This window comes from Haliotis rubra, unplaced genomic scaffold (genome assembly GCF_003918875.1).
Source record: "Haliotis rubra isolate DU_JTF1 unplaced genomic scaffold, ASM391887v1 Scf2, whole genome shotgun sequence".
NCBI lineage: Eukaryota > Metazoa > Mollusca > Gastropoda > Lepetellida > Haliotidae > Haliotis > Haliotis rubra.
In genome coordinates, this window is record NW_025766002.1 from 366,381 (window position 1) to 483,293 (window position 116,913).

The 116,913-nt window shown below is 38.5% G+C and overlaps 2 protein-coding genes across 2 annotated transcripts; both read right to left on the bottom strand.

Moving 5' to 3' along the window:
- Positions 1-24,726: 24,726 nt before the first annotated feature.
- Positions 24,727-107,164, bottom strand: LOC124275285 (centrosome and spindle pole-associated protein 1-like). The gene is made up of 42 exons (XM_046710766.1): positions 107,085-107,164; positions 80,216-80,278; positions 79,952-80,033; positions 79,023-79,103; positions 78,018-78,122; positions 74,666-74,731; positions 72,406-72,474; positions 71,259-71,333; positions 68,415-68,521; positions 67,097-67,172; positions 65,938-65,978; positions 65,701-65,764; positions 63,230-63,259; positions 62,675-62,737; positions 61,740-61,824; positions 61,064-61,102; positions 57,190-57,286; positions 56,091-56,297; positions 54,581-54,808; positions 53,822-53,919; positions 52,908-52,998; positions 52,264-52,372; positions 51,497-51,546; positions 50,834-50,931; positions 48,838-49,019; positions 48,403-48,456; positions 47,482-47,631; positions 47,053-47,187; positions 43,139-43,207; positions 42,654-42,824; positions 42,109-42,144; positions 41,536-41,554; positions 41,001-41,089; positions 40,621-40,673; positions 40,003-40,133; positions 39,293-39,424; positions 36,518-36,625; positions 33,222-33,328; positions 32,567-32,648; positions 32,124-32,193; positions 31,716-31,755; positions 24,727-28,768 (listed from the first exon to the last, which is right to left on the bottom strand). Exons 3-42 carry the CDS (start codon positions 79,958-79,960, stop codon positions 28,739-28,741), a joined length of 3,546 nt encoding a protein of 1,181 aa, XP_046566722.1. The 5' UTR covers positions 79,961-80,033; positions 80,216-80,278; positions 107,085-107,164; the 3' UTR covers positions 24,727-28,738.
- On the bottom strand, positions 80,025-107,171 carry LOC124275240 (putative uncharacterized protein DDB_G0271606). Its single transcript, XM_046710722.1, has 17 exons — positions 107,085-107,171; positions 104,320-104,388; positions 101,639-101,761; positions 98,737-98,889; positions 97,401-97,442; positions 96,097-96,228; positions 95,410-95,595; positions 91,371-91,526; positions 89,318-89,425; positions 88,542-88,682; positions 87,239-87,370; positions 86,050-86,193; positions 84,630-84,764; positions 83,168-83,299; positions 82,204-82,335; positions 80,196-80,278; positions 80,025-80,136 (listed from the first exon to the last, which is right to left on the bottom strand). The coding sequence occupies exons 1-17, from the start codon at positions 107,169-107,171 to the stop codon at positions 80,025-80,027; spliced, it is 2,067 nt and encodes a 688-aa protein (XP_046566678.1).
- Positions 107,172-116,913: the final 9,742 nt, after the last annotated feature.

Sequence of the window (116,913 nt, forward strand, 5' to 3'; positions counted from 1 at the left end):
TAACAAAGTTTACAATACGCCAAGATAATCGTCTCGGGATTAATTCCCTCTAAGTGATATTGCTAGATATGGCGGTAGTGTATATAGAACTGTTTGGCGTGGCGGGTGTGTTTCCGGTCAGTAGAGAAGTGTCCACTAACAGACATCAGCTGGGGGCACTACTTTATTAGAATTATCCGCTCCACTATCAACCGCATGGTGTAATGTATAAAGTAAATAGTTTAATGTTTGTGGAAACAGGGCTTAACCAAAATATAAATTGAGCAGTTTATGTTGACTTAAACTCCTATTATTGGCCATGCCGATGTAGCAGGGATGGTAATGGCAAGATAATTCAATTTCGTTTCCGCGCCCGTTTATGTTACAGTATATCCGAGTCGAGCAGCAGATAGCAGCTGATACGCCGAAGGCACCCCTTCACGTCTTTGAGATCCGCCAAGGCAGTAAACCATAACACCTTGGTGGTCTTCTCTGCTATCTAACAATTTCTCTCTTTCGTTTTTATCTCGTATTATTATCACTGAATATCGCCACTAGTCCAAACAGTCCTATTCCGTAGCTCGTTAGATGCGCCGGTTCTCAATTTCGATCAACCCTTTGGCTCCTGACGCCATTTTCTCTGATATTGAAGAATAAACAATCAATTTATGAAAGAGGCTTTCAACGAAACAAGCCCGGCTCCTGCCTCCTTGCCCACCGTGTGTAGCTTCATTAGGGTCCTATTTGAGTGACACGATCTTCTTTGCTTATTTACGTTACCGGCAGATACTGTGAATAAGACGAAAGGAAACCCACCGGTGATAGATAGCCCCCCGAATTGGATACTGTGTGAAGAAATAGGCCTGATAGCAAGAAACCAAAAAAAATGAATCGTGAGGCAAAAGATGGGGAAAAGAAACTGAGTATAGTCTCGTCCACAATATATACGTAGGTTTAGGTTACCGCTGATAATCGTGTACATTCCACCAGCATGTTGCCTCATCCAGTCTTTTTCTTGAAATATTGGGCATGTCTCACTGCGAACAAAACAAGCACCCTTTCTGAGTCTTGCTCTCTATCTTTAGTTAATGCTACTGGGGTGAGGTAAAGACTCAAATTTAAAACTTTTCTGTTATTTTAGGGGATTGTGTTAGTTTCCACGTACCACGTGCTGTTTCTCTCGACGTTTGAAACGTATTATGAACGATTACAGATTTGCCTTTGCGCCAAGAGGTTTCGAATTCTTCTAACTTGGTTGAAAGCTACGACATTCTCTCCGATAACCCTTCACTCTGAATGTACGGGTAAAACTATTCAAACATCAAAACTATTCAGACGCGAATGCCTCACAATATAATATGCATCAAAATGTCACAGCTGAATATCCCGAAGTAAAGTTAACAATGCCGAAACCGTTGCCCCAAATCCATGCATATATCACGATTCACAACTTAGATATTATGTTTTGGAAATAGGGGGTTGTATTTCCGTTTCTGTACATGGAGGCGTCTGTGATATTTATTTACAGACATAAAGGTTTAAGAATTACTTATGTAGACGTACTTGAACAACTTGACCTGAAACTAACATAGAGGGACATTTGCCTGAGCTTGTATTGGGGCACTTAAACACTTGTGCTAAACAAGAACGACAAGAAAACAGTTAAACAGAATAGTTGTCCCTTGTGCGAACATCTGGTGTCATTGTTGACTTTCCGTAACTCGTTAGCGACCCATTCATATAATGTTCATCGCTATTTTGCATCTTTATCTCCATCTGTTTGGCAGATCATCGAGACTGGTCGTTTTCTGGTTGCGACGAACGCTAGCAGTGGTGGATGGGCTCCGTGACTGTTTAACGTTATATAGGTCCTACGGTAAACCGTCACGACAAGATCAGCGTGCGATGGCACACATTGCTACCCCCATCTCATCTCAGGATCAATCAACTGTTTCAATCAATGCAACGCCCAAATCAAAACCTAAATCTTTCTTTATGAGATTCAGAAAGAGGTGCTTCTAATTAGTGTCTTACTCTACCGACGGACTGCAATGGGTGACCGAACGGTTCGGTTTCACGACGCCTTTTTTCAGTAAAGTCACTTACGTCAATTTGATATGGGAGCAATGCCCCGAAGCGAAAAAAGTCGTTTAACTCTTAGGTGAAACCCACAAGCACATGAATGGGGTCTGATATCAATAATTTTGTCCAAAGTGAATCTTAGATTTGAACTCGCATCCATAGGTGTCTTGCACGCTCAAGGGACGTAACTCACGATGAATGACTAAACATCGCCGATTCCATTTAAAGTTAATGATATACACTTTTAAATGAGCTACAATGTACATGTATCAAAGAGAACACAGGCACACAGAGAGAATGAGTATTTGCGTCATGGCGGAGACTGCCAGATGTATATGGGGAAGATCCTTGTGACGTTGGTCGAGGGAAGGCAATTCATATCTCCATGACACCAAGGGCATGCTTGCAGGACTGGCGATCGCGGTTTGATCTTGTCCAATAGAACTACCGAGACTATTGAATATCGCTGGAGATGTGGTTTTCGCCCAAATACTGAAGTGTTGGCCCAGGTTTCAGTAAATGACTCCCACTTTTCGGAAACTAACGACCGCGCATTTAGGGCCGAAAACGATAATCGAGATTCGAACTCTAGACCTGAAAGCAGGAACACACTGTAAGTGTACTGAACAATACAAAGATTAAACTACACCCAAAATCACCACACATCGTCCTGCTCGGAATGACTGATGGATTTAATGTTATCCTACAGTTAAAGAAAGGTACCAAACAACCTCTCTCTGACAGATTACCCATTCTGAATCGCTTATGTACATAAATATCCAGCACATTTCGTTTCCTGTTCAACCTGTGAAGATGGGAAACACTTTTGGAAGCACCCTCTATTTTATGTCAGTTGTCAAGTGGCTGTAAATATCCCAGGAAGTACTTCTTGAAATGTCGACTGCCTAAGAACTTCCATTTGACCAAAACATTCATGGAACACACGTGTGCATGTCCCACATGTTTGCATTGCTGCTGCAATAGCTATGACAAAACAGTTAATATTTACGTTTCCTTTACGCTACCTTTAAAACAATGAGTGAGAAACTGTGGCAACAATTTGAAACCACAACTAAACATAAAAAATCCACTTGTACTTGAATAACCTCCATTAACGCTTTCAACGTTTACGAATTTCATAAAGGTGGGACAGATCATTGTCCCTCGAAAATTATTTCAAGACCCTGGCTCGATTATTAAAATGATCCGTAGTGGCTATTTATTATTGTTATGACTAGGCCATGTCATAACGGCCCGTTCCACAGCACGCTCTATCTGCACAATGCGACACGGATGGGCCTTTTCGGTCTTTTAAAATGTTAATGGTTTCAGTAAGGCTGCAGTAGGCAAAGCCTCCGTTCTCTACGGTAGCTATCAAATGTCAGTGCTAAATTTGACATTTTGACAAGAAAGCAAACTTGTTTATCCTCTTTTGTCAAACCAATGCTTTGAGACGAAAATGTTTAGAGTTTAAAATGCCGAGCTGTCAGTGTTTATTCAGGTCCCTTTGGTTAGCAGAATCTCTTTAAGCCCACGCCTTGCCATTGTCATATGTTTGATGGATCCTATTTCAACCACTAGGGAATTGATACATTGAAATGTCCATTAATACAATAACGATGAAATTATTTTCCATGGCCATCCGTCTGTTTTTACAAGGATGATGAATTATTATCTGGGCCCCTAAAACTGCTTGTCATTATCCTATAAGTGCAGGTGACACACACCTCCCCGCTTGTTTATCGTCACTTTACAATCTTGAGCTCCACAGACAAGTATTAAGGTAAGTTGATTACCATGAAAATAGTAGCAATTGTTGCATAATTTATTAACTTGATGTGCACTGTTAAATATCGTAGGGAGAATATAGCGTCTGAAACGTGGTAACACATGTGATAGTGTTGGTCACCAGATCTCTGGTATCAAATGATACGTTATGATCTTAAAGATATATATCTTTAGTTGAACATACTTTCTAAACTGATATTAAAGACAATACTAATACTTGCTCATCGCATTGATATACTAGAGGGACTACTATGACCAGACAAATCACACTTGGCATATCCATATGCTGACATGTTTATAATAGAGGCGACAAAAGCCTTTCCAATACAATAAATGATATAACTGAAACCAAAATCCGTTGTACAATTTCGATTATATACTCATGCCAATAATGGTTGTCACCCCTTCAATATTTTTTTTGTTGGAGAGAGAGAGAGAGAGGGGGTGGGGTGGGGGTGGGGTGGTTTGACAACCATTATTGGCATGAGTATATATTATATATCATAAAGCTTTGGTTCAGTATGTTTGATATTTCAGCAGATATTTTAAGCCTTTTCTCTTGCCTAAATATAAAATCTTAGACGATCCCGTTTTTATGTTTGATCGGAAACATGACTATCAATTGAAATACAGGACACTTGATACATATATTCCAAGAGAGACTTTGTATTATCTTCACCTTACGTGAAGTCTCGATGGACTTAATATCTTATGTTAAAATCTAAATTGCTCATTAAAGCATGAATATGAAGTAACTAGTTTTATTAAAATGCAACATGTATTAAATCAGTAATGTAACACAAAAGTATTACATAACTACATTTACCTCAAAACCTTGTCCGTTCAAATCCCGTTAATCCTGAGGCCCCTTCACCTGGCACATTTTTGGGTAACTGTATTTAGTATCAAACGTATATCACCCTCAATCGTCATCCCATTATGCGGAAATTATCTAGACGATTTCACTAAGACCGGTACCCTCTCGAACAAAGGGGCTCAGAATACATAAACATTACTATACATACATGTGGATTCACTAAATACATAAACATCATTATGCATACATGTAGGTTCACTAAATCTATTATTATTTCACAAACATGGAGTTTGACTAAATGCATGAAAATATCATGCATATATGCATCAACATTATTACGCATACATGCAGGTTCACTCAAAACACCAATATTACCATGCATACATGTAGTTTCACTAGATATATTAACATTATAATGCATACGTGTAGGTTCACTAAATACATAAACATTGTTATTCATACCTTTCGTTTCACTAAATCTATTATTTTTTCACAAACATGGAGTTTCACAAAATACATGAAAATAGCATGCAGATATGAAGATTCACTTATGCAGACCCATTATTACGCATATATGCAGGTTCACTGAAAACATCAACATGCATACATGTAGTTTCATGTAGATATATTAACATTATTTAATATACATGTAGGTTCGCTAAATATATAAATGTTGTGATATAAACATGCAGTTTCATAAGAAATGCTATAAATATTATTATGCAGTCATGTAGGAGAAAACAATCAAACCAGAAAGAGAACTTAAGAAAACAATTATTGATGTGAAAAATAATTAAAATAAACCTATTGCATAAATTTAGATAATGGCATGTTGTTGACAATTATAAAACACTAATTGAAAGGTACATGGAAATAGATTGAGCATTCCCATAATCATTAGAAAAGTCTATTATGAGTCCAATACACAATTTAAACAAAACATGTGTTTATGAATCACTATCAAATAGTGATGATAGCACGTGTACGCGAAGTCCGTTTGTTTTTTTAAGATTCAAGTAATATGAATAAGCCTACCATTACTATCGTAGTGAGTGAGTGAGTTAAGATTTAAAGTCACATCGGCAATATTTCAGCCATATGGTGACTCTCTATCGTAATGAGTGAGTGAGTGAGTTAAAATTTAAAGTCACATCGGCAATATTTCAGCCATATCGTGACTCTCTATCGTAATGAGTGAGTGAGTGAGCGAGTTATTTCAGCCATATCGTGACTCTCTATCGTAATGACGAAAAGAGATTAGTAAAACAGTGTTGACATTATAAAACCTTAGAAAATAATATTTTTTATTAATAATGGGACAAAACCACATGAATGGTTCAAGTTTGGAACATACAGAAGCTGCCCCATAAAGAATACGAAAAGGTCATATGAGCAAACCAAGCATCATTGTAGACAGATGATTGGATTTGGTCAATTTGATCTGGAATAAAACAGTCCTAAATAACCTTAAAATATGACCACACTAACGACGTCAGCTTTACTGTCCTTAAAAAAGAGACTTACAAATAAACAAACTGCATCACTACATGGAGTAACACACGTAAATATAACAAATCATAAGAACATGTTGAATAAAAGCGACAAATCCTTTTCCTTAATCATAAGAAACGTCCTCCCAAAGCAAGACCATTGTACTATTCGGACTATATCATGAACATGTGTTGTAAGAACCATTATCAAACAGTGCTGATACCAGGTGTTCGCGGTTAGCGTATCATGCCCCACTGGTAAGAATACACGACGTGAACAAACCCGAGCATATGATTGGAAACTAATAAACAAATTTAAATGTTTATTAGATAGTGAAAGGTAATCGACAATGATCAGTGGCCCTCACTATGCATATTTAAACAAACACGGTCTCATCTATTGACCTCGTCAAGTGTCTAGCACACAAGGAAATACATGGTAATAATATGTCACTAGAAGTGTAACACGCTTATATTACTGTAGGTTAAGATATGATACTAGTACATATCAACAGCTACATCGGTTCCTATGTTATTATCCTAAGGTAACACATGATATATATTACCTTTGTCTATATATTACACTATAGCGTAACCCAGATTGGCTGTCACCATATGTTTGTTTATCGTGAGTGGCTCATGACTCATAATCAAACTTAACTCCATTCGTTTAGAAGTGTGTGTGATAAATCAGTCGGTTTACGGATCCGTCAACATGTTATTACACAAATGTGGAATATGCGTACAATCTTGAGAATATTCAATAAAAATTACTAAAACTAATTCCCAGACATCAGAAATCTGTTCTAAACGTAGCGTCCATTGTACGGTTTGTATTACAACATCACATCTTCATGTTTTACTTCTCCTCTTAATCTCATATTTACGATTAAAAAAGAATGCGTGATTAATAATATATTAGTAAATATTCAGTTGTGCACATCACATCATGATCTTAACAATGACATCTCGTTCTTACCGACACCGTGGTACCCCGCACACCCCGGTTTGTGGACTAATACCTCTGTGTTGTATTGTTTGTTGTGTTTAACGACACAGACGTCTTTAAACATACGACCAGATAATGCAGTGATTGACATCGCGAGCATCAATCTACTAAATTTGGACACGATGACGTGCATCAAATTGTATTGGACATGACGTGACCACCCGATCACATTATTCTCTTCTTACTACAAGCATGGATTGCTGAAGACCAGTTCTAACTCGGATGTTCATTGGGTGGGTGGGTGATGGTGGTGGGGTGGGGACCCCTGTATACACATAAGTGTACAGACTCTGAACGTTCACTGGAAAACACACAGTCCGGATTAACAGGGTTTCGATGTATTTACTAAACATTTATAACTAAATCTGTGACCAATTTAACACTTTGATTCATGTAGAATTAGTAGATCCGTGTTTTTATAACAGCATATGACTGACACCGCCCACATAGACATGTAATTTATGTGTCATTAACAAACACAAAACTAACAGATTCTGTTTTCATGTGAAACTAACTTAGTTGTTAGGGACCATAATATGTTCAGTAAAATTAGCCATGTGGTATATTCATTCAAAATCAACAATCTGCTTCATTATGATCTTAGGGACATAATTCGGGTATAAGTAGACATAATTTTAGATATATGCAATTAATGTTTACCTGAAATATTTATGAATAATATCGTATTCTTTCTTGTAGAAAGGGCTTTGTCGTTTCTCTTTAATGGAATATTGCTAAAAGCAGCGTAAAACTAAACTCACTCACTCACTGTATTTAATGGAAACAATTTACACATAAATGACATTATCACAATATTGAAATCTTGTCAGTTCTAAGATACAGTGTATAGTGACAATAACATATAAAACATCACACACACCTTCTGTTCTATAATTAAAACGTTAACTTCTTATAATTAACATTAACCATGTCATTAAGAAAATATATACTTTATTACTGTAAATATGGATATCAATAAATATGTGATTACTCTCAACTGTTTGCAAGTTCATCATCTGAATGCTGATCTTCATTAACCAACTGTCTTCACTGATTTATATTAATCTCAATAATTTTCATTTGGTGAGTATAAACATCAACTCTGTGATAAAATTCACGATCAGCTAAAATATATAAGATGGAAATAGATAATTATTATATGAATATGATCAACATGTATTTGAATTGCTCACGGGGATGTTTTTCTCACAACTCTGATACGCATTTTATGTATTTAAGAAATATTACATTTATATTATATGAATCATAGATTATTTGTGTTATGATAAATTCATAACATTAAATTTTGAACATGTGTGACATTCATCTACGATCGACAATTTATTAAAAGAAGTAATTTGAATTAATAAATTTTAATTACAGCTTCTGATACACTCTTAGTCACACTCAATGATTATCCCAGACACATTAAGTACTTTTGATGTTAGTGGAGAAACACCCTAGTCACCTGTGTCTATTACCTGCCCTGTAAACAGTTAAATGTCTCGACAAAAACCACGCGGCGAGAACGTGAAGGTCCATACTTCTAATTACCCCTCGTTGTGGCTTTAAGTAATGTGTATAAGTTAAACAAACACTACAGTTCACATACCGCACATTTTAACATTAAATACACTTTCAGGACAGGAGCGAAATGGTCATTTGATTTTCAACCACCCCACCATATGAACATTAACACCAAACATAAATTGGTTTTAGAAAGCGGGCTCTCTAAAAGCTAAAAACTACTCAATCATAAAAAAAATCCAACTGAAAAAGTATTATGGAAATATGCAATATCCAACCCCAATATACACCGGTCTCCAGTATAGCGAATGAGAAATGTTCTTCCACATTTCATGAAGTGTTTTATGAAAAAACAGCTGGCTAAATACAAATACTGAGTTTCCTAGCCCCTACAGTTCTCCTCTTTGGGTGGTCGGGAATATATGGAAGCCAGCAGCATGTGTACATAATTTCTTATATCCTCCTGTCCGGAAACTATTTCGCAACCTTTGACACCTCCACATCAAGCTCCACGGAACCCTCCGCCCTGTACCGCGCGTTACCTACATCGATGCAAAATATTAAAATGGCTATTTCCAGTAAAAGAAACAAACATGGTTTGCGGCGTTTCCGAGCTGTGTACAGTAGCGACGGAGGTGTGATAGCTATAGGTCCCACGTGCTACCTTGTTGATAGCCTGTGGAGGTGCCGCTCAACACTGTTGGGGGAATAGCTGGCAGTATTGTGCGGCTTTCTGACACTTTTACCAGATGTAGGAGATTTTTGGACATGTACACTGTGAGTCTGTGATACATGGGGACTCAGCGGGCGCTCCCTGGCTCTCTCGGGGGCTTCAGTGCATATACGATTTCAAGGGGAGGGGTACAGGGTTGCGCACCCCGTTTGTTAGACATGCATAAGTCTATAAAGTTGTAATTAATAGTTTAAATGAAAATTTCTGAAAAAATATAAATAACAGACTGGCGTCCTTAGATTGTACTATCCGCTTATCTAGACTTGCCTCTTTAAAGGACAGAATTACTATACATTTGGGCTTAGCCTTGGAGCAAGGCTTCCCGTTTGTAAGCACGCTAACCGTTATATATTTTGAAGAAATCGTTTCATATATGGAAAAACATACAATTTGTTCATTCCTTGGTATGTTTTCAACAAAAATAATAAGATTATCAAACATACGTAAAGTACTGTCATTTATCAAACATGCTCTGGGTTAAGTGCACCTCTTCTTTTTGTCAAAGTGTATCCAGATTGAAGTACATGCTACCCGAAGAAAGAAATTATTTGATTTTTTATGTTTAAATTGTACTATGATTGATCGAAACAGCCGTCGTCAATACCGTCTCTGATCTGCTGAATAGGTCAGGTAAACATTCCCCCTGTGAGACGATGACAAAGCATTTTACTGCACTGAAACACATATTTAAAGCGAACACTCTCCATCGAATGTTACGTAGAACAACTAAGCGCAAACTACTGTCATAATCCTGAGTAAAACAAAATATATTATAATATTTGTTACAAAATTTCGTATTTCCGACAACCTAATAAAGATTTCAATTCTTATCTTGACTGGCTGCAAGTGATAGAGACGTGAGTATTGCTTGCCTGAGTTTGCCTAAACGTCGCTTTGATAGTATATCAGTTGATCAGGGCGGGCCAGGCTGAGGAAATAAGTAATTGATGTGTCATATGTGTACACACCGTTTGTGAACTCCAAGAGCACTGGTATATCCTTGATAAATCAATCAGGATCCTCTTGCGACTAAGGGGCACAACCCTCCATATGAAAGCGTCTGAAACAACCTGATCATCCTTTCACCTGGACTGATATTGTCATTACAAGGACATTTCTTTAACTCAACCCTCACCTTGGAAGGAAACACTTCAAGGAAACGAGTGGCTATCTATTCCCACCACAAAGGGTATACCCGACAACAGATTTACTGAAGCCCGCTGGCAGGCAGAGTTTAACGCCATCTTAACAATGACTACGACACAAGATACAGCCGCCTATTCAAGTACGTCCTTTTCACTGTCAGAGCGGGGATGCAGCGGGGTATTATACAACAGCCGCATGTCCATCAACAAGTTACCCTTTTTCATATGGCCGCCAAGCTAGAGACATCTAAAAACCAAACACTGTGGGGAAGAGAAGCACTAGGCGAAGCACTGGGATATTTTTAGGGTCTGTATAAAGGGTCTTCTAAAGAATACGGGGGCATGAACACGCCTAGCAGTTTCATCATATGAGTGATTTAGTGATATAGTTTTACGCCGCTTTTAGCAATATAGCAACATCACGGCAGAAAATGGCTTCACATATTGTATCCATGTGGGGAATCGAACCCGGGTCTTCGACGTCGCTTTAACCACAAGGTTACAGCACCGCCTTTCATCATATGAAGGGTTCACGTGGAGGCTTTTGTAAATCACTGGATAGTCTGGTCCAGACACCAATGTTGTCATACCGCCGTCGCACAACTAGAATATTGCTGAACATGGCATTAAACAACAACAAAATGAAAAAGCCCATTATATTCGGTGCAGGCAAGGGCTGCAAACAGAGACTGCGGGTCTGGCATTGTTTGTTTTCATTACACATATAAGTACTAATTTCTGATGTGTAAATTGCCTCATCTTCAGATCTAATTATGTGGAATGATTGTGTCATATGTAATTCTTTTTCGTTTCAGAGACAGAATGACATTGAATCATATCACTTGCTATATCACGAATTAATCATAAACAGGATGTTACACATCCCGTCGCGTCATAACTTGTCGGCTTTCTGAACAACATGTTTTGTTTATCAAGTACACATAAGAAAAGGTTAAGCACCATACTTTCTTCATTTACATTTTCCTCCGCACTTTCAGTTTTCTTTTGTAAGTGTTAGAATATTACATTGATCTTATTTTGATGAATATCTTGGAGACGATACGGTGGTACTAGAACACTGTAATCTTATGCACCTGCAGAAATATCTCTCTCTCTCTCTCTCTCTCTCTCTCTCTCTCTCTCTCTCTCTCTCTCTCTCTCTCTCTCTCTCTCTCTCTCTCTCTCTCTCTCTCTCTCTCTCTCTCTCTCTCTCTCTCTCTCTCTCTCTCTCTCTCTCTCGCTCTCTCTCTCTCTCTCACACACACACACACATACACAAAACAAACAATGAAGCGTGTGTGTGAGAGAGAGAGAGAGCAAGAGAGGGAGAGAAATTTTCTGCAGGTGCATAAACAAAGCAATAAAGGTATAAAAGATGAGTCCAGGTATTTCTTCTTTCCTTATCAAAACTCCTTTTACTCTTTCGCCGTTTAACGTTTAATGATTTTCATTGTACACCTGAAGCCATCGAACGGCGAAAGATCTTGTGCAGATAATATATATTTTTCGAAAAGCTGTGCAAATGCCATTGTGATTGTGGATGTTGGTGTGGGTGTTCGGTAGAATATTAGTTGAAGACCAATATCACGTTGATTTCAAACTTTTGCAAATTTACGAAACTGATACTAATGTACAGGTTACATTTTATAAAACAGTGTTACATAAGAGTTACACCTGAGTATTCACGTATGTATTGATATCATATTTCGTATTTATCTATCTATCTATCTATCTATCTATCTATATAAAATATATATAGATAGATAGATAGATATATTGATATATGAAGATTGTTGATATACATCCACAATCAAATGGTATCATATATATATATATATATATATACGCACAAAATGTCCAAAGTAGTACAGGTGTTCAGTCATAAATATTGCATAGATAAATAAAAACAGAATGCCTTTTTCTCCAACATGTTTCGTTCTTTACTCTTCAGGGAGATTGTAGCGGTTACAGTATGACGTCATTACATATATATATTGTGACGTCACAATATATATGTAATGACGTCATACTGTAACCGCTACAATCTCCTGAAGAGTAAAGAACGAAACATGTTGGAGAAAAAAGGCATTTGTTTATTATTTATCTATGCATATATATATATATATATATATATATATATATATATTGATTATATATATGAAAGATTGTTAAGACTTGATTTGTATGAAAACACCAACTTATAGGCTCTTATTGAAGACTGTTTATGTGAAATTAATTATTTTATCAATTTAAACATGAAAATGTGTTTTTGATAATTAATATTTGCATGAATATTAATATACATTCCATTCGAGTAATTTGTAAAACGCTAAAAGATCTTTGCTCGGCAAATATGAGTTACTAACGACCAGCGAGGGAGTTGATACACAGTATTTTCAAGGTGGTGTTTACAGGTTGATCTAATAACTATGTTGGTAATAACTTGATCTAATAACTCAGTCGGAATTAAAGTTTGAAATATGATATACAAAGATTAGAATATGGACACTCCCTGTAAGCAGATACACATCACTAAGTTTTTAAAGCTCGTGCAACACTAGTACAATGAAAGCAACTAAGTGACGCTGTATCTTTCATGAAGTTCCACCAGGCGTGTCTGTAACGCGCGCGTGACGCTGATCAACAGTCCTTTGACTAGATTGTTTGTTTTTAATGTGTTTAAACAAATCCAAAACGTAATTTAGTTTTAATTGTTTTGTGCTATTATATCACGTTGACGGACATATGCGAGCATAGGCCTGTCTAGAGAATTACATGATGCATAAATGAAATTAGTAGGGATATAATGAATGTTGAATTGATAAAAGTTGAGAGATGAATAGCTGCATAGACTACATATGTTCTTTATAGAGTGTTTACATGATGACAACATGTAATGAATGTTGCAATGCTCTCAGTGTTGGAGTGTCAGCACCAATCTCCAATACAGACCATCAATTTGACCCAACCAATGCATGGATAGCCAACGATAGACTTTTATAATGTTAAAGGCATCTGATACACCCAGGCATCTGATACACCCAGTCACTGACCCACGCACTCACTCACTCACTCTTTCCCTCACTCACTCTTCCAAGGATTGGCCCGAAATAAATAATACCAGTGAAACCGCCTCATCTGTCTTATATTTAGACGTGGCCACAAATTAATATTCAGAGTGACATAAAACTCTCCACAAGACTGTATACCACAAGCGGGATGACTTCAACTTTCCAAACGTCACCTTTTCCTTCACGTCCAGCAATATTCCAGTAGGTTCAGTCTTGTATATATTTCAGTACATCGGGGTAGCATGCTCCTTCTACCGAGATTTAGAAAGTAACACGGCCCTTTCTGATAGTTTTTTATAAGGGTTACGACGTTCATGGCCCCAATAAAAGCTTTCTCAACTTTTGATGGTGCTTTGTTTCGGGTGATCTAGTGACATATGAGTGGTGTGTGGGAAAGAGCTAATGCAGTTTCAAACCATGAATATGCAATATGATAGTGATTGCTGTGGATAATGAGGCAGAAAGGTATAAATATCGGTTGGGACAATCGATTCCACTGCAGTTGATATAAGCATTCTTTTTTTTATACATTTTTAGTAAAATTACCGTTGTCCTTAACAAAAGGGAGGTAACTCATCTTGGCAGTCTACGGTAACGGACTAATCCGGACTGTTTTATAATCCGGACAAATGAGTCGGTCCCAGACCAGTCCGTAATAGACACATTCCACTGTATTGACCTCAAAGTTGCTGTTCATTGTTCATCTTCGAATATTTTGTTCTTGACAATAAAGTGGTGAAATACTTACAGAATCTGCAGTTTGGTTGACCTACTGAATGAAGTGTTTAGCGTTTGAAACATATACCACATCTTTACATGAGTCGCGTATATGCAGCCGATCTGCCAGAGGTGTTTCTGCTCGCAGCAAACGAGCCTGAGCCGACAATGAATACTCCGACAATATCGTTTCTATATAGATAATTGTTTGTTATAGTGTAAGGGAAGATGACTAAGATTTAGTTTCACTATCATCAATGAATTCCCAACTAATTTGCTTTTGGTTTGGTTTGGTTTCAAATTGATTTCGTCTAAATGTTTCAGTGATTGTTCAACTACCCGCACTGCACTGCAGCCCTTATTGCATCAAATGTAGTTTTCTAGTTATAGCTCGTGTTAGTACAGTTGACCCCACGTAATTTTAAAAGATTTAAACATAAAATTCAGAGTTTTACAAGTTATTTTCATTTTCCAATACTTTAAACTTGCTAAGCTTTCTGGATCCTTCTTTTGTAATGCATTGAAATGTATTTTTCTTTTGAATTAATAAACGAATAGTTTGAGGCTGTTTTGTATGTTACATAATTGTCTCAATGCTGATTGATCTGAGGATGTATTGCAAGTATTTTAAAGAATACTCACCATTAGATCATACTAGAACTTATTAATTACTGCTTTGAAATATTTCCAAACGATTACTTTTCTTGCGTACTTGTAACCACAAACTGTCATTAGAGACGGGTGGATAGGCAAATATACCTCGTGGGGAGCGCGCCTGTGTGTGTTATGTAATACAAATGCACTTGGTGACGAATTCCGCTGCCATGTTGTCAATAGCAACAAAGTAAATCTACATTGATTAAAAAAAATAATATATTTTACACCTTGGCAAACATGTTTCAGTTTGCAAACTATTGAACACCAAACGTATGTCTGCTATCAAGAAATTGTCACCCTACACCGTAATCCTGAATACTGTATATAAATGTAGTTGAAGGTAGATCCAATGTGTTGCATACAGTGAACCATGTGGGTAACGACCACGCCTATTATGAACTATCACTTGCTCTATATTTTAGTCGTTTTAAAACGAACTTCCGTAATATCGAACTACAATTAGTTTGCCTTTTGAGTTCGTTATAACCGTAGTTTAGTTATATCATTGTTGATGATATAATCATAATCATTCTTGATGATATAATCATAATCATTGTTGATGATATAATCATAATCATTGTTGATGATATAATCATAATCATTCTTGATGAATTACATTGCGATCGCTGGTGGTCCCCATGAGTGAATATAGGAGGCGTGTCTGTTGAGTAATGTGTTCTTCATACTGTAAGGTCCAGATGCAACCAGGGTATAAACGTAGAGAAGCATCTCACATTAAGGGTGACGGATGACGGATGACGGATGACGATGGATTATCGACTCGAGTATTAACGGACGATCTGAATCTGTGTTGCGTGAATCTGTCCTGTGCTGCGTCGACCCACGCACAGACGTATACACTTTGTCTTGCAACTTGTGTGAGTGGTGGGGGGTACCGACACGGAAGGAATATCCTACCCTTTCCTGTATACCTGATATTGTATTTTGGAAATAAAAGCTTGCATTTCCGCTTCTGCTCACAGGAAATTCTGTAGTGACGGCCGAGATTCTTAATATACAGACAAATAGGTTTAGAACTACGTATGGAGACGTTCTTTACCAACCTCACCTACAGGCGTAGATGTGTTTCAAGACGTTAAACTGGATAATATTTGTTTCCTCCATTTGGTGAGTTCAGCTATTAAAGGTGGCGGGAAGAGAGTCAAACAGTGTATGCACCCATTATCTGGAGCAACTGGTGTTATGAATGGGTTTTTGTGATGCATTCAAACAATTTTATATTTTAGACTTCACGTCCAATGGAGTATGTTTCGGAGACCGGATGTTTTCTGGCGCTGACATTTTATATCTACTCTTGATGGATCTACAGTAATCTGTGTATGACAATACACCATCTATGTCAGTATCTACAGTAATCTGTGTATGACAATACATCATGTATGTCAGTATCTACAGTAATCTGTGTATGACAATACACCATCTATGTCAGTATCTACAGTAATCTGTGTATGACAATACATCATCTATGTCAGTATCTACAGTAATCTGTGTATGACAATACACCATGTATGTCAGTATCTACAGTAATCTGTGTATGACAACACCATCATCTATGTCAGTATCTACAGTAATCTGTGTATGACAATACATCATCTATGTCAGTATCTACAGTAATCTGTGTATGACAATACATCATCTATGTCAGTATCTACAGTAATCTGTGTATGACAATACACCATCTATGTCAGTATCTACAGTAATCTGTGTATGACAATACACCATCTATGTCAGTATCTACAGTAATCTGTGTATGACAATACACCATGTATGTCAGTATCTACAGTAATCTGTGTATGACAATACATCATCTATGTCAGTATCTACAGTAATCTGTGTATGACAATACACCATCTATGTCAGTATCTACAGTAATCTGTGTATGACAATACACCATCTATGTCAGTATCTACAGTAATCTGTGTATGACAATACACCATCTATGTCAGTATCTACAGTAATCTGTGTATGACAATACACCATCTATGTCAGTATCTACAGTAATCTGTGTATGACAATACACCATCTATGTCAGTATCTACAGTAATCTGTGTATGACAATACACCATCTATGTCAGTATCTACAGTAATCTGTGTATGACAATACACCATCTATGTCAGTATCTACAGTAATCTGTGTATGACAATACATCATCTATGTCAGTATCTACAGTAATCTGTGTATGACAATACACCATCTATGTCAGTATCTACAGTAATCTGTGTATGACAATACATCATCTATGTCAGTATCTACAGTAATCTGTGTATGACAATGCATCATCTATGTCAGTATCTACAGTAATCTGTGTATGACAATACACCATCTATGTCAGTATCTACAGTAATCTGTGTATGACAATACACCATCTATGTCAGTATCTACAGTAATCTGTGTATGACAATACACCATGTATGTCAGTATCTACAGTAATCTGTGTATGACAATACACCATCTATGTCAGTATCTACAGTAATCTGTGTATGACAATGCACCATCTATGTCAGTATCTACAGTATGTCATACACTCATTTGATACAGTCGGGGTAAAGATGGACTACCGCAGCGTTTATAACCAATGGTCTTGGTTCCATATGGGTTGTCCATCTGTTTACCTACAACATACAAATCGACATACAACTGCATACAACTCTTGCCTGAAAAATCTTTGAACAACATAACATCAAAGGCCCCAATGCAGCTTTCATAAAGGTTTTAGGTTTTGTGTTGGGGGACATTTCAAAATTTGACGCATCACTAACAAATATGGTTTCCGAAACAGGTCCGTTTTTTCAGTGCAGGGTGTGTTTCGGAGGTTTTGTTTCAGGAGAGCACTTGCCTTTGCGTGTGTTTATGACGGGTGACACCGACGGAGCAGGATACGATCAATGCTTCGCGTTCCATCGCCATAGGGATTCATACACATTCTGCGGAACTGAACAAACTGTTTTTAGCTTTTGATTATTTTGCTTTTAAGTAATGAAAAGTCTTAACGGACTATTTCGATTTTAAGCATTGTTAAAGAGTATGGTGCGCGCACGCACACACACACACACACACACACACACACACACACATATGTCTGCGCAATATATAATTCCACTCATATATATACACTCATATATATATAAATTTATACATTTATTGCTTTGTTTATGCACCTGCAGAAATCGCTCTCTCTCACACACACACGCACTCACGCACGCACGCGTGCGCGCTTTTGTGTGTGTGTGTGTGTGTGTGTGTATAAGGGGCATTAAACCCACTCCCCATTCACAAGCCCATCATACTTCACGAAAGGATAAAATTCGGTCAAATCGAGTATCCCTTCGTCATTAAATCAGTAACATTTGAACATTTGAGTTAGAAGTTATTCGTTCACATTGTCTGACTGTTTAAACAATACATACATGAGCGTCCGCTGTCAGACAAGCGATTACATCTTGCACTGTACAAGTGGAAGACATTTACAAGTTCAATCACCACTCTGACCCGTGACCTACGTGCCAGCTTCTATGTCAATTTCAAATCATCTACCTAGGTGGCGCTTGTATTTGTTGTCGATATCATCATCTGTACCCTCTTCAGACAAGAAAACAGATTCTATCGGTGCACAAACACTGAAGCTTGTAGGTGGGAGGAGAGCTATTTAAGGCCAGTACCGTTAGATGGGACTTAAAGAGGAGTGATACGTACAGACAATTCTGGTCTGAGATCTAGCTGTAAGCTTACATGTCAAATGTGTACGCAATACACTCTGATTCAAGTGGTATGTTTCTCTGCATGACGCTTCTCCTCTCTCTCTCTCTCTCTCTCTCTCTCTCTCTCTCTCTCTCTCTCTCTCTCTCTCTCTCTCTCTCTCTCTCTCTCTCTCTCTCTCTCTCTCTCTCTCTCTCTCTCTCTCTCTGCCTGTGTCTTTCTCTGTTAATGTGTCTTTTTCTCTCTCTGAAGTTAAGCATGCACCCTTCACGACGGCAAGATATGCACAGCTTGTCTTTGAGGATTACAATAAAAGGGGAAATAGATTAAACAAAGCCTAGTTTGCACCGCCTGCCATGAAAACGAGTGTCGATCAGTTTATTTACCCAAAAGCTATACGTTCATTTGATAAAAATGGGAATTTTATCATAAGAGTACGGCGACTGAATGTCGCGTGGTTTACTGTCTACTGACATGAATTTCGAAAACACAGTGATCTATTTTTCAAACTAATGTGTGTATTTAATAAAGCGTCGATATTGCGTCTGTCCACACGATCTTACCGTGTACAGTATACCCGTTGTCTCTGCAAGACCTACCAGTTGATGATACTTTACTTTGGTAACATAGTCGTATTGTTCAATGAGGACGAAGAGTTCGGCCAAATTGGGCCTCTGACATATTTGAATCAGGTAATTAAATAACGAATGGATATAATTTTGTGTGTGTGCCTGATGTGTCTGAGAGTTGGGGAGGGCGGTGAATGAGAGAGTGAATGAATGAGAGCGAAGAACGAAAGAAGGCGATAAGAGTGTGGATGGCTATGAACGGATGAAGGCGATGAATGAGAGCAGAGGAAATTATACTGTATATATCAGGGGAAAGAAAGAAATGAGAATGGAGAAAGCGATGGAGAGAGGGGGGGAGAGGAGATTGCCAATGAGTGAAAGAGAGTGAAGGGGAAAAGAATCAGCGAGCAGGAAAGGCGATAAGATGTTCAAGCACGTGGTTCCTGTTTCGGGTATGTGATGGAGACTGAACCAGGTGATAAGTGGAAGGGATTATGCTCCACGTTCACGTGCCAATTGTGTTTGTGGTTTCTACTCTGTAAGAAATATAAATATGTGAATATAAAAATGTATTGCTAGATTGATTGATTAAATGTCTTTTAAAAGAAAAATATGGTAGAGCCTGCTGGAATTGCCAGTTTCCCTGAGACAGGCAGTGAACGAGGGCATGTGTCTGTGAGAGTGCAAATGTGCTCAGATGGTCCGGCGACATGCTCGGCACAATATACGTCTAAGAGCATACCAGTCCTTGTTCCATCCCCCTGTTGCCGTTCGCCAGGCAGGGCAACAACAAGTACTATATCTTAACGTCGTTTGATTGGTTGTGGCTCAGAAATCGAACCACCGACATCCCGGTGTATGGAGAGACGCTCTATCCACTCGACCACGGAGGTGGTCAATTGGTGTACTACAGCATGCATACTTTAGATAAGTGAGTGAAAGAATCGGACTATGACAGAGCCCATGGAAATGATGGAACAGTAAGTGTGGAGTTGGAGAAGCTTACTTTCATAGTTCATTCAGTACATTGTGAGATAATGTTTAAATATCGATACCATTAACCCCATCATCAGGCTGTTTATACCTGCCATTGGTAACACATTATATATACACTTCTTCTAACTGATGAATCGCCTTTCGACACCTCAAGTTTGAGATTGTTAGTCTTCTTCAATGATGCAACACTCAGGGCACGATGTTGATGGGCGTTGTTCGTCCACGCACCTACAGAAGGGCACTGTCAAGGAGCAAACAAATATTCACATCAGCCCCTAAGTATTATCAAGCCGAGATTCTCCGATCTCCAACAAAATGATGCAAGGTTACTTGTCCACAACACTCCTCGCATATGTTCTCAACACAGCCTGGGCGACCACCTCTTTGATATTGTCAAGCGTTATTCTCATGTGTTCAGTTCGATCCGGACAAGTAGCCTCTCCATCATTGTCAGAGATAGGGAGGCTAGTTTTTAATCATAAATTGATATTCTGAACAACTTTGTCAACGATATCCTTTTACTGCGGGGTGGCTGTGGTAATGAAATGTTGATATATGTAAATCATTACCAGATAAGACCCATTTGCTGGTGTTACTTAGTGTTGAATTGTCGCGTTTCTAACGTCTCACGTTAATTATGTACATAGACAAGACGGGGCAGGATGTTAGTCATAAGTGTTATTAACCTGGTCCAAAATACTTATTTGCTATTCGGGGACTTTTCGTTTTAAACTGACAATTTTCTTTGTATTTAACTGACAATAACAGAGACTGAAAGATATGTTTTCGTGAAAAATTCCAGTTGACCTTATTTGTAAACGTTTAGGAGTGTGTGTTTTTAACGAAAATTATATTTGGCCTCACACTTTAACAAACCATTTAAAGCATGTTTGAATGGTAAGGTATAATCATGTAAAAAATAGGCAAACAATATTTTTTTAAGTAATCAAAGTAAATTGGAATACACATGTCTTCTTTAAATCACTTCCATGTGGTATAGTCGCGTACAAGAGCTACAGGTAAGCTTGGTTCGTGTGACGTGTAGGGCAGTGATGCTCTCCAGATCTAAAAAGAAAACCGCGGACAAGCCTTCCATTTATGTGTTATTTACAATCATATGTGGGGCGGTGGGGTAGCCTAGTGGTTAAAGCGTTTGCTCGTCACGCCGAAGGCCTGGGTTCGATTCCCCACATGAGTACGATGTGTGAAGCCCATTTCTGGTGTCCCCAGCCGTGATATTGCTGGAATATTGCTAAGAGCGACGTAGACCTAAACTCACTCACTAACTTTAATCATATGTGCTGACACTTAAATTGGTAAGAATATCCTGAAATAATAACTATTTTCTCAGGTCATTTAACTATTTATATTTTTTAATAAGTCATAACAATAATATCCCACCATAATTTGTAAAAATAACCATGAAATCAAGGTTACGGGAGTAATATGTTCCAACTTGGCTTCTGTGTATCTTTTCAAACTCTTCAAAAAGAATATGTTACAGAATATTTTAGATTTGCAATCTAGAGAGATATGCAAAGAGTAGTGAGTGAGTGAGTATGGTTTTACGAATTTTTTGGCAATTTTCCAGCAATATCACGGTGGGGAACACCAGAAATAGGCTTCACATATTGTACCCATGTGGGGAATCGAACCCGTGTCTTCGGTGTGACGAGCGAACGCTTTAGCCACAAGGCTACCCCACAGCCCCTCAGCAAAGAGTAGAAGGACAGAGCTCCTTCAGTACCGTACTGTTAACCACCATCGCTTCTTTGCTGAGGTTGGAACATTACCTGGTATATCACAGAACAGGCATACTTCATTTCCAGACTCAAGAGGCCACAGCATTTGGATCGGGTGGTCGGCCCGGACCAGTGCTCATGCTCTCGACCACGTGTTTTTCTGACGAGATTACTTTTTACCACGTGGGATTCCGTGTTAGACTTTGTTTGTTTGTTGTTTAAGGCCGCAGCAATATTCCAGCTATATGGCGACGGTCTGTAAATAATGGAGTCTGGGCCAGACAATCCAGTGATCAACAGCATGAGTATATATATATACATAATCAGGATAATGTGTCAACCAAGTCAGCGAGCCTGACCACTCGATCCAGTTACGCCTCTTACGACAAGCATTGGTTGCTGAAGACCAATTCTAACCCGGATGTTGATGGGTCATTCCGTGTCCCCCGCCTTCCTATGCTGGTCATGAATGGATCGTTTGGTCAGACTCGGTGTTCTGACATGTCATAGATCCCCGACAGCGTTGATTGCTCGGACGCTTACGGTCGATGGCCCAGAGGCCGGTGTGACTGAGCTGCAATACTGTTGACTGTGACATTAAACACTATAACATTAAACAATATTCACTCAGTGTCACTGAGGATTTATTCCAATGAAGAGATCTGAAACCCACGACAGTTCGCACGACAGCCATCATTGTGTTCACGGTTAAGGAACCCGGGCGGTAGGGCAGCCTCGTGGTTACAGCATTCGCTCGTCACGCCAGTCACCCGGGTTGGATTCCCCGAGTACAATTTATGAAGCCCATTTCTGGTATCCCCCGCAATTATAGTGTTGGAAATAATGCTAAAAGCGGCGTAAAACCATACTTAGTTAACAGAACCTTATTTCAAATGTATACGCATCTTCTTAGATAAGCTTATCTACGATCAAATATCAAACAATGGTAAGTATATGTAGGATATAGTCGATAATTTAGTGCGTGTGTGACTAATTTGTCGTTTAATCAGCATCTACCCCTACTGTCAACCAACTGCTCTGACCAGAACACTCTCGTCACGTGGCTGACAATGACGTGAAATATCGGAGTTGGGACCAAAAACGATTGGGTGGACACGCAGTGTTGGGGACCATATTACCCCAGGAACACTCGAGTTTGGAAGCAGTAATACCCAGATAGACAAGATGGGCATTGCATGTGTTTTCAACGGATTTTTTAGTGTTACTCTTATTTACCACTGCACTTTGATATTTGAAATTGTTGATTCCACGTGACGCGATTATTTATTGAATTTGGCAACACGATAGTTGATTTATCACGTTCATGCTTGACTAAATTTCAACCCATTGCTAAATCGTTTTGTATGTTACTCTCAATTGGGCAGGTTCAACAGAATACTTAATCACATGACAAAATCACATCTTGCGTCTCTTAATAAACTCGGGTCTCTTTGTTCTGTACCAGTATCTCCAATACGCTGGTCGATGCTATTTTGTTAAAAGGACCACATGTTGCCCAACTCAAGTCCAGTGTAAACAATATCCACGACTTCTCTCACAAACATCTGTTCCAAATGACATACAAAACTGCGGGGATTTAATACGTCTCCATCATATTATCCACCAAATGACTGATATGCCCGGGGGGCAGGCAGTGCAGGTTGTCAACTGAAAATCTCTATGTGTAAATTAAATAAATATTCTTGTCATATAATCTTTAATTTCTTTAATGACAATTTGTAAAGTTACATCTACCAACAGTATTGCGCCAACGTGTGGAAAGTATCAGTGTAAGGGAGATAACTCCTGTTTCCTCACAATCCGCTGTATGCAACTTTGGAAACGTTGAGTCTGGACTTGAATTGGGGTCTTCACGGGCTTATGCCATTGATGTCGAACCAGCTGATCGTACTCACTACCGTTTCCCCTGAATAGCATACTTGTTAGGACTTCATTTCCGCCAAGACACCTTAAGGCGCTTCCATGAATTCAGATACCTCCAAGCTACCAACGTTACGTATCATTTGTTCGTTTTTCCATTAACCTCAGTATTGTGCAAGTTATGTTATAAAGCAGAGCGTAAATAATCGTGTCTGGATCAGATAAGCCAGTGATTGATAAGACCAACAATTCACGTTGTCGGGTAATGAAAACTTGACACGCAATCAACGAAGTCGTCTGACCACCACCCAGGATTTATGTTGTCTCTAAGACAACGAAGACAAGCTATGGGCGTTAAGGACGACGACACCAAGCGATTATAGAAAGCTTTGGGAATGTCGTTCCATGTCTGAATCAACGCGGTCCCAATTCAGCTAACATCAATGGCTGATTCTTGGCTTGACGTAAACATTGTTCCATTTCATCCCAAGCGTCCTGGATAGGGGACAGGTCCGGCGAACAGCCCGCCAGGGAGTATCCGAATGTGTTGCTGTCTCTGGAAATCTGTCACAAGAGCGACATACATTATCATGCTGAAGCGTGAAGTTACGTATCTGTCCTTGAATGAACGGCTGCACACAATGACCTCAACCCAATGATCTCATCCCTGTATCGCAAACCCCTCAGAATGCCATTGGCAATGACAAGTTCATTCCAAACCTATGGTATTGATTGTCATAACACAAAGAGAGATTTCTTCATTAACTCTATTACTTCGTGCAAGAAAGACAAAAAATACCACAAGTGATATGCATGTGTTTATTTCTTCAATATATAGTGGACGGCAATATCACAGATAGTCCGGTGATCAGTGAGAACGTATTGACCATGAGACAAGAAGTATATCACTAACAGGAGGTCCAACACAGATTCCCAGTAACACTCATACCGTAAATAACTCCTAAATACCGTAAATATGTATATCAGGCTCTGCTACAAATATTTGGGGATGACAAGAAGCAAATGTTAAAGAAATGAAATTTAGATGTTTGATTAAACATTCCTGAAGGTGTAAATGTCCACAATGAAAAAATATCCCTAAAACAATTTGACACTAAAAAAATAGCAGATCAAATATGAAGCTTCAGAATACTGGGGATCTGTGATGTTCCTGTATCACAAAGCATACAGCTTCAACACAATGTTCACAGAAGAATTGTCCACCCTTCACTGTCGGGGATGGCACTCTTCCTCCCTGTCCAAACAGCACCTGTCTACATCATACAGAAAGGACCACTCTAACACCATAAATATACAAAGACCACCAGTAACAGATATCAACTAAAACATGATTAGTATAACATAGCAATCAAAGGGACACGACTCTTAAAATCATAAAATGAAATGACAAATTTTCGACTTAATAGCTGTCACAAGGAAAAGATACATATGTTAGGGTGGGCTGAGAATCCAAATAAATGCATACAGTTAATTTAAAAGAGACACCAAGATGATGATTGAAATTTAAGGCACAACAGATAGACCGTGTCATCTCATAACAATATTAGCATAATATCTTGGAATAAATAAGCATAAATACATGTGCGCCTTATAAATTTTGTGCAACCTTAACTAGTTCAATCACATCAAACTAATATAGAATATACTTCTGTGCCTGCAAATGATTTTGCTCCAGAAGGAGTGCATCTAATTTTATTTAATCAAATCCAAATAATTACATGACCATATATGTCATGTCATGACATATTGACTATGGTCATTTGAAAAAAAGAGGCTGTTCCTTAACTTTTTGAGTAGTATACATTCTTAAATACAGTTCAGTTCCTTTTCACTGTTAATTTCACTTTGGGTTGTCACAAAAATATTTCTAACAATAAAACCATTTTTCAACAAGACACCAGTTGTCAACAACACACATCACAGAGAGATAACCATGTAATAAACAAGCTGTATCACAACAAAGTTGACCAGATTTTGATTTACACATTTTGCATAGTGCTGTAGATAATGAGGTGCTTCATGTAACAAACATGGGTCAATAGCTTCCAGATCTATAGACACACAACAGTTTTTGTACAATCAATCCCGTGTGTATATAACAACAATGTTGGTAAAATCAGATCCTTTACTGCGATTCTCTATGGGAGAAGTACTAAATTTACCTGAAAGGTATCGAATTAAAACATCTCATTTGAATGTCATACCATATTGAGAGATGACTCAGACACTCTGGTTACACATGAAATCATAAATGTTGACTATACAATTCCATTTACAATAGTTTCATATAGCTTTCATATTTTGGATATTTTGACATATCTGCAAGTAATCCATATGTTCATGTAATGAAATAAAATCAGGATACCTCACACAATTCAACATTATTTACATTTTCAATAATATCAAGTTTTTACCTCATGGTAAAGACACTTGTCTGAAAAAAAGAACAATTTTCAACATTTCTTATGGCTCTTTTAAAAAATTAAGTTAAAGGCATTTACAATGACAAGATTTCAACCATTTACATCTACATATATACATTCACATTTTATACAAATACACATCAATATTCTGGGAGTTAAGAACATAATAAATAAACATCTTTGGGCATATATTTACACATCAGAATGCTGCCTAACAACAGAACATCAGGACAATATTCTTCCTCTATGGACGGTGATATATCTTTAAAAATGCATCAGTACATGCAAAGAGTGATCCTTTTCTCACCAGCACTTTTTTCTTAGACGAAAGAAAAAATATACAATCTAAGAAATCCATGTCAGGTCAACTGACAAGGTGCCTAGGTAGTGGCAACTCCTCACAGTGACAGCTCGTCGGCAGAACTTTTATACAAAGGCTGCCACCAATGCACTACAAAACTTTCCAGGTGTAACCATGAATATCATTGTAAACATCACAGTCTGACCATTATGTCAGTAAGAAGTGATGGCTGTAGCGACAGTTAATACTCTTCCCCAGCCAAAATATTTTCTGTTTCAATTTAACTATTACGTAATTGATACAAAGGGAATACAAGGGGGAATTTGGGTGCTTTTCTTTTAGTCTGAAATCTCAAACTCACATGAAAAGTTAATCCAGGGTATAGTAAGTCAGTTACAAATTAACAAAAGAAAACTTCAGTTCATCCAGGAAAAATAAAGTCGGTAGAAGAACCTTTCCCAATACACTAGGATGGCATTAGAAAAGATATACACAAATAACAAAACAAATGAACTGCATTTTGGGTTAGAGGGAAAATGTTTACGATTTGTCTACTGGATGTTGGATATTGGTGGCAGCGACGATACTGTGTGGGAGATGTCACATGGTGAGGAGGACACTGAGGCGGTGGTGAGGAAGGGACACTACTCTAACACCATGTTCTGATAGTGCACACTGACGCTCCATTCATCTCAGATGATGTCAATTGTTCCTGAACCCACAAAAGTCAGTCATGTTCATCTGATATTTAGAGTTTGGCCAAGAACAACCAGAAACGGGGCAACAAAACATGTGCAACTTTGTGTTGTGTGGCAGGGTCTGTTATATCGACCGACAGCCGAGTTTGGCATGGTATTGTGCGTAAGACTACCAACTAAGATTCAGCCAAGTAAGGTCACATGTATCCAGTAGTATTTATACAGTCAATCCAATATTAATGTAGTGAATTCCACTGAGTGTCCTATGTGAGGAAATGCCATGTCAGTTATACCAATTCTAAACTAGTATGTCTTCAAAGTCTGTTGAAAGGACCTAGGAAATTTGAAGTGACATGTTTAGAAGAGTAGACCTCTTGAACAGAGAGTATCTTTTCACCACTGAGATAAGTTGTATGGCAATGTTTATATATAGGATATGTACACTATCAGTGATATAAAGACTTAAAGGTACAGACAATAGAGCATCTCTTGAGGTAATCCTATACTGTGAACTTATAAACATGGAATGCATATGTACATATGTGTGTATGACCCTGGCCATGGAGAATGGGAGATAACTCTCATCTACAAGTGTCCCATCTGTTAGTCATGGATTGTCTGACATGTAATATGCATGTACATAATATTCAATATCATGTCACAGGAATGTAATGAATAAGACAATACTATGTACAGCTGACTGTATCACAAACTGACGCATGCAAACAGAAACACTGTCAGAACATTAATTATGTCATAGATGTGGAAATCTTCATACAAACTCATCATCCTGTGGAGAGATTCTCAGGTACGGCACCAACAATGTCTTCCTGAGCGCAGGAATGTAGATGTTGGAACTGGCAAACGAAGTGACAATTAGCACTGTCTATAGTCAATCAGGAGAACCCTTGCTGCATGTGACAATTTGGAACTTTCACAGAACATGTTGGAATAGTCTCAAGGAATCACTAATAGTCTTGTTTCCATGTCAGCGATGGAGAAGTGAAGGTCAGAAGGATGTCAATGGAGATGGTGCACGAAATCAGTCAGCTGAGAAGCTGATCTTTAATCTTTACTTAGCCAAACATAGGCCACTGAAAAAGCATCCTTCAGCTGAGTGTGTCCACTTAGACTAGATGACATTCCATGAGGTAAGGGTGACATTTCAGATGTTCATCTGAAGCATGCACCCTTGACCAGAAGTCAGCTGATGAAGCGTGGTGACATCTCTATGTTCAGCTGAAGCATGCTGTGATTCTGCTGGCACTGATGAGCTAGATGAGGCGATGTGCAGCACTGTATGAGGAGGCTATGTGTGGAGGAGAGACCCGGACTCAGTATCGGGACAGCTTGCTGCCAGGCTGAAGCCAGGAATCATCCTGCATAGTCTGACTTGTAGGGGGTCTGAAACAAGCAACATGCAAACTCATCCACAATACACAATGTTTCAACTAGAGGGGTCCTCCGACTTTCTGCTGTAGTCTCTTAATCTGGGGCAAGTAAAATCTTTATTTTCAAAATCTATGGTTAAGATATGGACCCTCAGGCTCATACTGGGTGTGTTTTATTTCAAACACTGAACACAGTGGTTAATGAATTTGGGTTCCAGTATGATGTGAAATGATGTGAATCTGTATGTTCTAATACTTCACTCTGTTCATAAGATCAGTTGATTCATAACGGAAGACCCTGTAGTTCTTATAGTTTCTCAATAGATCCAGACTAATTTCAAAAGTTAAAACATAATCCTGCTTTTGTTCCTGCAGTTAATTCTAAGCCATACTGGTTAATCTGAAACTTGTTTTAGAAACAAGTAAATGCAGCAGAACAATAAATCACAACAAAAAATCAAGGAAAAATTACACATCTACTTTAAAATGGTTTTAGTCAAATTACTTGGTTCTGTTGATTCCAAGAGCAGAAGGTCTCGTTGACTACAGTAGAGGAAATCATGACTTCTCCATTATGTAAATGCACAATTACATACACATAACTGGCTCGATGAATATTCCTATTCATGGGATTACATTGTACTTGATAATACATTACTAACTCTCATACATTCATACCACACTACAAGAATTTATGAGTTCAATCTGTTGTTTGGTAAGAGGATAGGAAAATGTTGCAAGCTTTTCTCTTGTCTAAAGTCTAACAAACGTCAGTATTCAACAATCTCTAAATTCAAATCAGCAACTCAGATAAGTTTCTTCAAATAAAGTCATTAGAGATCACTGTAGGAGAAATGGCTAAGACTAGATCCATGACTGGTTGTCAGCTGATGGGGAAGCCCCATTTATGGGCACAGTATCTAATCTACATACATAGTACATGCACTACTGTCACTAAGCAATAACTGTATGTTAAGGTATACCTAAGTAGCCAGCCAATTACAGGTGAGATAAATCTGTTTTACTGTTGCTCACAGTTGTGGAGATGGCCAAACGTAGTTATCATCATATATTGGTCAGTCACCATCATTATGTGTTTGATTAACTTATGTTAACTTGTTACTATGTTGTTAGTCCAACTCCATATATTCCATTCATATTGTTTACAATGTTTTAGTCATATCATTGTAGACTGAGAGGGTCAATGTCAAATAGCATTTCAGATATACACCAGTGTTTCAGTGTATGTGGGAGGGTAACACAAAGTGATGCAGCCACAGATGTTTGACAGATTTACACTCGGTGAAACCAATAAGCTTGGGGATGGTGCTGACAAACCCAGAACAAAACTCAGAGGAACTAAAGATGTTATAACTCCAAAGTCAGCAATATTCAAAACACATTATGGTGGCCTGCAATCCAAAAGAAAAGTTTTGTTGCTTGGCAGTTTATGCTGCTCTGAATTACACTGTAGCGACATAAGACGACCAGCAAAGTCAGGACTGTTAAACCTTGTGATCCATCCACACCACCAGGGTACAATGCATTCAACAAAGTCACGAAGACTGACCACCCAATCCAGTCGCCTTTTACAACAAGCATAGGTTCCTAGGGACCTATTCTCACCTGGACACCCTGGGTCTTAAATCAGGCCAGAAAAACAAGGAGTTAATAGCATGAACAATCATACAGGTGATGTGTGAACGGTGACCTGTACAAGGGCTACTTCGACCTATGGTACATAAACTATGTCAAGTGTATATTTATACAGAGAAATATGTCTGGTTATCCCTATCAAACATTGGGTAGTATATAATCAACCAGGTTACACACTGTAACCACCTGAATAGAGTGAATGAGTGAGTTGGGTTTTACGCCGATTTTAGCAATATTCCAGCAATATCAGAGCAGGGGACACCAGAAATGGGCTTCATATATTGTACCAATGAGGGTAATCGTACACGGGCCGTCAGAGTGACGAGCAAACGCTTAAACCACTAGGTTACCCTACTGCACCCGTCATTAGAAACCTGACAAGCATGGTACACTGGGGCCCCTTTGGAACAAGAACATTATCTGACAGTCTTCATAGGATAGCACACATGAAGGAAAGAAATATACACATCTTTTTATCTGTAACTACCAAAATATCAAACCAGAATAATTCATCTACAGTTGTAGCATGGTTGGAAATAGAGCACTTCTACATGAATTGATATCCGAGAAGAAGGGCACATCTAGGATTAAATCCACACACTGTCGGGCATTGTTACATTGCTACCTGGGTTAAACCCATGTCATTGTGGGAATAGTAGTGGGTAGTATCTGCAATAGCAAAGTGTTAGGTCAGCTATGTGTTAGTTGTATAATGTGCTGGCAGCGTGCAGTGGAGCTGGTCATGCGTACTCCCATCAAGCTGATTGACGTCATTAGTAGCTGCTATACTGTACAGATGTGCAAGTGCTATTGCAATCATGAATGGTAATCAAGGAAACAAAAATACTGGTAGATCTGGTAATCAACATCATTTTTAAAAATTCATTTACTGACAATTTGGCCAAATATCATCAAACTAGTCAAATTGTCTGAGTTGTGTAAAAGAGCAAATCACTTTAAACATAATCTACTTGCTGGGCCAAAAGAAGACAAAAGGGTCAAATTTCAATATAATATTAACTCGATTTCAGTTTGGATAAACTTTATATTTACTGATTCAAACTGAAATTTGTTAATAATCTTCATGGAAGACATGACTTATGCATCCTACAACTTATTCAAAGCAATTCTACAGTAGAGGTCCAATTTCTTCACGGAAAATAATTGATTAGTAACAAACATTCACTAGATATTAGTTCACAAACACTAGGCTGTGCTGCAGCACCTGGCTGTGATACTGATCTTCAGGATAGCTAAGCCAGGTCTAATGTATTATGTATATGTCAGTTCTATATGGAACTTACAAAGGTATCGCTCTCTGAATCAAGCTCAGTTACAAAATCCCTGTGCAAGTTGGAAATATATGAATCAGTTAACTTATCAAACACATCTAACTTAGCAAAAAAACAGTAAATAAAGTTATTTCGTGACATCCATTATCAACAAAATGCAATTTAAATCATTTCTTTAATATAAAAGTGAAAACTGCAAATAAAAGAGTTAAGGTGCAAACGACAAGACCCAATTCTGGTTAAATCTATGTTTAATGACATTCAACATGTATTTTGAAGCGTGTTAATTACAAACACCCATGCACGTCACAGTTGTGATACTGGTCAGCTTCAGTAGGTTACCATAGGAACAAGCATGAAGTTTCAAAGCTTATCTTCAGATACTGAAGTAATCCTATAACTGTGACTAGTCAATCCTACCTGTTGTGAGCTTGTTTTGACATGAACCTGTCCAGGACATCATCGGGGTCGTTCAGAGACAAATCATCACCTGGAAATGTAGGAACACCTTATTGTCACATTCATTCTGTGATAAAAAGCATCACCTTGAACTCTATATATTTTCAATCTGATCATGAGAGCCAGCTTGAAATCCCACATTTATAGCAAAGGTGAAACTCACAAGCATGACGATGTAGCTAACAGTATCAGGATCAAGTCAAGTGAAATCAGTGGCTCCTTGTATATCTAAGGGACACAACTCTGCTAACATATTGCAGCAACCTAGACCACTGAGCCACCAGTGAAGGAAATTGTTCTGATAAAATCAATATCAGTTTTATCAAATATCAGTATACAAAGTTTTCTATCATGATCAGCTCTCCATGTTTTATACAGAGTGTGAATAGCAATGCTGCTGCTACCTTGGATGTCGCGGAGTTTCTTCAGACGCTGCTCATTCTTCCTGGCAATCTGATCCACATCTAGGCTTGTCACTGACCCAGGCTAAAACAACAGGCAAGAATTTTGTAGACTTTAAAATTTGGGAAACTTTAAGAACAATTTCTCTTTATGTTAACTCGAAGTATTATTGTCCAGTGTTATATGTAAGTACTCTGACTATTGGATTATCCCTGCACCACTTATAGCCATCTCCAAACATGGCATACTCTGCCTCAGTAGGATCAATTTTTAAATCTATTTTTTTTCGTAAATCAGTTAGTATATGTTGTTAGTGAGTGAGTCAGCTGGGATTTACACTACTTCTAGCAATATTCCAGTAACATCATGGTAGGAGACACTGGGAATGAGCTTCACACAACGTGCCCATGTAGGGAATCGAACTTTGGCCTCAGCTTGACGAGTGGATGCTTTAATTACTAGGCTCCACCAAACTCCATATGTGCCATGCACAATATTTGTAATTAAGAATGTAAGTTAAGAGGTCCCTGTCTTTTTAACCCTAGTGTTAAAAATTAATGATTTATCACAGTCCCTTTTTAAAGAAAACATGGAAGCAAATCTCATGGACCCAAGAACAGCTGTTAACTTCGAACTGTCCATGTATGTAAATCCTACCCTGGGGCTAGTAAAGAGTCCCTCTCTACGTCGCTGCCGAGCGGATTCATTCCGACGTGGGAGGTCATCAAGGTCATCTGGGAACACTGGTCCAAGTCCATTCATATCTGTGATATTGAAGATGTCATTACACGAAATGACAACATGGTTATGGCAGCAACTCTGGACCTCAGCAGGAATAATGCATTCCTGTATCCATACACATTTGGATCTTATAACTAACCTACCTTCCAACATATCAAACCTGTTTCAAATTATGCTTAAACAAATGAAACAGTTTGTGAAAGATCATTAAGAATAGTATCATACTTTAGAATGCAAGAATTGAAGATAAGAAAAAATCATATATTTACTATGAAAACATAGTCATAACTAAAATGTCACACAAAACCATAGATAGTTTTAAAAATCAACATCATAGATAAATCTCTCATTAGTGTTGCATGCATGGATGTATTAGATCATACAAGTGGCGAACATAGATTGATACAACACCATGTTGAAACTGGGAATGAGCAGCATCAAATCTTGCCAGTTGTATGGAGGTATCTCATTACACTGAATATTAAAACACTTTATTTTAAAAAGTAAATTCTGAAGTGATAATATTCTGAATATTGAATGTTACATGAATTTTGATGATGAATATCTTAATATTTCTCGGTATAGCATAACTGGCAACATTTGATGCATGTGTGAAGGGTGCAAGAAAGAGGAACATATCCGTGTGCTGGGTTACAGGGTATGAGTGATGGACCACAGCCATACAGTCACAGCTGGTTCTCAGATAACTATTACACCAACCCAGTCAGATATATTGGGATCCTAGCTAAACATGGCAAGCAGCCACTACAGACCATATTCGACACAGCTCTATATGAGAGCACTTGTTCAAATCCAACATCACTACATTGGTGGAACAATAGATATGCTTTTACATTTGAATACAATTTTAGAAATTAAATAAGGAAAATAAATAATATTTTCAACTGAAGAAAAGAGGATCAGGAAATATATCAAAGTATCAAATATTCCATACATTATCCTGGAGGTCATAATCATTTAATAACTAATATTAACATTAAATCACTTAAACAAGGTGGAAAATATTAATACAAACTGTGTAACATACCCTTGAGATAATTTGAAAAACCAAAGTGACAAAAACTGAGAAAAGTATTTCATAAAAACCAAAGTATAGTGTTAGAAAATGAAAAGTATATCCCTCCAAAACCTGATTTTCAACTCTTCTACGAAAATTGAACAGATTAACCAACACCTTCTACCAGCAAATTCTTGTTCCTGATGTTAGACACATTAACGGTGAAACTTCATTCTGAGCATGCTGAACATGAAGACAGAACTTCTGGCCAACATCATCTTTATTGTCAGTAATGACATCATAGGGCTACTTCTTGGCCTTTCAAAGGAAGAAAAGCAACTCTGACACTGATTCACCTGATGGATGTTTAACAGGTACCACTGACATGTCATTACTCTCTGACATGGTGAAAGTACTCGAGGAAGACCTGAAATATTTTTTCAGATTCACTGGTTGAAAGTGTAGTGAGTGAGTGAGTCAAGTTTTTTTCCCCACTTTTAGCAATATCACGACCGGGGACACAGAAATGGGCTTAACACATTGTACACATTTGGGCAATTGAACCCAAGTCTTTGGCTGGACAAGCAAACCACTTGGCTACTCCACTGCCCCGTGTGAAAGTTAAAGAAGTAGCCCTTAAATGTAACAGACAATGAAGAAGTCGTTATCCATAAAAACTTCATGCCTTCATCTAATACTGTCTATCAAAGACTTGATGCTGAGCCATGTGAATCATGCACAAATCTTCCACACAAGGTGTTTCACTGACAAACAGGCACTCCTACAGTGCCTAGACCTGTAGTAGGTGTTGTGAAAACCTGCAGGCACATGTATAATCAGTATATGAAATACGTCCCGTCCGACCGCCCGAGACGGGCTAGATTTCTGCCGGACAGTCTAATTTTACAGCTAGCCAGCCCGATGGACGGGTGAAAAATTCCGATAAAATGCCCACTGGCACTGACTGGTTAAATCTCTCCTGGGCTGGTAAGTTTTTGATGTTACCAGCCCAGATGTCTGGCTGGGTTTTTGGTGTATTTCCTACACTGGTATAATATACATGATATACAACTCAGCGTAGTGAACCTGCACTTGATGAAATAAAACTGGTTAGTTATCCACTGGATGCTGAAATAAACGGTCATGCAATTTGTTAAACAGTTTAATGTGAATACCCATGCAGAGAAAACTGTCATGGAACATGTCATGCTGAACCTGTGGTGCCACTTACATGTCAACTGTGCAATCCTTAGACATTTAGCATGTGGGCTGTATTGAGGACAAAGTTTAAGATCCTCTAAGTGATAACACATCTCTTTGCTTAGGGTAACATATGAAGTCCCGAAAACACAGGGTCTTGAAGCACTGACCATGGACAATCTATTTATCTTCAGAGTTTGAGCAATGTTACTAGGTTAATTTCAGATATGTTTTCATGTGTTACCTGTTGTGGGGCAGTTTAACAGTCGGTCTCAATAACAGTGAGCGAGTATAGTTTTACGCCGCTTTTAGGAATATTCCAGCAATATCACGACGGGGGACACCAGAAATGGGCTTCACACATTTTACCAAAGTGGGGAATTGAACCTGAGTTTTTGGCGTGACGAGCGAACGCTTTAACCACTAGGCTACCCCACCTCCCCTCAATAACAGAGTGATGTTCTACTGACATGCACTTTATATTCTATTACTGTGAAACACTTCAGTATGGACATCTGTCTTTTGGATGATCACTCATAAAGAATATACAAATATATATCACTACATTACATAGTAACAGATTCGCTAATCCAGATATACATGAATTCATACATTTCAAGTAGGTACTGCAGTGTCAAAATCAAAGCGGTTTCCCTCTATTCAATAAAATCAAAGCATCAAAATTATGATACTGCATTCTTACATACAGAAAATATTGTCAAAGTTCAAAATAAATTTCCTGAGAAAATTTCAATTTCATTACCATTCTGTTCAATACTCACATGTAAATTTAACAAAATTTTGAAGCAAATCACAAAATTTTCAAAACAGTAAAGGAAGAGGCATCCTATGAGGGACATGTTGATTTTGTTATTAACAGTTTGTGACACCAGATTTCCAGCTCACACACGTCTAAGGATTGCATGAGTTGACGTGCAGTGCTACTGACGACGGTGGTGACGTGACCTGGATGCGTGACAGCTGTGTGACTAACCTATAAAGGCACTGTTGGATTGTAGCATTGGCTGTGGACTGATTGTGCGATGACGATTCAAGCCTAAGTCTTTAGGCTCCATGTTGGGCAGAGCCTTCTCAAACTTGCCTGTGATAAAGACGAGAGTGTGTAAAGACAGCTAGGACGGATTGCTTAATACACAGAGGCTATTAGGGAGAGGCATCATTAACCTGCCTACACAGCTATCAGAAGTTTGACACAATGTATACACACAAAGTCTAGGGACAGACTGTTACAACACAAACATCACACTTAAAGCAAGAACAAGTGACATTAGAAAATACACATTAATATTTGTCTGATTTACATTTATGGTTCATTTAGAATAGGAAAGATGCCAGAGTTAAAACTGAGCAAAACACCTACACTGGCCTCAATAATAACATATAAGCATTATGTGTACTTAAATATAGGCGATCTTCAAAGAGAGAGGCTTATGATAAAACTCACTAAGACACCTACAATACTCTCTAGTTATCTAGTTAATTAACATAAAGTAAGCAAAACTTGTCTTTTATTACTGGAGATCTTCAAAGAAAGATGTTATTAAAACACACTAACACACCTACAATGAACTCTCATTAAGCACAGCCTATGAAGGTGGGCAAGCTATATTTCTCTCTACTGGACACACCTTAGTTTTATCTACTACAACTCCATCTAACTGTATTTAATCTATTAAAAAACAAATACCTTCAAGCAAGGAAGTGTTTGAACATTAAACACATTTAGACTGAAATATGACTTTCTAAATTCTAAATTCGATTTTCATATTACCACACACTAAAATGAAAATCCATACTGATGAATTATTAATATCCAAGGCAAACTAGTGCATTAGGAAGTATATAATCTATGAATAATTTATATCTTAAGAGTCTCTACTTGTGTAACATGAAACCAAGTACAGATCTAGATTTCCAATATTGTGATATGCATACTTTACTGTCTATAGTTTAATTGGTGCAGATGTCTCTGAGCTGGAGGTCAAGAAGCCGTTAGGTAAACAGTTAGACATCTGTTGATGGACTTGACTCCATATCATTCCAGATCAACAGGAGGGCAACTGTTAACACTATACTTAAACTACAAAACTCACAAAGGCAGCTGTGAGTAGAATTCTATCGGTTATTTCATCTAAAAACAATATACAAGAATGAGCATAAGTAGACATGCTACAAGTGGTTGTGTTGAGAGAAATTCTTCCAATAGTTTGTCCATTAATCGTACCAAATCTACAAAGCTTGGTTATATGCAAAATTGGAAGCATTTGCACCCATAATCTGCCCCCCAATATCACAAATAAAGGAAAGCCAAATATCTACAAGAACTTCATTGGGATTTTTTTTAATAAATGAATAAGTGATAATTGTGTTTTAATTATGTTTGATTTTTTGGTTGCATGTGACCTTTAAAAATAATGGCTGATCACATGGAATTGGACCAGCATGTCGTTCATCTTATTTCCTTCCCACCTCACTTACAACTGTCAGTCTGACAGAAACCCCATGATTAAGAGTAATGTATCAACTCTATGAGTCACATCTAGTATATTATTTAAGTTTTAGGAATCATCCAACAGAGGATACCTAGGCTTACATACAAAATCCCCTCAAAAGGAAAGGCTTCTAAAGGATAGTAAGATGATTATTATCCAACTCACACAGAAAGGAAGCTGACTAATTTCTGACCTTCAAAAGGACAGGTAAGTGACTATTCTGACTCAAAAAGAAGGGTATATGACTATTTTCTGACCCATAAAAGGACAGGTAGGTGACTATTCTCTTACTCATAAAGAAAAGTAGCTATTTTCTGACCTTCAAAAGGACAGGTAGGTGACTATTCTCTTACTCAAAAAGAAAAGTAGCTATTTTCTGACTCTCTCTATTACACCATTTCAACAAACCTTCCATGTCGGCCATGCTTAAACTGCTCCTTACTAACAAGTGAGAAAAAACAAAAACAAACTTACTTCCTACATGAATCTCTTATCTCTAATCCAGTCTGTACTGGTGAGATACAATCAATCTACAGAACATAACCTTACGTAAGTTCTGAAATCCAGGACAGAATGTGTGGAGAGACAAGACATAGGAGGAAGAGGTGCAAAGACTTCAAGCAAAAAACTGGCAGTATCCCTTAAGCAACGGCAAGCAATCTTCTAGATTCTTTGGAAAATATTTGATGGTACTTGTGAGGGGGAATGAATGGAGAAAGCATTCCCCTCATTTCACATAACAAACAGTAAATAAATCAATCAAGTGGTAATTATTTTCTGATTAATTAATATATAGGATCTAAGCAGCATCTTCTTCCAGTTTTCCACTTTTTAAAAAAAGAAGCAACAGCTTTATCAGAGGCAACATAAAACAGGACACTTTCCTTTAACAAGGAAACATATTACCATATTTCAAACCAATGATACAAAATCCAAGACTTAATGGCATTGAAATATGAAATACAGATGAAATCAGACATCTATAGGCCTGGCATGGTTCAAAACATTAAATTTGAATTATACTTGGGAAATTCAGGAAGTACAAATAACATTTTACATGTGGACTTTCACTATTACCATTAGGCAAATGACAACTCTGTGAAAGATCGTTTTTGCATTCAAGTGAAAATATATATTGATTCCCAACCCTGCTGACTGTAATGTTCAATGCAGAGATATATGGCCTAACTGACAGAATACTACTTCCTTGTTGATTCAGATTATGGACATGCACATAACAAGTTATGGTTTCTCACTTTTGCCCCTCAATTCCCGGAGAGTCTGTTCCTGCTGTCGGATGAGTGCAGCCTGCTGCTGCTCCAGATGGTCGTTGGACATCGGGTCATATGGAAAGTGTCGCTGGAATTCTTGTCTAGAATCTGTGTCAGCTGACAAAGTGGTGCAAATACATCACAGAAAGGTTTGCAAACACTGATGCAGAATACACATTTCACACAGTAAGATGTACACAATGAACTACCACTGCTATACACAGTTGAGTGTGGACAAGGGGAGGTAATAAGGAGTTACCTCCCCTGACTAGAGTGTAGCTCTGTGTGGAACAAGATTGTATACTAAAATGTGCAAGTAGATTTAACAGTAACACGCACACAGAAGCACAATTTCAGAATACACAACATAAAGAAAGTCACCAGGAGAATTTGTAGTTTTGTTCAGCATGAAGTAGATAAAATGTACGTAAAATGTTCAGTATGCCCCAAGAAATGAACCTCTACTCCCTATCCACCAAATGTTAAACCCTAAAAACACATCTAATCAAGAAACAATCTGATTTCCTTCACAAATTGATCAGATTGAAATGTTTAATCAGCAGAAAAGTTCTAAATCAGCACTTACTGCAAAATCAAATGATACAGTGTACCAAAACAGCTTCATCAAACATTTCAATTTCTGATTCTAGGAAGGCTACTGAGGTGGAATGCTTGGTGCCGGAGAGTCACTGTACCTTGTTTGAGACTGTGGAACTCGCGCAGGTGATCTGGATTAGGATTGTTGTCTGCTGTTGGCGCTCGTCTCACTGGAACGGTGTTTCGGTTACGTGCCATCTCAAACACATCTATGTCACGCTGAACCCGTCTGTAGCATACAAACAACAAATCTGTTTGTTTGTCTGTTGTTTAAAACCACACTGAGCAACATTCCCACTACATCTGTAACTAATCTGGACCAGAAAATCCAGTGATTGACATCATGAGCACTGATGCAAACAACTGGGACATGATGACATGCAACAGCCATGTTATGGAGCCTGACCACCCAATGCTGATAGTTGCCTCAAGCATGACTTGCTGAAGGTAAACAAGATAATGCTTAATGTTGGACTGAAAACAAGTTATTGCCAGAAAAAAGCCTAAAAAGGTCTCATGCCTTCAGGGTGCCATGATGAGCAATCAACTGAGTCAAAGAGTTTGCCCAACCATCTGCTTACTTTTACAGAAACCTTATAAATGTGTCCATCCTGCATGTCTATGGCTGCATTGATTGTTTAATGACACACTCAGCAATATTCCAGCTACATGCCAGCAAGATATACCCCCCGTGCTGAGACAAGACTTCAACTTACGGAACTGGCGGGGGCCTCTGTGCTAACCTCGGATCAAACACCTCAGGCTCATTCTGAAACAAGACGGGAACATTTATGATGTAATGTTAAGCAATATTCACTCACTCACTCTACACTGCAAACAGGAAGTCACAAAACAAAAGCCCATGCATGAGCTAGAGAATTCCTGTTTCATGGCAAGAACAATTGAGTTAGTTGAGACGTATGACAATTTTCTCACCTCAATGATATCAAGTTGAGGAGACATTGTAGGCATTATACACTGAAACTTATACACTCTATCACCAAATAACGTAATGCTGGGTGTTAACGTGATACTCTTCGTGCTCTATAGTTTGAGCTATGTTACTACTTGAGCAAGATAGATGTGGTATACTTACTTCATTCTTGTCCAGCATGGTCTCCACTCTGTCTCTCTCGGAGGCCAACTGATGCTTCATCCTGGCCAGAGCATTCAGGATGTCAGCACCTGGAGAGAAGCCACTCACCATCAGGATCAAGCATCCACCTCACCCAATTTAGCTGTTTACGTTTTTATATTCACATGCATTCATAGTTCTTAGATACAGATGACTTTCCCAGAAATGTCACAAATGTGACTCTGACCTGTTTATGTTGTGACTATACTGTTGTTGTTTTTGCCAAACTCAGCATCACATGACCAGTATTGATATTCCAACATGTATTTTTTAGAAAAAAATATTATTTTATACTTATCCTGACTATTTCTATTTGCTTTAGCGTATGAGTCCGGTTAAGGTAAAATTACATGACTGTGGTCTGTTATTACACATTGTGAGCATCAATCTAAGCAACTAGGAGATGATGATACAACCTTGATCTTCACAGGGCACTCCTACATGCAACACTGATACCAGCTTCACATTCTCTCAAACACACGTAGCTAATACTTACTTGGAGCTCTTGAGGAAGACTGAAACAAACAACAGATCAACATTAATACCATTAGGACTCCATGATACAACCGTCTGCTTCACACTTCTTGTTTCGTATCAAGTTACAAGTTATATGTAATTCTTTAAAAGATTCAAAATGTTTTAAGGCTCACATTTCTGCCACACACAAACGCAAATATTCTACATTTACTTGGGTAGATGTCTTAAGAAATCTTAAAATTGTCAAATATTTTCTGCTGAAGAAACTATTTTCTGCAATTCGGAAATCTAATTAATATATTATTGATTCATATGAAAGAAAATACTTGTTAACATTACACAATATCAGCATATTCCAAAAGAGCATAAAAGGTCTTGTATTTAACAAGCTTTTTACATAAACTTATCAAATACTTGTGAAAACAAATTCATAAACATCTTTATGTTGTGCAAATGTCAATAGTATGCCCACTGACTTTCTCTCACATTTGCCAACAAACCTTGCAAATAAAAAACAAACAAAAAGAAATAGACAATATGTCTGTCAACATAAAATCCTGATGAACACACTGACATTTCACATGCTACTTACTGGAGCTCTGTCAACTGGGGAACGACCTCGGTCAAGCTATAACAAAATTTGAAAGCAATGCTTTACTAATACCTAAGAAAAAATAAAGAGATCAGCCTTGCTATGTTAGCATTATTAATGGTAAGCTTATGTATGCTATGTTACAAAGGAACTGTCATGCATTAGTTAATTCTAACCTATTCAATGTTTACAGGCAACTACTCATACATGCATATTACAAAGTAAACTGCTACTGATTCCTGTTACTGATTCCTAATAAGAAGCACAGAATTATCATCTGCATGAATGAAAATTCAAGTCAGAATTTTAAATTGCAATTTATGGACCAATTTTTTTCAAGCACTGAATAGTTGAATTTTCTGTGTTGAGTTTACAATTGTTACTAAAGACAGGCTCAATACTTCATTCACATACACGTTTGTCTGAATATGTCATAAAAATCGATGATAGTTCTTTTTCGCAAATTCATGTACACAGCATGTGAGGACCAGAGGAGAAATTCTTGACAAGAATTATCTCCCCCTGGGATAGGAAGCCAAGATTACCGAAGGCGCATCTATTCTACTGGAAAGCGCGGAGGGCACATAGCGGGTTTCAGCCTCTTCATTTTGTTGCTTAGCAACTGAGTGAGGCCGATTCTCGGCAGCAAGACTGGTTCTAGCAGCTGGCACAGGGGGGGAGGATGCTCGATAAGTAAGCGCTTTATCAGCGGGTTCCTGGAAGGGTGCATTATATAGTTAAAGATAAAATAAGGGTACGTAGAAAATATATAAATAGAATGGTACATAAACGTAAATCTTAGTGCTACAGATATAACCAAAATATAGTTCTAAGCAGAAGTACTATAGCAGTACATTAAATACAGAAAGGGAATATTAGGTATTAGATAGGTTGTTGAGAGATAAAATGTTTACTACAATATTTGCATAGTTTGCAATAATCAGGCAAGATGAAATGACATGTACAGCAAATCCCTGCCAGCAAAAAGCCACAATAATGAGTGTTACCCAAGTCTGGGTGAATGCATTACCGATGTGCTCTCAGTTGCCTGCTTTCTCCCCACTGCAGGCAATGGGGGAGATTTTCCTCGCTCTGCAGCCTGGAAATTAATGAGTGGTCAAAATACATGAATATAAAATGTCTCATAGACCAGTAATGAAGGCCCTGAAGCTGAGCAGCTGATAGTCAGCATCTGACTGCATCAACAACCTGACAGTGCATGTTAACTGCAACATCTCACACACAGGTCACAAATATGACTCCTGTTTTTCTCCCCAGATAAAATGTTGTTGAAAATGACCAAAAAAATTCGCCACTTGACAGATTACAAACTTAGTATCTAGTAATATCTAAAGCATAACAATGCTGCTGATGATGATAATGATGAAGCCGTACTAAAGATAAAAAAGGGATTTTTGTCTCATAATATTACAGTAGTAGTTAAATGTATGAGAGTTATATTAGGGACTACAATATAGATTACAATGCTATGTAAGAATACCCACTACTCTTGGAATCCTTGTTAATTTGTCTCCATGACAACACAAAGAATTACATAGAATATTAAAAGTTACTGCTACCCCGAAACCAGAGAAACACATCACTGATAACTGTTACAGTTGAAGGAAGTGGAAATTGTTGAAGATGAAGTACTGAGCTTTTTATAAAAAATCTGACATTAGATGCTGGTTGTTTGGTCAATGATTAGTCATTAGATATTGTACCAAGACTGACCTTGTGACTATAAACGTATAATATACATATCAAATGCCACAATACACACACAAATCTCTTATAAACAAAATTGTTGAAATGTTTTTCTCTTATTAGTTCCCATACATCCTTGCTTTCAACACACATCCATCCTCTCCTACCCAGTCTCCACCTCTCCCTACCCAGTCTCCCTACCCAGTCTCCCTCAATCTGTCCAATCAACACCTTCCCAGTAGTGTTGATACTGTGCTCTCCCTACCCAGTCTCCCTCAATCTGTCCAATCAACACCTTTCCAGTAGTAGTGGTGATACTGTGCTCTCCCCTACCCAGTCTCCCTCAATCTGTCCAATCAACACCTTCCCAGTAGTGGTGATACTGTGCTCCCTACCCAGTCTCCCTCAATCTGTCCAATCAACACCTTCCCAGTAGTGGTGATACTGTGCTCTCCCTACCCAGTCTCCCTCAATCTGTCCAATCAACACCTTCCCAGTAGTGGTGATACTGTGCTCTCCCTACCCAGTCTCCCTCAATCTGTCCAATCAACACCTTCCCAGAAGTGGTGATACTGTGTTCTCTCTCCCTACCTCTCTCAGTCAGCCTCAATCTGTCCAATCAACACCTTCCCAGTAGTGGTGATACTGTGCTCTCACCTACCCAGTCTCTCTACAGTCTCCCTCCATCTGTCCAATCAACACCTTCCTAGTAGTGTTGATACTGTGCTCTCTCTCCCTACCCAATCTCTCCCTCCTCCCTCTATCTGCCCAATACCTTCCCAGTAGTGGTGATACTGTGTTCTCTCCCTACCCAGTCTCCCTCAATCTGTCCAATCAACACCTTCCTAGTAGTGGTGATACTGTGCTCTCCCTACCCCCTCTCTCCTCCCTGTCCAATCTGTCCAATACCTTCCTAGTAGTGTTGATACTGTGCTCTCCCTACCCAGTCTCCCTCAATCTGTCCAATCAATACCTTCCCAGTAGTGTTGATACTGTGCTCTCTCCCTACCCTCTCTACAGCCTCCTCAATCTGTCCAATCAACACCTTCCCAGTAGTGTTGATACTGTGCTCTCTCTCCTACAGCCTCCTCTCGATCTGCCCAATACCTTCCCAGCAGTGGTGATACTGTGCCTCTCTCTACCCAGTCTCCCTCAGCCTCCTCTCGATCTGCCCAATACCTTCCCAGTAGTGGTGATACTGTGCTCTCTCTCCCTACCTCTCTCTACAGCCTCCTTCGATCTGCCCAATACCTTCCCAGTAGTGGTGATACTGTGCTCTCTCTCCCTACCACTCTCTACAGCCTCCCTCTGTCTGCCCAATACCTTCCCAGTAGTGTTGATACTGTGCTCTCTCTCCCTACTCTCTCTACAGCCTCCCTCTGTCTGCCCAATACCTTCCCAGCAGTGGTGATACTGTGCTCTCTCCCTACCTCTCTCTACAGCCCTCCTCTGTCTGCTCTGCCCACCTTCCCAGCAGTGGTGATACTGTGCTCTCTCTCCCACCTCTCTCTACAGCCTCCTTGATCTGCCCAATACCTTCCCAGTAGTGGTGATACTGTGCTCTCTCTCCCTACCTCTCTCTACAGCCTCCCTCTGTCTGCCCAATACCTTCCCAGCAGTGGTGATACTGTGCTCTCTCTCCCTACCTCTCTCTACAGCCTCCTTCGATCTGCCCAATACCTTTCCAGTAGTGGTGATACTGTGCTCTCTCTACAGCCTCCCTCTATCTGCCCAATACCTTTCCAGTAGTGTTGATACTGTGCTCTCCCTACAGCCTCCCTCTGTCTGCTCAATACCTTCCCAGTAGTGGTGATACTGTGCTCTCTCTCCCTACCTCTCTCTACAGCCTCCCTCTGTCTGCCCAATACCTTCCCAGTAGTGTTGATACTGTGCTCTCTCTCCCTACCTCTCTCTCCCTACCTCTCTCTACAGCCTCCCTCTGTCTGCCCAATACCTTCCCAGTAGTGGTGATATCTGTGCTCTCTCCCTACCTACCTCTCTACAGCCTCCCTCTGATCTGCCCAATACCTTCCCAGTAGTGTTGATACTGTGCTCTCTCTCCCTACCTCTCTCTACAGCCTCCCTCTGATCTGCCCAATACCTTCCCAGCAGTGGTGATACTGTGCTCTCTCTCCCTACCTCTCTCTACAGCCTCCCTCGATCTGCCCAATACCTTCCCAGTAGTGGTGATACTGTGCTCTCTCTCCCTACCTCTCTCTACAGCCTCCCTCTGTCTGCCCAATACCTTCCCAGCAGTGGTGATACTGTGCTCTCTCTCCCTACCTCTCTCTACAGCCTCCCTCGATCTGCCCAATACCTTCCCAGTAGTGGTGATACTGTGCTCTCTCTCCCTACCACTCTCTACAGCCTCCCTCTGTCTGCCCAATACCTTCCCAGCAGTGGTGATACTGTGCTCTCTCTCCCTACCTCTCTCTACAGCCTCCCTCGATCTGCCCAATACCTTCCCAGCAGTGGTGATACTGTGCTCTCTCTCTCCCTACCTCTCTCTACAGCCTCCCCTCTCGATCTGCCCAATACCTTCCCAGTAGTGTTGATACTGTGCTCTCCCTACCACCTCTCTACAGCCTCCCTCTGTCTGCCCAATACCTTCCCAGCAGTGGTGATACTGTGCTCTCTCTCCCTACCTCTCTCTACAGCCTCCTTCGATCTGCCCAATACCTTCCCAGTAGTGGTGATACTGTGCTCTCTCTCCCTACCTCTCTCTACAGCCTCCTTCCATCTGCCAAATACCTTCCCAGTAGTGTTGATACTGTGCTCTCCCTACCTCTCTACAGCCTCCCTCTATCTGCCCAATACCTTCCCAGCATGTTGATACTGTGCTCTCCCTACCTCTCTCTACAGCCTCCTTCGATCTGCCCAATACCTTCCCAGCAGTGGTGATACTGTGCTCTCTCTACCTACTTCTCTCTACAGCCTCCTTCCATCTGCCAAATACCTTCCAAGTAGTGTTGATACTGTGCTCTCCCTACCTCTCTACAGCCTCCCTCGATCTGCCCAATACCTTCCCAGCATGTTGATACTGTGCTCTCCCTACCTCTCTACAGCCTCCCTCTATCTGCCCAATACCTTCCCAGCATGTTGATACTGTGCTCTCTCTACAGCCTCCCTCTGTCTGCCCAATACCTTCCCAGCAGTGGTGATGCTGTGCTCTCCCCTACAGCCTCCCTCTATCTGCCCAATACCTTCCCAGCAGTGGTGATACTGTTCTTTCCCTACCTCTCTCTCCAGCCTCTCTCTATCTGCTTCCTCCTGCTCTCTCCTCCTTTCATTATCGGCATCAAGTCTCCGCTGTTCAGTCTCTCTTTTCCTCTCCTCGGCTTGTCTCATCAACTCTTCATTCTTCCTCCGAGCCTGGCAACATGGCACCCTCATGTCAATGTTGGTTTAACAAGTGAATTCTATCTCTATACAAACAACACAATACAAGCATCTGTTATTGCCTATTTCAGACTACTGATACTTGTCGGGCACCTATCCAACCAAATAAACTTGCATATTCAAATTATTTTACACATGCCTTACAGTAGTCCCTATTTGATAGTAAACCATAAAGGTAGGTTGGGCTAGATATTGTCTGCCTGATTCCAAAAGAATTATTTGTCAGGGAGTCAGTAGCATTCAAACTCTCAGATAAAAGACACTTACCTCATCCTCCTTCAATTTTATCTTCTTGCGTTCCTCCTCATACTCCTCCTGCATTCTCTTCCTCTCCGCCTCTATCCTACGTTGCTCCTTCTCTTCTTCGTACCTCTCCTTCTCTCGCTCCAGAGCAGCTGCTGCCTTCTTTGCCTCAATCTGTGATCACACATCAAGCCACACCCATGAGACACAAGTCACACCCATCAGTAACAAGCCACACCTCACAGACATATAGTTCATTTATCAAACATAACCTATACCCATCACACACAACTATCACCCCAAATTTGTATAATAAAATGAATACATTGTTTCAAGGGACAGGCTGACTTGCCTAGGTACTTCTTGATGGTGATGACTCGAGGGTTGGAGAAGTCCAATAGTAACAAGATCTAGAGTTGTCAGTGATCTGGTCACGTATCATGATCCATATGAAGTCATGTACATGGTAACTTAATGATATCTTTATATCACAAAGCAGTAAAACTGAATAGGAAATCACAAATTGATGCAGGAATTAAGACAATTACTGGAAGGACAAAATGTGCAGATCATAGATGTCCAAGATATTTTTATGGATTAAACTTCTTTTTTATTTCCCTCACGACGTTTCGGGACCATTCCAGGTCCCTTCATCAGGTGACTATCAACTGTCAGTTCACCTGATGAAGGGACCTGGAATCGTCTCGAAAGGTCGTGAGGGAAATAAAAAAGAAGTTTAATCCATAAAAATATCTTGGACATCTATGTACAACTTCTAAATGCCACTGAAAGACAACAGATCATATTCCAACCAAACTGTGGATCAAAGGGAGGCAACTCACAACATATCAAATGGAGTGAATCTACATAATAATTAACAGCAGACTAAAATACTGTCAATCATTGTCTTCTACAAGCTACCATAGTGTGAAAACAATGTTTTACCTGTCTCCTCAAATCATCTTTGTACACATCTGTCTGGTGTTTCTCAGCATCAGTCTGTAACACAGAAGGTACCAAAGATCATTGTCATATTTCATTATCAATTTAGTAGAAAGAGAATTTCCACGTTAAACCAACTTACAGTTTTCAATATAACAATAGAGTAAAAGACATCAAAACTTCACCATCAACCTTATTATGAAGCTCTGAAACTGTGACAAACATGCACAATTTTTAATTCCTCAATTGAACTATCGTAATACTTCTAATATAACCAGCTGCTAAATCATCCCAAGAACAAATAAGTATAGTGGCTGTCAAAATATACTACTTATAGTAACTTGCAGGATACCCAATTCTTTCCTACAGATTAACAAGGGTAACATGAAATATATAGGTGTTCTTAACTTCTTCTGACTAGTATATTCCATTACATACCTTTGGCTGTCCAAATATTCCATGCCCCCCTCGGGCATGTGAGGGTTCCCCAGCAGCTGTGGTCTGGAGGGGTGGGGTGCGGATCAGGTCATCTCTTGGGGAGGGGGGCCGAGGGGAGGTCCCAGCATACACTCCTGCTGTAGTGGGAGGACCACCTGGCCGTCTCAGTGAACGAAGGTCAGCTGCAAGAGAGGATATATGATGTTGTAAAAATAGGGACAGGAAGAGTGAGTGAGTTTAGTTTTACGCCTCACTCAGCAATAATCCAGCTATAAGCAGATGATCTGTAAATAATCAAGCCTGGACCAGACAATCCGGTGATCAACAACAAGTAGCATCGATCTGCGTAATTGGGAACCAATGACATGTGTTAACCAAGTCAGCGAGCCTGAGCACCTGATCCCGTTAGTCGCCTCTTACGACAAGCATGGTGAAGCTGGTGAAGATGAATTCTAACCCAGATCGTCATGGGTCAGGGGCAGGGAGAAGCTGATTACCCAGTGACTACACTTACACAGACTTACATATTTTCACAGCATTTTGGCTATTTCTTGTTTCTTTTGTACAGTTAAACCCAGTGAGAAACGGTTACCACATTCAAAGGATTTGCACCTTGATAATGACAACCAGAAAACTAGGGCTGGAACGAGTCACCAATGCACCGATACATCACGATACATTTAAGTTTGATGCAGCTATCATATCATCACTGGTGTATCAATAAAACGATACACAACCTTTTTTCACAACAGTATTATGTTAAAAATGTTAAAGTACTTATTTAGAGAAAAATGCACAAGTATGATAGAGTTACTTGTTTGTTTATTACAATAGTGTTATTGTTATACACAAATACCTTGAAATAAATCATTTTAAGTCTTTAATACTGTGTCATTCTTTCAAGGTGTATGTATCGTGATACGTATCGTATCGCAGGTAAAATATCGTGACATAGTGTATCGTCCCAGCCCTACAGGAAACGAGAATCAAAACGGCCTGATAAATCAGTGAGAGAAAGCATGAATAACAATCAATAAAACGACATGCAATCAGCCTAGTCAAATAGTCCAACCATTCTTTGTCTGTCATGAGATTCTGATGAACCTATTTATAACAGGAATATTCAAGACAGTAACTGTATGTTTTCTTAATCGGGGGGCGTGGTGGGCGAGCTGGCTAAGTCGCCAGGCTGGTGATCCAGCGAGCATGAGGTGCTGGGATCGAGCCCACCTGTAACCGGATGTAAAAACCTTGAGTCAACTTTGTGTGCAGACTCTTTCAGTGTTGTCACAACCCATTGTGTACAGTACACAACCCTGTGCACTTAAAAGATCCATGAATCCGTTGGTATATGTCCAGATGGTGGCCACATGAATACGTGCAAACACCTAGTTGTGGGTACAGCAACGTGCAGTAAACTTGGACAAAGTACTGTGACTATGTGTCCCAATCCACCCAGCTGTGAATGGGTACCTCGTAAGGATGGGAAAGCCGCAAGAACTCGGTGCGCCTTGTGGCAGCAAGAGTTGTATGATCCCCAGGGAGCTGAGACTGATAATAAGATGTGCCGTTGAGATTCACATTCCAATGTACGAGGGAAAAAAATATCAGCATGCACTAGTGCGTGGACATGTGCGCTATAGAAATATCCAATAATGAACAAAATTAATTTCTTAAATCATGACAATGACCTCAGGTTACCATTATTTCTAGTTCTTCACTTGCTGAGAATATCACTGATCACAAACAGGTTCATTGTCAAGAATGTCTTTTATGGTACAACGATATGCTTTAACAGCTTGTCTCTTACTTTTGTCAGCAAAATCAAAAAAATAAAACAGTAACTTGAGTTTGAAGGTCATCCACTTAACACTTCAATAAATAAGACATAAATTGTTCTGCTATGACTATACCATTATTCGCAAGTCACACTGACTAACTAAACCCCTGTTAATGTAAGCATCAGTTCAACATAAGACGTTTTGGTGTGACTCACCAATGATATTTCCACGATCATCCTTCATGGGGGCACCCCCACCCCCCTTGCCGTATGGGTTGTAAACCTTGGCCTCTTCCTCCAGCTTCATGTCATACCTGCAACATCCCATACATCGACTTATTAACCTAGAATCTTCAGGAAACAGGAGAATGATGAAATTGTGTCACTGCAGTCAAAACGTAATACATCCAGGTTGGGAATCCACTGTCCCTCAATTCTGAATTTGCAAGAAAATAAGTTAAAGGACAATATTGTCTCGTTCGTTGATGCACAGAGTAATACTGCAGTCACATGACTGTGGGCGAGTGAGTATGATTAAGCAATATTGAGCAATAACATGGCGGGTACACCAGAAATGGGCTTCACACATTGTACCCATGTGGGGGAATCAAATCCGGGTCTTCGGCGTGATGAGCGAAGGTTAACCACTACGCTACCCCACCACCCCCAACATGAATGTGACTATTATTAGCTCATGTTACTTGAGGGAAAGCATTTCAGAGAAATCAATTTTCCGTCAATAATGGCAAAGAACTGATTCTGTCTAAGGTGTCACATGACGGAAGCAATGTTCGTGAACAGGGTAGACAATTATTTAACAAGAATAATCAAAAATTCTTATTTTCACAATAAAAATCTGTGTTAATTAGCAATTCTCACCATTCCTGTTGAGCCTTCTGCTTTGCTTTCTTCATCTTGTCTTCTTCAATCTGGTATAATAAGAATGAAAACAAATGAGCCTTGTTTATGCATAGAGATATCAGCGTTCATACAGATTATCAGCCATTTGGGGGATCGGACCCGGTGTAGCAGGCCATTTCTTCCCCAGTCTAAACATTCCCTGTGGAGAATCTGGCCTAGGCCAAACTTTCACCGGGAGGTTTTGTCCTAGGATATTCTTACCTCGAGGAAAGCTTGGGTTAGGCTAAAGTCCCCACCCATCCCCCCGGACAAACTTTCCCCTGTTTAACTAGGACATTTTGTTCTGTTTTCTATGAAAAGTGGAGAGATTCTGGCCTAGCTAGGCTACATCTTCCCCACCCTTGTTTTTATATCAAAAGGGGAATGATTCTGGCCTACCAAGGCTACTTCTTCCCCACCTTGTTTTTATATCAGAAGGGGGATGATTCTGGCCTACCTAGGCCATTTCTTCCCCATCCTTGTTTTATATCAAAAGGGGGATGATTCTGGCCTACCTAGGCTACTTCTTCCCCACCCTTGTTTTTATATCAAAAGGATGCAATTTTCCAACATTATCAAACTGTGTTGCACATGGCACGATCCGAAGGCACAACAATCAACAAAACAAAGACAAACTGGCAACATTTTTAGATCCTTTAACCAACACGGATGTAAAAGGTGTGGATGGCACTTGATCAGCCGTAATAAACACTCTTGTCCTGACAATGACCCATTCGACATCTCACCTGTTTGGCCAACTCCAGCTGATAGAGTTGTGCCTTGGCACGAGAGGCTGCCTTAGAGTCATTGCCCTCCGCAGCATAGGTTGCCCCACCTCCCGGTGCCTGCCTTTGTCTGGGAACATCAAGACAAACATGTCTCAGTGATTAAAACATCTTTGCTATCAGGTAACTATCTACAAATCTCAACAAGAGAACAATTTCTTTCTGCTTTGAAAAAAAACCAAAAACAAAATCCAGAGAATTTTATTCCTGGGTCAGTATTTCTTTCATATAGGGGCCTTTGAAGAAAGGGTAGAATAGGTCTTCAGTAACCCAATAAAAGAGACTATGCTTGTTTTATTCCGGTGGTCAGTTTTCATTGACTTGGTTGACTTTCATGTCATCGGTTCCCAATCGCGCAGATCGATGCTCATGCTGTTGATCACTGGATTGTCTGGTCCAGACTTGATTATTTACAGACTGCCGCCATATAGCTGTGATATTGCTGAGTGCGGCATAAAACTAAACTCACTCACTCACTCACTTTCATACAGGAAAATGTTAAAAGTATGCAACAAGTAGGAAATGATTCAGATCAATGATCTCAAAAGGCATTTAACGTTCTTTTGTAAATCTTTGAATTGGTTTGTATATCAGTGCACCCTTACCTGTCATCAAAGCGCACCCTGGCAGTGTTGCCACCTGTTGCTGCTGCTGCTTGAGGAATGGCTACTGCAGCAACACCAGGATGTGCTGCACCTGAAAACAACAAAATCAGTATAACCCTCTCTCCCTATGCTCCACTGGATGATCCACCCCATCATTGTTCAGCAACAATCAGCCAGGTAACACATTGTAACCAGTGGATTCCCATTTAGTTAGTTCTTAAAAAGGCATTAGTACTGAGTACTTGGGGCCTCTTCTGCCCAGAAATCCATAAGGAAAGAAATAGGAAAAATTAAAAGCTAAACCTATTCTGTTTTGAACTTTGACATGGTTCATTCTTCCATTAAGAAGCACTAGATGTCATTCATAAATAAACATGTTAGTAAACATGCTTAAAACTAACAATGAGCATTGTCTAATCAATAATCCAACGCCTCAAAACTAAATAAGAGACAAGGTATACTGCCATTCGACCAAGACAAAATTGACTTGAGACAAAAATCTGCTCGTCCAGTTTATTGAAAAAAAAGGGTGTCTTTTACTACAAAACCTGTTACTGTTTTACTGCATGTTTTGTTTCCATTTTGACAAATCAGTATCTCCTGTTATTTTACTCACTCGGAAAATGAATTCAACCATTTCACAATCAAAGGAAACCACAGGTTTTAAGCATTGTGACATGCAATGATTTCATAGAGATTGTCCTCAAGTTAGACTGGTCATACACGTTACAGTTTTACAAAGCTATACTCAAAACAAGTCAGGCATCAATTTTCTCTGATTACTAATTCATGTTCGCTTTTTTCCGTGTACAGAAATCTAGATATTCTAAAATGAGTGAAAGCTACTGCTGGATGTGTTTAACTGTAGGAGTTTTCATATCTTATATGCATGTCGGTTTATAATGTCCACTCACCAGCCACCTCAGGGTCCAGAGGGTTCTTTGTGGCCAGGTAGTGGTACGTTTCATCCAATGACGAAAAGCTGCCACCCCCACCGCCAGTAACAAATGTCCTGAAATACAACAGGAAACATACACTCAAACTCTCAGCATCAAACACTAGACTCTATATATACAAAATTAAACCTGTTTCTTATAAAGATAATTAATGTTAATTTTGTTTGCTTTCTGTTTAACCCAGCAATATTCCAGCTATATGGCAGCGGTCTGTAAATAATCAAGTCTGGACCAGACAATCCAGTGATCAAAAGCATGAGCATCAATCCACGCTATTGGGATGGGTCAAACAAGTCAGCAAATCTGAACACCCAATCTTGTTAGTTGCCTCTTATGACAAGCATGGGTTGCTTAAGACCAATTCTAACCCAGATCTTTACGGGTCTTGAATTTTGTAAAAATATATATGTATCTTTATTTGTATCAATACTAAGTCCAAAGTAAGTTCAGCTATCATGTTTTTCATATATTTCCATTATGCTGTGGTAATCACTGCAATTTATGTTCACAAAAATATGAACACACATGGGCTGAATATTCTCTGTCAATTTTCTATAAGGAACAATACATTTACATACCTAAACAAGACTGTCTGACAACACAATTTTTCCAATATATTTTCATATTGCATAAAATTTCTAATCTGACACAAAGGAAACCAGTTCATTCTTCCCTGCATGACAACCACCATCAACACCTATGAAGCCAGTTACTTACGACGGCTGGTACTCCAGTCCCGGGGGGGCCTTGATGCTGCTGACTCGAGTGGGTTCCAGCAACGAGTCGAAGCCCCTCTCCAGAATGCCTGATGAGCTGTTGGTCGCAGGTGCTGTGTAGCGTTTACGGTCCAAGTCGAAGTTGATCCTGTCCAGCTGCTGTATCTGCTCCCACTGGTGGTCTCCCTTGAATAGACTCTTCCGCCCCAACACCAGCTCCGACCGAGGGCTGCATGGAAACACACAACAGTTTACATGAAACCTCCCAGGATTACAGTCCTAGTGCCCAAACATCTCAGTCTACTAGCCTGTGTCTTAGTATAATTTTCATTATGCTTTAGTGATATCATATGCAGTTTTATTTGCCTTACATACAGTTTTATACAAAAGTTCACTGACTCTTTGGACAACACATAAAAGTTGCAGACTGGATCATTGCACATTAAAATGTCTCATATTCATCAACTTCATTGCCTTGAGATTATAAATAATAACATATGTTTGTATTTGCTACTCGCGGTTGTTCTGATGGTAAAGTGAATCAAGGGATAGTTACTAAGTTATCAGTGATGCAGCTCAGGAAATATACAAAGGGAGACAATTCTTGAACATGGAAATACTGGTCACAGTGGTCAAATAGTTTTTGACAGCATTAAGTAACATTTCAGCAATATTAATCAAAGAGACACAATAAATGGGTTTCACACACTGTCCCATTTTGGGTATTAGAATGGTGGACTTTGGTATTCTGGGTAACACCACCATCACTCACAGGCCCTCATGTCTTTGCGAGGATTAATTTAAAAAAAATATGTATATAAAAATTTGAGATGAACCCCGAATTGAAATGCTTCACAGTGCAATACATAATGACAGTGCAATACATAATGACAAGGCCAGACGGTGTGTGTGTGTGTGTGTGTGTGTGTGTGTGTGTGGAAGCAAGCCCTCTGATTGGTCAACGCATGTAAATCTGCACATTCTTTATGCATTCGTGGGCATTTTTACTTCATCGACTGCTTGACTGGGAAATGTAAGATTCTTTTCTCCAGCAGTGGCTTCTACAAAGACAGCATCAGGTGTAAATGTCTCCTTAACAAGCATCAACCAACCAGAGGGCTTGCTTCGACCACACACCCGTTTTGTGCTGATATATCGTCCTCCATTTGTGTCAAGATCGTTTAGTTAAGAGTCAAAATTGGGTTTCAATCGACATGGAGAAATAACAATAAAGAATTGGTAGGTGCCATGAGTGGTGCTCGATAGGGTAATCATCCATGATTATGTTTACATTAAGTTTTAATCAATTGCATGCGATGGTAGCGTAGCGATCGGCAAAGCAATCGGGTGGGGTGCACCGAAGTGTCCGGCCTTGTCATGATGTATTGTACTATGAAGTATTTTGAGTCGGGGGTCATCTCAAAAACAATATTTTTTAAATCTTTAATCCTCGCAAAGACAAGGGCCTGTGCCATCACTTGGTCAATGAGACAAAACAGTTTGACACTCACCTAAGTTTGTCATAGTCTACAAGTCTGGTTGACACAACTGGAGCTGGGTCCGCCATCTTGTAGACCGGAGGTGCGAGGACTATAGGAGCCGGCTGGGGTGGAGGTGGTGGGGGTACAGATGATGCACCAAAGCCTCGGAGTCTGTCCTGCCTCTTCTCTGGGTCATTGGCTCCAGTGGCAGACACTTTCATCCCATCTAGCTTCTCTCTAAACAACAAAATGTACAATACATGTATACAATATGTAAAACTCTTGACATTATTGTTCCAGTGAAAGAAAGTTTCACAGCATTGATTATCATCCTCCTGACAAAACTGCCATTGGTCATGCAATTGGTCAAGCCCTGACCAGTCAAGCAACAATCAACCTTGACTGGTACCATGACACTAAAACAAGCTGAGAGCTTGAAGTTGTCTTTCAGCAATCTGATGCATGATCCTCATGCAATTCATCTCCATAAGGTTTGCAGTTGGTTCCCCTAAGTTAGTGGAGAAATTCATCTTCGATGTAACCACATATATAAACATAACATATAGTGAGTGTTTTAAGTGAGTCTAAACTTTTGATGGGTAGTATAGTTGATTACAAGACATCATACCCCGACCACAAGGATTGTTACTGAGGTGAGGTGAAATTGGGTTTAACGTTGTGCTTGAGAATATTTCGCTCATATGACGACGTGCATGCGTGTGTATGTGTATGTGCGGCTGCTTGTACTATTCCAGACTTAAGCTGGTTTTATAGTGCTAGCCCACTGAGATACCATGCCACAGTGAAGCATGAATAGCCCACTCAAACACATTATACTGACTCCGAGCCGACCAGTCCTTGTTGTATCCATTAATGCCGAGAGCCAGGCAGGTACCAACAAGTACCATATTTTAACGTCTTTTGGTATGACGCGGTCGGGCTTTGAACCCGCGCAACCTTCCGCTCTCCGGGCGGACTCGATTGTTACTAAGTCAATCACTGGACGGGCTGGTCTTGACTTGATTATTCACAGACCCACATCATATCATTGAGAATGCTGTTGAAACAGACAAACAAACATAACCAGCAGGCTCTTAATCCTGTCAATGGTCACTCTCTGAGTGCCTACCTGCGTTTAGCTTCACTGGCCTCCAACATCTGCTGTTGCAGCTCCTTCCTGTATTGTTCCTTCTTCCGCTGCTGGGCACTCATCCGTTCCTCAACCCCTGCAACAACACGACATATAAACATATAGAGGCACATGTCACCACAACTGGTTCTTCCAAACCTGAATAACTGGCACAATCATATAGTCCAAAGCCAAAGTATCAAGTTTTGCTAGTTTCATAGCCTGTGCAAAGATTAACGTCATGATTTGTCATTCAAACTGTATTCCACTGGCACATGATTAGTACTGAGGAGTTGGTGCCACATGCCTACAAGATACTTGTACAGGACTGTTCAAAAACATTTTCAAAGGGACGGAAATCATGAAAAATAGTATGCAGGTCTTTGTATTCCTAGATAGGTATGACTGAACGGTGTGTATGTTTTGTACTTACCTATATATCACTACTGAAGAAGGTCCATTGATGTGATTTCACTGACCCAGGAGTTTAGTACAACCACAAACCATTATCTATATTTCAGCACAGTATTAATTTAGTAAGTGGTACTGCTGGCTATTATGTTTACACATCATCACAAATGCCATTCAAAGCACAAGGAAGAATATTTGTAGGTTTTAGTGAAATCAAAGCAAAGGACCTTTCAAAACGATCTTGATGTATTGAGAATGGTTGGTAAGAGGAAAATTTACATGAAGCACTTTATTTTATATCCTTTGGTTTGCAAATCTGCTGTCCCTTAATTCAGTTGTGAAGTACATACAAACTAAAGACATACACTGATCTGGGAAGAAGATTCTAAGTTCATTTAAATACGCAATCCAAATCACAATATTTTGTCATTTTCCCAAACCAACATTTTCTACAATCTACATTCTGACCATTTAGAAAGACAGATCCACAAACCAAGGACAACCGAGGAGTCCTGACCAGTTGTAGCCAGTATCCTTGTGTCAACTGCATTTCATTGTCCCTGAACATACAGTGATCATTGTGCATGATCAATGTATCTATCTTGAGATTGGTTAAAATATAATAGTCCATTCATATTAAGTTGTAATCCAAATGTAAGCATGCTCTCAGGAATCAGTATTATCCCAGTCAATAGATCAGTGTCCACTGATTATTCATTCTCAGCTCCCTTGGGAGTGTACAAGCAAGCCATGAGGATTTTTATGGCATGTGGCACAGAACTATATAATTCAATAATTTGTCATTTCATATATGAGCATGAATAAAGGACACAAATAACACATCACACATAAGATATTTTAAAGGATTACCAGACCCTTACACCATGAACACAGACAATACAAACACTTATATCAAAATTGAGGAAAACAATATTACTCAGACAAACACGGTTTAGTCAAGTTGTAGCTATTATGATTAAATTCTGGCTACTTCAACACAGCATTTATTAGTAAGAATTTCTGTCAACACACAATAAGCAGTTAGAAGATATGTTAAATAACTATTTGGCCTGAAAGGGAAAACAAATAAAACTCATTAAGATTTCAACTTCATAGTATCTACAAACAGGGTGTTGTGAGAGTGTATTGAAGTGAGACGAACTACTGAGAATGGTTTCAAATGAAAGCTACCTGAAACAAACACAAGTGTGAGACTGTGACTTGTGATTGTGCAGTACGTACAGACACTACACAAATAGCTGGTATATGTTGTCTTATTTTGGTCATGTCAGGATAATTGTCATATTTATATTTATGCACAGACTTTACTCGTTCAGCTCAAATATTGTTTTTGCAATGGATTCCGTCATTAGCCACCCAGTATGCTGTTCCTAGTATACAGATGGGGAGCCAAGCTGTGGTCTCCATGGCTTCGGCCTGCCTCTTAAAGTTTGGGGAACCAAGCTGTGGTCTCCATGGCTTTCGGCCTGCCTCTTAAAGTTTGGGGAACCAAGCTGTGGTCTCCATGGCTTTCGGCCTGCCTCCTAAAGTTTGGGGAACCAAGCTGTGGTCTCCATGGTGTTGGTCTACCTCTTTTAGTTTGGGGAACCAAGCTGTGGTTCCCATGGCCTCGGCCTGCCTCTTAAAAGTTTGGGGAACCAAGCTGTGGTCTCCATGGCTTTGGCCTGCCTCTTAAAGTTTTTCCCATGGCCTCGGGCCTGCCTCTTAAAGTTTGGGGAACCAAGCTGTGGTCTCCATGGCTTTCGGCCTGCCTCCTAAAGTTTGGGGAACCAAGCTGTGGTCTCCATGGCTTTCGGCCTGCCTCCTAAAGTTTGGGGAACCAAGCTGTGGTCTCCATGGCTTTCGGCCTGCCTCCTAAAGTTTGGGGAACCAAGCTGTGGTCTCCATGGCTTTCGGCCTGCCTCCTAAAGTTTGGGGAACCAAACTGTGGTTTCCATGGCCTCGGCCTGCCTCTTAAAGCCTACGACACAGTGAGCATGGCAAAGGTCACAGGTTATCTAGTTTACAGATAGAATACCACAGAAACAACAAAACTCCTTCCCAACCCAGTCAATTCATGAGAAACACTAACACATAGACTTAACTGGACAATAGCATTGAATTTATCTTCTCCAAATCTGTCATCAAACATCATTTCCATTACATATTAGTGGTCATACAAGAACTTGTAATCATACCAGAGAAAGCAAATTTTCCTACACCATTGCTACAGATCAGTGTTATATGGAGTTTTGGGTAATAGTCCATCAATATCAGGTTGAGGGACACTAGATACGGGCTTCCCACATCATACCAATGTGGCTTAAAGCACACACTGTCATAACATGATAGTGTGCAATTTTAAGGATGAGGGTCAACATCATATTACAGTTTCCATTGGTCATATAGGTTTTGTCACAGATGAATTCATGACACAGCAGAATAGGTTAGTATCACTATATCTATGTCACTGTCAATATGTATTTGATAGTTAATACAGACATTGTATGTTTCTAAGAGAACAAAAATCAAAACCTTAGAAGCAATGAATCTCAACAGGAAAATAATTATGCATACTAATTTGTGTGTTGGAATGTCATGTAAAAAGGACCAACCAAGTATAATAGTAATCAATTCAGACTTTAGACACTTCTTGAAATGCCAGCTTTATCAATATCAAATGTAAAATAAGTTTGTGAAATCCAAAATGTATGTATGAAGAAGATGTCGAAAGAAAAGATTCTTACATCCCACTGAACTCAAAGACTGAAGAAATGGACAAAATACGGAACAGACTTGGACAGCATTGGTGTGTAAATAGATACAGCAAGGAGAGAATTCTCACAGTTACACACAAATCACATAATGGTCGCCTCCACACACACACCATGCATACCCCTGTAGTAGGTCAGAGTGACTGTGTCATGAGTGAAATAGGCGTCACAAATACATTTCAAACTCAATTCAAATGTGACACACATTTTTACGTCTTTAAAATTCCTGTAGCATTACTGAAACGCCATTCTTGAAATGTCCCTACGATCTTCACAGATCTAATCAAATTATCTACCTTTGACCATGAAAATAAAATTCATCACAATTCTAAACACTTTGTTCAGACACTAAACCACAGCTGGTTATCAGAAAATACTGTTCTGCACAGACTACCGGTACATACTAAGCATACAAAGGATTACTATGTTCACATTTTTGTCTATAAAGATGTGTTGGTTTTTATAAATGAGTTTGTCTTTACAATATTACTGGTACTAATTTCCTGCCATGCCTTGAGACGGCCGACTACCAATGACATAAACATCATCATTATCTTAGAGAAGTATAAACAAGTGTCACATTTAACCACTTAATAGAAAAACTGACAATTCAGTTTGTCATGCATCTAGCAACAGTGTGTGAGTATGAAAAGTGAAAATTAGACGTGAGAATGATAGAAACCACTTGCCATCATCTTTGGGGTAACTTCGTTTTTCTTGCTGTTCACCTGTAAGCGCCATTAGCATGTGTATGTCACAGCAGTCAACAACCACAGCATTCGTTGTCAATGTGCACAGGCATGACGGGGGTTACAGGAGGGTGGATTACAGGTTAATGTCAGATATTGGGGATAAAATGTAGCAATAGTTCATGAAGAGCATTCGTATCTCATGATACAAGACTGGAATAGTCAGGCTTTACATAATTTTCATTCTACAGAAATATGTTATAATCACTATCACTCGCAATTTGAAATTATGAAAAAGCTATGAAAATTTGAAAATACCTCATTTCAAGTATGACTTTGGCTTTTCGTGTTTATCAATCAATATCTCCAAGACAAGTGATAAATTCACAACAAGAAAACAATTATTGTAAGATTTATCAGGGGAAGATGTTATGGTATTATTCTTCCTTTCTGTCTTCAATTTATTTACCTCCTGACTAAATGTATATTCTCAGCCAATGAAATGCTCTCTCATACTGATTCCAGGTTTAGGAAGCAGGTTATTCTGGTTACAAAATGGTCATCAAGGAGGATATAAGGGTGGATACATGTGATGGATTATGGATATAATCAAGTGGGTATATAGGGGGGGGGCGGCACAGCAGACAATCAGTCACACCAGCGAGGGGACACTTACCAACTGGCAGAGTGGCGTAGTAGCCAGCCTCGGTATTGCGTGGTGGGGGACCCTGATCTCGGGGAGGAGCAACATCCTGGTATCTCTGTGGGGGGAAAACGCACAATTAGCACAGATTTATAGCTGAACTGTCATACTACTTTGTTAAAGTTCTTTGTTTGGCACATCATGGTTGGATATGTAACTGATGACAAGATTATATGGATGATCAACTTAAATATTACAAATGTACAGCTACTTTTGGGAAGTCAGTTTCACAGAAATGCACATATCAAGTCAACCATTAGTCAGTACCTAAAACATATTAGTCAACAAACATGAACTTGACGCTTAGCGTAAGTTTTAGTTCATTTTAGTATTACCATATGGAATTCTATTAGCTCATCTTATTAGACAAATGTTTATAAGATTTCAGACCAGTGGATACATCCAACTGCAGTAACAATGTGTCCAGACATATTCATAATTACTACCCTGACATGGGGAAAAGCCCTGTACTAGCCGACACAATGGTGCCTGTATTGCATGTTGTAGCAGTCATGTTCAAGATATATCATGGTGACCTGTAAATATTTACGTCTGGACCAGACGAACCTGTGACTGTAAAACCAGAGTATCAACACTGGGGTAAGATAACAAAAAATCATTATAACCTGACACAAAGATAGGTACACCTACAGAATACCTAACCCTAAACCTTACCCTAACCCAAACCAAAAGTAAACTCGCATGCTTTCAAAGATGGTGGATGGTTCAAGGTCAACTTCTTCCCTGGAACCATTCACTGTTACTCTCTTCAAGTTTGTGTCATCAGACATGGGAGAACAGTTATCAATATAATTGTAATGACAGGCAGCTCATTAACATTCACAAAGAGGCATCCTATACCTGATGCAGCAGTAATAACAATCGGTACATGAATGACCTTGACCTACCTTCTTGTCGCCACCCTCAGCCTGTTGTTTAGGCGAGGTGGGACGGCTGGAGAGTTCTGCCTCCTACGCAGCATGTTACAAAACACCATCAGTTAGCTGACACTACCTCTAGCTCATCCATGCCTACAGTTACACATCTTTCTAGAAGCTGGACTACTGATATGGGATTCTTATCCTGCTTCTAGCATAGATTACATGAGGATACATCAAACCCTCATCACAGGCATAACAAGTGACAAGTATTTACTTAGCAATGTGTTATTCTAGTACTTTCAGAAAAGTCTAATACATAAAAAGTCTACATTTAACATCAGTCAATATAATTTACATCTCTTTAAATATACTGTGTGTTACTTAGGAAACTTTCAGACTGAAGTTTGTGTTGAATTGTATATATTGAAAATTTTAAAACAATTTAACATAGCAATTAATCAAATAAATATATCTACTAATACATCCTGAATACTTTTTCATGCAAATGTATTTCTAGCTAGCATTTTAACATGCTGGTATAAGCTACTAACTAAGTCTGGAAACAGGTGCTGAGCCCCTTACCTTGAAGTTATAGTCCCTCAGGCGGGAAATCTTAAACAATAACAAACATTTGTACAGCTAGTTCACATTGCTCTCATCATGCAGTATTGACTAGATTCAATTGTCAACTTAGGTAACAAATATGCAATAAATCTTAAAAAAGTGCAACAGGCATTTTGTCTTATAGTGTATGACATTGAATACCATGTAATTTGTGATGTATTAAACAGATCACTGTCTGTAATAGAATGCCTTCACTATGTACTGTAAGGTCAAAGTGGTTACACTGCTAATCAGTATTCAAGTATTGTCACTGAGCACAGATCTCACAGATCCTGGTCAATGAAGCCTTAGCACTAAGATACGGAAGTTAATGTTAATGTATGGCACTTTACTATATAAGAGAGCTTCAAAATCTAGGTCCTGATCAATGCCTTGTAAGTACAAGTGCTATATATATGCTTTGTGATACTGCACACAGTCACAGTTCATATAAACAGAAACAACACCAGAAGCTGGAAGTGACAAATGAAAGTGTTTTGTAACATAGATGCATGTAAGGCTGACATCATCTCCTGTTATATCATCAGCCACTGTTTCAGAATGTACCATCAGTTGAACTTGTGTGAGTATTTCATGAACTTTACCAAACCACACCTTCAATCCTTTGTTAACTTCCTGTCTTTAAGGATACTAAGGTGTAAATAGGATTTCAAACAAAGTGCCCTTGGAGGCAAATTGGGGGAAATCAATATTTTGAGAATTGGAATTATATTTAAACATAGTTATTTACCTAAATTCAGTAGCATTTTAACTTTGAATTTAAACAATGCATTCAGTGCAATCACATCAAACTAAGCAGTTAAGCTTTTCCTTTTGTAATTGTCCTCATATCAGTGAAATTCAAGTCAACTCACCTCCATAAAGCCATAACATTAGTCATAACCAATATTGCTCTCTCAGCAGGTGTAGACAACCCCCAGTACTTTCCATTACACGTCCCTAGACTCTGTATGCTAGTAATGCCCATACCTTCAACACTGCATCTACCAGCAGCTTCTCCTTCAGCAAGCAATATCATTATAAGTTACCTGCTGTCCAGATATCTACTCGTCTTCTACATGATGCCTACCAACAAACAAATATCTACATCTACATGTCACCTACTTCTAGCTTTCTTCTGTCTACTAAGTTCACTGTTTGTTAACTATACCTGCAGGTTACCATGAAACATCTACCAACTTACTACTTCCACTGACACCACTGAACCAATACACCAAACACAGACAAGTTCTGGTAATGCCAAACACGGCAATACCAACAGAAAAACCATCATTCCATGCATGAGGACATTATTACCGCCTCTCTGTCATAGTTCTCCCCCCTGCGCGGACTCAGCCATAACGGGTCATCCAGGATGCTGTGCCTGTCGGAGATGCGTAACTGCCTAGATAGTGAGAGTACATGAACACTGTGCCAGTGACGCAACTCAAGACAAAGAGACAGTGTTAGTAAGCAGCAAATGTGGGGACAGTGCACGAGTGTTGTTACCGACGTGTACATGACGGAAGAGCAATCGACAAAGGCATTGTGTTCGGGAACCATGTGCAAAATGCTGATTTAATCCCATGCTGCAGCCCATTCCTTAATATATGTATACAGAGAGACAGTAGCTGTAGAGTTGACATAAAACCATCCAATACAGAATTGACACGGCTAATATAATTAAGTGGAACTGCCTATAATTTCTTGTTGTTTTTAATGTTACACTTCATACAGGTCAGTGGATAATTATACATCTGTTATTTGTTTAGTCTTTATATGTGAGTGATATAAGGAAATATTCCATCAGTAGCCCAGCAGGGTTATCAGAATGTTTATCAGACATAGCAATCATATTAGGAATCAGACCATTTCATAGGCTAGACAAGCGTAGCTTTCACCACCTAGTTTCATCACCTACACTATTTCAGTCCAACACTGAAACTTTACCTGGGTAACAAAAGAATTTGGTTGGCACATTATCACTTCAACCTGGGTACTATACCTGCTTCTAGTTTTACTACACTCACAATTTCAGAAACTGAACGAGTCCAGAAGTGGATTTATCATTAGTCATATGTAACTAACATCCTGTACTGTCCTCACATCTCTGGTGTGTCTCACCAAAAACACTCTCCAGACAGATCGGTTTTCAAATTTAAATAACCTAGCAACGCACTTATGATCAAATATGTACAGCTGAAAGTATTCAAATTTAGATCTTTTGACATGATAAATAATCACTGCATTCTCATAATGTCTCTGATCTGATTTTTGGTGAGACGTTTCAGACAAGAATGTTAAATACTTTTACACATGTAACATAATAGGGTGAGAAAATGAACCAAACATGCACGATGGTATAATAATTTTGAAGAGATTATAGAAGTTGTACTACAAAATTAAACTGAAAGTCTGTGATGTATATAGAAGCTAGGACAAACATTTACCACTTCAATATATTCCCTGGCGATTTCATCATCCTCAGGGTTTCTCCGCGATGTTCGTGTTGTCCTTGTTAGCGTTCAGTAAAACATATACTTTATCAACAACACGAATATGCTGAATACGCGATTCATTTACAGCATTTCATATTACACCAGATAAACCATACATACTTTTACTTATGTAGAAAATTAATTTCTGACCACCAGTTTGAAATGAACATAAAATAAACGATAACTTACTTGTCTAAGTCTGTGTCTAGACCTGTTCCTCGTCTCTCACCCTAAGATACAGACATGTGTTAGAGACGTATTGCTAGGTTATATATTAGGAAGCAGCAACACTACTGTCATCTACTCAGCAGGTCAACAAATGTTTTGAGGGCAATGCTTTAAGAACAAGAAATGGAACAAAGGTTTGCTGAATTTAAAAAATTACCACCTTTGGAGAAGACTTTACAAAATCCACTGGCACAAAGCTATATAAGCACTAGGATGACTGTAACCCCCATACTTTAACATAAGCTTACAAAAGTTGTAACACCAGAATCGCTTTGTGCAAAGGGCCCTGTTCAAGACTGAAGAAATTCATTAATATAGCTTTTATGTATTTTATATCAGTTTGAAAGATAAACTGTTTAATCACTAAAACAATATCAAAATATTTGTTTTTTTCTGTCCAAGTGAGCCAAGCAGGGGTATAGTGTTGTAAACACAGCAATGAAACAGTGGTGTGTTTGTGGGCACGCAGTGACTAACAGTGAGTACATAGTTGCCTGAATATTAGGAGAGACTGACACAATGTCTGTACAACTACATGTCACTACACTCATGCAGCAGAATCAGCCATGAATACCATAGTTAAAGATAATACTTTCAGAATCAGCCATTAATACCATAGTTAAAGATAATACTTTCAGAATGAGCCAAACATTACACATTTTTGTTGTGTGCAAAGACACAGTTAAACCAAATATACTTTAAAGTTGAATATTGGTTTTTAATTCAATTTGTTTTCAATGGAATTTCATTCACAAAGAATTTCAGAATAAACAGACAATCTTATCTGGCTGTTAATTATCATCTATAACACTAGACATATGGAGACACTAGCATCATGAAGATATAGCCAATATACAAGATTAAAATATATGCAATGTTACTCTATAAAAAATGTTTAGTCTACAATTCTACTGTTACTTTTCTTAAGTCAACTTCAACTGCAAAAGACAATGGACATGACTACAGTCCGACCCCACAGATTTCCACCAGTGACCAGTCCATCCCACTCTGACGGTAGCGCCCTATACAATACTACAGCAAGGAAACAGAGCTACCTGACTGGACAACACAGTATATAGACACTTCAGCTCCCTATAGGACACATGTTGACAGTACTTACATCGATGCCGTTGAGGGCTCCTTCACTGCCGTATGACTTCATGCCAGGACGACTGTACTCAGGGTCATCAAAACGTCTGAAATGATTTGGCAATCTCTACAGATTAACTCACATGTCTAATTTAATAAACTCCTTTAACTCAATATACAGAGATGCCTACCCCAAAGTGTTGCAAACAGTAGTTTCAAAGATCAAAATTAGTAGTTTGACCATAAAATTAATAGTCAACTAACATAGGCGCCCGACTCTGATATATTTATAAGCATGACCTATATATATAAGATATAAGAAAGGTGTGCCAGTAAATCAAAACAAAATGGCGTCCCGGCACGGCTCGGTTTCGTTCTGACAAACGCTTCCATCGCTTTGACTAAACTGCACAATTTATACTCAGTTGACCTCTGTAAAGTATCTTGCGTATCACAAACCTGAGGATTTTATTCCCATTTAAAGCTTTCAATAATTTTGCCGTCCATTCTCAGACGAAGTCAAGTCTCTGATTGGATAATATAGTTGCACGTTAAAAGAGGTGGGAATAACAGAAGACGCTATCCAATAAGAGACTCGTTCTACTATTCGGTGCGGGTCTGTAGCCTGAGATTTGTTTACTTCTGGGCATATGTCCTGACTTCGACCGAGAATGGACGGCAAAATTATTGAAAGCTTTAAATGAGAATAAAATCATCAGGTTTGTGATACGCAAGGTACTTTACAGAGGTCAACTGAGTATAAACTGAGCAGTTTATTCAACGGTCAAAGCGATGGAAGTGTTTGTCAGAACGAAACCGAGCCGAGCCGAGCCGAGCCGGGACGCCATTTTGTTTCGATTTACTGACTCACCTTTCTTATATCTTATACATATAGGTCATGCTTATAAATATATCAGAGTCGGGCGCCTATGTCAACTAAATACTTAAAATCATGATGGATTCTGAGAAAGATAATATGACACTAATCAAGAGTGAAGCTTTAATTTCACATACCTCCAACAGCAGATTTCCAAATTATCAGCATTACATTTTTTCTTGTCTCTTTTTGGCGAAAATGTATGTGTTTGTCTATACATCCAAATTTTAATGCATTTTCTTCAAATTTCGTAGAATTTCTAGTGCAGATCGTATTGGCGTAGATTGAGGCTAAAATTCGTAACGACTACGAATAAATCGTAGATGTTGGCATCTCTGAATATCATTGAGATGATGTAATCTATGACTTTGTTATAAGTATGTCACATGGTGAATAAAACTGCCTCAGCTTAACTTCTGTTTATGAGAACATATAAAGAATATAGAACATGTCTGTCCATCATGAGACTGACCTGTATCTGGCTTCCTCTTGCCTCTTCTTATCCAGCATCTCTTCATAGGTGGGTGTGGCCCAGCCCTTGCGTGGGGCACCAGGTGGCCCTTCTTGTCCTTGGTTGCGTTGAGGAAATAGGAAACAGCATATGAAAGAAAATCCTGCAAAAACATGCTTGACCTCAACAACAGGGTGAATGATGTTCCTAGAAATGCCTCATGTCTTGAGATACTTTGTCTGCAAAGTATTACAAACAGAAACCCCATACACATATTTCAGGAGCATTCTTTTATTGTGTCTGTATGCACTCTTTAACGTGCCCCTACTGAAATATACTTCAATGTATGTACTTCACAAACTTCTCATAGTAATGACAGCATGACAGTAACTTTCCTTACACTGTTTGAAACCTCACAAAAATATCTGTCGTCTACATGTCATTCATATAGTAAGCACTCTTAAACGTAAAGACCATCCTCCTTCCTTGTCAAGAAATTATGATTAACATACAGCTAACAATATAGAGGAAAGCTGTGGTATTAGTAAGTGTGCTACTGTCTACAGTAAGTATTAGTCAGGTGTGATACAGATCCCTAACAGTCGTCAGACACAGGATCGTGTGTCCTCCATCACCATCATTCACCATGTACAAAGCTTTGTATAAATATCGGTATCTCGACACACAGAGAAAAGTTTTACAAGCTTCCTCTCAACTCCTGCCAAAGTTGGCTCCTTGCTATCAAGCAGTGTGTCATTCACACATGTACAAAGAGATGCTATTTTATGATCAAAAGTTGTAATAACTATTCAGTTTGATAGACACTCTCCAAAATGGTGGACAATTATCCAAAAGTTTGTGAAGTGTTTGATCAACAATTAAAAAGTCCATTAGCGAGATGTAAATGACAATACGTAAACAAACCCATCTCAACTTGCACTAACAAGCTGACCTCGGGTTGTCCATGAATTACTGAGTTAATACATTCACTATGAAGGTTCCTTTAGACAGATAGCAGCAAGCCCATGAGGCCCTTAGTACAAGTTACAATACAATTTCCATGCAATTAGCCACCCTGAAACCCTGTTATATTTGTCCAAATTATAACAACTCCAGCAGGAGTGGAATGAACAAAACCTTCTTACACTGGGATGATATAAGCAATATTTTTGGATGAACAATTCTTGTACATGATAATAATGTTGGCATCACAAACATACAAAATATTCATTTTCATGTTATTACTCAGGCTAAAATCCATATAAGTTATATTTAACTAGATGTAACAACAACAAAAACCAGTCAGTGTTAGATATTTGCAAAATGCTTGATGCAGTAATGAAATGAAAGCAGAACCAACTGTACACCTTTTCCTACAGACAGGTCAGTGATCTGCATTCAAATAGTGAGTGAGTTTAGTTTTATGCCGTTTTTAGCAATATTCCAGCAATATCACGGCAGTTCGTTCACATAGATGATTGTTTAGTTAAGATTCCTGTTTACCATGTATTCACTGATATGATGCTAAAAAACATGTCCACAGCATTTCTTTCTAGCTAAAAATATTAGTACTCACTGAAAGTCATAAATTTTACTGACTTGTGACCCCTCCCCATCTAGACCCTCCTAGTCATTAGGAAAACAGTTCTAATTTCTATTGACTCATGACCCCTCCCCATCTAGACCCTCCTAGTCATAGGTAAAAAGTTCTAATTTCTACTGACTTATGACCCCTCCTAGTCATTAGGTAAACAGTCCTAATTTCTACTGACTGGCTTGGGAAGTTAGTATGAAAATGTCAAGGAAACAAATCATCTATAGGGTTTCTTCAAACACTGCAATAAAACATCAATACAATTAAATCACCAACTTCACATAGAAAAACTGACAAATTCATAAGCTGAGCATACCAGAAAGCAGCTAAACTATTAGCTAAAACAGAAACTAAAGAAGCATTAAGAAAGTAAGATTGTTTATGGATAACAACTTCTTTTATTATATATGATGCGATGTTTCGGTATGGATTCTTATACCGTTGTCGAGCAAGAGTGACTCTTGCTTGACAACGGTATAAGAATCCATACCGAAACTTCGCATCATATATAATAAAAGAAGTTGTTATCCATAAACAATCTTACTTTCTTATTAGTCACCAACTTCTAAACGCCAATCAAACAGATAAAGAAGCATTGGGAAAAAAACGGAAACAGAAAAGTGCTGTAAACCATGAAATTAATGTGAGCATATGTGGCTGTAATGTGACGTTCACTACACGTGGGTGGAAACAATGACAAACAGTGCAGTCACAAGGAACAATGTAACCTCCACAATCTTCTTCAGTGTCCTGACCTATTTCATTTAAACACATTTCATTTGTCAAGTTTTGGACATCATGGAAGTTGGATCACATGCAAAGTAGTTTAGGTCTATGTATTTGTCAATCCAACTGTTGACTCCATACCATGTCATGGAATTCTAAGTCTACAGTTATGAAGAATGATGATACTTTATGGATATACAACTTCTTTATTCTGAGAAGGGGACATTTTCTAATGTCGTTGTCAAGCAAGTGATTACTTGCTTTTATGACATTAGAATCTATTCCGAAACGTCGCTTTTCATAGAATAAAGAAGTTGTATATCCATAAAAGTATCATCATTCTTCATCACCCCAACTTCTAAAATGCCCATCAAGGAAGTCTACAGTCATGTTATTATTTGCTGATTAGTATTTGAGGTTCAACGGTAGGCCCACATTCATTCCATGACACATTTCAAACCAAGGTTGGACACTCACATTAACTTCATGGTTCAGTCAACTACAACTGGAGAACTACCCAGGACAAGGTGTGTCCCCGTACTTACAGACATCTGTTCCAGGGCAGTCTTGTGTCTTAAGAAGTCATTGTACTCCTTATTTCTCTCTAACTCACTATATTTCTGTATCATACAGGAACAGCAGATTAGACAAGTTGACCACACTCATACTGATATCTTAGAGCCTAACATCAACTTAACACTTTTCTGTCAGCAGGGCTCGACAAATAGAATAGGCAGTAGGACCAGTGCTTCAGGGAATGGTCTCGACAAAATATCAAAGCAATCTTTCACATTTTCATATTGCAAATATTCCATCAATTCCAAAGTACTATGACTATGTGTCCCAGTCCACCCAGCTGTGAATGGGTACCTCGTAAGGATGGGAAAGCCACATTAACTCGGTGCACCTAGTGGCTGCAAGAGTTGTATGTTCCCCAGGGAGTTGAGATTGAAGAATATGACGTGCTGTTGAGATTGACATCCAGTGATCGAGGGAAAAACAAAGAGCCTTTGAGCAGCTGAGCTGGATATCAGTGCTATACAAATGTTAGCATGTATGTAAGTATGTATTTCTGTCACAGTGCATTTTATTTAAATAAAGTCATACTGACTCCACTTTCATGACTACCGATTCTGATTAATGACTACAAACATTTTCTAACTGAACCAGTGCACTATTGTATTTGTCAAACCCTGCACAGTTGATTTGCCATGTTTCCAAATGTTCATAGAATAATTTACCTCTACACTGTATGTACTAGTATATGCTTACATAAATATATATATAACTCTTATATGAATGACTCAGAGCCACAACAAGGCTATTATGTATTCAGATTAGGTCACTATTTTTCATGTCAAAATACCAAATACCTCTTAAAATATATTTCATCTAAAATCTTCCATTTCATTTGCATAAACAAATCCAGAAATGAGGAAACCTTTCTAATCTCATTAATATATATATCTTACATTCTCCCTGACTTTAGTGCTCAGCAATCGCAAATATGACATCCATTACTACAATGATGCTGTCACATCTCTTTCTCAACAAAACATCTAGTCTATGTACGTTTTGCATAGGTATTTAACTTGCCAGAAACTTGAGATTAACGAAAACAGTGACAGTAAATTGAAAGGACAAAAAAATTTAAACAGCATGAATTCATAGACACTGACTGTCCCAACTTACAGCTTTGGTACTGTCCTCGTATCGGAGGCCCGGTAATGTTGCATATGTGTCCCCCTGCTTGTGTTCCCCCTGTAACCATGACAATCAAGAGTGATGTACGGTACCTAGTACTACGGAGTCGGATTTAGCCTATATCTGTACTCCAGCCGAACACTGTCATTGATTCATTATGTTCATGTACTAAGAGTCCGTCATTCAGACGAGATGATAAAGAATATTGTTGGTTTAAATAAAGGGAATATCTCTAGGCATTTGAAACATTCATGATCCAAGAACACATCAATCTAATGTGATTTACTGTGCACTATGTCTACATAACTTCTTACTTAGAATAAAACATTAAACATGTTAAAAAATGGCATCAGTATTTATTTACTGGAGAAAATAGCAAGTAGTAATAGTATTTATGCTACATCTTATTTCACAAAAAACAGATTCAGAAAATTGTATCTTTCTATCTTGAAATATCTAACGCACATTATATCTGTATACTTGTCATAATGAGAATTAATGATTCTATGTTGTTGAAATATCTGAAGGTAACTGAAAAACTACTCTGACAGGTTGTGTAAAAAGGGAATCTGTGAAAAAGACAAAATAACATGAAGCATGATTAACATTTGTACCAGTGTTTAAAACTCCCAAAATTCCAAGCCAGATAGCCGGACTGGTAACTTTAAAAAATTACCAGTCCAGATACGAACTTGCCTGTCCGGTTTTCAACAATAAAAAACTGTGGCTGCCATTTCCAACTCGTGCAAGCTCCATTCACTGTTTGTAGACATCGCAATGAACTACATAGCACTAACAGGCAATGCATCGAGTTTAGGTAAACTGAAAGTACATGTGTAGTGATTGGTTATCGTAACATGGACTGTCCAATCGTAAGTAGTTTAACATAATTTTCATAATACCTTAAACACCTCCAACTGACGGCAAGAGAACCTGTCTGATATTATGAAATATTTACTCTTAGGGGTAAAAATATCTACCAGGCCACCGGATTTTAAACGCTGTTTTTGAAATTTGACCGTCCGAGATGAAAATAGACCGCCCTTGTTCTATGGATGGTTGTGTGGTAGGGCAGGCAGGAATTTTAAACGTTGTTTGTACTACACCTTAAACAGTATATAGCAATTCCTATTATTCCATCAATCAAGTCCTGCCCTTGTTGGTATGGATGGTTGTCCTATGGTGATAGGTCAAACAATAGTCCCTGTCCTATGGCTTGGTATGTGATGCACAAACAACAGTCCTTGTCCTATGGCTTGGTATGTGATACGTCAAACAAGTCCTTGATCGATGGCTTGCTATATACAGGCTACAAACAGACCATGTCCTGGGACAACTCATTACAGGTAAGAAGTTAACGAAACAGGTACTCTCTGCTGCCATTTGACCCCTTGGTAAATGATTCAATGAATCAAATCTTTCAAGAAAAATCTAAAATATACTTGTATTCTAACATTTATAAATACAAGCCTTAAATACAATCCAACTGGAACTGATGATAAACTTTAAAACTTGTAAAAACAATTCATGTCAATTCCACCAAATCATAGGTAAAAGACATCAGTTGAAAGCATATTGCTGAGATTAAGTTTGACTGTGTATATAGTAAGGTCGTAAATGTGTTTCATGTTGCAGTCAACACTACCCCAAGCGAACAGTAAACACTTTGGTCCACGCAGCCAATGGCTGACAGCAAAAGCAACAATCAGAGTATAGAGACACACAATCAACCAGGTTGCAAACAGCACCTGATGGTCATTAAGGTCTACAATTGGTGTACATTACCATTCTTTAAACCAATCAGTGATGCCGTTACAGACATGATATGAAAGAGAACTGTGATTGGATACAGGGTTGTCACTTAGTTTAGGTATGCGGGAGAAACTCAAATCAAAATGACAAAATGTATGCCAGAAAGCAAACAGTAATGAAATTTAAACAGAATTTCTAACGCATCCAGGATGCATGTAGGTGGGTGTTTTTCATGGCACTTTTTTGTATATGGCCAAATGTACATGCAAACACTCGTCATTGGGTACTGTGGACCATTTCTGCCCCAGAATCGGCAATTTTCTGATTTCGTACGGCTGAAGCCTACTACGACCATGCAAGGTATGTCCGACTACAGGATGAGAGGCATACCAGTGCAGTCACAATGGCTCACACCAGCTCAATCCAGGGGGAGGGGTCATATATGGTATGCCTACGACTACACAGGATATGTATGGTTACAATATATGTGGCGTACCAGTGCAGTCACAATGGCTGACTCTGGCTCGGTCCAGTAGGGGGGTTTCTTATGATACCCGTGCTTCTGCAGGGGAGAAAACATCTCAAATGTTCAAATCACAGTATATTTGCATAACCATATGCTAGGTATGCAAATACAGAAATAAATGACAGTAATTATATCTAGTGCATTCATTCAGCTTTCAAAAGAAATTCTTGTAGTACAAATTTACAAAAGTGTCCATGTTTCAGACATTAACTGGAAATTAGGAAATTGTGGCGATGTCCTATCTGCAGATTTCATTCTAGACAGGTTAACAAAAGGGAATACATTTGATGATTATCTAGTAATACATTAACAATTAAACAACCTGAAGTTACCATGAGTCATTATCACAGTAATACTTAATAATGGGGGCAGTGTCTGATGTTTAAGTATTTTATTATGAAGGCCTACAAACTTTAAACTCAATGCATGCACTAAATATATAGTAAGCTGAAAAAACAATAACATATAAATAAATTCTGTGCTGTATAGATAAACTGCACCCTTGCAGAAGAAAGAAAAGAAAAAAGCAACATTTTGTCAAACTTTAACAAAACCAAAACCAGAACATTGTGCAATCAATGAACTCTGTGAACAGTTGACCCTCTCTGCTGTGTGTGTCACAAGACATACTCAGACATAGCAGCTACTACACTCAAGAAATATTTACTCAAACAATTCAAAACAACAAACCATTACAAACTTAGTGTGAGTTTGTTGTTTAACGCTACATTCAGCAATATGACAGGTATATGGCAGAGGTGTGTAAATAATCAAGTCTGAACCATACTATCTGGTGATCAAAATCATGAGCAAAGATCTATGCAATTGGGATACAATGACAATAACAAACAGTGCAAAGACAAATAGAAACTCTTAAAATATTGTCATGTCAGTTCAAAATCCCTTAATCCCACCTTGGCTCCGCCATTGCAAAACATCAACTTCAATGTGGTCTTTAGTAATTTGCAAAAGGGGAGGTGTGTGTGTGTGTGTGTGTGTGTGTGTGTGTGTGACAGTGTGTGTGTGTGAATGTGGTGTAGGTGTGCTAAGATAGCTTTGTGCAGCTGGGCCCAGGAGTTCATGTGCTCTGCTAATTCAGAACATCAACTATATCATGACAAAGAACAAATCTCTTGCCATGTAATAATATACTGGGGAAAAAAAAGAAGGGATCACTCGAAAGCACAAGTGTTCCTTTATTTTTTCTCCACGTTTTTTCACAAGCTTTGTATTGCCCAACTTGTGAAGAAACCTGGAAAAAAATAAAGGAACACTTGTGCTTTCATGTGATCCCTTCTTTTTTTCCCCTGCATACTATATATACAAAGGTTACTGTTTCCATCTTGTACCAAGTTCACCCCTGACACACACATCACATATGTGACTAGTGGCTGAAATAACAAAGAATGCCCATATATCAGTAACAAGGGTTTGTGTGGTATCTCCGACACACATAGGAGAGAGGAATGTCAAGTGACAACACTGCAGGCAGAGAGGACAACAATCTAGTGGCAACAGTGACAAACAGTAAAGAGTGTGCCCAGAGTTTCACAGAGCTACTTACAACTTGACCTCGGGGTCTTTTCTGACCCTCTTTTTCTCTCAAAAACTGATTGTATTCTTCGTTGCGCTGTTTCGTTTTCTCCAGCTATAAGAGAACAAGTCATACCTCATTTTGAATTCATGTTTGGAAATGAAACACAGACTGTGTTGCTCACTTCTTTTGTCTCATCTGAAAGGAAGTCTCACTGTCTACACCATGGTAAATCATTCAAATACACAAACCACTGACAAGGCCTTCAGGACAGATCAATTTAGTTTTTGGTTTTAATGAAAATGAAACACATATTTGAAAGCATCAAAGTAAATACTTTTTCAAAACATGCTGTTTGATTTTAATTAAAAAAAATTAAGATTTTGAAGATAAATTAAATCGGGATATTTATTTTTTTATACATTGATCTGGCTTCAGTTAGCATGTACTAACGTCTGAATCAGGACTTTTCCCAACTCCCTCCAGCCTCATCACCAAGCACATATAGAGTCAGCTGAAATATCGGCACCATATTCAATTAAATACAAAGTGATAAAACTCATCAAGAACACTGTACAAAAATATACTCATTATATTAAGAAACAAAACATTACATTAACCATCTGTCAATCAAGGATGACATAAATGACATGATATAGACATTTCTCTGACTAGTATTAGTAGTTGGTGTTAGTATACAGAGGATTTGCCTAGCGTCTGTGGCTAGGCAGGGCAGGCTGCAGGGTCTAGAGGGGCATCAAGCAGTGGAATACTGGCTACGCATAGCAACATGATGAAACAGGGTAGGTTGTAACATGTATAACACTTAACCAATAATTATCATATAAAATCATAAATTAAAACTCAAATCATTCTAATGAAAATGAGTACATGTTAACAATACATGGTGAATATAAAACAATACCTCCATGGAACTGTTCTCAAGGTTAGGTATCTACATACTTGCACTAGATAGAGATACGACAGAGTATCGTTAAGATATGTTATCAATAAACATCAATCAAAACATATGTATCATGTTTGTTTGTTTTAAGAATTCAGAACTGTAGCAATATCCTAGACCTGACGTGAGATAGCAATACATCTCATAGTCATATTGCAGCATCTAAACTCAAATACAGAGCACTACCACTGTCTAATAGACCTCAATACCCAATACAAGCATGATGTACACAGGTACCTATAGAGGAGAGAATATGACTAAGGCAAGCACTACTAAATATTGATTTTCAGATACTGAATATGCTCCTGGTCTAAAATGTAAAATGATAAAATTTTACTTTTTAAAATCATATTTTTGACTGATATAAGTATTCCCTAGCTAGGGTAGCGTTAGTCTAATCATGAGCTAGTTATGATGGTGGGTCTTAATGACAAGCCTACAGTCCGGTGGGATTCAGTGAACAAACATGATGATAACCACTAGCAAACACAAACAGATGAGCCAAACAACAAAATTACATGTTTATATAAATTAACCCAGTAAAATGTTTAAAATTATATTTTCGTTATTCAGCTCTAAATGCAATGTTAAAAATTAACATAATTACATATGATTAAAATCATTCATTTCTATAAAAAGGTTGGGTTTTTTCAGCTGACAATGAAAATTACATTTTTGATGTCAATTTACACCAGAATTGCATGGTGCCACATATCTGTCTGCTGGTGTTTGTGTGTGATCCCTTTGAACTCCTGGACACTAGAAGGCCATGCTAGGGTGAAGGGCTAACTGGACAGTCAGAAGACCAGTTGATTATAACTCACAGAAAATGGTTTGAAATCCACGTAACTACGGTTACGTTCAAACCAAGGTTTAGACCAGCTGCCTCGAACATCACTATCAGACTTGGGCCTCTCAGGGTAATAGTACTGTGTACAGGGTAGTGGTTTATTAGAACAAGATTTGTCATAGGGAACATGCCATAAACTGTATCTGTAATAATGTGTAAACATAGCCTCAAACAAGAAGATATTGCAGACACATTAAAAACACATAGATTACCTTAACTGTAGATATGAAACAATTTCATGAAGTATTTCTTCATTCAAATTCTATCTACCCATATTTTGGAATTCTGGTCTACAAGTCTATTACTACCCTGGCTGCCTATTTAAGAAATGTCCACTGATATTTTATTCCTGTAACTGTTATTCCAGATTAATGTCGGATTTTCATATCAATGTCTCAACATTTTACATGACAAAATTCCTTTTTGAACAATTTTGGACAATGCAACAAAACATTTTCATATGAGTCATGGCTGATGCAATATTTGTTTAAATAAATGTACCTTGAATCCAAATAACTCCACTGAATACTATGACCATGCACTCAATAAGATTATTTACAAAAGAAGATGATATCGCAATATATGCTTTCACAGCCCTTATTTATTTAGAATTGATAAAGGAAATATTTTACTAATATTTACATGAATCACATATTTAGAAAATGACTCCCAAAACATTTACAATGGTCACCATGACTCCCACTTTTTCAAAGTTTATGTAAAACCCTATGTCTGGATTAACAATGTGTCCAACATATTCAGCATCACACTTGTCATAACTCAATACTGTCAACTTGAAGGACTGCTCATCAACCATCTCATTTATAGATCAACTGAATCTTATCAGTGTAAGCACATAAAAATTTGGAAATGTGAACAATTCTGTGCCAAATCTCAACATGACAGTTGGAATGCTGGAATCATCACACAAATCACCAGACTGAGCCGATGTTCACCAAAACACTTATTTCAAACTCACCTTGGCAGAATCTGCTCCTCTCAGACCTGAAATTGTGGCATTGTACTCCCCTTCTTGGCGACGCCCACCTCGCTGGTGTTTCTAAAAGCACAGATGTTGTAACACTTGTACATCCATGTCACCTCTACCAGTACATCTCTCACTTTGTTGGGAGTAAATCAGTTTGGCTTTTAGCAATATTCAATTTCAAAGGTGGGCAAACAAAGAATAGGCTGTACATTGTATCGGTGTGAGAAATCAAACTTGCATCTTTGGTCTGTCAGAATCTCCTGTTTCTAAAAGCGTAGTATGGACATGTAAATGTACCTCTATCACTTCTTAGTTTTATCTAAGCTAGCTAATCTAGATACGTCATTTCCTTCTCAGATCAGAACTGACTCCATTCAAGTTAAAAACAAACTATAGTCTTATGGCAGTCACAAGTAGGTCAAGTATTTGCACACAAATATTTCACCCAAAGAATTCTTAGTAACTTGTGAAATAATAATGATAAATAAGTTGCACGTGTCACGAGTGAAGTGCACAGGATTTCAAGTTAACCCCAAATTCTTGTACATCCCTTATCATAGTTCACAAGTAGGTCAAGTATTTGAAATATTTCACCCAAAGAATTCTTAGTAGTCTTGTGAAATAATAATGATAAATATTGCATGTCAAGGTGAAGTATTTTACAACCCCAAATCCATTTCAGTCATCCCTCATGCTGGAATTCTGCAATGTAATAAAGCCAAATTCACCTCATAAATAGTGTTCATCCACCTCATGACAATGGAAGGTACCAAGGACAATTTCTTTACATCTTCCAATAGAGGCAACTCTGTAGTGTTGAAGACCACTGATATCCCATCCAGGTACATTAAAGGACTACATGCAACCTACATGAGACCGCCCGTGGTGTAGTGGTAAGAGTACATCAGATGAACCTACCCCTCTGCCATCAATAACCTGTAAAATATGGTACTTGTTGCCTCCTCTCTTCACTTAGTTGTTGGCAAGGACTGTTCATCCCTGAGTCAGTATAATGTTCAGTGGGGTACCATGCTCACTGTGGGGTGGCAGGTTTGGGGGCAGGTCTGGACTAGTACAAGCAGCCGCAGGATCCATTGGGGCCCAGCTGAAATAGAGTTAAACCCAATTTTCACCTACATCTGATGTCAGTAATCACAAACTAACCTGAACCTGTACAGGTCATGCCCAGTCGGTTCAGAAACCCTCAGTGGCAGGTTTTGGGGAGGTAAAGGATCCTTGGGGCCCAGCTGAAATAGAGTTTTCACATTCAGCAATGAACTTGAACCTGTACAGGTATAAAGGCATGCTGATAAAAAATACACTAATGGAATCATATTTTAGAAAGCATAAGTACTGCTAAATGCATTGTTTCAACTTCAATCCTGTATCCAACATGTTATGTTTACTGTCATTCAGAATATTCGGGTAATCATTTATTAAATTAATCTATATATTTGAAAATTGCTAATAAAATATACCATTAATTATGCTCTTGGTATACTATAATTATAAATATCTTTAAGCAAACTTTTCATTTTTTGAACATGACAAGTTAGATATTAATATATAAGCATTAGATTCTATTAGATTAGTAAATAAACCTTTATCTTCAATAAATGCTGAAAAGGCAAAATATTCATACATGCTTGTTAATACTGGTAACTTTAAAAACAAGAAATAACACAAACAATATGAAAAATATTAAGATTAATTAATATTGATATGTTTTCGCCATATGATATTATATACAACATATAACATAATATATACATAACAGAGTACTTCGAGCAGGTATTATACAGTGCAACATTTATCTTACTGAAAGTAAATCAAGAGTTACATCCTGAAACTGAAATATGCCACATATAGAGTAATCATCAGTTAATAGCAAAACATCTGTATAACATATATACATGTATTATAAATATATATTATAATAATATATTATAAATATTGCAGCAGAAAATATGTTTGGCACTTCCAATACAGGACAAACAGTTAAACTAATCACACCCACACACGGTTAATGCATATGTTTATTTCAAGCATATACTTCAGTCATTCCCACCATGCCTATCAAACAAGTACATTTTCTTCTTATGAACATATGGGGTCCTCGGTGCAAAACACACACCTGACAAGAATGAGTCATCATAACTTATCTACAAATGCATGCAGCCGAATATTTCTGATACACAAAATTCACAGGAGAAAGCTTTGAGCTGATCTACTGCATACAACATGTACAGTCCAGCCTCTCTTATCCAGAGACTTGCATTTTATCATGTTGTCTGGATAAACGCAATTCAGGATGCCTGCTTCCCATTTCAGTTACATCTTAGAAGAGATCATTCAAGCATCATGATCAGTCCCCAAAACACAGTGTATCCCTTCAGCAAATTCATGTGATCCAACAGGTGATAATAAACTTAGTCAAAATTCACAATACTAAATTTCTTGACATAAAGCTTGACCGTATACATTGTATTGTATATATGTACACAGTACTTCCGTTATGACATGGGTCACGTGTAGGGTCAGTGCTGTGGAGGAATGGCCACATATGGAATATATGGGGGAGGCGAGGTGGCCTGGGACTTTAGTCTGTGGCAGAACTACTTTTACCAATATTTTCTAAAATGAACTTTACAGAAATTTCTTACACCCTCTAGGGAATCCAATGTCGACCTTCAAATGGACCACCTCAGATCTGAGTAGTATCATGATAATATATCATGATAATAATATTTTCAGAAAATTTTGGACTGGCTGCTTCAGACTCTGTGATGAATACAGTTACAGTAAGCAATGGGCAGAAAAAACACTTGATAAAAGCATCTGCTATAAAGATCCTGATGAGAGGCTTCACAATTTATGCCAATGAAAAAATATATATGTTGAGTAATAATAATAAATTACAGAAATATTCATTTGCCCTAACTTGCCTGCAGAGAACTCAATATGAAGATGTTCTACACTACACATGCTGTATAACCTATCAATTCAGGATGCAGTAAACTAACACAGCCATCGACTACACACCTGTACAAAACACATCAATACAATCCTCCAGTCATGCCATGCTCATGTCATGCATACATGCCACGTTGACGTCATGCAGCATCCCAGAACCAAAGCCACTGCAAGGGCTACACTGCATCTATTAGGGTACCTTAGCCAACAAGTTGAAATACTCTCGCTCAGTTTGGGCTAGACGTTCTACTTCCTCCTCCCTACTACCGAAGTACAGTGGGGGTACCGATGTGGGCCCCCGCCATGTCTGGCTACCCTGGGGGCTGCTTGACTGGCAGGGACAAGACAAATATCACAGTCAATGTTCATTCAATGTACTTTGGAAAATCAAAGGTTTTGGGAATAATAGGAGCCATTTAGAGTGAAATTTCTAAATTTAAGGGGGTTTTTTTTGTAATGGGAACATTTAATAGTTTCTGGGTTCAGAATTATATCAATATATATTCAAATTATCCTAAAACCTGCCAATGATACATTCAAATTGAGTTACATTCTTTCATGATGTTTTATCGAAATACTGCTTTTCAAGCTTTCACTATGATCATACCAGAAATTAATCCTTAACATGATGAGACTTTCACAGAAGGGATATGTAACCTGTATGTTTTGAGTCTTGACGTTTTTAATTTCATTATTCTTTCTCAGGTACTTGTTTTTCCACTCGTATTTGTTAAAATCAAGTCCCATGGAGGAGTCTGAAGGTTCACGCCAGATCCTTCGGTTAGAGAGGGGTGGCTAAAACAGATACTGCATCGTACAGAATCTACATCACACCAACGATAATGCATTGTGGAGATTTGTGGTTTAAATATATGTGACACACTGTGATAAAGAATAAAGGATATTGCAGGTGCTATAGTGACACTGTGCATGTTGTGACTCAGATCATTATAGAAAGACTGGTGACTTTGTCAAGCTATTGGGTGATGCAGTGAATTGACCAAATGTACATAGAGTTGATGGCATCTTGTCATAATACTGTCTGGATGGCTCCTCAATAACTTCTAAACAGCCAAATCACAGAATATGCCCTTTTTTGGTTATTCAACACAATTTCGGGGGGGTTGTTTTATTTAATTCCTTCTAAAATCTGCATTCCTAACCTGTCGGTCAAGCAGGTCATTGTAGTCCCTGTTCCTTTCAGCTTGGTACTTAAGCTTAGTGGTCTCATACTGGCCTAGAGGTAAACCCCTCTCAAACGAGGGTTCCCTCCATGTGTGTGGTCCATCATCCCTCTGAGCAGACAGACAAATGTGCAAACAGATGTGAAAGCCTATCTACGTTATTCAGTTCACTGTGAACTGTTCTAACAAAATTAAGACAATAGACGTGATCTGTTCATGAGTAACACTTTTTCCATGTGAAACCAAATTAACACGTTCAAATTCGGAACACAATAATGTTTTTAGGTAAACATTAAACTACATGACATACTGAAAAAATTTTCCACTCAACTTCAAATTCTAACATTTGAAATAATTGCTTTTTACCAAGAACAATAAAAGATGAATTTACTGGCACAAGAAAACTTTAAACTCATCATCATTGACAATATTCACAAGGTAATCTGTGTACATGAAACCTGAAACCCTATGACTGGTTGTACTAAAGTAGTCGGAAATAGAAAAAAACTGTTTTTAGGCTCTTACTCTGTATCCCTAAAATTGGCACAATTGCAAATAGCATATGTCAAAATAACCCACATCGGCCTAACTGGGCATTCAGTGGGATGCGTAATAGGATATCCAGAAAAGCATGTTAACTCGTAAAATGGGACAAAACTTAGAAAAAATATGAATAGCTGCTGAAAACAATAGATCAGACTATAGATGGCAATTAGGTCACTCAGCCAGGTATGACGACGAACCCTCGACTCACCTGGCATGAAATGCATGTGCTGCCCACAGGCACAAGGGATCATCTCAAACATATTTTATGTCTTTTCATGTGTATCGAATATGTCTCTATTGATTATCTTATAGTTTTTATAGCTGATATCTCTCTCCCACTGCCCGACCCCAACCACCGTCTGCAACACCCGTCCTGGTTTTGCTTTTGAGACGACCCCCCTACCTGTTTCTTGTTATAGTGATAGTGAGACTCAATGGTAGCTACATCCTTAATAGTTTCAGCATTAAAAGTTATTATTTTTTAGGTCAGCTATCGTTTATAATGAAACTAAGTCTAATTTCAAAATGGGCATTTAAAAAGTGTCATTTGTAATACAATATCATCGCACATTAATCTGCATAAAGCCATGGTCCGTTCTAAATAAGTTGCTTTGGACTTAGAAAAAACATGCATTGCTCATTTCTGCACTAATCTCTCCTCAGTAAAGTCCTTCTTTTACGTTTCCTATCTCCCTACCGCTGATACTGTAGTTAGGCCGAATTTAGTTTAACAGATATTTCACACTTTCATAAATTAACTACCTAAATTGTAGATATAAATGAGGGGGGAAAAAAAGTTTTTTTCTATTTCCAACAGTACTTTAATAACTGTCAGTGTAAGAAAAGAGCAAATAGCATGGAGATATTATCATGGAGAAAATGATAAAACTAAAACCTTTCCAGCCATAGATCTCTCAAAATCTCTGCGTCTCTCTGCTGCTAGTGCCTTCTTTTTTTCCTCATACTCTCCGATCTTTAACCCTTTCTCTGAAGACGGCTCACGCCACAGCCGGTTGGAAGTTTCCACAGTCTAGGGTTAAGTCATAGCAAGTTAAGATCTATGGACAACAGTGGTAGGATGAGCATGGTACTTTGAACAATACCGAGTATATCTTTTTCTATTGATTTCACAAGAGATGTAGTTTACTGACTGATATCTCACTGTGAGACTTCTCCATCACGTCCATGTCTAGCTTTCAATACAGATCATCACCCTTCAACTACCTAGAGCATGATATGTAAAGAGAGATTCTGTGAAACAAACTAAAGAAATATTTCTCCTGTCATTTCAAGGAAATTGCTAATTTCTTGTGGATTTCTTCTTTCACTCATCTTTTAATGACATCACTGTATATTATTCACATTTATTTTTTACTTACCAATATTTCTGTATCAAAATAATCATCAAAATAAAAATGATGTAAACTAAAAAGAGATGCACATTTTCAACCGGTATATACTATTAGTTGTAGAGAACACCCTACAAATCTCACACAAACCCAGTTATTGACAGAGATCACACCGTTTACAGGATTACAAATTACCAGAAAAAGCTCATTTGATTAGTTAGCCTGAAGACAGCCACACTATAATCCATGTCTCGACATGGTCAAGCCCCAGTAAATGTCCAGCACCCAGTCAGTCTGATTGCACATCTAATCAACATCACACCTTCTTTAGATAGGCTTGTCGTTTTTCTTCAGCTAACTTTTGCTTTGCTAGCTGTTTCTTTTCCATCTCACCAACAAAGAGGACACCCCCCACCGGCTGACGGCTCCCGCCACTGGCGGTTTGGATATGGCTTTTATTAAAAACAAAACATTAACTTCTAAATAACTCATCCCCAAATTTCCATTTGTTCATTTTACTACGTTAGGTAAATCCTGCATATTCATTTCAGAATGACAGACTATAACCAGACCTTGGGCCAGTTTCAAAAAGCGATGTTTGCACAGAATTATTGTAACTCCTAAACTATAACACAGATTATTCAAGGCCATAATGCTAGTACAATTTGTGGCGGGAGATACTGATTAATTAGTCTAAGTCTGCTAACACATTCCTTATTTCTGATTCCCACATGGGCGCAATGAGTGAAGCCCATTTCTGGTGTTTCCCCGCCGTGATATTGCTGGAATATTGCTAAAAGTGGCGTAAAACCATTCTCACTCACTTACTCATATGACTGAGAAACAACCAATTATTATGGTCACTTCTTCTACCTATGCAACATACCAATATATTTAGGAACAGCAACAAATACTTTAAGAAAATATATGTCTTTGAATATCTTGAATGACTGATGAAACAATGACCTTTTTACTGTTGGCTTTATTGTACTCTTGTCTCTTCTCCTCATTAAACTTAGCAGTTTGATCCTGTGTTGCAAATTTGAGCCCTGACTGGTCCGTGTCCTGCCACTGTCTTCTGGAGGAGGGTTGTTGTTGTTGCTGCTGCTGCTGGTTACGATGATTGCAGATGGTCAGAGATAATTCCAGTCCCCTTTTACTACAACTTACAACTATCTTCCCATACCCACCCTTAAGTAACATGTAAAATAACCACATGGGAAAAACAAATTAAGTCTATAGTTACTTTTCTAAATATCACTGAAATTGAATAATAGCAGAAACTGCATGGTTTATTATGCAACAGTGGGTGAATGTTGTCCTAAGATGCAATAAGCAATACTCCACTTGAATGCTATTCAACAATCTGCTTACAAATTAATTTCTTTGCTAGTAGAGATTGTTATAGGATTAATTTTAGGATATTTTTTGGGTGTCCGGACTTTAAAAGGAAGTGTGATTTTGGATTACCTCCCTTGGTTGTTAACTACAAAAAATGTCTAAAGCGTTCAAGCAGTTTCAAGACAGGACTGCTTTCAGAAGTTTGGCTGTACCTACCGGTATGTAAGTGAGAGGGAAATTCAATGCAAATTTGGCAACCTGGCTGAACATGCTAACACACAAGACCTGCTACTTTCAAAACACTATTTAGGATTCAAGAATGGAGCATTGGTCTCTTTCAAGACTCAATGACCAATTCTGGACATTTGTGAGTTACAAATTTATAATAAAGGGCCAGCTACCTATTGCTGCTGCGTCATATCTGACCCAATTTATTTCAGGATAACTTGTTAATTACACATTGATGTTGACTTGTCATTTCATAATTTAGTTCTGTACAGACCAATTTCTGGGTTCAGCATTTCAATCTGGACATCTATAACTTGAAACAGTTAATGAACTGGATTTCTAATTCGTTCATCTTCTGGAATACTGACCCATTGTCTTCCAAAAAGTCTACAAGTTTTTACCTAAATGTGTAATGATATAGAATAGTTTCCGATCAAAATCAGAAAATGCCCATTTGTATCTAGTCTAGAGCAATAACCAACATGATTCCATGCTAAATGACAACAATCTCCAGAGGTTCTCGTGAAGCAAAAACTATTCAGTGAGCAACCAGTATCAGGCACAGCAAACCACACAGTGTAAGCACCTTGCTGAGGTTGGCCTGCATGTCTCTCCTCCGCTGATCAGCCAGCTCTTTCTTCTTCTTGTCATACTCCCCGATGGGCAGACCAAGCTCTTCGGACGGTTCCCGCCATAGGCGGCGGTTGTGTACTGTTGGCTGAAGGCAACAAATCTTACTGCTTATAAATCATACACTTACAAGGTTACACCTGTCAGTATAGTGCGGTCATTAGACTGACATGGGTAGCTTCTGAGACTGTAACATCAGGGTGCTCACTGCCAATTTTGAGCTAAATGTTTCCGATACTAAAACCAGGTTGATTCATATTTAACTGGCCCATATTTATAGGAAATATCACAAATAAAATGCTCACTAAATTATGATCATGTCAGATCTGAAATGTAATTTGTGTTGCACAAAAGCTGCAAAAGAAAGCACATGCAGACATATATATATATGTATTCTTTATGCCCTAAGACCATAGCAGTTTCACTATACCAAAGATACATATTGTCTTCATTATACAGAAATATATAGGATTCATGTTACCAAAAACAACATAGCCTTTTTGGTACACAAAGACAACATAAGATTTATATTATACCAAAACAATATAGAATTTTTCATGTTACGGAAATGAAATAAGATTGTTATTACACAAAATACTTTATTTTAATTATACCGAAACATGATTTCCATGAATCATAAACAATAAGATATCTTACTAATGTCATTTGTAATGTCAAAATTTAAAAATAATCAATTGCTGTGTCTATTTAATTTGAGCATGTCGAGTAGCTCCCTGAAAATAAAGAGAAACATGCAGAAATTCTGCCAGAAATAATGCAACTATATTACTGACGGTCTGACTTGCAGGTTTTGTGCTACCCACAGCATACATCACGGGGAAAATCATTTGCAGCAGGACAACCAATCACCAATAAATCCTGATAATGTTGCTCATCAGGATCATTTCTTAAACTTTATTTTCCAACTTACTACAAACAGGTAAAAGAAAATGCTATGCTATCATTCCAGCCAAAACAATCTGTTTTTCAGGCTGACTAGTAAGAAACAGGATTGTCTTGATTACACAGTTCCACTTTTAGTAGACACCCACTTTCATCACTGCAAACAAACATCATATTAATGGTCAAAATTAAAAAATTGCTGAGCATGAGTGTGGTAAAGTAAACCTTTCTGTAACAAGCATGATATGCAATAAAAAACAACAGAACAGTTTCACAATGAATGAAAGAAGCCAACTTTCCGCGAATATCAACAGCAACAAAGTTGTCAGTTTGAACACTGCAATCAACCGCTGTACCTTCTCTTGGAGAGGAATGTACTCTTTGCGCAGTTCATTATAATGGGGGAACGTATGATCTGGCTCAGTCTTCCTTCTGGTACTGGCTTCATGCTGGGCTTCGGTCTTGAAGTACCTTTGCCTTGGTTTAACCTCCTTCAGCTGGTGTCACAGTAATCAATCAGTGGTTGTACATATCGGTTATTGTCGCAACATTTCTAATGATGCTGAGGTTAGTTGGCCATTACTGATTAGATGATTGTTTGCAAGACCATGATGTTAATACTTATAGTTTGTGTCAAAGCATGTGAAATGGTTAGAATGCTGGTCACTCCATACCCTCCAACCTGTCCAAAGCTACAGATTAAACTGGACACAAGGCGAACCAATAAGGCAAAAGTGCTGCTTTCTAAAATCTCATTTATGGCATAAAATTATATATAAAATACCTTAGTTTCATCATGAAATAATTGTTATCACGTTTAATATGAGAATCTAGAAGTACCATATTTGCAATTTTGAATTTGTCACCTATAGGGTCATATCTCTCAATCATTAGCTGGCAACATCATAAATGACACAAATCTCATCCTCACTAACGCTAACTGTATCTACAGACTTGTATTGAAGGAGGTATAGAAACACCTGAAGCCATTTGTAATAACTTCAACCCTGTACATGCTCTATGGGACAATTCGGACCACTTCTATGCAGTTATTATAGGCTTCTCTATGGCGCTACATAGTTACTACATCTACACCTATATCCATCTACTACCAGCCTCTACCCCAGTTTACCTTGTCTAACAATTCATTGTACTCTTCTCTACGCTGGTCATTTAGAGCCTGGCGGTACTTCTCATAGTCACCAATTTTGAAGTAAGCTGGTCGAAATTCTGTTGTGTTCTAAATGAAGAATTTGTCAGCAAAGTGAGTTATAACAAAAAGAACATGACACTCCAATCTAGAGGAATTATATTGAAAAATGTCACAATAATATCAAAACATTCTCCTGTCCACAATTATTAGAAAAACATTTTTCATCAATCAGCAATGTAGCTGTTAACCTTTTGCAAAGCAGACACAGAAAAATATGTTAATCTGTTAACAGTAAAACTCAACAAGGCAGACACCAACTGATGAAAAACAGGGCAGTTATTACTGCAACATAACAATGAAACCTTCAGTACTGACAACACATTTTAAGTCAGAACAAACATATGAACAAAAATGTTTCCTTAAAAATAAATAGATAATGTAAATGATAACTGATTAGTTTATCCAGAGATAGTTTCACAACAGCATAGTACTATAAACATAGATGGTGAATATTACAAACTGACAGTGTCCAAAACAAATATATTCAGTAATGTCTATATCATCAAAAATCAAACATTTCTGAAACCTTTTTTACTTCCTATGATATATTTAGTGCTGATTATTATTCTTAAGTTTCTTATTCACAATCAGATATTTAAAGCTGGTTATTTTTTGCAGAGTATTGCACTCAAGCAAAAACTAAGATTACACAATACAATTGAAGGTACTTGCTAATCTGCAAAAAACACTGGGGTTAAACACAGTCTCTAAGTTATGTCATGATGTGTGTCAATGAAGTTATTAAAATGTTAAAACTTTGGTGAAACCTTGGGATGTACACCACAGGCATGGTTCTGACAAACCAAGAAATACAATCAGTGCGAATCTGCAATTCAAATCCACGATCACTGTATTGTTTCATGCCAATAGAATGCTAATTTGTTCAGTGTATTCCACAACCTACATGACAGGGGTACCTACAGAAGCTATACCATGCTAGGAATAAAGCACTGCACAGATATATGATTCAAACATAGCAGAAGAAAAGAAAAGAAAAGAATTTGAATTATAAGGATATAATGCTGCATAATAACTACCTGTTCTAAAAATCTGCTAATGTTTATCTAAAATTTCAATAATAATTGTTACAGCCAGTAGCCACAACTACGTGTGTAATACAAGGAACTGTCATCAAGGTATATATTGTCACGGATGGAGTCTTAGCGCTATACAAAAGGAGAGGGGTGTAACAAGGTCAAAACACAATGGTTCATTAGGGACGAATTCAACAAAGGTCACTGTATATACCCCTATAGAAATATGCCGGACTTTGGTAGCTGAATTCATTTTACGGCTAAATGAAATGTGATTTTTCAATTTCAAGCAAAAGCCCCTGCTCAGGATTTATACAGCTAACTAAATAAATGTCTTGTTTATTGCATCATGTACGCTTACATCACACACCAAAACAAGCAGAATCAATGATACTTGTCAGCCTGTTTATGAGACACTTACACCTAACTGCCATAATGAGTTTACATCATTTATTCATCACAAGCAGGCTTGAGTCTTGCCCATGGCCTTGAAGAACCCCTCACTGCAAAGAGCCAGCATAGCCCTTTACTAATATATAGTGGTAAGACCCCATCAGTGACAACATATATACCTTGAAGCCATTTTTCATGTCACAATTAACTGTGTTACTACCGATATGGTACGGCAGGGGTTATAAAACTGTCCAAGGGAGGCTACTCCAAAGACATATAACAAGGCCAGTACGGTATCACTATTGTAGACTTTATCAAGTTTATCATGACCATCAAGTGAAGCCAGCATGCACCGTAACCAATAGATCCCTGTCTAAAGCACAACGTATCCATTTCCATCATCACCCTATACATAGTGACAATATCAACCCTGTCTACCCCCAGGCATGCATCACAGAAGCCCGCACAGTCTTTACAGGTTAGACTACTACCCATGATAGTGTTAGTCGGTGTGAAGCAGGCAGGAGGATGGGTGTGTCATATACCTCAGGTGGATTTCCCTGATGTCGTCTCCACACTTCTTCCCGTAATGTGTTCTCTTGGTCTGATTCTCGTATTGTTTCTTCATCTAACTTCCTGCGTAATTTCTCTCCACGACGCCCAATATCTTCAAGAGCTTCGAACTGTTGGACTTTAGCTTTCTAGAAGAGATTCATGCTAATAATAAGAATTGTGTTACCAGTTTTTGTTTTCCTTCCCAGGATTCTAACTTCCTTGAACCTATAAAACAGAATCAAACTTTCTGTTCAACGAAACTTTCACACCAAACCAACAATATGCCCAGGAAGAAGAAGTCATTTTTGCTTCATGAAGGCTACAGTATTCTGATACACATAAATAAGGAACCTCTTCTCTAAAAAGCGTCCTGCCATTACTGGCTAGGTGGTAGTTTCATACTAAAAGATCAGGACCATCACCACAACGAAAAATCACTGTGAATATTTTACATTTAGGTTTGCCAACTCATGGAAGTTATAACCATAATGGTGCTAAGATCACTCTGTGAAGTGAGGCCTTGCTTGTTGATCAAATGTTGTGCTCAGACGTGTTTCTATTTTGAAACATCTCAGAATGGGCTGTGATTACTGCACCTTTGAACAGCCTGTGAGTTTTATCACTGGACGGCAGTAGAATGAAGGATGAAAGCCCAAAGTGGCACAGGCACTTTTCTACTTCCGTGAAACCCACTACTCCGGCAATATACTAACATGACTAACAAACAATAGATCATACTCTGGGCAACTTTAGGGCACAAACACTCAGATCCAGCTTCAAAATATGTACATGACAGGGGGAAATATGTCCTAATAAACCCTGCATCTCTGATAACATGATGCAGATACACAAACAAGAAGCATTGTCACTAAGGTGACATAATCCCCCGCCGCAAATTATCAAATCAAACTTAAAAAGTAATGAAAGTGAAGGTCGTAATTTAACATGAAGTTAAATGTACAAAAAACATGACCAGTCAACCTCTCTTGATATCTTGCTCTGTAGTTGTTCAAACGCACAAATACTCACTTTGACCTTGACATGAATGTCTTAGTGTATGAAATATGCAAAAATAGTAATAAAGAAATTGCTTATTGAAAAACATTCAAGGGAAGTCTTGAAAGACTATGAAGAAAATCCAGTGAACTGTTCCTGAGATGTCTCGCTGACAATCTTAACATGCAGTTTAACATGCTGAAATCTTCAAAGTGTCGCCGTGACCTAGAAAATTATGTGAAGGTCACCAAAATCGACTGGAATTTGCACCTCCCTAGATGAAGCTTGGTGTCAAATATGAAGAAAATCCAGTGAACGGTTCTTGAGATATCTCGCTGACAAGGGTAAAACGTTAAAGTCCCCCTTGTGACCTTGAAATGAAGGTCAAGGTCACCAAACCTGACTGGGACCTTTATTTTACTGTGATGAACCTAGGTACCATATATGAAAAGAATCCAGTCAATGGTTCTTAAGATATTCCAATTCGTACGGACGTACGTACAGACAGACGGACGGAGCCTACTACTAATCCCCCGCTTCGCGCTAAACGCGTGCGGGGATAACAATGAGATGATTCATCTTGTGTTAACAGAACAAGTCCACGCCTACAGCAGGAAGAGTGGTACTCTTCTGTGAAATAAGGTAATAAGGCACAAAATATGTTCAGTTAAACATTGGTGTGGGGGAGATAACTCCATTTTCTTTAGCAGTATGCGTGGTGAGCATGCTGCCCGGAAAAAGGGGAATAACTCTCGGGTTTTGAAGGATGTTTGACAGTTGTAAGTGTTGTCAGGTATAAAAAGCCTCAACTGCACACTTCCTAGCATTGGTGCTCTTCTTACAGAGAAGTGCCTAATGAACAATGTTTGCATTAATCAGTCACATGAAAAATACAAAATGATAAACAAATACACATAGAGAATCTCACCCAAGTGTCTTCTGATATCAATTATATCAACACGAGTTGATAAAGTTACAAATATCCGAGGCTTGCCGAGGATATTTTTACTTTTATCAACGAGTGTTGATATATTTTATATCAGAAGACACGAGGGTGATATTCTATTTATCATCCAAAATCAGTCTTCATTAATTTTCAATGAAAAATGTACATCTCTGAACATGGTACTGCCATTAGACTTGCAGTGCAGCGATGTCATAGCATTGTGACGTCATCAAGTACATGACGTCATAGCATTGTCAGGGCATTGTACAAAATCTACTGTCAAAACGATATCTCCTAGGAGATATCGTTTGATCTCACACAAGCGATAGTTTTGGATGATAAACACAAATAACAACCGTATAACATGATTTTAAGAAAACATGTATAACAGAGTAGTAAACCATGTTAGTGAACATGTTAAAACTTTAAGAAACATTTGTACATCCTGTCAAAAACGTTATTAATACTTGTAAACTCCAGCTATCTGTCTGACCAGTTACCATTTTGTAAAATGCCATAAATGTCAGCTGACTAGCCTGGATGTAACAAAGTTGTCATAATGTTTTCTATGTCATCCTTTGCGTCTTGCATAATACCAGCCTACTTCACAGTTTAAGTTTTAATTTTACATTCGCCGCGCAGATCTGATATTGTTGCAAACATATTTTAAAAAAGTGATCCTCTCTGTACTTGTGAACATATGATAATTAATTCATTACATGGGATATAGAAGATTCTTCCAGAGCTGAACTCGTGAACTCAAGTGCAACACATCATAAAAACGTGCACACCAACCGTGTTAACATCATCATGATCAGGCACTGTGTACCAGGTAAACATCCTGTCAAAGTATCACGGTTACAAGAAAACAGTGAATTTGATCCCACAAGTCAACCAATCAGAAACATTTCCACTGCAACATGCGCAAATCATGTAAGGAATATAAAGCCAACACGCAACATTCTCTCACTGTTTTCTGAATGTTAACAGTTCAATCACTAATACAGACTGACCCTATGTCTCGGACGTTGACCTGACTCAAATGGACACCGAAATCCATAGGTTTAATATCAAGTTGTAAGAAATCATTCATCAACCAAGCACTGAACCTGACCACCCTATCCCCTTAGTCTCCTTTTACAACAAACATGGTCTGTGAAGACCAATTCCAATTCTTCATGGGGGTTTTCAAGATGAGAACACACACCAGCGACAGTTCATGTACACCATGATATACCATATTAAAATATATGTTTGAGAAAATACAATAAGAAACTACATCTGGTATGATGTTAATGAGGTCCTTATAGGTATAGAGTTTAGTGTTTAACAACTGAAAAACACTTTGGTAAATATAAAATGAGTTAAATTTATATATTAAAGTTAAATGTTAAATATTCATGAAACTGCTAAACAAAAATGAAAACTTGATAATTGTAATCATGTCATAAAATCATCAGTCAAAAACAACTGTATCTAACAATACAACAGAACCTGTCAGTGTTTGGTATTTGGAACTGCATAAATGAAATGAAAGGTATGCCATGTTTTTCTATAGACAGACAGACATTCCACATATCCACAGAGATTACATTCATTTTTGTGTGTTGGTTTCTATGGAGTAAGCCAAAATATAATAACTACTATCATAATGACTGACTGACTGACTGACTGAGTTTGGTTTTGGTTTAGCAATATTCCAGCAACATCACGGGCGGGGACACCAGAAATGGGCTTCACAAATAGCGCTTTAGGCTATAAGCCCCACTATCATAATGAAAGACTACACATTTTACTGACTGCTCACAAGTTACACACACAAAACAGTGCCCCCTCCCAAACAAGACCTTCAATGAAATATGCAACATGTGAAGTGCATTTGCTTCAAATTCCAAACATTAAAAGTTACAACATTAAGAGTTAATATAAAAGAATAAATGTTACCTAACCTTCGAAACGTCAACATGGTTAAAGCAACATCTAACAACAAAAGCGTCAAGACAACGTCCTGTTATGACAATGATTTAGGTGAACATACTGCTCCCTCCACCCAGGTGAGAGAACAAAGTGCCGAATGATGGTACTACCTGTATGCCGAGATCGTAATCTTCATATTGCATACTGTGATCAATGTGATCGCTAGGATCATATTCTGGCCAAATGACACTCTCAGGGCAAACATTTTCCTTCTGATCTGGCAAGTCGGAAGGGAGTGCGACTTTTCCAGCAAGACCCAGCTGTAGAAGGGTTAATCTGTCATTTTCTTCTTGTTGCTAGATCATAAACAGGAAACAACTACACTGAATAGGCACTTTCTGGTATAACACAGGCACATACTCAGTACACTGACCTACACTATGGATATAGGGGGCGGAGTTCTGGCACTAAATGGCACCATTATGGGTATGAATTCACACTGGTCAAGAAGAATGGGCCACCAGAAATACAGTTCTGCAAGGAACTGAATATTGACGAGCCAACACTCAAATCAAGAGCATGACCAGACATCACAACCTTGAAGGGTTAATTGGTTTTGTATTGCCAATTCAATTGACTTAGGTGAAAGTAAGTGAACAAATTAGGGAAAACAAAAAACTGCTTTATGACCAAACCATTTTCATATTCACATATTCGTGTTACACTCTCAATATAAACCTATTTTTCATATTGCAAAACAGATGAGTACAGGTAGATGTCTAGAGGTTGATCTTTCAATAATTTGATTATTTTTTTACAAGATGTTTGAGTGTATTCAGTAGTGGCCAGTCATGTACCTGTGTTAACATTTCCCTGTACTGTCGCTGGATATCATGTTGTAGTTTACGTTTAGTGTTCTCGTACTGGCCTACAGGCAAACCCATGCCCTCCACTGGTGTTAAGGGTTTCCTCCGGGGAGACAACTCTTGCTGTTGTACACAAGTGATAAAATGCATGTTAAGGTTGTTCAATTGTTCACTACAATACAGGGAATTTTTACCAACCAACACCAGAGTGGATGCGCTACAGACTGTGATGACAACACAAGATGCTGCATAAGGCATGTGTATCTTCTAAAATATAAAAAATCTTCATTTTTCATAAACTCAAAAGAATCAAGATATAAATTAACTCAATAAAGTTACAACACAACCTGATAAAAAGTTGCACACATAATTTTGTTTCACAACAATGTATAACATGAACAGAATGATTTGATCGTGCAATTTACTCCTCGTGAACCAATTCAGATAAAATATAAGAAAAACATATATTTTGTCCAAAAATGAAAATAAGGACATTTTTACATTACACTACCATGACAACAGCAGTGTTTCAAAGAATCCCATTTCCAACAAGGGCCTATTGTACACATGGTACATGGGGACACAGACACGACACAGCCTAGACACAGCTGACCTTGGCTAAATATTCTCTATAATCCCTCTGTAACTCCATCCTTAATCTTTTCTTTCGTTGCCAGTTTTTCTTTTCATGGTCAAATGGATATATCTTAGGGTTTGAGAAGGTCTTTTCCCGTCCCGTTTCCAATGGTATCACTTGCTGCCAAGTTGTAAATTTACATTTTATCAATAGACTTATATTAGTAGTGACAACACCACCTAAAAACACCTATAGTCATTGTTGACTAAGATTAAACAGCTCAACTTTACAGTTTAATTATTACATTTATCATGTCATTGAACCAATATGAACACTCAAAGACAAGATGGAAGGCAGCAAAAAGAACTTGTTTAATGGCATCATCATCATAATCATTAATCATTAATGAACCAAGATAGAAAAATAACAGATATAACCAAGTATCTGAGATATTGTTCAAATGAAAAGAGGCTGCAAGATAATACATCAATCAGTTATCATCAGCTTAAATCAATACAACAAATCTGCATAGTCAACCATTCAGGAGCTATTGATTATCCACAGGAATTACTTTCTATTGTGAATTAATTCATAGTTAGGCTCTGATTCATGTCAGCATTACCTTCATGAATAAAATAATTAGGACTACTTCCACAAGCTGATGACATATATACAAGGTTGAGAAGCAGGCTATATCTGTCCCATCCAGACCATTTACCTTGGCCAGTAGTTCACAGTATGCCTGTAGACTGCGCTGTCCCTGTAAAACCAGGTTGTTTAGAATCAAACTGTTTATTGATCAGGACCGTGAAAATCTGCTTGTTTTGTTCCATTCAAGATGTGCTGCTATAGATAATCATACAGCAAGACAAACTAGCACAATGATGCTAAGCCCCTATTTCTAAAGTGGAATCTCCCCAATTGTACTTAAAAAACAACAAGCTTATTACCACATGGGGTGGACAGGTAACAAAAACATTCGATTCTCTTGCTTATTTATTTAGAGTTTTACAAAATGACAGCTTTTTCAGTTATTATTTTTCTTTTCCTGTTGAGCAAACAAAAGACTGATTTTACAGTCTGCCAAAGTGAGCCTTAATAGCTGTCATCATCCTAAACAAGTTTCGTTTAGAAAACACTGAAAAAAGCATCCATATTATTTCATCTTATTTTGATCACGAACCTGTTGGGAAAACAATCTAGAAACATGACTAAAACAGACACATAGAACCTGGTAAAACGTGTAAAACAGGCAAACAGAAATATTGTTTCCTAATCATGTCAGTGAGGACTTGCATCATTTCTGTACAAAGTTCATGTTTACATCTTTGACCTTCATTAAGGAACATCAAGAAGACTACACAAGACCTGAAACTTGGTCATAAATAAAATAATTTCAACTGAACAGTCCTTCTATCACCCCATGTGCTCATTGTGCTCACTCATGAGCAGTGCATCCATGCTGCAAACTTGTAATACTATGCTGAAACATACTGTGAATGCCCAAGCAACTTTAACTCGAAATCATAAAGATGTGTTTCTGCCATCTGCTAACATAACAAATGAGATTCAAACCCACATAATGACGTTGTTGGGTTTGATTACCTTAGGCCAAACTTTACAAAACACCTAAATTTGGCCAAACTTTACAAAACACCATGTGTTTTAAAGCATTTCAATATACATTGTGTTTGAGAGTGGATATCAGAACATCTGAGGCTCGTGTCAACAAGACACTCTCACTGCCCATGGTGACATTATGGAGAAAATGTCATCGGTTTCAAAATACGCCATATTATCTGAAAATCAATCCTAAATATAGACAAAATAGGATCAGAAACAAGAAATCACTCTTACATTCAAACTCATGTAAAGCATCTTGCCTTTTCCCCTATACCAGCAACACCAATGTTTACTGACTGAAACTGTATATTCGGCATGAGAGGAAGAACATTTAGGTCACACAGAGAAGACATACCTACACAACATGGCACAAAGTACCAAAATAGAGTAACTCAAAACCAACCAGACAGACACATGAACACACATTGTACCTGGGGTGGGGGCTCTCGATTCTCCGACAGCCTCGGGGAAGCACCCTCACGTGCAGGTGCAGGTGCTGGATCCTCAGCATCTGATTCCCGTGCACGCTGACGTGTCATGGGGGTTGGGGGTGTTACAGGGAAGCGGCGGCGTGGGGGTGGTTTCTATTGGTGAGAGTGAGAGCACTGTGTGTCACAATGTGCAGCAATCCAAATGTGTTGTTATCACACAAGTATTGTGCATTCATCAGGTGATGGTAAGGTAGTCGCTTCCATTTCCAAATCCATTGACAGAATGTCTACTGAGATGTCTTGCTTCACGTTCTTATTTCTTTAAATAGTATTTACAGCGAGATATTACAATAAATTGGTTGAGGCCAATATCCACCTATGTGAATCAGCAAAATTTTAATGATACAAATAAGTCATCGATGTCAACATGAAAGTCATGAACACAAAAAACACATCCACGAGAAGAATTATTTCACAGCATCACGAACACACAGCATATAGCTTAGTCCAAGCAAACACAGTTATGTAACAAACAGCACACAGTCTCAGATGGAAACAGTAAATGTCTGTCCTATGTAATACACATCACATCATATTATGTTAATGACACCTTGATACATTTCAAAGCTCTTAACAAATCAACGTTTGCCAACAAGTTCGTGTCAACAAAGTAGACGAGTGTATTTCAGGCAACAGAGCAATGTCAACACCGACTCGAGCGTCCAAGTACATGGGCATAAGTCTGGTGACGTTTCCCTATGACATTGATGACAATGATGGGGGATGATTGATTGATGGAATCAATGTCGTTTCCATGCAAATGCCTTCCACAACAGCAATACACTAGATATGTGTCTAGGCTGGGTTGTCACATAGGGGACAACTGCATGGCTATTAAATAATGACAATGGTTGCTATTAGCTCACATAAGGTGCTGGGTATTGCAAGAAATTGATTTAAGATTAATTGTAGGCAACAGGATTTGTGTCATTTATGACCATATATGATAGTACTTAACATAATCAAGATACTGCTTTTAAACGTTTCGCAAGTTCAAATGGCACTATGAACATATTCAACTTTGGACCAACATCACGATTACAGTGTAATCAGTGTTTAGCAAATTGCAACAACTTTACTAAATTTACAAAACACGTCTCTAGGACATTTCTAATGATTTGTCAAGATGGTCAAGTCCATCTGAAACCTGACTTGATGCACCCATAACCATAGTGACAATGATACGCAATGATGCATACATATTTGATGATTTTGTAAAATGTTTTTGAAGACAGTAGCTGTATGCAGCTATGTCACACATCTGGTGGGCCAGGAAGTTCAGCTGATTCAATGTTCAAAATAATAATCCAATAAGACAGCTAGCTGACATCCTTGCCATGAGCCCACAATGAAGACATATCAACATTTGTTTTTGCTAGATAATAAGATATGAACAGAACAAGTTTAAGAATGTTTTCCATGACATCTTGGCTCTTTCCATAAGCTTATATATAACCCACAATGAAACCTTGGCTCTCAGAAGATGAACAAGATTTCTCACCTATCAAATATATATACCCAGACACAATTATTGTTAAACATAATAATCAGACTTCAAATGCTTAGTAGATGCATAGTAATAATCAAGATTATTGAACTGTTATTCAAATTATATTGCCAGCTGTATATAATGTATGTAATATTTCTTTCCTTGTACCCAAACAAAACTATCAGAGAAGTAATGTTTGTTAAAGTACCAGAAACGGTGAACACAATCTTGCAATGTCAAGCAACACTGGAGCAAACACATGTAAGGACAGGCTGATGAGGCAAATTCAGTAGTAGAAATTAACCCAAAATGTTCAACTGATTGAAAAGTGCTATGCCAATAACAGGTATAGTATGTAAATTCCATTTGCGCTCAAGAAAGTGTTAATAAAATAATAATATCAGACAAACTGTGCAGTAGTGGTCAAGTTAGAACTTCAATCAAACCAGCAGATATCCAACTTCATAAATAGCTAATGCAGAGCTATTGTTTCAGTAATTAAGAAATGTATTGCTTAAGTACAAAATAAATTATTTACATTTGAAAACAGCCTACAGGGACATTCCTCCAGATAAGCCTGGATGCCACAGCAGCTCTGATGCTGAAGATAGGCTGGGACACTGCCTGGAGTGTTCAATCCGTTAATTGTGAGCTCACGGTCGGCTCGACTGTAATCATGGTAATGGCAATTCTAACCCTGATTTTCATTTAGGAGGTAGCATAATGAGATAAACATGTTATTTGGAAAGAAAATGTCCACCATCTCAATATCGACCATTACTAATAGTACTGACAAAAAAATAACACATAAAATAAAAAATGTTATATTTTCAGGTGAAATATTGAATAACTGTGTGGCCATTTCTTGCATCAACTTCAATTGAAGAATTGAATTGACTGAATTATATTCAAAAGCTTAATCATAAAACTGTCACATATGATTAAAATGATGTATTTCTTGAGAATCAATACTTAACAGTTCAAAACAAACTTCAATATAATTATATATTGAAATAATACAATATATTAACCTTAGTCAGTTCAGGCTGGGTTGGATCAACCAGGTTAACCTCAGCTAAGATTGTTCTGTGGAACATTATATTAACCTTAACTAAGATCTAAGGTTGAAATCTCAGAAATCATTATCACCTCTGTACTTGTCCTGAATGGCTAAACCGAGAAGTGTGTAGACATGAATTTTGCTGGTTAACAGAGTGGAGGAAAATCCACAAATACACATGAACCACACGATTTAGTTATGGAGACAGAAACAAGGTCAGTACAGGTAAAGGTAGATCTCAAGATGACACAAAATCACCATGAGTGGAGAAGACAGACATCCAACAGAAATACCTTCTGAACCATTTCGTTATATTCTCGATTTCTTTCAGCCTGCATCTGGCGCTTCTTGAGTTCAGCACCATCCCCTCCGATCGGCAGCCCTGTGCGGCCCCCAGACATGGGTCTACGTTGTGTCTACGGGCAGGATGAAATCAACATGCAAATGAGGGGACCATGCAGAACAGCCATTAAGAAAAAGTAAAATCAACTGGGAAATGACATCAATCCTGAGAAATCTAAGGATTGAAATAGAAGTGTACAAACCTAGACGTGAAAGTCAAGCATGCTTGTTATAAACTCAATGTGACTGGACATTCTAGTGATTCACTGGAACCCAGTGAGCTGAGAATGAGAATCCAGTGCACACTGAACCATCGGTCAAGGTAACAATGTAGTGAGCATGCTTTGAGATGTGGATTTGGTGCAAAATATTAACACACTATATTAATTTATTATTATCATTATTTCCCAATGTAACATACTAAACACTGAAAGTGAAAGAGTTAGAGGGCCCCTACATTCAAGTTATTGTGTAATGCCTTAATGGTACCAGGATACCCCACTATTTTTGGAACACTGAACGGTTTTGAGAAATAATGAAATATGTAAGAATGAACGTCATGAATATCAGAAAAATGAACATTAGAAATATTGTGAAAATATTTAATTATTTGCACACATGAGTAAAGTGAGTGATTATGCTATTGTATACAAAAAGATGATAATTTTCAGCAACAGAAAACACAAATCCATTTTAAAATTTTCCATCCTCAGCATGGCATACATGCATGTGGCAAATTGGCAATTATCACATTTGTTAAATCACCAACTTCTAATAACAAATCTCAGCAAGAAAAAAGTCCTTTACACATGTCAAACAGTTTTAACAAATACACTTAGTTTGGCTACAGAAATATGACACAATTTTCTCAACAATCTAATTAAATATGACAACCTAGATACCACTGGTACAATGGTCAAGTACACTGTAATAGATTAGGTGGTATATCTTAAATAAGGTACAAATACCTCTACATTGACACTGCCTAAACATTTTGTAAATGGGTCAATGATCAGAGTAAATATAGACTTCTAACCTCGGGACATCTAGATTTGCTACAGAGATACATTCACAGAGCTAAGTACCTGGCGCATGGCCATTATTATTATGAAGAATAATTGACACTGTCACATGAATAAGCTGCACAAGCACAGGTATACAAGCATAAAAGGCCACATGAAGGTCACAGCATTGTCATCTTGTTGCCTGTACAGATTTGTACATGAGTAGTAATCAGAATACCATGAATATTGGCACAGCTGTCAAACAGGGATATATTCTTAACACAGTGGGAAAATATTAAATTGGGGAAAACAATGTTACTTAAATCAAATTTGGTTTTTGGAAAAAGATTGATTTTCCCCTAAATTCATTCAATTCAACATGTAAAATGTTGCCTTAATTTAACCCTTTTCTCTAGATTTCACTAATATTTGCTGCAGACATCAGCCTTTGGGCAGGTCTTGTTAAATCCATGTCAGTATTACATGTACATGTAAAAGTTTCTGTGACAAATGGGGAAGGTATTCACCTGCATTAGGAGTGTTAATCATTCATCCAGGGATTTACCTTGAGTCCTGTATTTGAGGGTCCCTGGGACTCATGCTTATAATTTTCATGGGTCCTGGACAACAAAATGGGGTTCCATACACTTAAATATTATTACTAATACTGTTATTGTATTGTGTATCAGGATCATCACATTAATTGTTACAGTAATCGAAGATTTGGTCGCAGTGGCTAAACGACCAAGCATTCGATCATGTTTTCTAATAATCAAACACAAACAATTCTGGAACACTTGTTTTCATTAACAGTATTTTTCACTAGGTTGGTTTTGTGTGTTACATTTCATAAGCACTGCAAGCTCGTTCCAAGTCATGATTGAATTTATCTTAAAGACTCTAAGAAATTTATGTTCCTGACATACTAGTCATCCTTTAAAGATGTGAAATTTTGCCCAAAACCCCCCAAAGGACTACATGTTTTTTTCCTTATTTTTTTGTGCTTTAACAAATTTCATAAATGACGCTAACCAATTATTTTCAATGATTGATCGGTTGTAATGAACCAATCATCAATTATGAGATTTTAACCAATTCCCAACACTTTTGAACTGTGGTGAATTTGTTCTGCTGTAAACATGATCTGCGAAAACGGGGAATAAACCTTTATATTCCCTCCCACCATTAGCATGATTTGATCCCTACCATAACTGTTATAAGTATCTTAGAACAATAATGTACACATTCTTATGCACATATAAACATGATGAGTAAATAGCATGAATTCTTAATAACTTATCAATGTTCGCCCTCAAAAGTGTCAGCTTGAATTTTGTTACAATCTGACATGTCATTTGGTCACATGACCTCTAAAGAATATATATAATAATGATCACACTGTTCATACAATTTGACATAAACATCATAGTACAAGCACTGATATATCTTCTACAGTAATCTACACTAAATTTACAATACAGTTTTGTTTTATGCATATTTTAATACTTGTTGCTAAATGTTTTGCACCGATATGAAGGTCTCTGAAGGCAGCCATTACAACAGTATGAAGTGCTAGCTAGCTATCACAAACAGACCACACTGATCATGTTCCAACACGTGAGTAGTACCTGCTCTGCTAGCGTGTAGTCATTACGTCCAGTTCTGTCCCATGTTCTGCGTTTGTTCTCCCCATCATCCTGCAGGACATCACAAGGGGTACCAGTCACTTATCGTAACAGCAGGGGCAGAAATTATAACAAACAGAAACTCTACCACAGCTGCCAGTCAAAATTCCCAAATTGAAATATACTTCCTATTTCCTAATACCATACTGGCAGCCTATGAAAATCATTCTAATCCACTAGCCCAAGACAACTAAATTGTGCTGAGGACAGGTGAAACTTCCAATTGAAGGCTCTCATTCAGAACCAGCTCTCCTTTCTTCAATTATGAAACAAATTGGAACCAAATGAAACTGACAGAAAATGTAAACATAGTCTAAAGATAGTGTGTTGCCCAAGCAGGACCAGTGAACTAAGGTTTACCCAGGACTACTGGTAGTCTTTGTTCACTGTTCACCTGCAAGATATCAGGTGTGTCTATCAAACAACTACTGACTATCATGTTGAAATCAAAACAAATTTCTAAGACTGTACAGGAACATGTTCAGAATAATAGACATGCTAGATAACCCATCAGACTGACATCTAAATGTACTGAGGTTGTTAGCGTTGATCATCCAAAACTGGATTGGGCAATGAGGTGAAGTTTTAACAGTTCCACTTCAAGTCCCTCAGGTTGAAGACACTGATAGCAGGATTTATGAATTCCAACTACTGTAAATATAAATGTCTGTGCAGTAATGTTTTCTGGGCTCTTTTTTAAACTTAAAACCAAAGTTCCAATCTGACCATGTTGACACTTTTTCATGACAATAAACATTTACATGAACAAAATGAGTTTATCCTAAAATGAAATGCAACATGTTAACACCAATGGCATTTCAGATGGACAGTACCAGCGATGGTGCATCTCAAGAGAAACAAACAGACATGTTAACGGTTGGGGGATCAGCATTAGGATTTCTAGGAAAACTGAAAACATCATATGGGGGGGTCTTTATCAGGAAATGTAACAACGATGATACCTACAGTCCGTTTGATTTCATTTGTGACAGATGAATTGCTCACTAACACAAAATCTAATAATTGCAACAAAACCAAATTTTGCACAGTCATATGAAATCGACAGACCAACTCTGACGATCTGTATCATAATTTGTTGACACCCAAATAAAAAAGTTGTTTAACAAACGATCATTATTTGTGTTTTCGCTATTTTCTACGAGGGGGGACCACTTGCTAATCTTACTAGCCTTTGAAATTCATGAAAATTTCCATACAAAAAAAACAATCTATTTCAAATTTGATATGGTTAGGCTTGATTATGTTCACAAAGCTTGACAAGTCTACACAAAAGTTGGTGCAAGAAACAGTAACAAATACGTGCAAATAATAATCATGTTAGTCAGGTGTCAATGAAATTTAAACCATGTAGCTACTTAGAATAAACACTATTGATCTTATCTGCTAATAACCTATTTCTGAGGCTTTCTATGTTTGTCCAAAATTAAAATTGTTGTCTGGATGTCTGCACATATAGTCTTCAGACATGTATATCTGGAACCACAATGTTTACAAGAAACTTGTTCCACCTGAATCAGCATGATTGGTGCATGTCCAGTTTTACAGTCACAAGCAAGTCAGTGAGTGAGTTTAGTTTTACGCCGCACTCAGCAGTATTCCAGCTATATGGCAGAGGTCTGTAAATACTCGAGTCTGGGGGGCCAGACAATCCAGTGATCAACAGCATGAGCATCGATCTGTCCAATTGGGAACCGATGACATGTGTCAACCAAGTCAGCGAGCCTGACCACCCAATCCCGTTAGTCGCCTCTTACGACAAGCATGGGTTACTGAAGATCAATATTCTAACCCAGACCTTCATGGGTCAGTGACAAGCAAGGATGGTTACAAGTGAGCTTACAGAAGATCTTCTTGGGGTTGTAGATGGATTGCTGTGTGTGTCCAGCAAAATACTATGTATGATTCAGCCCTTTGACAAATCTCACCAATGCCCTTTAAAACATGATGTGACCAAACCCTTATGGTTAACTCGTTTGAAAGGTGCAGTATGATAAAACATGTATTTATTATTGGGGAAAACAGTTTAGGCATGTCTCATCCATAAATCATCTCAAATTGTACAAAACTGTTTCTAGTTTTGAGAACCTGCTGTCATCCAATAATTATCTCCATCATAGACTGACATAAGGAAAGCAGCAGTTTGTTTTCTGAATCTTTTGATGAAGGAATAAAGATATCCTCATGTTTGGCTCAAATACAAAAATTTGAAACCCATTTCACTGCATACATATTATATATTACATGTTATGTTGGTATAAAATCAAGTGAATAATTACGGGGATAAAATGCTAATAAATAACGAGCTTGCACAGATTCTCTAGTATTTCCGGTTTGGCCACAAACAGGATAACATTCACAGTGCCCTCTAGCCTATATATCTTGGGTCCACAATATCCCACCTTTAATCTTTGAAACTCAAAAACAAATGATTCAGGGTTGTGATTCATCTGTGAAAAGAACCAACATCAACTATGAAATAAAAATACTACATCAGCATGTGAAAGATATCACAACAACAATCGTGAGAGAATCAGGGATCCATATTGTATTGTGACCCGACAATACCTCTACAATGGCTACTGGCTGTGTCACTTGTATTTGCCATCATATTGCCATTACTATCATTCCCTATGTAGCTTTAAGCCAAATTGACAGCAAAATGCAGAGCTACTAATGTAAATACTTACGTTGAGGCGTTGCCTTTCATTTGCAAGTTTAGACTTCTGATCTTGAATAAATTTGTCGATGTCATTGTCATACACAGCAGCAGTCATCCTTGATATTGAAGGTTGACTTATCTGAAACATTGACAAGATACTGATCATGCTGACTAATGACATTTTACCACAACTTTCAACATTATTTTCTGTGGTAGGTTGGACATTTCCAAAACTCCAAAATGCCACTTCAACTTTCTGATTATCATGCTTAAATGAAACAAGAAAAGTAAAACGTTTTATTTCTAAGAGTTTTTTCATCAGACAATATGTTGTTCTTTCTGTCAAGTAGGGTAATGTTGAGAAATATTTCAGAATATGTATGTAATGTATGCCATTTTATCAATAAATTACGAAAGGAAACACCAGTCATGATATAAACCATAGATATAATCACATAACTTCACATAATTTTTTACCCAATATATAGATTGAACTGACATAATGTATTACAATATGTATCGATTTAAAAGCATATTGTGGTAAACCAATAATACCATGCAGTCCTATATATTAGAGATTTGAACACAGATAATATGACATATAAAGGAAAACAATTGTCAGCAAGATGTGTAGACTACTTGGTTAAGGAAATATCTTGAGTATGAAAATTTAGCTTGAAGTGGCATGTTTACAGTCAGTGACTGAATGAGTGAGTTTAGTTTTACGCTGCAATCAGCAATATTCCAGCCATATGGCGACGGTCTGTAAATAATCGAGTCTGGACCAGACAATTCAGTGATCAACATAATGAAATTGATCTATACAATTGGGATACGATGACATGTGTCAACCAAGTCAGTGAGCCTGACCACCCGATCCTGATAGTAGCCTCTTACAAAAAGCATGGGTTACTGTAACCAAGAGCCGCGATGCGGTCCTATACAGTCCTCCATCGCGGCTTTGGCTAGGGTTACTAAAGATCAGTTCTAACCCGGATCTTCATGGGTCTGTTTAAACTCAGACAAGGTACCAAGCATGTATCAGACCTGTATGCCCATTGATAGTTGTATCACTATAGCAAATTAGTAATGAGACACAACAGGCATAAACATGGTCCACACCATGGTCACTGACATCGTATTCGCCCCAATCATAACATATCTAACATAGACCGGGAAAACCAGATCGTATAATATCTAAAAATAAAAAAAATATATGCCTGATAAAAATACAAAATAATCGTACAATGGTTCTGTGTTATATCTGGCCTATCAGCTTTAATGTGTTAAGTATTATGGGGTATCGAAAACTGGACATTTATCGTAAAATGATGTATTTTTATACAGCAGGTTCAACAAAGAGAACCATAACGCTAATTACCTGTTGTGGGTATTGATTAGGTTGTTGTCACTTGATATTAAACATCCACAAATAGTTTCTTCTTGGTTAATTCCCCTGCGATGGGCGGAAACAGTAATCAAAACTCCAAGCACTTGTCCCCGTCAAGCGCGGGATCACAAAATAGCAACGGTGTATACAAATATACAAGACGTGTTTACTCGAATCCTAATAGAGAAATAAAGTATTCAGGATGATATAACGATGACAAACATATTTCATTTACACCTGCTTCACATTTTGTCTCGTCCTGTTAACGTTACATAAGTATAATCGTCCTAAAAATTACAGTTTACGTCTCTCCCAACTACCTAACAACAAAAATGTCGGACGCATGCGTAGAGCATCTGACAGACTAGAGACCGTCTAATGTACGGATTTCATAACGCACGAGAAGCGGTAGATTATAGATGTAAATCTAGTTTTCGTCGCGGCGCTCCCTCTCTGCGAGCGTGAATGAGTTTGGTTTACGCGGTCGATTTGAACAGTATTTCAGTTGTATAACGGCGTGTCATCTCAGGCAACTTAATGTGCTTCTTTGAGAGGCATATTAGAAGTTGTAAAGACGAAGGAAAATCAAGTTGTATGGACAGTCAACTTCTTCAGGGGGGAGCATTTTCCTCAAACCTTTAGACTTCATGATTTAAGTGCACCCAATTCTCCAAAAACCTGGATCCGCACCCGTTCTTTATTGCAATGAGTGCGACGTTTCGGTGTAGGTTATCATTTGCTTGATAACGGTGTTAGTGCTTACACCGAAACGTTGCACTCATTTATTTTTCGATGGATATGACTTCATTAATTCATCAATGAAAGCGTAGAGCGCGTAAATATGGCAAATATATTGGATTTGCCCATAAAAAAGGACACAATGACAGGCAGACAATACTTTAATACTTTAAAAGGAATTCGTTTTGGATCACAGAGCTTGACAAAAATACAAATGAATAACAACATAAAGTATGACTTTACTAAAAGCATAGAAAGATGTGCTTAAATATAATTAAATGAAAAAGATGATAACTGGACATTCAACATTTGTTTAAAATTGCAATAATTTGAGGTACAATAGACGTTCGAGCTGGTGTAGTCTTGGTGATTGCCACTGTATAGCGGCGGCCCGAAGGTAAAAGCTTATACTCAAGATTTAAAAATTGTGTTGTGCCATTAATGATTTTTTTCAAACATTGAAAGTACTTGCCGCTCATAGAGAAGTGAAAGATTATCGAAAATGACCCCGGCTATTTTACAAGCTGTATTTACAATTTTGTTAAGTTTTTGATTTGTTTTTTTACTGAAAGAGACTCGAACCAGCACTGAGAAGAAAAAGTGAGTATACTCTGAATAAAAGCGGTATAAAACAACATCATAACAGATTGGGAAACATTAAAAGATCGTAGTTTGTGCATTAGATGGAGGCGTGGTTGACATTACTATACAGGGCATCTGTGTTGGTGTTCCACGTTAACCCGCTATCAATAAAAGTTCCAAGGTACTTGTATTCAGTGACTGTCTCAATTGGTTCATCATTAATGAACAAAGGTGGTACTGTTGACAACCCGAAACATTCAATATTGAAGGCGTTCTCTGACGGCTTAACCACTAGTTTTCAGGCCGGCATTTATTACCCCATTGTCCCAATGACCCCATATATAGCGTGTACCGGGGTAGAAATTCAGTTTCTTACCTGTATGGCGTGGAGAGGCCACAAGCCACTGTTACATTAAAATACTAATGTGCAAATAGGTATAGTGCTTGTTTTTTTCAGCGTTTTACTTTTGTTTAACGCTGCACTCGGCACTATGCAATGGTCATGGCAATGTAACATGGCGGCCTGTGTGAGTCTGGCCCGTCAATCTTATATGACTGAAGTTATGAGTAATGATCCACGTCGGGGTATAAATGGCACTTATGGTGCCTGTAAGTCAACCAGGTTGACCACCCGATCCACTAAGTTGCCGAGACAAGTTTACTGGATGCTTGAAAGGTACTCCCATCCGAAATACCCAATGAGCCTTTTCTAAAACATATCTTCGGTGATGACTGACAATGTGTTTTAACACATCCACTCATGGAGAGCCCTTTAAACTAAACATGACTTAAATGTACTACAAGTTATGGGTGGTTTGAACTTGTTTTCATGTATCGTACTGTATAGTGTTCTTAGGAAAGAACCCTTGAATATCTGAGTTAGAATTTATCTTCAGCAATAACGGGATCGGGTGGCCAGACTCTCAGTCAGGTGGCATCGTATCCCAGTTGCGTTGACCGATGCTCATGCTGTTGATCACAAGATTGTCTGGTCCAGAATCGATTATTTACAGACCGTCACCACAGAGCTGGAATATTGCTGTTAAACAACAAACCAACAAACAACACATCTTTGGAGAGGGTATGTATCGTACGTATATCTTCAAAACCCGAATACGTATACAAGTCGTTTAGACAGCATGCGGCCCTAAACAATATTCATTCACTCAGCTAAAAGGACATTTCAAGCGAATGTTGTGTGCTCCTACATGAATTTATAATTTGTATTTGGGAAATTCAATGTGCATTAGAATAATTGAACAACTGATGTATAATACCTCTAAAAGGAATTTCTTTTAATTTAAAAGTTTAAATCAGATTTTTTTGATTGGTTCAAATCCATTAACTGAACTGTACCTGGTGACCAACCGAATACTGATGCTGAAGCGTGGTGTTAAGCAGACAGAGGCTATGTTTACGCATTTGCAATATTCAGAATCTTTATCTTCCTATAATTTAACGGATGAATGATAACGAAGAAGGCTAATGACAAAAGAATTACCCCCCCCCCCCCGGGCAGTGGTTTTCTGTTTTTCTCTCGCTAAGTGAGTCCGTTCCACTCTCAAATGTTCGAGAACGGGTTCTCCGTTTTCATCATCATGATAGACTTCAGGCAGTATAAGCACTGACTACAGAAAAATCGTGTTTGGTTGAGTGAATGGAACGATATATAAATCGGTGCGCCAAAACACAAACCTGGAGTATATTTGTGAAAGATCTGCTGATGTGTCACAGTCGTGAAGTCGTATAACCATGAAGCTGGTGGCGTCACTTTTGTTTGTTCTCGGCTGTGTCAGTTATACTTGGTCATATTCTAAACCCACGGTTGTTTCGGGTCTCAGAAAGTCCAGTTTGGAAATTGAACTGAAATCACTGAAGAAGCTCTTTGAGGCTGCCATAAAACAGATGAAAACCGTCAACACTGCTGTTGGAAATCTCTGCCCTGCATGCGAAGGTAATGGCAATTAGTTGTATCGAAGATATTACCTTTAAGATAGAGACACAGTTGCCCTGCATGCAAAGGTAATGAAAATTAGTTGTATCGAAGATATTACCTTTAAGATAGAGACACAGTTGCCCTGCATGCAAAGGTAATGAAAATTAGTTGTATCGGAAATATTACCTTTAAGATAGAGACACAGTTGCCCTCCATGCAAAGGTAATGAAAATTAGTTGTATCGGAAATATTATCTTTATATAGAAACGCAGTTGCCCTGCATGCGAAGGTAATGACAATTATTTGTATCGAAAATATTACCTTTAAGGTAGAGACACAGTTGCCCTGCATGGCGGTAAGGATAATTGCTTAGTTTGAAAATATTACCTTTAAGATAGAGACACAGTTGCCCTGCACGCGAAGGCTATGGAAATTACTTGTATCGGATATATAACCTTAAGATAGAGACACATTTGGCATTATTTATTCAGCAGTTAGTCTAATAGTATAATCCTTATCAAGTAAACATTAACAGGCCTTCGGTCTTCAGAGCCTTGTGGTCAATTGAATAGGTTAATCAAATGATATGTGTATACATCTATTGATTCCTTGACACTTTTGTTAATACAAATGTTTTGATAAATGTGAAAAAATAAAGTAAATCGTTCACGTGTGTTTGCTGTTATCCAAGGTTTTGTGTTCATGAAAACCACAGGCAAACTGTAGCGCAAATAGGGTTGCGCAACAAAGAGAAAATAACCAGTCTTCCTATATGCGAGCGAAGTCTATTGGTTAAATATATACTAGGCGTTTTGATTTATTCTGTGCAATTTATTCTCTGACCCCATGACAGAATGGAATGGACTGACATCGTGCCACCAGGCATTAATTAGACTTTGGAAGATGCGATAAATGTTTCCAATCAAAGGAACATATGATATTCAACTCAAAATGAGTTCGGTGTGCTCTGAAAAGGTGTGTCAGTGACCAATTCCATAAAGAGTGAGTGGGCGAGTTTAGTTTTACGCCGCACTCAGCAATATTCCAGCGATATGGCGGCGGTCTTTAAATAATCGAGTCTGGACCAGACAATCCAGTGATCAACAGCATGAGCATCGATCTGCGCAACTGGTAACCGATGACATGTGTCAACCAAGTCGGCGAGTCTGACCACCCAATCTCGTTAGTCGCCTCTTACGACAAGCATGGGTTACTGAAGATCAATATTCTAACCCGGATGACTGAAAGCAGTATTACAAGACAGAAATCACTTCCGTCTTAACGTCAGAGAGGCTTTGGAGAAAAAGGTCCAATCCTGGTGTCATAAAGAAAATATGGAAGGAAATGGATGGACAGTTTAAAACTCTACACTAACAGGTCACTGTTAGTGACGACTGGTATGCATGAAATGGTTGATACCAAGCTACACAACCAATATATTACGGTAATATCCTCAATGGGAGTTTGGTCTGTCGGTGATATTACATAGTCTTTGAGACTGTTCTGTGGCTTGAAACGTAATTGGCTCACCACGTGAGGGATGGACTGCAAGCAGTTTCTATACCACGCGAAAACCCATTGCACAAGGATATGTTATAACAAAGGTGGCACGGGGTTAACTTGTTTTTCGAAAGGAAAGTGGACATTTTGATGGAATAAGCGTGTTTACTTTAACGTGTTCATGTATTTGAGTAGGCCTACTGATACAATTGATTCCAAGTAACCGAGTCTTGCGCCAGAGACACTGGTAGTTGACGGTGTGGGTTCGGGTTATGATGACATGCCATTTGCCAGACGACACCTCCCCGTTAGTAATGCAGCTCCGAGGTACAGTGGGTAGAGTGCCTGTCCGGGCAGATGAAGTCAGGTTCGGTCCTCTGTCAAGATCATACCAAAAGTTCACTAAATTTTTTTCACCTTGTTACACTTCCGAGTTTGGCTTTTGGGAAGAGAACATGGACTATTCGGTTCAGAGTGAGTATGCTGTGTATGAGCGGAGTATCCATATAAATTACCGCATGGTATCTCAGCGGGCCGTGTCGGGGCTAGCACATGTACAAGCAACTACACACAAGCACAGGCACGTCGTTTTGAATTGCAATACTCGTGAAGGCGACGCTAAATACAGGGGTAATAATTTTTGAAAATACACATCTAGACTTTTGCAGTCGTATATTGTTTTTATGCGTTATGATTAACCTATATTTCATCTTTGAACGAGATCGGTGAAGAAATGAATTTTTAAGAACATTCCACCTCTACACTCGTTCGCTTGTCACGCCGAAGGCCGGGTTCGATTCCCCACATGAATACGCTCTGTGAAGCTCATTTCTGGTTCCCCCGTTATGATATTGCTAAAAGCCGCGTAAAAGCTAACTCACTCACTCAAACAATTAGAATCAGTGGGTACGAGGCGGGTATGTATCCGCGAAATCCTAGGGGAGACGTTTTCTACAGAATGATTGCAAATAATTTGACTTAATTTGATTTTTCAGACGGATGTGCCGATGACTGTCTGACGAAGTTGCTCCGGAGGTTCGAGGAACGCCTTCATCGTCTGCACGAGGTCATTTGTAAGCTAGAGAAACTGGCCAGTAAAAAGTGTCCTCGCACGTTCTGGACTGACGCACCAACGATTACCCCTGATAGTAAGTATACCGACGTGTACAGACACAGACAAACATACAGACAGACAGACAGAGATGTAAAGAGTTGTAGACAGAAAGATAGACACTCACACACACACACACACACAGAGAGAAAGGAGAGAGAGAGAGAGAGAGAGAGAGAGATACAGAAAGACAAGCTGGTTTCCTGGTTCCTATACTCGTGGCCATCTTGTAAAATAGGAGACGGGGGTCCAGCTTTAAAAGACAGACATGTGCGCGCGCGCACGCATGCGTACAATTTAGTGTCGCTTGTGATCAGGGCTCTTCCCACTGTAAGTTCGGGACTTAAAAGGTAAAGTCACTTTGTGAATATTTCACCAAAATCTAACCAATCGTCACTCTGTGAAGTAAATAAGTGCCCTCTATACTCTTCAAGGGTTACAGCGTGAAATCGAATGAACACTGATGGAATGACCGGGTAACAATTATGTAACGACATGAGCATGCACTAGCGGAGCATTAGTACTAGCAGCTGTAGTCAGTACTACCAGAGACCATATAATAGATCTATTATATGGTCTCTGGTACTACTTGTTGTAGAATCAGCAGTCGTAAAGACGGAATTATGTTCTTTATGTTTCATTTTACCTCCAGGGGTAATATCGAATACACCAAGAGTCGTTTTGTCACCCGCCATCGCTGGCGCAGACGCTGGTGGCGTTGGCGTAGTGGTTGCCACCAATGGGCACATCTTCCGTGATTCAACCTTCGAAGTTGATGTCGGGAAAACTCTTCTTGCAATCTCCTACGACCGTGTGTCCAACAGCCTGTATTCTCTTGAGGAAGCTGATGATAAATCCGTTACAATTGTCCGTAGAGATGTGGATGGTAGCATTCAGGCAGTTGTAAGTACCTACACTGGTAAGTAACGAGTGCGGAGATCGTTGGGGACAGAGACATCAGAGTGGTGTCTGTTACTAACAGGTACATGTGTTATCACTCAGGTGGGAGGGGAGAGAGAAGTCAATGTAGCGTCTGTAACTAGTAGGTACGTGTGTTATCACTCAGGTGGGAGGGGAAGGAGACGTCAATGTAGCGTCTGTAACTAGTAGGTACGTGTGTTATCACTCAGGTGGGAGGGGAGAGACATCAATGTAGCGTCTGTAACTAGTAGGTACGTGTGTTATCACTCAGGTGGGAGGGGAGAGAGACATCAATGTAGCGTCTGTAACTAGTAGGTACGTGTGTTATCACTCAGGTGGGAGGGGAGAGAGACGTCAATGTAGCATCTGTAACTAGTAGGTACGTGTGTTATCACTCAGGTGGGAGAGAGAGACGTCAATGTAGCGTCTGTAACTAGTAGGTACGTGTGTTATCACTCAGGTGGGAGGGGAGAGACATCAATGTAGCGTCTGTAACTAGTAGGTACGTGTGTTATCACCAGGTGGGAGGGAGAGACGTCAATGTAGCATCTGTAACTAGTAGGTACGTGTGTTATCACTCAGGTGGGAGGGGAGAGAGACGTCAATGTAGCGTCTGTAACTAGTAGGTACGTGTGTTATCACTCAGGTGGGAGGGGAGAGACGTCAATGTAGCGTCTGTAACTAGTAGGTACGTGTGTTATCACTCAGGTGGGAGGAGAGAGACATCAATGTAGCGTCTGTAACTAGTAGGTACGTGTGTTATCACTCAGGTGGGAGGGGAGAGACGTCAATGTAGCGTCTGTAACTAGTAGGTACGTGTGTTATCACTCAGGTGGGAGGGGAGAGACGTCAATGTAGCGTCTGTAACTAGTAGGTACGTGTGTTATCACTCAGGTGGGAGGGGAGAGAGACGTCAATGTAGCGTCTGTAACTAGTAGGTACGTGTGTTATCCCTCAGGTGGGAGGGGAGAGAGACATCAATGTAGCGTCTGTAACTAGTCAGTACGTGTGTTATCACTCAGGTGGGAGGGGAGAGAGACGTCAATGTAGCGTCTGTAACTAGTAGGTACGTGTGTTATCACTCAGGTGGGAGGGGAGAGAGACGTCAATGTAGCGTCTGTAACTAGTAGGTACGTGTGTTATCACTCAGGTGGGGGGGAGAGACGTCAATGTAGCGTCTGTAACCAGTAGGTACGTGTGTTATCACTCAGGTGGGAGGAGAGAGACGTCAATGTAGCGTCTGTAACTAGTAGGTACGTGTGTTATCACTCAGGTGGGAGGAGAGACATCAATGTAGCGTCTGTAACTAGTAGGTACGTGTGTTATCACTCAGGTGGGAGGAGGGAGACGTCAATGTAGCGTCTGTAACTAGTAGGTACGTGTGTTATCACTCAGGTGGGAGGAGAGACGTCAATGTAGCGTCTGTAACTAGTAGGTACGTATGTTATCACCATGTGGGAGGGAGAGAGACGTCAATGTAGCGTCTGTAACTAGTAGGTACGTGTGTTATCACTCAGGTGGGAGGGGAGAGAGACGTCAATGTAGCGTCTGTAACTAGTAGGTACGTGTGTTATCACTCAGGTGGGAGGAGAGAGACATCAATGTAGCGTCTGTAACTAGTAGGTACGTGTGTTATCACTCAGGTGGGAGGGGAGAGAGACGTCAATGTAGCGTCTGTA

Bases quoted from the DNA above. Each gene is read 5' to 3' on its own strand.
- LOC124275240 (XM_046710722.1), bottom strand. From the start codon at position 107,171: ATGACTGCTGCTGTGTATGACAATGACATCGACAAATTTATTCAAGAT. The intron at 101,762-104,319 runs GTACTACTCACG...TCCTGCCCGTAG, and splicing joins ACTACACGCTAGCAGAGCAG to ACACAACGTAGACCCATGTC. The intron at 95,596-96,096 runs GTACATGACTGG...TTTATGATCTAG, and splicing joins ACAGGGAAATGTTAACACAG to CAACAAGAAGAAAATGACAG.
- LOC124275285 (XM_046710766.1), bottom strand. The intron at 65,765-65,937 runs GTAAGTTATCGT...AACGCTAACAAG, and splicing joins CTAGACACAGACTTAGACAA to GACAACACGAACATCGCGGA. The intron at 63,260-65,700 runs GTAAATGTTTGT...TTATTGTTTAAG, and splicing joins CCAGGGAATATATTGAAGTG to ATTTCCCGCCTGAGGGACTA.